Raw genomic sequence first — 144,179 nt, forward strand, 5'->3', positions numbered from 1 at the left:
AGCGGATAGTGGCTCTTAGGTTATGTATTGTATTTTTTCCTTTTTTTTCATGCAGCTAGTGCTTATTTTTGGGGTAGGGCTTATATTTCAAGACCCCTCCTCCTTGAAAATCCTAGCAAAAGAGCACTACAAAGAGAAAAAAATAGTTGATGAATTATTTCACTCGGGCGACAGTGATATCGCCATGAGAAAACGTAGCAATATTGCACAGAACACCAATGTGATATCACTGTTGCCCGTGTGAAAGAGGTCTTATATTCATCAATTATTTTTCTCTCCACAAGATAAAAGTGTAATTGTAATATCTGGGATATATCTGCTATGGCTACAAAAGGGACCTTGCTACTGGGTCAAGTAGCAGGGAATTGCACAGATTAGCGCGTAATCTGTACCATTAATAATGTTTTTCAGCATAATATCTGTTCTATATTTACCTTATTTTGTCAATATTTAATATCAGAGACCAAGACATGTGGCTTAAATCAGGAAGTGGAAAGTTGGAAATAATGTAGGAAAAGTAAAACTTCTAGCATGTTGATGCCAGGGCACAGAACTGGCCCAAAGGCTAACATCTTGTCCGCAGAAGCTGAACAAAATGATAAAGATGCCCAAATCTGCATTGCATGTGTTTAATATTTCCACCACTTTAGTTCCACGTGCATGACCTATAAACTTTCATTTGTCTTGTTTGCTATAATATCACATCAGTTTAAATGTATTGCTACAAATGGCTTTTACACATTCTACAAAATGATTATAAATATAAATACAAAAAAAACATGTAGAACTAAACTTCAGCAGAATATAGAAATCGTCACAGTTTTATCTCGCATTTCACCCGGAGCATCCAATCACAGTAATCTTCTGATAGGTCAGCGATTCATTTGAGATGACATGGTGAAATCTGTTCCTTCGGGCTCACACCGATTTCTATTATAAAAGTGCTGTAGAGAGAATCTAGGGTGAGTTCAGACATCATGGAATGCGGACTGAAATTCCACAACAAAGTAGAGTACAATGGAAGTGAATGGGGTCCTTACAAACCCAATACGCTCACAGTGGAAGAAGTCGGCAGGACACTTTTAGTACCCAGGTGACCACGAAAAGTGCAGTTCTGTTTTACCATTTAGTGTCCAGCTGCATCGTTACAGTTTAGGGTCCTTTGATGAGACGATCATCATCAGGTCCAGCTCGTTCGCTCTAATGCAGCCTGTTTAGACAGGTAGAGGCATTAATTCAAACGAGAATCATTCAGTCTTTCACATTCGCTGTATAAGGGTTCTTTCACGTGGGCGTCAATGTTTGGGCGCCTGTTAAGGCGGCCCGGGCTTGGGGTATATACACCGAGCCTGCAATGCTGTTGGGCGTAGAGACAGTTTAGCTCTGCTAAGCTGTTCTCCCTCTTACCAGCTCCCAGCAAGGGAAGGAGATGTGGCGGGAGCTAGTGTGCTAAGCTCCCACCCCTGTCCTTGTCCGGGAGGGAGCGGAACGGGGCGGGGGCTTAGCAACTAGCCTCGACCCCATCCAACCTCCTCTAATTGCAAACAGGCAGCAAGGGGCGCAGAGGAGGAGATAAGGGGGAGGGAGTTTAGTAGTCACGCTGCTAAACTCCCTCCCACCTCCCTTCTCTGGCCGCTGTCATAGGCTCCTATAAGAGTCTATGCAGCGGTCGACGTAGTGCGGCCAGGAAAATCGTTCCAAGACTATCTCCCCTGCCCGGTGTAAAAGCACCCAGTGATATATTGGCTAGCTGGGCGCTGCGACGCTGCGGGAATATTCCCATCTGATCTGATGCATTGGAATCCAATGCATTAGATGGTAGCGTATCTCTGCCAGCTGTGAAAACGCGGCCGATATACGCTCGTGTGAAAGAGCCCTAAGTGAATAAGAGGGACTAAACAATTACTGTTTAAACTGAATGACAAGTGAACGAGCCAACCAACGATGATTTTTATGCCTGCATAAAACGTGCGTTTAGACCAAACGATTCACTTTTGCTCAATTTTTTTTTTTTTTTAACGATAATCATTCCGTCTAAAAGCACATTAATTTATGGTTTCAAACTCACTATGCATAGATTTCATGCACCCCCCGCCTTATCTGATCCTCTGTTTGGTAAGTGCTGGGCTCCTGCATCAGTATTTTGTGTCTGTCTCTGCGTCTTGCTAGAGGGGATTGGTTTCACCCACCTGTTTGGCATCCTTAGGAACCTCCTTAGCAATTTAAACCCTGCCCTCTATATAAGAATATATACATTGTTCTGTTAGCTATTGTTTAAGGACTGTTCGGCATTTTTGATAATTCTTCTGGACTACGAAGAACTAATCTTTCTCGAGATTCTGCCCCGAAATCTCTATGACTACATCTTCAGATTCTTGTTTAGCAGACATGATAAATGTTACCAATGCTATGAGCAACAGGCTCTTTCCACCGAGGTCTCCAGGCCCAAGTCCAGAGAGTGACTCAAAGAGGTTATCTGATTTTCTGACCATAAATCTGGATCATTTTGTAAATGAAAAGTTCTATAACTTTGATAAACTTTTATTTCACTTTCTCACAATTTTCAAGATATTAGTTTGTGTGAATGACAGCACTCCATATGCATTCAGAGGCCACAAACCCCAAAATAAAAATGGATACAATTGTATCCACTTTATGCAATGCTCTGTAAAAGGGCCATAAGCTGGAGTATACTACAGTGTTTCACAGAAAATAAGACCTACCCCGGTTTTCGGGGGAGGCTTGAAATATAAGCCCTCCCCCGAAAATAAGGCGTAGCTAACCTGCAGTGAAAAAAAAGAATAAAAAAAAGAATCAATACTCACCTGGTCCGCAGCATCCTGATGCCTTGTGATAGTCTCCAGCGACACTGCGGCAAACTGCTGTGTCCTCCCCGTCTGACATCTCAGCTTCTTTCTGGTGACGGGGCTTTGAATACCCCGCCTCCAGCAAAACGAGCGCTGTGATTGGCTAATCGAGCGCCAGCCAATCACAGGCACTTAGTAGGGGGGAAGCAAAAACGAAAGTGGGAAAAAAAAGGGCGGCATCCTTAAGGGGTTAAATAAGCCAAAGATGTATCTGCCTGTCTAAGCCAGGCTGCATGAGAGCGAATGAGCCAACAGTGATGCCACTCGCTTGTTTAAATGAGAATCAGCTCCTCTAAAAGAACCCTTAGCATCCACAATGGCAAACATGACAAACTGTATTGACTCCTTGTGATTTCTCCTATTTCTGCTTGAGTGCCCCATAAATAGGTTTAAATCTAACAGCAAAATTTAAAGATGACAAATTCAGTTAAAACAAAACGCAGTTTTAAAAGATGAATATCAGTCCGAAAACGTTAAAAAGTAGAGATGAGCGAACGTACTCGTCCGAGCTTGATGCTCGGGCGAATATTAGGGTGTTCGGGATGCTCGTTACTCGTAACGAGCACCACGCGATGTTCGGGTTACTTTCACTTTCATCTCTGAGACGTTAGCGCGCTTTTCTGGCCAATTGAAAGACAGGGAAGGCATTACAACTTCCCCCTGTGATGTTCCAGCCCTATACCACCCCCCTGCTGTGAGTGGCTGGGGAGATCAGATGTCACCCAAGTATAAAAGTCGGCCCCTCCCGCGGCTCGCCTCAGATGCATTGTGACATAGCTGAGGGACAGTGCTATAGTGTTGGAGCTGCTGTAGGGAGAGCGTTAGGAGTTAGTGTAGGCTAACGGTCCTTCTTAGGGCCACATCTAACAGTGTGCAGTAGTGTGGAGGCTGCTGTTAGCAGTGTTGCACTTTTTTTTTTTTCCCCCAAATCGGCCGTGCAGAGCCTTGCGCCCTGCAGTAATACTACAGGGACAGAAGTGGTGGTTAGGCAGGGAGAGTGTTAGGAGTTAGTGTAGGCTTCAAGAACCCCAACGGTCCTTCTTAGGGCCACATCTAACAGTGTGCAGTACTGTGGAGGCTGTTGTTAGCAGTGTTGCACATTTTTTTTTTTCCAAATCGGCCGTGCAGAGCATTGCGCCCTGCAGTAATACTCCAGGGACAGAATTGTGTAGGCAGGGCCAGAAGACATATTTTATTGATTGAATATACGCAGTGGGCCTTTCCTTTAAAAAAAAAGGGCAAAAATTCTATTTGGCCTGCAGGCTTGCGCCAATTTATTTCCTGGCTGGGAAATCACCGCTCTGCTGCAGTTAATAACACTGCAGTTCTGTGACACACAGCAGGGCCACACAACACATTTATTAATTGATTGAATATAGTCAGTGGGCCTTTCCTTTAAAAAAAAGGGCAAAAATTGTATTTGGCCTGCCTCTGACAGTCCTCAGCGTTCTGGGTACGTGTGTGCTGGGTGGAGAACATAAAAAAAATCATACGCAGCCAGCTAAGTTTAACAGTAGGCTTGCGCCAATTTATTTCCTGGCTGGGAAATCACCGCTCTGCTGCAGTTAATAACACTGCAGTTCTGTGACACACAGCAGGGCCACAACACATTATTGATTGAATATAGTCAGTGGGCCTTTCCTTTTAAAAAAAAGGGCAAAAATTCTATTTGGCCTGCCTCTGACAGTCCTCAGCGTTCTGGGTATGTGTGTGCTGGGTGGAGAACGTAAAAAAAATCATACGCAGCCAGCTAAGTTTAACAGCAGGCTTGCGCCAATTTATCTCCTGGCTGGGAAATCACCGCTCTGCTGCAGTTAATAACACTGCAGTTCTGTGACACACAGCAGGGCCACACAACACATTTATTATTGATTGAATATAGTCAGTGGGCCTTTCCTTTAAAAAAAAAAAGGGCAAAAATTGTATTTGGCCTGCCTCTGACAGTCCTCAGCGTTCTGGGTACGTGTGTGCTGGGTGGAGAACGTTAAAAAAATCATACGCAGCCAGCTAAGTTTAACAGCAGGCTTGCACCAATTTATTTCCTGGCTGGGAAATCACCGCTCTGCTGCAGTTAATAACTGCAGTTCTGTGACACACAGCAAGGCCACAACACATTTATTAATTGATCGAATATAGTCAGTGGGCCTTTCCTTTAAAAAAAAAAGGGCAACTATTCTATTTGGCCTGCCTCTGACAGTCCTCAGCGTTCTGGGTACGTGTGTGCTGGGTGGAGAACATTAAAAAAATCGTACGCAGCCAGCTAAGTTTAACAGCAGGCTTGCGCCAATTTATTTCCTGGCTGGGAAATCACCGCTCTGCTGCAGTTAATAACAGTGCAAGACTGCAGTTCTGTGACACACAGCAGGGCCACAACACATTATTGATTGAATATAGTCAGTGGGCCTTTCCTTTTACAAAAAAGGGCAAAAATTCTATTTGGCCTGCCTCTGACAGTCCTCAGCGTTCTGGGTACGTGTGTGCTGGGTGGAGAACGTAAAAAAAATCATACGCAGCCAGCTAAGTTTAACAGCAGGCTTACGCCAATTAATTTCCTGGCTGGGAAATCACCGCTGTGCTGCAGTTAATAACACTGCAGTTCTGTGACACACAGCAGGGCCACAACACATTATTGATTGAATATAGTCAGTGGGCCTTTCCTTTTAAAAAAAAGGGCAAAAATTCTATTTGGCCTGCAGGCTTGCGCCAATTTCTTTCCTGGCTGGGAAATCAAATCACTGGTAATACAGCATGCTGAGGGGTAGGGGTAGGCCTAGAGGACGTGGACGCGGCCGAGGACGCGTAGGCCCAAGTGAGGGTGTGGGCACAGGCCGAGCTCCTGATCCAGGTGTATCGCAGCCGACTGCTGCGCGATTAGGAGAGAGGCACGTTTCTGGCGTCCCCACATTCATTGCACAATTAATGGGTCCACGCGGGAGACCTTTATTAGAAAATGAGCAGTGTGAGCAGGTCCTGTCGTGGATGGCAGAAAGGGCTTCGAGCAACCTATCATCCACCCACAGTTCTGCACCGTCCAGTGCTGCAAATCCGAATCCTCTGGCTGCTGCTCCTCCTTCCTCCCAGCCTCCTCACTCCACTACAATGACACATGCTCAGGAGCGGGAAGACTCCCAGGAACTGTTCTCGGGCCCCTGCTCAGATTGGGCAGCAGTGGTTCCTCTCCCACCAGAGGAGTTTATCGTCACTGATGCCCAACCATTGGAAAGTTCCCGGGGTCCGGGGGATGAGGCTGGGGACTTCCGGCAACTGTCTCAAGACCTTTCAGTGGGTGAGGAGGACGATGACGATGAGACACAGTTGTCTATCGGTGAGGTAGTAGTAAGGGCAGTAAGTCCGAGGGAGGAGCGCACAGAGGATTCGGAGGAAGAGCAGCAGGACGATGAGGTGACTGACCCCACCTGGTTTGCAACGCCTACTCAGGACAGGTCTTCAGAGGGGGAGGCAAGGGCAGCAGCAGGGCAGGTTGCAAGAGGCAGTGCGGTGTCCAGGGGTAGAGGCAGGGCCAGACCGAATAATCCACCAACTGTTTCCCAAAGCGCACCCTCGCGCCATGCCACCCTGCAGAGGCCGAGGTGCTCTAAGGTCTGGCAGTTTTTCACAGAGACGCCTGACGACCGACGAACAGTGGTGTGCAACCTTTGTCGCGCCAAGATCAGCCGGGGAGCCACCACCAACAGCCTCACCACCACCAGCATGCGCAGACATATGATGGCCAAGCACCCCACAAGGTGGGACGAAGGCCGTTCACTGCCTCCGGTTTGCACCGCTGCCTCTCCCCCTGTGCCCCAACCTGCCACTGAGATCCAACCCCCCTCTGAGGACACAGGCACTACCGTCTCCTGGCCTGCACCCACACCCTCACCTCCGCTGTCCTCGGCCCCATCCACCAATGTCTCGCACCGCACCGTCCAGCCGTCGCTAGCGCAAGTCTTTGAGCGCAAGCGCAAGTACGCCGCCACGCACCCGCACACTCAAGCGTTAACCGTCCACATAGCGAAATTTATCAGCCTTGAGATGCTGCCGTATAGGGTTGTGGAAACGGAGTCCTTCAAAAGTATGATGGCGGCGGCGGCCCCGCGCTACTCAGTTCCCAGTCGCCACTACTTTTCCCGATGTGCCATCCCAGCCCTGCACGACCACGTCTCCCGCAACATTGTACGCGCCCTCACCAACGCGGTTACTGCCAAGGTCCACTTAACAACGGACACGTGGACAAGCACAGGCGGGCAGGGCCACTACATCTCCCTGACGGCACATTGGGTGAATTTAGTGGAGGCTGGGACAGAGTCAGAGCCTGGGACCGCTCACGTCCTACCCACCCCCAGAATTGCGGGCCCCAGCTCGGTGGTGGTATCTTCGGCAGTGTATGCTTCCTCCACTAAACCACACTCCTCCTCCTCCTCCGCAACCTCTGTCTCGCAATCTAGATGTGTCAGCAGCAGCAGGATGTCGCCAGCAGTCGGTGTCGCGCGGCGTGGCAGCACAGCGGTGGGCAAGCGTCAGCAGGCCGTGCTGAAACTACTCAGCTTAGGAGATAAGAGGCACACGGCCCACGAACTGCTGCAGGGTCTAACAGAGCAGACCGACCATTGGCTTGCGCCGCTGAGCCTCCAATCGGGCATGGTCGTGTGTGACAACGGCCGTAACCTGGTGGCGGCTCTGCAGCTCGGCAGCCTCACGCACGTGCCATGCCTGGCCCACGTCTTTAATTTGGTGGTTCAGCGCTTTCTGAAAAGCTACCCACGCTTGTCAGACCTGCTCGTAAAGGTGCGCCGGATCTGCGCACATTTCCGCAAGTCCCACACGGACGCTGCCACCCTACGTACCCTGCAACATCGGTTTAATCTGCCAGTGCACCGACTGCTGTGCGATGTGCCCACACGGTGGAACTCTACGCTCCACATGTTGGCCAGGCTCTATGAGCAGTGTAGAGCTATAGTGGAATACCAACTCCAACATGGGCGGCGCAGTGGGAGTCAGCCTCCTCAATTATTTTCAGAAGAGTGGGCCTGGTTGGCAGACATCTGCCAGGTCCTTGGAAAGTTTGAGGAGTCTACCCAGGTGGTGAGCGGCGATGCTGCAATCATTAGCGTCACCATTCCTCTGCTATGCCTCTTGAGAAGTTCCCTGCAAAGCATAAAGGCAGATGCTCTGCGCTCGGAAACGGAGGTGGGGGAAGACAGTATGTCGCTGGATAGTCAGAGCACCCTCCTGTCTATATCTCAGCGCGTTGAGGAGGAGGAGGAGGAGCATGAGGAGGATGAGGAGGAGGGGGAAGAGACAGCTTGGCCCACTGCTGACGGTACCCATGCTGCTTGCCTGTCATCCTTTCAGCGTGTATGGCCTGAGGAGGAGGAGGAGGATCCTGAAAGTGATCTTCCTAGTGAAGACAGCCATGTGTTGCGTACAGGTACCCTGGCACACATGGCTGACTTCATGTTAGGATGCCTTTCTCCTGACCCTCGCGTTACACGTATTCTGGCCACTACGGATTACTGGGTGTACACACTGCTCGACCCACGGTATAAGGAGAACCTTTCCACTCTCATTCCCGAAGAGGAAAGGGGTTCGAGAGTGTTGCTACACCACAGGACCCTGGCGGACAAGCTGATGGTAAAATTCCCATCCGACAGCGCTAGTGGCAGAAGGCGCAGTTCCGAGGGTCAGGTAGCAGGGGAGGTGCGGAGATCGAGCAGCATGTACAGCACAGGCAGTGCAACACTCTTTAAGGCCCTGGACAGCTTTATGGCTCCCCAGCAAGACTGTGTCACCGCTACCCAGTCAAGGCTGAGTCGGCGGGAGCACTGTAAAAGGATGGTGAGGGAGTACGCAGCCGATTGCATGACCGTCCTCCGTGACGCCTCTGCCCCCTACAACTACTGGGTGTCAAAGTTGGACACGTGGCCTGAACTCGCGCTGTATGCCCTGGAGGTGCTTGCTTGTCCTGCGGCTAGCTTCTTGTCAGAGAGGGTGATTAGTGCGGCTGGGGGAATCATCACAGATAAGCGTACCCGCCTGTCAACCGACAGTGCCGACAGGCTTACACTCATCAAGATAAACAAAGCCTGGATTTCCCCAGACTTCTCTTCTCCACCAGCGGACAGCAGCGATACCTAAGCAATACGTAGGCTGCACCCGCGGATGGAAGCATCGTTCTCAATCACCATCCAAAACGGGGACATTTCTGCTTCATCAATCTGTGTATAATATTCCTCCTCCTCCTCCTGCTCCTCCTCCTGAAACCTCACGTAATCACGCCGAACGGGCAATTTTTCTTAGGGCCACAAGGCTCGCTCATATAATTTTTCTAAACCATTTTTATACGTTTCAATGCTCTTAAAAGCGTTGAAACTTTAACTTGAACCAATTTTTCGTTAAACTGGGCTGCCTCCAGGCCTAGTTACCACTTAAGCCACATTAACCAAAGCGATTAATGGGTTTCACCTGCCATCTTGGTTGGGCATGGCCAATTTTTTCTGAGGTACATTAGTACTGTTGGTACACCAATTTTTTTGGGCCCTCACCTACAGTGTAATCATTGTAATTTCTATGTTCTTCACCTGCACTCATGGTACAGAAAGGTGTGTGGGGTTGGCCTACACTTTAGCTACATAAATCTAACTGGGGCCTTGTCTATACTGCAGCTACTGAAATGTGAAAGAGACTGTTATCTCCCTAAACTGCTGCAATGGGAATGTTACTGGGGCCTGTCTTGAGTGCTACTATTACTGAAATGGAACTAAGACTGCGCTCCCCCTATACTGCTGCTAGTGATATGTTAGTGGGGCCTGTCCCTAATGCTACCGCTGAAATGTTAATAATTCTGGGCTCTGCCTATACCGCTGCTAATGGTATGTCACTGGGATGTGGAAACAGAGGCTTCACAAAGACATGATGGCGGCGAGGCCATTTCCCACCAACGCTGTTACTGTTAAGGTGCATATAACCACGGACACGTGTAGAGGACACATAGTGCCTCCAAAACATCCCCCTCCTCCTCCAACAATGAAAACATTCTTGGCAAATACCTTTGCATTGGTCCGTCTGGTGGCAGTCCAAGAATTTCACCTTTAACGACACAACAAGAGAGCACCACCACCATCCCCCCGCCACGGCCCACTTAATCCTGGCCACATTCCGAAAACCAACTACATAACACCGCGCTACTAGGTCCGCAGTCACCACCACATTACCACCAACGAGGTTACTGTTAAGGTACATATTACCAGTCTGACTGGGGCATGCAGTGTGGGCCGAAGCCCACCTGTATTGTATCTGACGTTAGCTCTGCTGAGTAGGGCACTGCAATGGGATATATTTATGTACCGCCGGTGTCTTCCAGGGAGCCACCCATGCTGTAGGTGCACACGGAGTTTAACCTACATCTGTCCACTTGTAAAGAACCCCAGTCTGACTGGGGCATGCAGTGTGGGCCGAAGCCCACCTGTATTAAGCACGACATTACCTCAGCTGTGATGGGCAATGCAATGGGATTTACTTATGTACCGCCGGTGGCTTCCTGGCACCCACCCATGCTGTGGGTCCACAGGGAGTTGTTACTACATCTGTCCACTTGTAAAGAACCCCAGTCGGACTGGGGCATGCAGTGTGGGCCGAAGCCCACCTGCATTAACCACGACATTACCTCAGCTGTGATGGGCAATGCAATGGGATATTTTTATGTACCGCCGGTGGGTTCCAGGGAGCCACCCATGCTGTGGGTGCACACGGAATTCCCATTGCGGAGTTGTACCTGGCTGTGACTATTTATAAAAAACCGCGGTCTGACTGGGGCGTGCAGACACCTTGACAGAATGAATAGTGTGTGGCACATAGGTTCCCCATTGCTATGCCCACGTGTGCAGCTCCAGATGTAGGTGGCACAGGATTGGATTTCTCATTGCTTCTGTACAGCATTGTGGACTATCGGCCCGCCCCTTTTATGGGGGGTCGCTGCCTAGCCATGCCAACCCTCTGCAGTGTGTGCCTGCTTTTCCTGTGGCAGACGCACTTATAAATAGACATGAGGGTGGCGTGGCATGAGGGCAGCTGAAGGCTGGGCAGGGACAATTTGGTGTACGCTGTGGACACTGTCGTGCGGGGGGGGGGGGGGGTTGGGCAGCATGTAACCCAGGAGAAGTGGCAGCGGAGTGTCATGCAGGCAGTGATTGTGCTTTGTTGGAGGTAGTGTGGTGCTTAGCTAAGGTATGCCATGCTAATGAGGGCTTTTCAGAAGTAAAAGTTGTTGGGAGGGGGGGGGGCCCACTCTTGCCGGTATTGTGGCTTAATAGTGGGACTTGTGAACTTGAGATGCAGCCCAACATGTAGCCCCTTGCCTGCCCTATCCGTTGCTGTGTCGTTCCCATCACTTTCTTGAATTGCCCAGATTTTCACACATGAAAACCTTAGCGAGCATCGGCGAAATACAAAAATGCTCGGGTGGCCCATTGACTTCAATGGGGTTCGTTACTCGAAACGAACCCTCGAGCATCATGAAAAATTCGTCTCGAGTAACGAGCACCCGAGCATTTTGGTGCTCGCTCATCTCTATTAAAAAGCCATTTCAATAGGCGAACGGTCCCACGTATCGGTCGCTGCATGACTGGGCGGTAACAGCAAAGCGGTAGACAACCCTGTCTGTGATGAAGATCTGCGCAGCTTGATAATCAGTAACTTGCTCACTAGTTAGCTTCCCTTTAACTTGTCACCTCCCCACAGAGCCATAAACTAAGTTAGTGACAGGGACGCAGGTGATATTTTTTATATCCATCCACTTCCTGGTTCCTGTGGTGCTCACCTCTGGAGATCGTGCATGGCACTGAAAATCCAACTTTTTGCACAGGGCCGTGCACATGTTCTCCCATAGGCTCACAGCGATCAATTACTCAGCTCCATTATTGGCTGCTGCCCCGGTGACATCCCGTAAACCAGGCAGGCCTTCAGCTGTCAACAAAGACTGGAGCGAGGGAATGCACGTTGTTGCAGATCACCGCGGGCAGAGGCGAGTAAGATCACCATTTGTTATTTTAATGCATGGGTAGAGGTTGTCCAGAGACCTTAAAACCCCTTTAAGATAAGGCAATTCCTAAAGGAGTCTATTTGGAGGTGAAGCCAACATTTTCTGCACGCTCAAGCAATCTGTTTTCTGCCTGACCTGCATAACACTGCAGCATTGTCAGTCACAAGGAAAATATGGCTGATCTCCAGTAGCTACAGTCCTGAGATTCATCAACCATTCTAAATCTGGTTAAATTACTTGAACTGGAAAAAAACTAAAAACAAAAACTTAAAGGAGTAGAAAGCGATTGAATGCTTGGGTGCTGTTCTATGGCTTTATATTCTGAAAATAAAAAAAATAAAAGCACTTTGATAAATTTTTTTCCATTTGTGCCCTTTTTCTTAGGATCAGGTCAGGCATCATTATTAGAGTACTGAATTTTTCTTATGCCAAATAAAAATGGGGATCTGTAGCTAGTATTGGCCTTGATCTCAAGAAACTAGACCTCTGGATCAACAAGGGGGTGGAAACAGGCTGAACTGGATGGACATTTGTCTTTTTTTCAGCCTTGCATGCTATGTTACTCAATTACTCTGGCTGGAGATATCGCTTTACTGGAGGGGAAAAAAAATATAAAAATAAAAAATAGCGCTGGGTGCAATGTTTTTTTTCCCCTTTTGAGACTGGCCGATATGCGCTACGTTCTGATGCATTGGATTACAATGCATCAGATCACATGGCCGTATTCCCATGGCGTAAAAGCGCCCGGCCAATATAGCGCCTGGCACTTTCATATTGGGCCGAAAAGATAGTTCCTGGACTATCGTTCCGGCCGGAATACGTTGGCCGCTGCATGGGCTCCTATGGGAGCCAATGACAATGGCTGGAGAAGGGAGGTGGGAGTGAGTTTAGCAGTGTGACTGCTACACTCCCTCCCCCCTTCTCTCTGGCTGTTTGCAATGGGAGGGGTGGGATAGGGCGGAGCTTAGCACCACCCCATCCCGCCTCCTCCCATTGCTGGCTGCAAACAAGGGTCGGGAGCTTAGCTTCACCCCCTCCTAATGCACACAGGCGGAGGGGAGGAGAGAGATTGTGAGCCGGCAAGGGAGAGAGAAGGGCAATGGCATGCCATCTGAATGGCCACACATGGTAGATTTGTGTGCCCGCTGCAGGCGCCCGTAAAACCGCTTACGGACGTGTGAAAGAGGCCTAAGGAAGGTGTGCGAGTGGCTGTTTATCAGTACCTTCACCTGTGCTCTTGTTCCTCCATTTAGTTATCTGCATGTTGAGGAATGTGGTGCTTCTACCTGCACGCTTGTATTAGTATATCAATAAGTATATGGCCGCTCTTTTTTTTTTTGTTTAAAAATAGAAGAAAAAAGCAGAAAAGGGAACTATAATGGAAGCGGGCAATGAGTTTGGCATTCTGATATGGTAATCTCATGTTACACGCACTGACCTTGGCAAAACAAAAGGCTTTATTTCCACATGAGCACCAGGACAGGCACAGAAAGATGTGACAACTACTTTAGCAATGAAAAAACGTACAATGAATAAAGACAAGACGCGAGCGGAAGAAAGGCATCGGCACCTGGGATTTCCAGCCACTTTCTTGTACTAGTGCAGTTAAGCCATAAGCTGAATAACTTAATGTTTAATAAACGATTTTCCATGTATGAGCCCTCTGGGTGGAGCAGTGGTCACATCACTACTACCTTCAGCCAGCAGACTCAGGAGGGCACCATGTTCATAAATTGTTAGGGTCCCAGTGAGCATTACCCATCCCGTTACTATCATATTTTTCTCCTTTGTTCACATGTTTAGGATTTTCCTTCTGCTGCTCTGCCATAGAACAGAAAGCAATAGAGAACACTGTCCAGGATAAGTGACACCAATGGTGCCCAACAGATCCCACTGATAATGGGGGAAAAACATGCTGAACCTTCTCTAGTGTTTGTGATTGGAGCCTCCATGCAGGGTTTCAAAACAAACCTGAACAGAGCCTTATTTCATTCCTTTATATGTGTTACAAATATGCTTGCACCATCAGAAAAAACATTTGCAGGCTAAGGCCCATTTCATATGGCCAAGATTCTCGTGCCAGGTTTGTGCATATTTCTGGGGAATACCTTTACCCAGATGCAATATAATTAGAGCAACTCCACTTTTGACACCAGGTCATATAATATAGACCAGAGCTCCTTAACCTTTTATACCTTGTGCACCACTTTAACTTTGAGTGCGGGTTTGGACTCAAGTTAAAGCGTACCCCAACTTTTCAGAATAAGCTTCTTTCTGACCATGTGATGTCTACCCTTTACTTTCCCTATAATATGCAGGATGTACATGCGATTCTCAGTCCTCTCAGGGCTGGTGGGATGAGCCTGGTTGCAGTACTGTGTTCTTTATACTGGGGCAACCAGAACAGCAAATTTGTGTTTGTAACATACGCAGAAAATGTAGGAGTGTACCGCATAACTGATTTATATGTGAAAAACAGCAGATAACTCATCGTCAGCTCCTGCATCACCTCTGTGTGCAAGTCTCCCTCCCTTCCCCTGTATAATTCAATGAGCAGGATGACTCATCCCCTTCCTGAACATCCTGTTAAAGTTCTGGCAACTAGAGCTCCCCCTTCCTACTAGCATCTGGCAAGTGATTGATGGGAGACAAGCTTACATTAGTCAATTTTTCTGCACATAGCATCATTTAGGTACAGCAAATTGCAGTTTGCCAGTGGCTATTCTATAGAAAAGTAGTTTGAAAAAATGGATTATACCTACCTGATAATCAGGTTTCCAGTAGTCTCCACGACAGCACCAATTGAGATTGCCTCCTCCTGATAGGACAGGAACACACTGAGAGGTTAAAAGCTCCCCCTTCCCCACTTTCCTCAGTGGATTCTAACGAATTGCCGGAGTAGGAGCTCAACTTAAATTTTTTTCTTTAAACCGGGGTTTTTTTTTAAATAAAATTATATTATATATATTTTTTTTTTATATTATATTATATAGTTTCTTTTCTATCAATTTAGGGGGGGGGGGGGGGGGGGAGGTACGGGTGCTGTCGTGGAGACTACTGGAAACCTGATTATCAGGTAGGCATAATCCATTTTTTCCCCAGTCGTCTCCACGACAGCACCAATTGAGACGTACCAACTAAAGTTTCCCTAGGGTGGGATTGCTGCCGAGAGGACTTTGCGGCCGAAGGCCATGTCCTCGTCCTGCTGCACTTTTACCCTATAGTGTTTAACAAACATGTGGGGTTTCTTCTAGACTGCGGCTTTGCATATCTGCTCGACCGAGGCTGAGCTATGTTCGGCCCATGAGGATGCTACTGCCCTTGTAGAATGGGCTTTAAGAGTTAATGGGATTTCCTTCCCGGGGGCCTTATAGGACTCTATGATGGCTAGGCGGATCCACCTGGCTATGGAGCTTTTTGCTGCTTTGCTCCCTTTATTTGGGCCACTGAACTGGACGAACAAGTTGTCGTCCCGCCTCCAGTGGCTTGTTGCGTCTATGTAGCCTAGGACTGCTCTCCTGACGTCCAGGCAGCTTAGGGTTTTTTCTTCCTCGGTTTTAGGTTTACTAAAAAATGAGGGGATTATTATGTCTTGGGACCTATGAAAATGTGATACTACTTTTGGCATAAATGCCGGGTCCGTTTTAAATACTAATTTGGTGTCCGAGATTTTCAGGAACGGGTGGTGAATGGACAAGGCCTGCAGCTCGCTAACCCGTCTTGCGGAGGTGATGGCTACTAAAAAAATGGTCTTGATAGTAAGCATTTTTATGGGTAGTGCTTCGATCGGCTCGAATGGTACCGTTGTCATGGCCCTTAGGGCCCAATTAAGGTTCCAGTCTGGAAAAAGATTTATGGGCCTAGGCCGTAATCTAGTTGCTGCTGCTAGGAACCTGTTGACCCATCTGTTGTCTGCGAACTTTGTGTCACATATGGCGCTAAGGGCTGAGACCTGGACCTTCAGGGTGCTTGGAGAGAGGCCCATCTCTAGGCCCTCCTGCAAGAACTCTAAGATTAGAGGGATGTCCGGGATAGAATCCCCGTGATCCCTTCCCTGTCTCCATGAGGAAAACCTTCTCCAAACTTTCTGGTAGATAAGGTGGGTAATCTTTTTTCTGCCGGACATTAACGTTTCTACTACTCTCTCTGAGAATCCCTTCTCTTTTAGTGAGGATTCCTCAAGAGCCATGCTGTTAAGTGGAGCTTGTCTAGGCTCGGATGGCTCAGTGGCCCCTGCGATAGAAGATCTGTCCAGGTAGGGAAGATGACTGGGTCCTGGACACTCAATGTTGCTACAAGACCGAACCAGCTTCTTTTGGGCCAGAAGGGGGTCACCAGGATTAGTGTGCATACCTGGGTTCTGAAATGTTGTAAGACTCTGGGGATCAACGGTATAGGAGAAAAGGCGTACACCAGCCCCTCTCCCCAGTCTTGGCCTAGGGCGTCTACTGCTGTCGGACGATCTCCTGGCCGGAGGGAGAAGAAATTGCTTACTTTGGCATTTTCCCTGGTTGCGAACAGGTCCAATTGTGGGGTCCCCCACTGGTTGATCAGGATTCTAAATGCTTTCAGGGAGAGAGACCATTCTCCTGGGTCTATTTGCCTCCTGCTGAGAAAGCCCGCTTTTTGGTTTAGCGTCCCCTTCAAATAGGTTGCCGTGATCGAGAGGATCCGGCCCTCTGCCCAGTGGAAAGTTTTCTGTGCAATGTTTTGCAGAGCGGGAGATCTTGTGCCCCCTTGGTGTCGTATATGGGTGACCGCGGTGATATTGTCTGACAGTATCTTTATATTCTGGTCCCGTAGCGAGTTCCCTAACTGCTGTAGGACCTGCCATACGGCCTGTAGTTCCCTGTAATTTGAGGACTGTTCTTTTGTCCTTTGAGGCCATGGGCCCTGAAAGAACTGGTTCCCCACATGCGCTCCCCATCCCCAGGCGCTTGCATCCGTTGTGATGCGAGTGGCTGGGTTTTGTAGCCAATAAACCCCTCTCCGCAGGTTCTCTGGGGATGCCCACCAACGCAGACATGTTTTCACCGCACTTGGAATGTACATTCTTGTCCCTAGAGAGGACTGCTTTTTTGTCCCACGTGGATAGGACTGAGGCTTGCAGGGCTCTGGTGTGAGCCTGGGCCCATGCCACTCCTGGAATGTGTGAAGTCAAGTTTCCCAGGAGAGACATGGCTTCCTGAATTGTGCATAATCGTCTCTGTAAAAGGGTTTTGACTAGCCGTCGGATTTTTTGTATTTTCTCCTCGGGTAGGCAGGAGCATTGCGATTCTGAGTCGAGCGTTATACCCAGAAACGTTTTCTGTTTGTCGGGATCTAGGCTGGATTTTTCCCAGTTTATGATCCATCCTAAAGATTGGAGAAGTTCTAGCACTATCCCCAGGTGTTTCGTTAGGAGTTCTCTGGACTCTGCTATTATTAAAATATTGTCCAGGTAGGGTACTATTAGGACCGACTTCTTCGTCAGGTAGGCAGCTACCTCTGCCCTAATTTTGGTGAAGATTCTGGGTGCTGAGGAGATCCCGAAGGGCAGGCATCTGAATTGATGGTGCTCTATTCCTTTGCCCATATCCACTGCAAACACCTTAGGTATTTCTGGGACCCCTCGTGGATCGGTACGTGGAAATAGGCATCCTTTAAATCGATGGATGCCATGTAGGCTCCTTTGGGAATCAACTTTATCGTTGAGGAGATGGACTCCATCTTGAATTTTCTGTATCTGATGCAGGTGTTCAGAGGTTTCAGGTTCACTATCATTCGCTGTTTCCCACAGGGTTTTCTTACTAGGAAGAGCCTGTAATAATGGCCCTGGGTTTCCTCGTTTTGCGGTACGGGGGATATTGCATTTAGTTGTTGCAGGTCCCCAACGCTTTGCTTTAGTAGGTGTAACTGTTTGGAGCCTCCCGTGATAATGAATTTTCTTCTGGGGAGGGACACCAGCTCTATCCGGTATCCCTGCTGTAAGATCTTTGGGATCCATGGGCCTTCGGAAATCACGGCCCCTTGATCCACAAAGCCCCCCAGCCTTGCCCCTACGGGGATGGCGTCAGGGTCTCTGCTTTGGCTCCCCCTGGTGGGGGTTAAAGAGGTTGTTCCTTCCTCTGCCCCCCCTTGGGGTAACTCCAGCGGCCTGTCTTGCCCTTGCCTCGGTAGGCCTCTGGCTGTTGCCTTGGGGCCCAGAAGAAGGTCTTCCCTCTCTGTGGCTTTTCTTCTGGGAATCCCTTTTTGTCGGCCGCCTTCTCTAGAATCTTGTCAAGGTCCGGTCCGAACAAAAACTGGCCGTAGAACGGGAGGGCGCATAGCTTATTTTTTGAGGCTAGGTCGCCTGACCACGATTTCAGCCATAACACTCTTCTGGCTGAGTTAGACCGGGCTGTAGCCGTCGCCGAGAGTTTGACAGTTTCGGCCACGGCGTCCGCTAGAAAATTTGCGTCTTATTGGTTAGGTGTAGCTGTAGCTGTTCTAGCCATACCCTCAGAGTTTGCGCCACACAAGTGGCTGTGATCCCTGGCCTAAGTATGTTTGCCGCTGCCTCCCATTATTTCTTTAGAAGGCCCTCAGCTTTGCGATCCATGGGATCTTTTAACTGTGCGGCTCCACTCTTTTTGGATTATTTTGGTGATAGTCTTGTGGACAGCGAAGGTATGCTTGCGCCTCTCCCCTAGTCCCCCAAATATCTCATCTTGTAGAGTATGTGGTTCTCTGGGCTCTTCCATTTTTAGTGTAGCCCTGACAGACTTAATCAATTCCATTAAGTCGTCCTGATGGAATAAGTATTTTTTGTAGTCCTCCTAATCTGAGGACTCCCGGCCGCCTGTTCCTCTTGCTCCGACCCGATAGAACTCTCGGAGTCGGAAGGCTCGTCAGGAACATACGCCCTTTTCTGGCGTTTCGCTGGCGGCGCCAGCTGTGACGTTAGGGCTGATCGAACCTTCTCCTTCACCAGCTTCCTAACGTCATCCAGGAATCCCCCCGATTCCTCTTTAACTAGCCTAGCTACGCATGCCTTGCATAGAGCCCTCTGGTACATAGCTGTCTTTTTTTATCCCCCTGACAAAGCATTTTTGCGGGTAAATATGCAATTTTCCATACACAATACACTGGATATTTGCATTGTATTTTTTTTTTTTGCCGCACTGGCTACTTACGGCCGCTGAGGCTGATGTTTCAGCTATCTCTGGGGCTGGAGCACTCATTACCATACCGGTGCAGCAGACACCCTGCGACCTGTAGTGCTGGTTTGTTCTGGCTTCTCTCAGGTTCCTATTTTTTTTTTAATTTTCGCGCTCCTGCGCTAAGCCCCGCCCCCTCCACTCCTGATGCAGACGTGATGACGTCATCGCGCTGGACACGTGGCGCGGCGCCCCGAAGGGCTTCCTGGAGCACCGCGCTCTAACTTCTGCAGGGAGAACGAGGGGGACTGAGGCTCCCGCTTTGTACCCCCCATGGGCCGCCGCGGGAGGAACCTGGCCCAGGGGTTACCACCCCATGTGGCATCCCGGGAGTCGTCTGGCTTGGAAGGGAGGACAAGCTGAGCCACTGCCCTCCGATCCGCCTGTAAGTAATCCTGGCTGGCTTCTCCACCAGCTCCTCTCAGAGATCCTGCCTCCTGGCAGGACAGGAAGACACTGAGGAAAGTGTCACAGGAGGAGGCAATCTCAATTGGTGCTGTTGTGGAGACGACTGGGGAAAAGTTAATGCCGATTTAAGAGGTCAGTTATCCTCCAGGTATTTTACCTTGCGGTGTGGTCACATTTCTTTCATTGAGCTCAGTCCAATTGTGGCTGTACGTACACCGGTAAATATGGCTTTGGTCCAAAAAAAAAAAAACTGCGATATTTCTAGAATTGACACTTTTTTTTAAAACACACATTCCTGTAAATGCGTAAAAAAAAAAAAAAAAAGTCTCCTGCTCATAGAGTGCAAGTTTTCTGCAACAGAACCCATGCTGCAGATTCTATAGCTGCAGGGTATCTATTCATGTTGCAGAATTCAACCCTTGAAATACAAGGGTAAATTCCCCAGCTGCTTTGCAATTTAAAAATGCAGGGAAGTTTGAGTCCTGAGGCTTTGAAGGGAATAAATTGCTTCCTTGTTGGTTGAGCACAATTTATTCAAGACCTCCATTGTTTTTGTCAGGTTAGAGGTTGCAAGGACTGCTCTACCATCAGAACATGGAAAGAACGTGTTAGGTCTCCTTCACACGGGCGATACCGCATCGGTGCGAGAAAATCGCATCGCTGCACCGTATGATATCACTGCGATTTTGTAGCGCTACAAAGTCGCATGTGACGCTACAAAATCATGTGACTTTGTAGAATCTGCTATTGTCAAAGTTGCATCGCATCGCATGCAAACTGCGTTTTCATGCGATGCAACAGAGAGGAAGGCTCCATAGAGAAACATGGGCTACAAAACCTAGCGTGTCGCGGGCATATCGCCGGACCTGCGAGGTTTGTGTGTCGTTTTGTAGCATGCTACAAAACATCTCATGTGTGAAGGAACCCATAGGAAACCATGGGCTTCTCATACATGCGATTTGTAGCATCATAGCAATGCTACAAAATCGCGCAACTTTGTCGCCCGTGTGAAGGAGACCTTAGAGATAAGCGAACGTACTCGTTTCGAGTAATTACTCAAGCGAGCATTGCTATTTTCGAGTACCTGGCTACTCGGGTGCAAAGATTCGGGGGGCGTTGGGGAGCAGGGAATGGTGTGGTGGAGCAGGGAGGGGGGGGTAGCAGTGGGGAACAGGGGGAGCTCTCTCTCTAACTCTCCCCCCCCCACACTCCCCTCTGCAACCCCCCGCTCACCCACGGCACCCCCCGAATCTTTTCACCCGAGTAATGAAGTACTCGATAATCGCGGCGCTTGAGTGAAAAAGGGGCGTGGCCGAGTACATTTGCTCATCTCTAGTTAGAGACATGAGCCCTAGCAAGTATCTTCCAAATGGTGGCCACCAGGTAGAACAAGTTTTGCTACAGTCAATCATAAGTAGTTTTGGGATTACTACACAAGATCTCAACTTCACCCCAAGGGGGGCAGACCCCAGGTCAAGAGACTTTAATAGTCGGTGACACACATTCAGTTTTGTACCTTTCATTTTACACATATTCATCAGAATTTAAGAAGACACAGACGCAGTTTATGAGCATCAAATCTTTTCATTTCTTGTTCGATACAAAGTTGTTAGTCTTTTTAGAGGAATTTGAGAAGATCGGTGTTATAGTTATTATACAATGGAGTTTACAGGAGGACCATTTCAACACTTCTCCTGCAAATAGACACTTTAGATGACAGAAGAAATGCATAGTGACCTCTTGAAGATAAACTTGGGGAATTTAGTTGTCAGGTCCACACAATGCCAAAACAATTGTCTCGTAATCTCCTTTCAGCTTTTCCTCCTATAGAGAGAAAGAGCATGTATTAGGCAAACAATACAGCATAGATGGCACTGCTGGTACTAGAAGATAAGAGCTTCGTGTGGCCCAAAGTTTAAGGCAGCGGAAATACAGTCCTAAGCTCTCACTCACGACCTGAATGTTGTAAGTTCATGCCCACGCGATTCAGGTAGCGGACTCAAGGTTGACTCAGCCTTCCATCCATCGAGGTTGATAAAACAAGTACCCAGTTTGAGGGGGGGGGGGGGAATATATTACTTGAAAGCACTGCGGAATAAGTTGGTGGTATACAAAATAATTTTTTTTCTTATATGAGGAGCCTTAAATATAAGTAACTTTGATCCAGTTACAAATTCCATGTAGTATAGTAAATACAGGTAAGGAATGTGACTGCTGTGGGATCCATGGTGAGAAGGGGCTGATACCAGTTTTAACTGTTACTTGTAGCTGCAGTCAATGGTGGATTAAATGAAGCATAAGCTCTGGGCTGCTCACACAACTTCCTTCACCCCCACGCCTCCTCCTTTCCACACACCCAATGGAATATATTCTAGTACAACGCTAGATGAGCAGCCCCCTATAGTACTAGTGATCCACAAGTAGACCCTTATAGTAATGGCACCCCCTTAGAACAATAGTGTCACTGGTCATCAGTGCTGTCGCATTAAACTTCTTTCCACATCACCTGGCCACTTCAGAGCTCAACTCCTCCCATGTCTTGCACTCCATACAGGATTGTCTGAGCACTGGAGGCAGAGGGAAGGAGTTGGGGTCTAATGCCAGCAGGCCAACCTGTGACCGAGCCATTACTTAAGCTCCCCATAGTGGAAGCTGCATAAATCTTATCACAGAGTAACTGGAAATTACTTCTACTGGTACTTTGCATCATAGTTATAGAAGGTCCCGAATTGTAGTGGCATCGGAGGGGATCTAATAGGTCCCTCTTACACAAAAGAACATCATGGGCTAGAACAGAAGTGTGATGGAAAGTCATCAAACTATTACTATACTGTACTGGCCCATAGCCAGGCATTTTATTATATTTTTAGGTTAATATACAGTTTACATACCATGATAGCTTGGCGCAGGGATTTGCCATAAAGTCTCTTATAATGGGTTTTGATTTCTTTTAGGTCAATTTCACAGCGAGAAACCAGCAGCCTAATTAGATCCTTATGTTTGGTTCCTGAGCCCTATGGGGAAAAACAGGCATTTCAAGGCTTAAAATAAACCAGAACAGAAAAAAAAGCAGGCAATTGTGTAAAGTAGCATTTCCATCACTAACAGAACTTTTCTACGAAGAGCAAACCATTGATTTTAGTTAAAATCTCAAGTAATTTTCACAATTCATGTGAACTGGATCACTGCATTCAGGAGATCCATTCTATCAAAAGAAGAATAGATATGGGCAGCAGATCTCTAAATGTCATGTGCAGAGAAGCTTATAAGATTTTATTTTCTTCAGACATGAGCGGGAAGAAACAAGGAGTTTCCCCATCACCAAGAGCATAGAAGATGATGTGGTCCGTTTCCCTGGCAATGTGTAATAAACAACCAGAGAGCAGAGAAATATCTGCTATAGGCTGCCTGCAGACGGCCGGGTCGGATCCGGCTGTGAGAATTCTCGCAGCAGGACCAGACCCGAGTGCCTGCAGAGAGCAGCGCGGGCACTCACCTCTCCCACGGCCCCGGCTCTTTCATGAGCCGGCTGCTTGGCAGCGCAGGGCCGGCTAGTGAAGTTTCTGTGCGGGGCTCGAAATAGAGCATGCCGCGATTTGTTTGCCGTGTGAGATTTCGCGTGCCCGTCTGCATAGGATTGCGTTTGTTAACGCAATCCTATGACAGCTTCCAGGGACGGAAATTCCGCGGCGGAATTTCCACTCGTGTGCAGGGGCCCATACCTGGAGAATGGAGCAATTTAGAAATTAAACTTATGGGTTAGTGCATTGTTTTTGTCATTTCAGACACATTGAAGTTAGAATTCCTGAGCTAGGAATATCCCTTTTGCCTCTTAAGGACATGGTCCATTTTGGACCAGAGGATGCAATTTGGGGGGGAATTTTCCCCTTTACTTTTAAAAACTTATACCTATTTATTTTTCTGTTAATAGCCATATGAGGGCTTTCTATGCAAGGGCAACTTTTATTTGTACTATTTTGTGATATATATGACTTTCTTAAATCACTAATTAGGTTTTTGCAAAACAAAAATTGTACATTTTGGCTCAGTTTGGGAGAGTATGCAAGATAAAGTGCACTCAATTGTATGAGTCATTGTTCAATTTATTGTATGGGTTGTTATGGCTACAGAAATACCAAATATGTATTTTTATTCACTGTTTTTAAACAGAGTGGAAAGTGCACAACAAGGGGTTTTACAGGATTTTTTTGAGGGGGTAGGGGAGGAGTTTTTTTTTTTTTTTTAACTTATGATCTCCAGTTGCTCATATAATACACTTCAATACTTCTGTGGCGTACAATTGCATTTCAAGCAATCATAGGCCATGGCGACCCAGACGCCATTGACTGGCTTACACTTGCCAAGGCAACCATCGGTTCCCTTGATTACATGGAGTTGACAGACATCGCCACAGACGGAGTGTCCTCCCTCAGTGAACCTTCTACATGCTACAATCAAGATGGATTGTGGCATGTACGGGCTTAACAGTCAGCATTGGCATTCACACTGATCCCCCACTGTTGCAGTAGAAGGACATTGTTAGTTACAGCCAGCTACTGCTGTGGATGGTGGGGGCTATACTGGAGCACCATCCATATTCTATAACTATATGGCATTTTGCCTCAACCCCCTCCCTGTGACATATGTAAATCCTGCAGTGCAGAGGGGTTAAAGAACGCTAGTACAAGTTTTAGAACTAATCCAATACACTTGGGTACATGTAAAAATATTTGTAGGAAAAAAACAAAAAACTTCTTCAAGACAAACAAAACAAAAAACATACCTTCATTGCCAGAAAGAATTTCTCAGCAAAATAAGCTGGTTTGCTTATTATACATTTTACTGCAAAAGAAAAAACATTTGCTATAGACCCTGTAAAGGACCACACTTATCAATGCAATACGCCATAACTAATTTGACAACGCTGCTCTAAGGGAATGTTCTGTGTCAATCTGCTGAAAAACACTTCCACAGCTGAAAACCAGCAGCACAAAGACCACAGCAGTGTGAGAATGCTGAAGATTTGCACCAGATTTCATCTTTTGCGTGGCAAAGTATGAAATCCATGGTAAGCGTCTTCAGTAACCAGATGACATGCTCCAGAGTTAAAATCTGCACCTTACATCAATTCCACACAGGTTTTCAGCACCACGCGGATAAGATTTGTTAAGCGTTCCTTTTGCTATAAATGTCGCGGATTTCTGTAGCACCATATGGGAACGTGTCCTTAAGGCATTACAGATTTACACAAAAAAAAAGTTTACTGCTAGTTTCACTGCACTATAGATGTGGCATATCAGATAGTTCAGGTACAACCTGCTCTAGTTCAGTAGCTGCACCTCAAAGTATCTAACCCCCCCCCCCCCCCCCCCCATCCCCAACTTCTTAATCCCTTAACGCAGAGGCGCAACTTGAAGCTTCTGGGCCCTAATAGAAAACCTGTAACAGGGCCCCCAACTATAATGCTTTATTCATAGTACTGGGCTCCTTAAAAAGGAAGAGAGGCCTTATGGGCTCCCTAAGGCTCCTGGGCCCGGGTGCAACCGCATCCCCTATAGTTACACCAGTGGATACTACTCTACAATTAAAGGGGGTCTTTCAGCTCTGAACTGTTGACCCATCCCCGGAATAGGTTGTCAATAGTTGAACAGGGGTCTACTACCTGGGACCTCAGAGCTCCGTACACACCGCACTTGAATTGGAGCTTTACCTGCAGTAACATTGCAGGGCATTGCAAAGCGCAAGACATGCAGATTGGGGCGAATTTGTACGTGACAGATTACACCCTTAAAGCAGCTAGCCTATTTGACCATCTTTTAGGCCAGCGATTCCACATTTAAGCTGCATTTTTGCATCCATAATATGGAGTAATGTCCTAGCATGACATGAACATCATAGCTTCCCATGATGCTCAGAGTTCAGGTCAGGAGACCAGTGTTTAGGTAAGGACATAGCTCCATATTACAGATGCAAAATATGGCTGAAATATAGTGGTGTCACCGCCCTTAAATTCCTTTTCAAGGGTTTGGCCACATAGGCCATATTTGTAGGAGAAAATGATGGAGGACGACCAAGCAACGTGGATCCCCTGTGGCTGACACATTAGCTTAAAAGTGGATTCAGTCATCAAGCCAGTATTTATTGGTTTTTCAGTCATCTAACCCCAGATTGTAGGAGAAGTACCTTTGATTACAACATCTCATTCTCTCGAAACAGGACATAAGCCACCACCAGTGGTTTTCAGTAACAGATTATTCCCTGCTGCACTTTGAAACAAGCATCCTCACTGGGCCAAATTTTTCATGTTTGTGAGAATAGAGGAATATCCAAGCTCTTGACCCCAAGGCAACAAGACATCTAACTTACCGAGTCGCTGCACCAGTCATGTCTAATTTAGAACACTGGTTTCTTACGTGCCAGAGAAGCCTTTAGGCTTTGGCAGTATCAAAGTCCAGACCCAAATGTCAACCATATACCCCCTATAGCTTTACTACTGAGAAGTCATTGTTTGGGTGACAGTCATCTCTTGTATATGGCCAGTCTAAGTTCCAACCATGTCTGATTAGTATATAGTCTATATAGAATTATATGGGTGTCAGTTTATTAAAAGTAAACTTTGTGAACTCCTACAGTCAGGCAACCTCTGTATACTGTAAACACGCTACTCACCAAGTGAGATCAGACAGTTTTCAATGTCTCCTTTTAACTCCAGATCAAGGGCCTTAGCCATATCGTTTTTGCTATATCTGCAATACCTTGTGAAGACTAAAGAAAAAAATGTATGCAGGTTAATACAGTATATGTCTATGAAATATACATTAGGGGGTTATATAACAGTTTCATTTATTTTTTTTTTAAGTTTAGGCGTGAGGCTTTACCTTGACGGAGATGGTGAATGCTCCTTGAAGTTAGAAGGCTTATGAACACAGACACATCTGTTCCTTTTCGTTTTTCTCCCGCTTCATATAATGCCTATGGTTGAAGCATTAGAGATCATTAATAAGCTTTAAAAAAAAAAAAAAATAAGTTAAAAATAATTTTGTCAAGCCCTTACCCTTGCATCATTGTCAATTTGCTCTTCATTTACAGCTGTGCTTTCACTGCGTTCTCCCTACAGGTAAAAAGCATCAGTATTTACTTCGGTGTGCGGACTAACTCATATTCCTCATGCATGGCCCATACAGTTGGTTGTTGCACTCTGAAACCCCATTCCTATATCTGGCCAAGTTATCCTGTTTTATTACCTACAAGACAATCACTAACACACTCATTTCAATATAGAACTACCTTGATCAGTGCAAGAAGAGCTTTCTGGAAATCTCCGGATGTATCAGAGGCCACATCCTTTGCAAGTTCCTTCTTAAACTCTAAAATTAGAGAAGGACATACATTATAGAGTGTCTACATTAGGATTAGCTTTAGTAGATTACCATAAGATTCTTACCCCTTACAAAACAGTTGTGTGCTGTAATAATTTGGCATCAGTCCTTAGGATCTACACTAAAGCACTTATGAAGTATCTATGATTTGGTTTACACATTATACAGTTATCCCAGAAATCAAACTAGAAAATTTATCCCCCATCCATATTGAAAAGTCAGAGCGAAGTTTAGTGTAACAGGAGCCGCGCTCCGCTCCACTGGCGAGTGGGTGGTGCGGCATCATTCTCCCTCAACCCCCTAACGTAAAGCTTTGTAGGTTCTGCTACATCTACAGCGAGATCTCTGGAAACCTAATCCCATCATGTAATACAGTAGGCTGGTGGTTTAGGGGGTTGAAAAAGATTACACAGGCTGTCAGAACAAAATTTCATTGCATATATAATTTATTAACACGTTTAGGATCCAACACCAATTAATAGGGAAGAGAAGGGGAGGGGGTCAGATATCCTACATGGCAAGTCATGAACCAGAAGTGGCTACATTCCAGATTTAGCATTTAATAATGGGAATCTGGTGTCTGAGGTTAAGGTGGAAGAGGCTTTGGGTACCAGTGACTGCCAGGGTTTATGGTTTGATATGAGATTGAGCAATCCTGTACTACAATCAAAGTATTCTAAACTTTATGGCACCCAAACACAAGACAAAAAAAAGAAACTATGGTTCACTAGAGAGGTTTGTAAAATAGTAAAAAAAAAAAAAAAAAAAAAAAAAAAGACTGCCTATAAGAGGTTTAAGGAAACGAAGTATGGCTGAGAGAATTACATAAAACTAGACAGGAGGCAAAACAATGCTACAAAATAAAAAAATAAATTAAAAAAAAAGGGGAAAAAGAAATGGCCAAATCTATTAGGCAGGGGTATAACACCCGCCCCCCATAAAACAATGACAGCAGTAAAAACAGATCCTAAGGGTGTGTTCACACAATATAGATCTGAAGAAGTCCACTACAGATTTGCTGCAGATTTCACAAAGAGTGAAATCCATACTGAAAGTCTACAGCATAAACAGACAAGCTGGGGACTTAAAACCCAGAGAAGTTCATGTGTGGATTTTTTTTTCTTGCACAAAGTGGATGAGCTTTTAAACGTCTCCAACATCTGTAAATACTGGAGATTTTCAGTGTGGAAATTTTGCAGCAAGTCTGAACTTGGGCCTCTTAATGGGAGAGAAATTTTAAACACCAAAATAAATTTTACACTGAAAATTAATCTAAGGCCCAACGCACAGATTCTGCGTGGGGAATCACGCACGGAACCAGGCAGCGTACGCCCAAACCTCTCTTCTTCCAGCTTCTCTGCACTGCGGATGGTCCGCATGACTTGGACATGCGCAGTACAGATTTTTTTTTTGTAAACTCTTGCTTGTCCCGTGGAATCCGCGGCCTGTCCGCAATATCAATTGCGGTTGGCTTGCGGGTCAGATGGCTTCCACTGACTTCAATAGAAGCAGTCAGTGCAGGTACCACAGTAAAATGAAGCATTGTGATTTTTCATTTGCGAGCGGAAACCGCAGTTGGTTTCCACTTGTGTGCATGAAGAATCATTTTTTCCATAGCATGCTATTAAGGGGTATTGCTGTGGAATCTGGAAGCAGACATCCGCTCTGGATTCCACAGCAATAATCCGCCCATGAACATGACGCCATAAGTATCAAATCTTTTTTTTTTTTTTAACATGTCAGATGAAAAATTAAAAAAGTGAATAATCTGCCATACCTTCTTTGTAAACTTTATTGATTTCTCTGAGTTCATGGTTATCCCGGGATACTAGAATTTCAATCAAGGTATTTTCATCGGTTCCAAGTCCCTGAAAAATAGTAAAAACTCTCCAGTAAATTTGAAGTGCTGCTTCTTAATGCACATTGCATTACAGGGAATTTATCAGGTCTTTTCAGTCCTCCAAACCAACAGCATGCCATATTTCATAACGTGTCTCTATTTCCAAAAAAATGCCCCTATATACTGCAGTCACAGCACAATCTATAAAATTAAGCTTTAGAACTGTACAAGTTACCAGTTAGGTGCAACACAGATTTGTCTCCTCTCGGGAAGGGTCCTTCAGTCAGTCCTGTCCCTAAACAGGCCCTCCAGACTTATCCTCCATGCTGCGTCATGTCATCCCCAGCTACCTCCAATGCACTGGGAGTATAACGGAATGGAACATGCGCAGGTAGAGTAACCAGTCCCCGGCCATTGTGGCTGCAGGGGACGAGGTGGGAGAGCTGAATTGTCTCAGTGGTGAGCGTATCTGACAGATAGGCACACCGCGGAAAACCGTGGCAAATCGCAGCATGCAGCAATTTAGATTCCGTGAGTGGAGAACCGCTGCAATTCTCCGCTCGCGGACGCTGCGACTGCATTTTCCATAGCAACGCTATGGAAAGCTACACACAGCGTGATCCGCCGGTGTCTTATCACTGGTGGATTCACACCCGTGAACATGCAGCCATTGGGGTGTACTGTTCTCGGCCACATCTGTGTATGGAATTAAACCAGGTACCATACTTCACTGCATATGTGCCATTCTTCTGTGCTCCAGACACATAGGTGGTACCCGGAGAGGACTTCTCCTTGTTACCAGGCTATGCTATTGGTCTTGCTTAGGTACAGGACTGCCTAAAGCTTCCCAATAGCGGCATTGCCCATTTGAGTCACACCCTATTTTTCATACTATCCCACAGTTTTAAAACTTGGTTTTATAGGTTGTGCTAAATCTACAAGAACATCTTTGGAAACATAAGCACACTACATAATACAGCATTATACACTGGTTTAGGGGATTGAAGAGATTGCAAAGCAAGTTTTACTGCGCATGTAATATTTTATTAGAACAGGTTAGAAGAGTTAAAGTATTTATTAGGGAATAACCACAAGCTTATCCAGTCTTCAAAAACAATAAGACTGTCTGCTTACGGTGAATGTAAGGCGGGGTGGGGTTGGAGAAGAACGTTCCCCAGCCGCGCCACCTTCATTCTGCCAGCGCTCTGAGCTATGCCAACGATACTCTCCTGTGTAACACCACAGCAGCAAGCATCACTGGTATGAGCTGTTGGGTATCGGGTGCCTTTTGGCTCGTGCCGTGTTAAAAGGACCATAACTCATATTTCCTAGATACTTTAAGAGCAGGAGCTATGCAGATGGAGGGCAGATATTGAGGCATTCCCCCAATACCTTCTAGGGAATGCTGCAGATAATCTGGTGAACGCAGCAGGCCAGGTCTGTTCACTTAAATTATGCCTGTATTCTACTGATGGGGCCACGAAGAGTGGTGGGTGAAGAATTTGATTAACCTCTCAGCCCTCTAAACTTGCACATAAGTGGAACAATTGTGGTACTAGAAGTATAATAGCCAATAATGTAATATCCTCATATTCATTTAAGTTTACCAATGATTAGCCTTGCTATAAGGGGCAATTTTCTCCATCTCAGAATTTTGTGGCATATTACTATGATATGGCAGTTGGACTGCCTCCAATCTTGAGAATAAATTAGGGTGCCTTCGGCTGGACACAGCTTGCCAAGTGTTGATATTGTTGTATTTTTTAACTGCAGACCTTAATTACATCTCCTGTATGTTAAAGTAAATAGGCATATAGAATTGGTTTAAAAAAATTAAAATAACAATTTGGCAATATTACCTTGACAGCAGTCTTCAGACAATGGGCATCAAATTGGGCAGGAGTTTTCATTAGTCCCAAAACAACCTCTTCCAGGTGGCTTGAGAGGGCTTTTTTAAGTGCATCATCTAAAGACTAGAAGCAAAAATGTAGCAAAATAAGAGCAAGTGTTGAAGAACACAAACTTTATAGAAAATGTAAACCATTAGTAAAACAGTTTCTCAGTATGAAGACATAACATTGACTTCCTCAGGAAACCGGTTATACCAACCTTGCCCGTTTGTTGCTGATAAGCAGCTTTAATTTGCTGACGTTCACTGCTGGTTCTTTTAGTCAAGATATCAATGATGGTGCCTTCATCAACCCCTGCAAGAATACATCCAACATTGTATAAATATGCGCACACACAACAGTCAAATGGACTTTGATACAAGGTCATAAGAGATATATGACTGGCAGACATTTTTATCTAAATTATGAGACCACTCAGTTCAAGTCCTGGATACATTCTTCGACTGGTTTCTCAGAGGTTGCATCCATTTTAACGTTCATGTCTACCCTTGAACACTTGTCTACCCTTGAACACCTTTTTAATATAACTAGATCCAAACTTCGTACTAATTTTTTTAGTACATCTCTATGGTGGTTGGAACACTTAATTCAGTGAAAATATATTTAGTAAGCTCCCCCTAGGAGTGACTACAGGTAGTAAGAATTTTACAATTTAAGTTGCCAAGCCCCCCCCCCCCCATCTTTATATTCCAAGAGCCATAATTTTCTCTTAATCTATCCATTGACACAACTGTACGAGGACGAGTTGTATTTTTCAATGTCACCAAATTGGGTACATCTAATGTATTGTATAACTATTACATTTTAGTGGTGGAGTAACTCAACAGTTACATTATTGGCTTATTGTGTTTTGTTTTTACAGCATTTATTATTCAGTATATGGCGACTTTATTCTCTGGGTTTATACGATTATGTAGGATTATGGCAATGCCAGATTTTTTTTAAATTTATTATTTTGTCATCGACCAATGAGAGATTGCATGTTGTGGGATGAGTGGAAGTTTGCATTGTCACCATTTTGAAGTACATCCAACATCACTTTATTCTTTTTGGCGGAGGAGGGATAAATTGTGCCATGATTTTGTTCACATACCCCCTCCTCAAGTTAATTAAGTTCAGTGTGTTGGATTAATACTGTATGATATGGGTGCAATTTATAAATCATAAAACTGTTGCCATACGCTCATACTCCATGCGGTCACAGAAATGAAGAGGTAGCAGACATGCACAGCCACAGCTGTATTACTTAGTTCTCCAGACCCTTGTTCTTGGGATCAATGGGGGGCCCAGCTGTCTAAACTTGTGATTTGGAGAATACGTCTATAGATTTGGGTTGCAGAAATTATATCTATTAGTATAAAACTAAAAAAGCATTCTATTAGCATTCAAAGATAGTTGATCTTGTGGAGATGCAGGTGGCCTTACCACTTAGGTGCCATGGCAAGTAGTGACCATTGCATCTATGGGGTTAGACAGACAGGAACAGGGGTTCCACTGATCATGGCCACTAGAGCAGGAACTTTGCAGTCCTTAGACATTTAAGGAACTGCTCCTTCATGTGTGGGGCACTTGTGCAGGGCTTATTCTGCAGTGCCATTAAGATAGAGCGCTGTAGAATAAGCCCTGCTGCAAGAAGGCATATTAGCAGTCATAATGTGCCAACTATGTCTATGCAGGAATTTGAAGCTTTGTGTCACCAAAATGAAGATAGATGGCCTATAAAGAGGACTTAAGAAAATAAGCTGTACAAAGGTTGATCTTTAAATACACAACACTAGAAATATATAACCTTTCGCTTTTATGGCTTTTTCTAGGTTTGCAGCATCTGGAGCAGGATTGTATCCAGAAGTTGCTTTGAGAGAAGGTCCAGACTCCTCCGCCTGTAAAATAAAGATCATTCTTTAGATTACATTAATAGACCTCGTTAAATTACCATTTTATTTCTTTAGTTAGTCAGGGATGATGCAAGACTGAATAGTCACCAACTACTGAAAACACATGATTGATTGCAACATTTAATTTTTTTTTTGTAAGGGTATTTCCACCCAACATATAAGAGTTTCCATATACTAATAGATCAGGAGACAAAGCAATGCCCAAAAATTGCCAACCTTTACTTTACAAAGTTTTTTTTCTTTAAGTCAACCATTTTTTCCAGCCACTACAGCATTTTCAAAATTAACATAGTTAATCGCTCCACCTTATTCCTCAACTGACTTCGGTTATTTTAAAGGTCAACAGTGCATGTTTATTTAATTACATAAAACCTACCAGAAGTAAAACCATATATTAGGATGAAGCGGCCAGTGTGTTCGTAATGCATAGTAGCCCACCCCTCTCTACAATGTAGAACAGCTATAGAATAGGTGCATTGTAGTGTAAGTATTACGGCTGCAATACCTGGGCTGAAGGTGATCCAAGTCCAGTTGAGTAGAATCACTGAAGGCTTGGTATCACAGATGTAATGCAGACACTACAATGTCCCCTATTACGGCCATTGAAGAGAGCCTTACTCCCGACTGGATGTTGGAGAGTTACTACAACCCTATTCCATACACCTGAATGGGGTAAAGTTTCCGTTGTCTGCACAATGCCAGATTAGGAGTTGCTTTGTGCAAAGAAAACTAAAGGGGTGCAGCCTCTTCCTTCAAAGGGATACTAGTACCTTCACTTAGGGACAGGAAAGTCCCTTTAATGCCAGCTTGCCCAAACTAATATTTACCCTCTTATTTGAGATGATCATGCAAATCCTGTAATGTGTGTTCATCAGGTTACTGCTGACCATTATGGCCAAGCTGCTAATCTTATAGCATAGACATTGCCTCCATGATTAGCAGATTGCTCTGACTGCAGCAGGGGAGCGGCCAGACTTGTCTCGCTGGTGATGACTAATGTGTAAGGCATTTGAGCAGGCAGGAATTTATGAAGATTTCCATGTTTAACAACCATTTAGAATCATTTTCCCAGAGATTCGTTTAGAACAATCTCCTGTGTTCTTCTATGCATCTACAGTGGGCTAGTTCATATACTGACTAACATATTGGTTCCAGTGAGTTACTAAACATTATAATGCAAAGATGATGCCACATATTTGGCAATGCACTCATTTTCGCTATACTTACAGTGCAGGGGGGATGTCCGCCATCACTCAGAAAGTTGGCTTCGGAAAGGAATACTTGCATAAAAGACATGATGAGCTCAGTTTCTAAAAACAAAAAAAGGTATTGCTAAAAATATACAGTACTTATCAGATAGAAGAGGCTCTAGGGACAAGATGCTGTGGTGTAGCCATAGGGGGTCACAATTACGACCCAGACCGCTGAGCCTGGGGGGCCCGATGCTCCCCTTTCACAGCTCTGACCAGGAAGATTACCGATTGCTGCTGCTCTAAGAGGGGAAGGGGGATGTATAGCCACATACTGTACTTTAGGTTTTTTTCTCCCCTTTATGTCTTTGTCAATATGGGAAGCTCTTAGTCCATGATCATAGTCCGTAGTTTTATTGTTATGGACTATGATCAGGTCAATAACATTTAAAGACCAAGAAAAAAAAAAGTTTGAGCTGATTAAACTGCAGCCCAATGAGAGCAATACTTTCAGATAAGGCCATGTTCACATCTGTGTTGGGAAGTCACTTTTCCTGTTCCCTTATGAAAAGAAAAAAAAAAAAAAAGTGGACCCTTATGATTAAAATGGGGTCCATTTGGCTCCTGTCACCTTGTCCAGCATCTTACCAGATGAAAGTTCTACATGCAAGACTTTTTTTCATCTGGCAGTTCATGACAAATCTGCGCTGGAGACTACGAATAGAGCCTCTGGTGTAGATGTGAACAAAGGCCTAGAAGTCTAGTTTTTAAGTAATTGCTGATCAGGTAAAATTTTGGTGCATGGCCAAAACTATATGAAAGTTGTTAACCAGTTAATGCTGCCCTAAAAGCAGAAGGGCAAAAATATTGGATTTGTGTTTTTTGTTACTTTTGTCTAAAACCTAGTTACACTTTTTCACTGTGGGACGAGTACTGTGAGGCAAGAGTAGGATACTGTGAGTCATGAGCTGTGGTTCCCCTTCTGACTGTTTTCTGCTATTACTGGGCATAATGAGCGCTGCCAATCAGTGGCAGGATGGCAAGAGGGAGCCTGCAGCTCATAAATATAGACAACTCCTACCTTACAGGCACGGCGATCACACCAGATAAACTAAGTACTGCACAACCCAAAAATACATAATGCAAGAAGGATTCCCGCAGACGGAATACCACTGAAGTCAGCATGTGTCACCACTTTATATCGCCCTCAGAGAGAACAGCATAAAAGGGCCGACAGGTTCCCGTTGAGTTACGTAGGTTGTTAATCCTTAGCGATTACAAGGTGAGCTCAGGAAGAGATTAGATATGGAATAATTTAACAGTTTATAGAAGATATGCTCAAAGCAAGTTATAGGCAAGCCAACCAAAGCCAATTATAGTTTATCTAGACAGGCAGAAATATTTATATACATCCTGAGCACCTCAAGAGTTTCCTTGCCTCCACAAAAATACTCCCTCCAACCAAAAGGCATGTTATGCCACTTGGCAGCCAATCAGTATGTAGCTTCTATTTCTCTAGCACAGGTGAACATCAGGATGACATCTGATTGGCACCATGTAAGAAAAGTCATTTTATTGGATCTTCCATGCACAGGCAGTCTAAGGGCGACCTAAGGCTAACGCGATAGGAAGAACCACAATTTGTTTCGGGAGGAGGGGGACAGTTGGGCGGCAAGTTGCTTATGTTTATGACCCCTTTCCAAAATATGCTGTTCATATCCGTGCGCCTCACAACGTAGAAGTTTAATGCGATTTTCTCAGCCGTGTCAAAATGGCCTCACAAGCGTAAGCGTCCCACGTTATTTGTATTTTTCATGCATGTGGAATACACAGTAAACCGCAAATACAATGTACATGCATATATTAAATCTACATAAGCTATATTGATGCATAGTAAGCATCCAAAATAGAACATGCTGTGCAGGCATGTATAGGCCAATAGAAGTCAATGGGCTTTCAGCACCGTGTAATACATTGGACACATACACCTGTGAACACTAGAGCTTGAATCTTACATGCAGTTTCCTAAACCACACAGAGGAGTGGAAACAAGAGACGCATCAAGCCTTTTCTTTATACTTCATTCTTTTTTGTACCCACTGTTGACACTGGCACAAAAAAAACCTCACATCAGAGGTTACCAGGAAACTATCTCCAACCTAACCCATACTAATGAATACGAAGCACGTCAGCGCAGTATATGCCTCAGGCACTAAATGCTTAGGCACACCCTGCGCCACCTCCCATATATACTGGTGAGAGAAAGGGAAGGAAAAAAAAAAAAAAAAAAAGTTGAAGTACAGTAACTTAACAATCCCCCAACTTTACCCCCACTTGTAATTAACCATCATGAAAATAAAAACAGAAAGGCTGCAGATAACAACCCCCTCCCTTCTGTGTTTTTTTTACCCCCCCCCCCCCCTCTTGATACATAAAGTGTATACCTTGCAAAACACATACAAACACTATACTTCCTTTCAAGCTCATACAGAACATAGCATACAGATATCAGTACAAAGTTAACAGAAACTTGGCAAGCTGCAGACAAATCTGTTTAATGTTTCCACTAGCAGATTTCATTTGCTTGTCCAGCACATAAACCAGCCAGCAGTTTGGGCGCTCCCTTCAGAGTCACACTTATTGTTACCCAAGCTTAGATATATTAACAATGTATACACAGACTAGTCTGACCCATAAAGTAGATACAATGAATCAAGCTGGAGTCTCAGGGATATTTAAAATCCAAAGACATCTTTCTTTACTCTTCTAGTTTCCTTTGCAGCAGGCAAAGAGTTAAAAGCATTCACTAAAGAGGCAAACCTGAAACCCACCTTCTCTGTTGCTGTAGAAGGAGATGGAAGAGTTTTGTGCAGGGAGATGGAAGAGGAGAACAACTGAACTCCTGATTTAAGAACTTGCTAAACCACACCTAGCAACACACATAGCACTGACCAACCCTGATTGGTTGGCAAGTGGGTGGTGCTTTCATACAACAGTGCTAGACTCACAACACATAACTTCCAACTTAGAGAATTCCTGGCGTCCTTACTTACGTTTCAGTTGAGCACATCTTAGACGTTAAATGTTTATTCTCACCCGGCAGAGGCACTTCTGCAAATTTCCTATTTATTTAAATAAGGGCGGCTTTACACACAATTGCACGTGCCTGAGCGCAACGTGTTTGCACTAAGCTTATGTTACTGTACTTTTTGCGCACAGGACACTAACGCCCCGATTTAAATGGTATTTAGCCTAATGACGTCCAGATGTGTTCTTTTCCCTGCAGTTTGGCGCTGTTTTTCGCACATCCCATTGCGTATTGCATGCGTATTTGCACTCTCCCACTTCTGTGGGACCCTTTGGTGTGCACAAAACAGAGCATGTGAATAAACCCATTGAAATCAATGGGTACGATTTTCTGCATATTGCACGTGCAATTGTTGCGTGCGCGAAAAGGCATGAAAATACACCCGTGTGAAGGAGCCTAAAGCCCTGTGTCGCATGAGTGTAAGCGTATTTGTGCAATGGGCATTGCGTATTTGTGCATGCATGTGCATGTGTTACTGTACTCTTTGCACACGCGAAAAAACATGCCACCATGCTCACATTCATTGAAACGGGCAATTAATTTTATTGGTTTAATATGTGCTATTTTCATGAGCAAATACAGAGTCAGGCTGCATTCACACGAACGTATATTGGCTCGGTTTTCACGCCCAGGCGATATACGTTCTCCTCATCTGCAAGGGGGGGAGGATGGAAGAGCCAGGCGTAGGAACTGAGCTCCCGCCCCCCTCTCTGCCTCCTCTCCGCCCCTCTGCACTATTTGCAATGAAAGGAGGCGGGACGGGGGCGGGTATAAGTTTCTCGAATTAGCCCCACCCCATCCCACCTCTCCCCATTGCAAAGAGTGCAGAGGGGTGGAGAGGAGGCAGAGAGGGGGCGGGAGCACAGAGCACTGCTCCTGGCTCTTCCAGGCTCCCCCCTTCCTGCAGAGAGCGACAACGTATATCGGCTCGGCGTGAAAACCCAGCTGATATACATTCATGTGAATCCAGCCTCAGGGTGCATTCACACGAACGTATATCGGCTCGGTTTTCACGCCGAGCCGATATACGTCGTCCTCATCTGCAGGGGGGGGGGATGGAAGAGCCAGGAGCAGGAACTGAGCTCCCGCCCCCTCTCTGCCTCCTCTCCGCCCCTCTGCACTATTTGCAATGAGGAGAAGCAGGGCTAATTCGTGGAACTTAGCCCTGCCCCCGTCCTGCCTCCTTTCATTGCAAATAGTGAGGAGGGGCAGAGAGGAGGCAGAGAGGGGGCGGGAGCTCAGTTCCTGCTCCTGGCTCTTCCATCCTCCCCATCCCCCCCCCCCCCCCCCCCCCCTGCAGATGAAGATGACGTATATCGGCTCGGTGTAAAAACTGAGCCAATATACGTTCGTGTGAATCCAGCCTTAAAAGAAAGCATGTTGCCTATTTGTGCGCAAAATGCTTATGTGAACAAATACAATGGGTTCTATTCACTGCTTATTGCGTGTGCAAATTCTGCATGCACAAAACGCTGTGTAAAAGGCCCGACAGTGTGACACAGGCCTAAGGGCTCCTTCACAGAGACATATTTGTGAAAAATAAAACGCAGCATGCTCTACCTTTCTGCGCACCCAAGTTCCCCATAGAAGTCAATTGGGGGTGTGCAAAGGCACATGCAATAAGCAAGTGGATGCACGAAATGCTGCATAATTCCACTGGAAACAGAACACATCTGGGACTAATTAGCCATTTCAAGCCGTGTGTCTTGTTTGTCGCACGCAAGTGGAAAAAGTACATTAAAATGCGTGCAAAAAAGCATTGTTTGTGTATATACTCATGTGAAGGAGCCCTGTGAAAACAGCCTCGCATCCCCGCGGAGAGGTTGTCTCAGAGTTTATTATAACTTATCCTCAGGGTAGGTCATAAATCGTTAGTTGGCTATGTTGCACCACTCGGGATCCCTGCCGATCACCTCTTGGTCCACCCGCTGTCATCGCAGGTTTGCTTCCAGCTCGCCTCTAGTGTAGCAACCTGGGTTGGTATTTGAGTTACATATCCATAGAATCAATTGGGAGCTGATGCCTGCTGTACCAACCTGGACCACTGCACTATAGACAGCGTTGTCTGCGTCTGGCTACATCCGCAATGATATCTGACCCAATATCAGCTGAGTGTTATAGATTTTGTGCTATGAAACCCCATTGATCAACTATTGATGACCTATCCTGAGGATAAGTCATCAATAGTAAAGTTCTAGGTAACTCATTTAACCCCTTCAGAGGGTCCTCTAAAGGTCCAGGCTGCTATAGTAACTAGGCAACACCCTGCAATCTCATCGCAGGGGGGTCCTACAGGAGACAGTGGGTGTCCCTCCATCTGTCAGGCCTGTAAATTGGTATTGACACGACATCTAAAGGGTTAATGGCTGGAGTTGGAGAGTTGGAATTATCTACAGATGTCAGCAGGTTGGAGGATTTCAGGAAAAGTTTTAAGGAGTGTTCTGATCATGGCAGTGAACTCACACATGGCACGCCGATCAGGGGGGAACACTGACAGTGGGGCTGGTAGCAAAGATGGGAGGGCAGGGGGGAGAGAATAACAGTGTCAGCAGAGCTGCCAGCAGCAGCAGAGACTGAAAGCGGCTGCGGCCCCGGGTGCTACAGCAGGGTAGCGATCGAAGGCTATACAATGACAGCAGCGCTGGCGGCTTCGGCAGGGAAGTTTTTGTGGGCGTCACCTCGTCCTCCCCTCCAAATCAACTCAGCCAGCCCATGTCTCCACCCATTCTTCCGGTGGAGACAAGGTACACCAGTACTCTATCTATCTATCTATCTATCTATTAGAGATGAGCGAACGTACTCGGTAAGGCCGATTTCGCAAACGAGCACCGCGATTTTCGAGTACTTCACTACTCGGGTGAAAAGTACTCGGGGGCGCTGTGGGTGAGCGGGGGGTTGCAGAGGGGAGTGGGGGGGAGTGGGAGAGAGAGAGAGCTCCCACCTGTTCCGCGCTGCTACCCCCCGCTCCACCACGCCACGCCCCGTCCCCCGGCAACCCCGAGTACTTTTCACCCAAGTAGTGAAGTACTCGAAAATTGCGGTGCTCGATTGCGAAATCGGCCTTACCGAGTACGTTCGCTTATCTATCTATCTATCTATCTATCTATCACATATTCCTCAATCCAGCAATACATTATCAATAATAAACATAATTAATGCAGTGTTACACAAGGTTATCTAACCAGCCACGCCAAAATCAACAGAATCCTGGAACTACAAATACCTGGTGGCGATCTGCCAACAATGCATTTTTATGCCCAACAATGTACCTAGCTCACAGGCACCAAGAAATATACCAACAATAACTCCCCGCAAGTTTACTAAGGGGGGGTTGTCACTAGAGATGAGTGAGTATACTCGCTAAGGCACATTACTCGAGCGAGTAGTGCCTTAGCCAAGTATCTCCCCGCTCGTCTCTAAAGATTCGGGGGGCAGCGGGGGAGAGCGGGAAGGAACGGAGGGGAGATCCTTCCTGCTCCCTGCCGCAACTCACCTGTCACCGGCGCCGGCCCCCGAATCTTTAGAGACGAGCGGGGAGATACTCGGCTAAGGCACTACTCGCCCGAGTAATGTGCCTTAGCGAGTATACTCACTCATCTCTAGTTGTCACACTTCTAGTTGTTTTGCTGCAGGAAGCAGACAGCTCTGTACATTGTGCAGTGGCCCTAGTTGGTACTGCAAGCTGAGTCTCATTCACATAAATAGGATTTACAGGAGTAGTCCAGTTATAAATTGTTGATGGCCTATGCTTAGGATAAGTCATTGATGGTAGATTGGTGGGGGTCTGCCCCTCAGGATCCCCGCCGATCAGCTTTTCAACCAGCCGATGCACTTGTGTACTGCGCTGATTTCTACTGGAAGCAGACAGCTCTGTTCCCACTGTAGTGGCCAAGCTTGGTATTACAGGCAAAGTTCCCCCTAAATTGAGAGAATACAGCTGTCTGCTTCCTGCCAATATTAGATTAGTGCATGAGCACATCTGCCTGGTGAACAGCTGATCAATGGGGGTTCTGGACATCAGATTTCTGCCAATCTACTATGGGTGTCCTATTGTAAGGCTGCATTCCCACATGTGCAGGGGGGGGGATGGAAGAGCCAGGAGCAGGAACGGAGCTCCTGCCCCCTCTCCGCCCCTCTGCACTATTTGCACTGAAAGGAGGCGGGACAGGGGCGGGGCTAAGTGCTGATAATTAGCCCCGCCCCATCCCACCTCTCCCCATTGCAAATAGTGCAGAGGGGCGGAGAGGAGGCAGAGAGGGGGCGGGAGCTCAGAGCACTGCTCCTGGCTCTTCCAGCCTCCCCCCATGCAGAGAGAGACAACGTATATCGGCTGGGCGTGAAAACCGAGCTGATATACGTTCGTCTGAATCCAGCCTAATTTTGTAGATATGATACATTTTAATGGCTAACAAAAATACATGATGTAATAGCGCATGTTGGATCTTGCTTGTGGAATCCGATCCTGTGCCCGGCTGGGGACACCTGCGTATCTGTCCAGAATCTTCTTAATCTGTAATGCAGATGGTCTGGATGATGCGACGGCGCACATCCGCAGTACAGATTTTGCCACGCCATCACTAGGTGATGATGCGGATCCTGCGACCTTTCCACAATGATGATTGCGAAAGGGCCATCTGTATGGAATGAACCTAAAAAATAGAGAATGCTGCAATTTTTTTTCCTCCGTGAGTGAAAAATCGCAATTGGTTTTTGCTCATGTGCAGGTAAAATCTCTTTTCCGTTGCATGCTACGCAGGATATTTGCAGCTGAATCTGGAGGCGATCGCCTGCTCCAGATTCCGCGATGCAAATCCTCCCATGTGCAGGTGGCCTAACACATTGCTAAACTTTTTTCGTAGAACCTCATAAAGACACACACCAGCTGCTGCACAACATCATAATTCACACCTCAGCTGCTGCAGAACTTTATAAGATGTGTTACAGCTGCCACAGAGTGCAGGGACTAACCACAGCTGCAACTAATGGGGGCGCTTAGCCTGAAATTGCAATTATATTTACCCAATAATTACCCACCAGACATCTTTGATGGTGAAGCGGGTACACCACAGCTATTAGTTTTACAAAGTCTTAACCAAAATGACATTAACACAACATCTTCAGTTAACTTTTAAGAAAATGAAAGACCAGACACAAATCAACACCAAAACATGCTCCAACCAATTATACAATCATCAGGAGGGAGGGTTTTCCTCTCACCAGAGATTGGTAGAAGGTGAGCACATGACCTCCGGGCCCTAATACATATAGCCTTTTGCCAGCCACTCCCCTTTTATACCTAAAAGTACCAATAGCATCTCTCATCCCCAAGAATCTTACAAGCTGTCCCTCTGCAGTCCCTAGACCTCTCGTTATACATCTCAGGGCTTCCTAGAACATCATTCTTCAAACCAGTTCTGCACATGTTGGTCCCGATAACACAGTGCATTATCCTTCTGAAATATCCCATTACTGAGGGGGTATATGATGTTCATGAAGGGCTGCAAACTGGTCGCTAACCAGTAAAACGTTGTGGGCACTGGTCAATGTCATTTTTAGGTGGACCAGTGGACCCAACCCATGTCATGAAAACACACTCCATACCAGTATGGAACCACCACTAGCCTGCACAGTGTATTATTGACAACTGGGATCCATGGATTCATAGAGTCTGTGCCACATACAAAAAAATTAGCACCATGCCTCATCAAACTATGGCACGTTAGCAGAACTGTAGGTCCAGTTAGCAGGTGAGGTAACTGAGGCACTCTGGTGGGTCTTCTGCTCCCATGACTTATGGAAGCTAAAGAATGCTGCATCAACCTGAGGCTTCATTCACACGAGCGTACATAGGCTCCGTTTTCACGGCCGGCCGATATGTACGCGACCCATCTGATGCATTGATTTGCAATTCCTCAGTTTAGATGGCAATGCGTTAAAACGGCCAACCGTGAAAGATAGCGTGTACGGTGTGTATTCCGGTCGCCCGTTTTTACACCAGCTGGAAAAGATAGTTGAGGAACTAGGAGTGGATAGGTGGAGGTAAGGGGGTGGGAGTTTAGCAGAGCTAAATTCTCTCCCCCCGTCCTACGGTATCTGAACAGTCTGAACGGATGCATAGACAGGAGATGCTGCCGTGACATGGTCACGGCTGCCTCTTGTTCATGCGGTTTTCGGTCTCGCCGTGGCCCGAAAATCGCAGCACCCATGTGAAAGAGCCCTGAGGGCCTCCTGCGTTGACTGTGGACGTGATTTCTGCCGGAGTTGCTTGTCTGTTGTCAATCATGATGCACCTGCAGATGGTCAATGCACTGTCTGCTCTAGATAATACTGCCTTCTATGATGTTTTCCTACTACACATGATACTGTGGATCAAGGAATGTAAAAGGCGCGCACAACTTTGGAAATGGTATGTCCCATCCGTCTGGCATCCACTATCATGCCTTGTTCGAATTCCGATAATCTCGCCGGGAGCACACTGACCAGTGTTCAACCTCACTCTGAAGATAACACCTCACAACTTATATAGGTGTAGGCGTTCCCAAGTCGTCACCTGAGCTAACGCTACTGCATAATCAATTTTCATACAGTTGCAGCTATTGCAGTATATAATATAAAAATATGTAGTAGTTAATCATTTTAATTTAATATAACTCTGAGCAATTAATCACATTAATTCAATTAACTCACCTTTGTAAAGACAAACGATTCTGATGAAGACTCAGACAACAGCCAGCATGCTACGATAGCTGCAGGCTGGATGACTTTTCTGGTTGCCTATAAAAGGCATGCCCAGAGTTGCCCATGTGCAATGTATATACGACAAAGCTGAAGTTACATATATTTTTTCCCTTGTTAATTAATATGAAAATATTCTTTGAATGCAATATTAATGTGATCATGCGAGCTGCATGATCAAATGTCTGTATGTACAATACTATGTGAGCCCCATGACAAATCATATATACTGTAAGCTATAGGTAGAACTTAAGAAACGCAGTCCAGAGTTATAGGTGGTCGTGAAAAGTGTGTGTGTGTGTGTGTGTGTGTGTACCCAGGACTGTGACTGTACCAAGAGGGCGCCCTCTACATCTAGATGAAAGAAGGTTTCTACACCAACATAGAAAGGGGTTCTTTACTGTAACAGCAGTAAGACTGTGGAACTCTCTGCCTGAGTATATGGTGATAGAGAACTCAATAAAAGTTTAAGAGGGGCCTGGAGGCCTTTCTTGAGTGTTACAATAGTACATGGTATAGTCATTAATTACTTCAGAAGGGTTGGAGATCCCGGAATTATTCAGATTGCCAGACTTGGAGTCAGGAAGGAATTTTTTCCCATAATTGAGGAAAATTGGCTTCTACATCACTGGGTTTTTTACCTGCCTCTGGATCAACATTGGAGGGGGGATGGGATAGGCTGAACTGGATGGACATATGTCTTTTTTCAGCCTAACATACTATGTTATTATGTAATATTTGTGTTCCAAGTAAAGTTTCAATTTTATGTATAAATTGTCTCCGCCTCCATCTGTCAGTGCTGTGTCATTGCATATGTCCTACTTCACTTTACATATGTGCCCCACTTTACAGTTATTAATGCTTTTATGACCCAGGCTGGGTTCACACTGGTCGTATTCCCGACGGATATCCCGCGGTCTGGCCGCAGCAAAAACCGCGAGATTTCTGCCGGGAGAACTGCCGCGGAATAACCTGCGTCAGCTTTAAAGCGGCCCGGCCGCTCGCTTTTCCGTTGCGGCCGGCACTCCCATAGAGGAGAGCGCAGCCGCGATGAAAGTAAACAATAAATAGACATGCTGCATCTTTTGAAACCGCGGCTCCGGATTGGCCGTCCCGTGTGGACGAGATTTCTGAGAAATCTCGTCCACATGGCTGGCTAATCCCGAGATTAGCGGCCGCGGGCGGATTTGCTGCGGCGAAATTCCATGCGGCAAATCCGCCCTGTGTGAGCCCAGGCTTAGGCTTCTTGCCCACGAGCGCATATCCGCCGGCCGTGAAAACGCTACGTTAGTTGGGAAAACTTTGGTGAACGGGCACACAAATCAAACGTTTGTGCGCCTGTTTAGACGGCCTAGTGAGCCCGGTGCAAATGCGCCGAGCTCACCGGGCCATTGCCCATTTCCCCTCCCTTCTCATCGCAGGCTTACCTGTCTTCCTCCCCTCTCGTTCTGTGCAATATGAGGGGGCAGGATGGGGCGGAGCTAAGCGCCGGTCCGCCCCACCTCCTCCCATTGATAGCTATGGACAAGGGGCGGGGACAGGGTGGACACTTAGCTCCGCCCCATCACGCCCTTGTCCATAGCATCAATGGCAGGAGACAGGGCGGATCAGCACTTATCTCCGCCCCCGTCCCACCCTCTCCCATTACACAGAACGAGAGGGGAGGAAGACAGGTAAGCCTGCGATGAGGCAGGAGGGGAAATGCCGGCCGATATGCGCTTATGTGAAAGAAGCCTTAGGCTGGGTTCACACACACCAGAATCCCGGCGGAAATCTCGCGGTTTGGCCAAAGCGAAAAACCGCAAGATTTCCGCTGGGAGAAGCGCTGCTTCAAAACCCATGGCACATAGTCGCGGGTTTTGAAGCGGCCTGGCCGCTCACTATTCTGCTGCAGCCGGCGCTCTCATAGAGGAGAGCACGGCTGCAGCGGAAGAAGAAAAAAAATGAACATGCTGCAGCCATCGAATCCACATGGCTGGCTAACCGTGGGATTAGCAGCTAAAGGCGGGTCTGCCTCGGCGAAATTCCAGACGGAATTTCCGCGGCAAATCCACCCCATCTGAACTCAGCCTTAGGGTGCGTTCACACGAGCGTAGGCGTATTTACGTTCGCACGAGCGCAGCGTATAATCGCCTGAAAAGAACGTTTTTCACTGATCATGACCAGAGCTAGAAAGCGTATTTTCGTTTGTTCCTACTTTTCAAACGGTCTTTTCGGCCATCGAATATTCGCCGGCACGTATTTCGGTCGCGTATGTCCGTTTTTCCGCGGGTTGCCGTTTTTACGCGCCGTAAAATCGCCCATGTGAACGAATACATTCGAAACCATTGCCTCAGATGGTCACGTATATATGTTTGGTCGCAAAAACGCGCCGTTTATGCGCTCGGGTGAACGCACCCTTAGGTCTGATGAAGAATTGTTTCAGTCACTTCTCTCGTGGGTATTTGCCCTAGTGTCAAGTGGCCGGTTATCTGTTGTTCCAATTCTTAGAGTACATTTGCTGGGCACTGAAGTCCAGAGAACACGTACCTGGCTGCTGCTCTTCAATCTGTCCGGCTTTCTGAGGATTGTAGATAGGAAAACTTAAAGTTTGCGAACAAAATTATTCAGATTTGATGCTACAATCTAGGATATAGAGATACTACTATGTTCTACTAAACATTGCGCAGTGTTATACTAAATGTTATCCTCAAATATTCTGTTTGGTCAAACCTTTTTTATAGATTCTTTAGAGTAAAGTTCATTATACGCCGTGGTAAGTCCTACGACTGTCAGCAGTCATGTTCTTCTATACATCCCCTTTTCCAGAAAACTAGCAAAATTTACAGGTGCTCATCTGAGTAGGACTTACAGTATATGAGTAAATGTGCGCACACAGCTATCCGGAGAACAAGTCACAGCAAGACTAACAGCATGCCAGAAGAAGAAGGATCTTAGACAGTCTAAGGTAAGCTTGTTTTACTACTAAACTGTCTAATAGCTCAATGATACTGTTGTTTTACAAGAAGCAAGGGAGAGGATAATATTACTCAACAAACTGAATTTGTGGCACACTGACACAAATCTGCCATTTACTAGACCCCTCTTTAGGCCCCCTGTCCACGGCAGTGATTTCGACGGCGGTAAATTGCCGGCGAATTACGCCGGCTGAAGCTTTCCATAGCGTTGCTATGGAAAGCGCCGGCCCCGTGTCCACGAGCAGAGAATCATTGCATTTCTCCGCTCCCGGCCCAGAAATTGGCAGCATGTGAATTGCTGGGCCGCGAATTGCCGGGCCGCAAATTGCATTGGCATGCTGCGAATTTTCCCGATTCTCCACGGTCAGCCTATTTGTCAGATAGGCTAAACTGCGGAGAACCGTCTGCCGGCTCCTGCTCCCGGGCGGCGGTTCCCTGATCTCTGCCGTGGGATACTGCAACACCTGTGGACAGGGGACCTTAAAGGGGTTGTCCCACGCCGAAACGGGGTTTTTTTTTTTTCAACCCCCCCCGTTCAGCGCGAGACAACCCCGATGCAGGGACGTAAAAAAAAAAAACGCTCAGCGCTTACCTTAATCCCCGCGCTCCGGTGACTTCTATACTTACCGGTGAAGATGGCCGCCGGGATCCTCTTCCTCCGTGGACCGCAGCTCTTCTGTGCGGTCCATTGCCGATTCCAGCCTCCTGATTGGCTGGAATCGGCACGTGATGGGGCGGAGCTACACGGAGCCCCATTGAAGAAAGCAGAAGACCCGGACTGCGCAAGCGCGGCTAATTTGGCCATCGGAGGCCGAAAATTAGTCGGCACCATGGAGACGAGGACGCCAGCAACGGAGCAGGTAAGTGAATAACTTCTGTATGGCTCATAATTAATGCACAATGTACATTACAAAGTGCATTAATATGGCCATACAGAAGTGTATAGACCCACTTGCTGCCGCGGGACAACCCCTTTAATCTTATAAAATAGACGCAGCTCTTTGACTATGCAAAGCACATTGTACTGTACATTGGTAATGTCTTAGACTACCTATGCACTACACCAATTCTCTAACTAGCAACATAAAGTCTTTTGAGTTACTCTAGTGTACAATGGGCAGTGAGAAGAGAGCTCTGGCCATCTTGGAGAACCAAAAAGGGGTTGTGAATCAACAAATTTATAGCAAGATGTCACAAACAAAGTTTGTCAGTTAATATTACTGAACAGCTCCAATCCCGGAACAAATTTGTGTCCTTTAGCTATAAAACTGTAGACTGTGTAGGGTTGGAAAATGCAATAACAGCAAATCCATAGCAAAGTATAAGACAGGACAGACTGGTTTCTCAAGCACAGCCATAATAAAAAAGTCTTAGTTGAAAAACATTATAAGGAGGTATATGGATGGCAAATACAGGAGCAAAAGGAAGACTTTGTAAAATAAGTACTTGTCTTGATTTTTCAAAGATAGTTGGGTAGAGCAGTAACTTGAAGTCTCTGGGCCCCCTCAAGCACCAGGACATGGGTGCAACTGCTATAACTTCAGCCCTGATGCTACGGCTATGGTGGCTGGGTCACTCATAAAAAACTGGTCATATTGATTTATAAATTGGGACTTGGAGCAAATGTAGAACTAAAGATAGAAATATGATATATACATCTGTAGTGGCCCAGAGTTAGAGTGTCTCTCTGTGATGTTGTGTCTTCTTTTTGTGTATTGTATTCGTGTTTGTCTATGTGTTGTGTTGATTCAACCTATGTTAATTATGTGGTCTGTCTCCCTACCATGCTGAGCATGTGACATATGAGGGGTTAGTCAGGAGCTTTTGGGGGAGGGGCCAGAGTAGAGTGGTAGTCAGAGAGGAAGAGAGAAAGGTGTGATGTGAGAGAGAGCAGCAGTGAAGGTTGGTCAAGATCGTTTGTGAAGATGTGATCTGAAAAGGAGACCGTATGAGGAGACCAGAAAGCTGAAGCTTACCCGTGCCGAGTCCCGGGCTTAGGCCCGCAGCTATGGAATGTGTTTCCTTCAGAGGTGGCGAGGAGCAGATCCTGTTCAGTAATTAGACTGATGAGAGTGGCTAAACAGAGGAAAGTGCAGTGTATGTGATACGTGTCAAACAAGTAACAGGTACACCCCAGTAACGGTCCGACAGATAACTGAGACTGTGGATATTCAAACGGAAAAGTTAATTCTGGATACAAACTTGTTGAGGGAAAAATAAGGAGAAGGAGTGTTTGCATTGTTATGCTGAAGACAGTTTAATGCTGTGTAATGTAGAAATTAGCATTTGACTATTCAAGTAAAAGACATCTGTGTGCCTTGATTCCTTGATTGTGGGCTTTGTTATTTACTGTGTTCACTACAAAGGGGCACTGGCGTCACGAAAATGAACAGGTAATAAATCAATCCAGCATCGTTATGCTGGGCCCTGCATACGGCTGGGCCGACAGCTATGTGAGGTTTGTGAGGGAGAAGATGGTAGTGCCACCTGTGACCATGGAAGAGTTTACCCCACCATCTTTCCCTGACCATGTCCGCTACACATCGAACACTATTTTCCTTATAGAAAGAAAGATGAATTTCACTGGAAAAAATGTGAATTTACTGAATAAAAGCTAGTGTAAAATACCTGGCAATACTAACTCATGCTACCTACTTACATGAAAGTACTGCAGGGGGTGCGCAGAAGAAATGGTCACTATGGCATTGCTATGGAGAGCGCAGCCGCCCTGTCCACAAGCGGAGAATCATTGTGATTCTCGACTCGCGGCCGGCAATTCACAGCATGCTGCGATTTGCCGCGATTCTCCGCAGTCAGCCTATCTGTCAGATAGGCTGACAGCCGAGATACGTCTGCCGGCTCCTTGACAGGCAGCCTAAGGAAAACCCTGGAGAGACTTAACTAGTGCAAGGAATTCAATTATGCTATTAAGTATTTTTAACCCACTATAAAAGCAGTACATTGTCCTATTAACCATGAAAGCTGCAATGTCTCATATGTTCTGCATAGAGGGAAGAACTCTAATATTTTGATAAGAAAATAACATATGCTGAGGGCCGAGCAGGGTGGAGCAATAAGGTCACAATCCAGATTGTAGGAAACAAGAGAGGTGAAAAGACTGCATTCTTCTCCATGAAAAGGTGTGTTCTAGAATTCTAATAGCTCTCCACCAGTTGGAAGGTTTTTGTTTGCCTCATATATTTTCTGAAACAGATAGGCACTTTAAAAAAAAAGTACATTTCATAAGATTTCCACAGAAATATTATGTTTTGTAATCGGTAAAATAGAAGATACAGTATAGCAGATCTGTTAAGAATTTTCTTATATGTGTAACAGATTTTTTCCTGTGAGTGAGAACTCATATCCATGGCCGTATGCATAAAACGCTGTGTAGATCATAGGTCAGCAGTAGTTTCCTCCCTAAAAAACAAGTTTAAGCCTTGTAAAATGTAAACAATAGTGTCACCTTGTTTATAGCTGCAACCATGTGGATTTTGTGCTTAAGCTAAGTATTGCAACCGCCAAGAGTATTGATGTTGTCAAAGCTGTTGTACAAAGTTGCTGTTTAACAAAGGCTTGTGCATGGCAATGCAAGATGAATTCATAGACTTTAAAAATGTACAAGAGTTTCCAACAAGCTTTCTAAAATATAAGAGGTTCTCCTTATCCACTCATTTGCTGCTGTTTGCACCTTGTTTCATGTTTATAAGTTCTCATTTTCAGGTGGTCATTTTTCTGCTGCCATTCTGCTTGCAATCCAGTTTCAGGCAGGGAGCATGTCGCAAGCTGACCCATCTAACAGTACTTCACTGTCCTGCACTTCCTTTCTCTCACTTCCCATACTGCATTGCTTTGTATAATCACTGCCAGCACACCTTTGCTTCTGTGGGTTCTATCCGGTGTAGCTAGGGTTAATGTCTTTGGTCCTGTCTAGTTAGGTTAATTGGTCCTGCAGCTGTTAGCTGAGGTAGTGCCTGGTAATTGACAGCTCTGTCAACCAATCAGTTTCTCCCCACTCCCTATATAACCCAGCTCTCCCTGGTTGGGAGTGCCAGTTATACGTCATTGTTCCTAATCAAGTAAGCTTGCTCAATGCTCCTGTGTTCTGGTTTGTTCCCCGTGTTTCTGTTTGTCTTGCATTTTGTGTTCTTGTCTTTTATTTATTGTCAGTTTTTATTTGTCCCTGGTTTACTTTATTATGTTTCCCCTCTGACCTTGGACCTGTCCTTGTGGTAGAAGTGGGGTCATTCCTTTCGGAATGGGTGCTCTGCACAAGGCTGGTTCTGTCGGAGGGTTTCAGAGTGCCTGGTTTTGCACGCTACCTCTCAGTTTTGTCCGCTCCTGCATCTAGCTTTGTGTAGGAAACTAACACATCAGTCCTGACTGCTCCAGTGCCAAGTCATCTCAGGGGTTTGTTAGTCCAGGATAAATTTAACAGTCTCTCGTCCAATCAGCAGGGAGGCATTACCTGAATGCTTTCTCCTGCTTTCCCAAGGTGACTCAAGCATTCAGAGAAATTCTGGACAACTGGTTAGTAAACGTAAAATAATGTGCAAACACATACACATTGTGTAACAGCAGGAGAGGCAGAGATTGTAGAGATTGCAAGCACTGTGTCTGCAGATCTGTCAGCTTGTGAGTGCAGAGGAGCATCCTGTGAAGATAGCTCCTCTATCATATTCTATCATCCAGTAACTACAGAAGCTCAATGCCTAGCAACAGGCAGTGGATTGCAAGTGGGCTGCAAGGGAGGCCCCTAGTGGCAGCCACTTCAAGCTTGATTTACAGTGGTAAAATAACATTTTTAATAAAAGTATATTATCATATTCATAGTAATATACTTTCATTAAAAAGTATATTACCATCAATATTCATTACACATTTTATTAGATGAGCATAGGTTATCAGAAAAGTAAGTGCCCCTTTAAAAGAAAATGAGAGACAGTTAGGAAAACAAGTGAGATTACTAGCAAGAATTTATGAAAGACATGTCCTGGTCAGATTTCATCACGGCATGATTTTTAGTGCAAAATCCAACAATTCAAAACAGCCAAAAGACTGACAAAAAGGATTCTGCAAACTTTTTTTCCATGCTATTTATAAACTAGGCAAAATAATATAATATGTGTTATTCTAGAGCACAGTGCACGCAAAAATAACAAAAAAAACATTAAATGTTAATAAATAATAGGGAAAGATCTCCAGCTATCTGATTACCATACGACCAGAGTGAAAGAGTATCACCTTGTTCTTTCAACCCTCTCAACTACATTCATTTTTAAACATGTTCCCAGATCTATCTGTTTCATTGTGAGTGAGGATCACTTTATTTACCGCTCACTTTCTCATGGAGTCAGGTACTTTTATATTTTCTTCTCCTTTTAGAATGTTGTTTGTTTTAGAATTCTAGACTATTTAACTCAAATATTCCCATTTTATAAAATGTATAACATTGCTTTCCAATTGGTGGGTGGTAACTGTTGGGAAATTGGAAAAGCTGGAACCCTGAATTGGGGGGGGGGGGGTTCTGGCATTCAGATTCACACCAATTCGATAATAATGCCATATGTGCAATGCTAACTCCAGCTGCCTAGTTAATGCAATCTAAGTAGCCACTCCTGGCTGTATCCTTGTTGTATTCTAAACTGCATAATAAAATCAGTATTACCATCATAGCCACGTGCGTGGTTTCCACGCGTGTGAGCTGTATGAAGTGTGAGCTAAATCGAGTGTTTCACTCCTTTAGAAATGGCATTTCAACAGGGCAGGAGACAGGTAGGCCACAAAGTCTGCCTAAATGCCTTGCACTTCACAACTATCACTAATGATCACCTGTATTCTCATTTTTGCTGTTTGCTTTAGAACCTATTTCCAAAGCCCACCTAAGGTGCACTTTATTCAAATCAGCCCATCTCTCCTATCCTCACCCATGGACAGTTTACATACACTCTTTACTTTCTTACTGAGCCTCAAACTCCCTAATGCCACTAAATAACATAGCAGCCACCCTCATAAATCTCCCAACCACCTGCTCACCCTTGCTATCCTGCTGCTAGTAGCAGCTGAGGATATTCCTCCCAATCCTGGTCCACCCTCCACTGCTCCTAACTATTACCCTCTACCTGCTTCATTTAGAGACCCTTCAAGCCCAACTACTAGCCCATGCATACCCTTCGCTGACTCCTTTAAATGTGTGCTATACAACTGCCCGTCAGCATGCAATAAACTCCCCACCATCCATTACTTTTTCACTACTAAATCTCTAAATCTGCTAGCTCTCATAGAAACATGGATACAGCAGTCTGACGTGGCCTCCCTTCTGTATTGTCTTATAACGACCTGCAGGTCTCCCACACCCGAAGACCGTAAAGCAGGCGTGGTGGAGGAGTAGGTGCTCTACTCTCCCCGAAATGTAGCTACCAGGCCACCCCCCCCCCCCCCCCCCCCCGTTCCTTCACTCACTTTCCTTTTGTCCACTGCCCATGCGAGTAGCAGTTATCTATCACCACCCAGGTCCTCCCCACCTGTTTCTGGATCACTTTGACACCTGGCTCCCCCACTTTCTATCCTGTGAAATCCTGACCCTCATCTTAGGCAACTTTAATATCCCCATAACTGACCCCATCTCCCCATTTGCCTTTCAGCTTCTATCGCTCACCTCCTCTCTTGGTCTCTCACAGCCTCTTCCATTCGCAAAGATGGCAATCCTCTTGATCTGGTCTTCCTCCGTCTCAGCTCTGCTCCCACTTCACTAACTCCCCTCTCCTGCTCTCGGACCATAACCTCTCTTTCTCTGTCAAGCTCCCTAGCATCTCTCCAGACCCTCCTACCTACCGTATTTACAGGATCCTTCAGGCTGTTCACACCCAGGACTTTGCTGAGTCCCTACAGTCCTCTCTGTCCCCTATCTGTCTCCTATCTGTCTCCTCTCCTGCCCCAACCTGGCTGCGCATATTACAACCCCACTTTCAAACATGCCCGGGATGAAGCGGCACCCCCCGTGACCCAAATCATCCGGTGCAGACGTTGGCAACCCTGGTTCACACCCCAAACACGCTTCCTCAGGCAGTACTCTAGGCATGCTGAATGGCTGTGGAGAAAGTCGCAAACGTCCGCAGACTTTCTCCACTTCAAATTGATGCTCAGATCCTACAACTTAGCCCTCCACCATGCCAAGCAAGTCTACTTCACCTCTCTCGTCTCCTCACTATTTCACAACCCTAAATGACTCTTTGACACTTTTCTCTCCCTTCTCAGCCCTAAATTGCAGCCACCCATTATAGATCTCAATGCAGAAGATCTGGCTGCTTATTTCAAAAAGAAAGTCAACAAAGTCCGGCAGGAAATAATCTCCCAATCTCAGACTATCCCCGACCCTAGTTGCATAAGTACTGCATCTAGCTCCTGCTTTCTCTCTGTATTCAGACCAATGACAAAGGAAGAAGTCTCCAGATTGGACCCCACTGCTCGCCTCACCACCTGCGCTAGCGACCCTCTCCCTTCACACCTCCTCCGATCCCTCTCCCCAGTGGTTATCTCGCATTTCACCACTATATTTAACCTCTCTCTGACCTTTTGTATTTTCCCCTCCTCATTCAAACATGCTATCATATCCCCACTGCTAAAGAAACCGACTCTTGACTTGACCGATGCTGCCAACTACCGACCCATCTCCAACCTCCCCTTCATCTCCAAACTATTGGATCGCCTGGTTTACTCTCGCCTTATAGGCTATCTATCAGGAAACTCTCTTCTTGACCCACTCCAGTCTGGCTTTCGCCCTCTACACTAGACAGAAACCACCTGTACAAAAGTGTCAAGCGACCTCCTGACGGCCAAATGGAGGTGCGACTACTCTCTACTGATCCTCCTCAATTTCTCTGCAGCATTTGACACTGTTGAGCACAAACTCCTCCTCAGTGTGCTTTGCTCCATTGGACTAAAGGACACTGCCCTCTCATGGTTCTCCTCCTACTTATCTGACCGCATATTCAATGTCTCCGTTGCTGGCTCTACCTTTCCCCCCTCTTCCCCTTACTGTTGGGGTCCCCCAGGGCTCGGTCCTCGGCCCCCTCCTCTTTTCCATCTACACTGCCCCTATTGGACAAACCATCAGGAGTTTTGGCTTTCAGCACCATTTCTATGCTGACGATACCCATTTGTACACCTCCTCCCATTACATCACAGCAACAGTCCTCCATAACGCCACTGTCTGCCCACTGTCTCTAATACTATGTCCTCTCTTTACCTAAAACTGAACCTCTGAAAAACTGACCTACTGGTGTTTCTGCCCTCTACTAACTGACTTCATCCTGGCACCTCAAGAACATTGCAAGAATCTGACCTTACTGTGGACACACTAAAACCGCTTACTGTTGCCCTCATCCACTCTTAGTTCGATTATTGCTACTCACTGCTGATCAGCCTCCCCTGCGCCAGACTCTTTCCCCTCCAATCCATCCTGAATGCGGCAGCCAGGCTCATCTTCCTGTCCAGCCGCTACTCGGATGCCTCTGCCCTGTGCCAGTCATTGCACTGGCTGCCCGTCAAATACAGAATTCATTTTAAACTTACTACTCTCCTCCATAAAGCTCTCCATAGCACCGCGCCGCCCTACATTGCATCCCTCATCTCAATCCACCACCCAGCTCATGCCCTCTGCTCCGCTAACAAAATCAAATTAAGTGCCCCTTTAATACGAACCTTTCATTTCTGCCTCCAAGACTTTTCCAGAGCAGCATCAGTCCTCTGGAATGCACTACCAAAAACTAACCGGGCAATCCCTGACTAAACTTCAGGCGTGCTCTAAAAATGCACCTCTTCAGGTAAGCATAGCATATACCCTAAACCAAACCTCTCTGTACTCCGCCTGATAACATGCTCCCTGCCCTACTGATTGCAATCCCTGCTGTCCCATTATTTGTAGTATATAGGCTCCTTACCCCTACTGTTTCCATCAGCTGATTGCTAGACATAACCGTGGTTTTTGTATCTTTGTTTTTTGCTCACCCGTTTTGTAAGCGCTGCGGAATATGTTGGCGCTATATAAATATAGTAATAACATTTTAATAATAATAATAATAATTTGTTATTGTTACTATATAGTGATGCTAACATATCTTAAAGTGACCCTCTGGTTTTAACACAAAATTCTGTCCATCGAAAGGTGCAGGTGGGATATTGCCTGCAGATGATCTTCTTGGTGGTCTCTCCGTTCCACCTGTTCCATGTGTTATTTTTAGGTGGCCACAACCATCCTTAGACTACTTAATCACACATAGTGTATTGGTAGAGGTTGATCTACTAATGCACTATACGTGGTCTATTAAGGCCAAAATTCAATTTAAACTCACTACCTTCATCCATAAAGCCCTCCACAGCACTGCGCCCCCCCTACATTGCCTTCCTAATCTCAATCCATCACCCAGCCCGGGCTCTTCGCTCTACTAACGAAACTAGACTGAGCGCCCCTTTAATTCGAACTTCTCATTCCTGCCTCCAAGACTTCTCCAGAGCAGCACCGATCCTCTGGAACGCACTGCCAAAGGCTACCCGAGCAATCCAGGACTCGCAGAACTTCAGGCGTGCTCTAAAAACGCACCTCTTCAGGGAGGCATACCGCATATCCTAAACAAACCCCTCTGTACGCCACCTGATAACATGCTCCCTGACCTACTGACTGCAATCCCTGCTAGCCACCATCAACTGTCCCTGCAGTCATACTGTTTCTGCCATCACACGGCTAAATGTCTGACCATTGTCTATGTGTATAGCATCCCTAACTCTCCACCTCGCCATACCGCGCACATCTCCAGCCCCTTTACCTTCTGTATCACCCCATTACTTGTAGTATGTAAGCTCATTGGAGCAGGACCCTCACCCTTATTGTTTCCATCAACTGATTACTATGTAACCGTGGTTCTGTAATATTTGTACTTTTGTCTCTCTGTATTCCCCCTGTCTATGTAAGCGCTGTGGATTATGTTGGCGCTATACAAATAAAGATTATTATAATATTTTGCTGGAGTACAAGATGTCTTTTCCTGTGTAATTACACAGCGTATCATGCATCCTCATTTATGGGGACTTTTTTGAGCAGGAAAATAGAGCATGTTCCGGTTTTTGGTTTTTTTTGCAAGCAACTGAAATCAATGGGTTTTATATACTGTACATTGTGCATGCAAATTTTGTGTGTGCAAATACACCCCAGTAAAGCCAGCCTAAATGTAGTTTTATAACGTTTTTTGCCAAACTAGACTAGATGAATAAGATACCATTTGTACAGTAGCACGTGTTTAACAATGTGGTAATTTATACTGTTGTACTGACAAAATGTGGTATTTTAATTAAAAGGACTTTGTTGACTGCTATGGGGAAAACATGTTAGAAGATACATGCAAGAACATTTACAAAATGTTTCTTTGAGGCTTTGTTCATATCTGCATCACATGATCTTCTTGTAACCTCTAGCATAGATTCATTCAAAAATCACAGATAAATTAATAGTCAAGCTGTGTTATTTAGTCTGGGAAACAGACAGTTTAAAAAAAAGCGGTACAGACGCCATAATAGTCAATGGGGTCCGTTCATCTCTGTTGAGTTCTCTCATACGAAGGATTCGTTCAACCACAGTTTGTTTCGGGACAGGAAACAGGAACCCACAACACAAAACCTAGGTAGCCCCCCATTATCTTCTCCTCTGCTTTCGATATTGTCAGTCGATGAAGGACAGCTGTGGTAAGGGTGGCTTGGCAGGAGGGCATGCAATCCAACGATTAGGGCTTATTCTGATGAGTCTGGGCACAACTATGCTTGGTGGTATGGAGCATAAGTGCACCTGAATGAGGGGAATCCCTTCCCCTTTGCCAGCTTTTCAAACTCCCCGCCAGATTGCAGGAGTTTGAAAATAACCATGGGAAGATAGAGGCCGCCCGATCTTTAGTGCAGGTTCTATCTTTTCTCTGAAGCACAATTGGGGAGAAATTCACACTCATCGGAATCTGCCCTCAGGCTGAAAATCTGGCCACCTCTGTACACCCTGCCGAGTCTGTATTTACAGGCTGCTGTCAGCCTGTTGCCGGGATGTCACAAGGTGCAACCAATCACAGAGCCCTGTGGTCCTTCTCAGCCCACCCCATCCACAGCTACTGGCTGCTAGTTGTGTTTAATAGAGATGAGCGAGCACCAAAATGCTCGGGTGCTCGTTACTCGAGACGAACTTTTCGCGATGCTCCAGGGTTCGTTTCGAATAACGAACCCCATTGAAGTCAATGGGCGACCCGAGCATTTTTGTATATCGCCGATGCTCGCTAAGGTTTTCGTTTGTGAAAATCTGGGCAATTCAAGAAAGTGATAGGAACGACACAGCAACGGATAGGGCAGGCGAGGGGTTACATGTTGGGCTGCATCTCAAGTTCACAGGTCCCACTATTAAGCCACAATAGCGGCAAAAGTGGGCCCCCCCCCAACGTTTACTTCTGAAAAGCCCTCATTAGCAATGCATACCTTAGCTAAGCACCACACTACCTCCAACAAAGCACAATCACTGCCTGCATGACACTCCACTGCCACTTCTCCTGGGTTACATGCTGCCCAACCCCCCCCCCCCCTGCACGACCCAGTGTCCACAGCGCACACCAAATTGTCCCTGCGCAGCCTTCAGCTGCCCTCATGCCACGCCACACATGTCTATTTATAAGTGCGTCTGCCAGAGGAACCGGAGGCACACACTGCAGAGGGTTGGCACGGCTAGGCAGTGACCCTCTTTAAAAGGGGCGGGGCGATAGTCCACAATGCTGTACAGAAGCAATGAGAAATCCAATCCTGTGCCTCCTCCATCTGGGGCTACACACGTGGGCATAGCAATGGGGAAGCTATGTGCCACACACTATTCATTCTGTCAAGGTGTCTGCATGCCCCAGTCAGACCGTGGTTTTTTATAAATAGTCACAGGCAGGTACAACTCCGCAATGGGAATTCTGTGTGCACCCACAGCATGGGTGGCTCCCTGGAACCCACCGGCTGTACATAAATGTATCCCATTGCAGTGCCCTGGACAGCTGAGCTAACGTCAGATTAAATGCAGGTGGGCTTCAGCCCACACTGCATGCCCCAACCGGAGCAGGGTTTTTAATTCATAGACACAGGCAGGTACAACTCCCTATTGTGAAGTCCCTGTGGACCGACAGCATGGGTGGGTGCCAGGAAGCCACCGGCGGTACATAAATATATCACATTGCATTGCCCATCACAGCTGAGGTAATAAATTCATGTTTAATGCAGGTGGGCTTCGGCCCACACTGCATGCCCCAGTCAGACTGGGGTTCTTTAGAAGTGGACACATGTAGTTACAACTCCCTGTGGACCCACAGCATGGGTGGCTCCCTGGAACCCACCGGTGATACATAAATATATCCCATTGCATTGCCCATCACAGCTGAGGTAATAAATTCATGTTTAATGCAGGTGGGCTTCGGCCCACACTGCATGCCCCAGTCAGACTGGGGTTCTTTAGAAGTGGACACATGTAGTTACAACTCCCTGTGGACCCACAGCATGAGTGGGTGCCAGGAAGCCACTGGCGGTACATAAATACATCCCATTGCAGTGCCCAACACAGCTGATGTAACGTCAGCTGTAATGCAGGTGGGCTAAAAATTAATTTGATTACACTGTAGGCGAGGGCCCCCAAAAATTGGTGTACCAAGAGTACTAATGTACCTCAGAAAAATTGCCCATGCCCAACCAAGAGGGCAGGTGAAACCCATTAATCGCTTTGGTTAATGTGGCTTAATTGGTAACTAGGCCAGGAGGCAGCCCAGTTAAAATAAAAATTGGTTGAGGTGAAAGTTTCAACGCTTTAATGAGCATTGAAACGTCTAAAAATTGTTTATAAAAATTATATGACTGAGCCTTGTGGGCCTAAGAAAAATTGCCCGTTCGGCGTGATTATGTGAGGTTTCAGGAGGAGGAGCAGGAGGAGGAGGAGGAATATTATACACAGATTGATGAAGCAAAAAGGTCCCCGTTTTTGATGGGGATAGAGAACGATGCTTCCATCCGCGGGTGCAGCCTACGTATTGCTTAGGTATCGCTGCTGTCCGCTGGTGGAGAAGAGAAGTCTGGGGAAATCCAGGCTTTGTTCATCTTGATGAGTGTTAGCCTGTCGGCACTGTCGGTTGACAGGCAGGTACGCTTTTCTGTGATGATTCCCCCAGCCGCACTAAACACCCTCTCTGACAAGACGCTAGCCGCAGGACAAGCAAGCACCTCCAGGGCATACAGCGCGAGTTCAGGCCACGTGTCCAGCTTCGACACCCAGTAGTTGTAGGGGGCAGAGACGTCACGGAGGACGGTCGTGCGATCGGCTACGTACTCCCTCACCATCCTTTTACAGTGCTCCAGCCGACTCAGCCGTGACTGGGGAGCGGTGACACAGTCTTGCTGGGGAGCCATAAAGCTGTCAAGGGCCTTAGAGAGTGTTGCCCTGCCTGTGCTGTACATGCTGCCTGATCTCCGCGCCTCCCCTGCTACCTGGCACTCGGAACTGCGCCTTCGGCCACTAGCGCCGTCGTATGGGAATTTTACCATCAGTTTGTCCGCCAGGGTCCTGTGGTATAGCAACACTCTCGAACCCCTTTCCTCTTCGGGTATGAGAGTGGAAAGGTTCTCCTTATACCGTGGGTCAAGCAGTGTGTACACCCAGTAATCCGTAGTGGCCAGAATGCGTGTAACGCGAGGGTCACGAGAAAGGCATCCTAACATGAAGTCAGCCATGTGTGCCAGGGTACCTGTACGCAACACATGGCTGTCCTCACTAGGAAGATCACTTTCAGGATCCTCCTCCTCCGGCCATACACGCTGAAAGGATGACAGGCAAGCAGCATGTGTACCCTCAGCAGTGGGCCAAGCTGTCTCTTCCCCCTCCTCCTCATCTTCCTCCTCCTCACCGCGCTGAGATATAGACAGGAGGGTGCTCTGACTATCCAGCGACATACTGTCTTCCCCCCGCCTCCGTTTCTGATTCCAAAGCGTCTGCCTTTATGCTTTGCAGGGAACTTCTCAAGAGGCATAGCAGAGGAATGGTGACGCTAATGATTGCAGCATCGCCGCTCACCACCTGGGTATACTCCTCAAACTTTCCAAGGACCTGGCAGATGTCTGCCAACCAGGCCCACTCTTCTGAAAAGAACTGAGGAGGCTGACTTCCACTGCGCCGCCCATGTTGGAGTTGGTATTCCACTATAGCTCTACGCTGCTCATAGAGCCTGGCCAACATGTGGAGCATAGAGTTCCACCGTGTGGGCACGTCGCACAGCAGTCGGTGCACTGGCAGATTAAACCAATGTTGCAGGGTGCGCAGGGTGGCAGCGTCCGTGTGGGACTTGCGGAAATGTGCGCAGAGCCGGCACACCTTTCCGAGCAGGTCTGACAAGCGTGGGTAGCTTTTCAGAAAGCGCTGAACCACCAAATTAAAGACGTGGGCCAGGCATGGCACGTGTGTGAGGCTGCCGAGCTGCAGAGCAGCCACCAGGTTACGGCCGTTGTCACACACGACCATGCCCGGTTGGAGGCTCAGTGGCGCAAGCCAGCGGTCGGTCTGCTCTGTCAGACCCTGCAGCAGTTCGTGGGCCGTGTGCCTTTTATCTCCTAAGCTGAGTAGTTTCAGCACGGCCTGCTGCCGCTTGCCCACGGCTGTGCTGCCACGCCGTGCGACACCGACTGCTGGCGACGTGCTGCTGCTGCTGACACATCTTGATTGCGAGACAAAGGTTGCGTTGGAGGAGGAGGAGGAGGGTGCTTTAGTGGAGGAAACATACACCACCGCAGATACCACCACCGAGCTGGGGCCCGCAATTCTGGGGGTGGGTAGGACGTGAGCTGTCCCAGGCTCTGACTCTGTCCCAGCCTCCACTAAATTCACCCAATGTGCCGTCAGGGAGATATAGTGGCCCTGCCCGCCTGTGCTTGTCCACGTGTCCGTTGTTAAGTGGACCTTGGCAGTAACCGCATTGGTGAGGGCGCGTACAATGTTGCGGGAGACGTGGTCGTGCAGGGCTGGGACGGCACATCGGGAAAAGTAGTGGCGACTGGGAACTGAGTAGCGCGGGGCCGCCGCCGCCATCATACTTTTGAAGGACTCCGTTTCCACAACCCTATACGGCAGCATCTCCAGGCTGATAAATTTGGCTACATGCACGTTTAACGCTTGAGCGTGCGTGGCGGCGTACTTGCGCTTACGCTCAAACACTTGCGCTAGCGACGGCTGGACGCTGCGCTGACAGACATTGCTGGATGGGGCCGAGGACAGCGGAGGTGAGGGTGTGGGTGCAGGCCAGGAGACGGTAGTGCCTGTGTCCTCAGAGCGGGGTTGGATCTCAGTGGCAGGTTGGAGCACAGGGGGAGAGGCAGCGGTGCAAACCGGAGGCGGTGAACGGCCTTCGTCCCACCTTGTGGGGTGCTTGGCCATCATATGTCTACGCATGCTGGTGGTAGGGAGGCTGGTGGTGGTGGCTCCCCGGCTGATCTTGGCGCGACAAAGGTTGCACACCACTGTTCGTCGGTCATCTGCACTCTCAGTGAAAAACTGCCAGACCTTTGAGCACCTCGGCCTTTGCAGGGTGGCATGGCGCGAGGGGGCGCTTTGGGAAACAGTTGGTGGATTATTCGGTCTGGCCCTGCCTCTACCTTTGGACACCGCACTGCCTCTTGCAACCTGCCCTGCTGCTGCCCTTGCCTCCCCCTCTGAAGACCTGTCCTCAGTAGGCGTAGCAAACCGGGTGGGGTCAGTCACCTCATTGTCCTGCTGCTCTTCCTCTGAATCCTCTGTGCGCTCCTCCCTCGGACTTAATGCCCTTACTACTACCTCACTGATAGACAACTGTGTCTCATCGTCATCGGCCTCCTCACCCACTGATAGGTCTTGAGACAGTTGCCAGAAGTCCCCAGCCTCATCCCCCGGACCCCGGGAACTTTCCAATGGTTGGGCATCAGTCACGATAAACTCCTCTGGTGGGAGAGGAACCACTGCTGCCCAATCTGAGCAGGGGCCCGAGAACAGTTCCTGGGAGTCTGCCCGCTCCTCAGAATGTGTCATTTTCATGGAGTGAGGAGGCTGGGAGGAAGGAGGAGCAGCAGCCAGAGGATTCTGAGTTGCAGCAGTGGACGGCGCAGAACTGTGGGTGGACGATAGATTGCTGGAAGCACTTTCTGCCATCCACGACAGGACCTGCTCACACTGCTCATTTTCTAATAAAGGTCTACCGCGTGGACCCATTAAATGTGCGATGAATGTGGGGACGCCAGAAACGTGCCTCTTTCCTAATCCCGCAGCAGTCGGCTGCGATACACCTGGATCAGGAGCTCGGCCTGTGCCCACACCCTGACTTGGGCCTCCGCGTCCTCGGCCGCGCCCACGTCCTCTAGGCCTACCCCTACCCCTCAGCATGCTGTATTACCAGTAATGCAGAAACAGAACGCTGTAATTAAATGCGCCGCTTATTGGCCTGTGGTTGGAGGCTGACTTTGCTTACGGAACGCCAGGAAATAATTTGGCGCAAGCCTGCAGTAACACTTAGCTGGCTGCGTATGATTTTGTAGAACTACTACACCCAGCACAGACAGACCCAGAACACTGAGCACAGTGACAGGCAGGCCAAATAGATTTTTTGCCCAAATTTTTTTAGCAAAGGCCCACTGCCTATATTCAATCAATAATTAATATGTCTTCTGTCCCTGCCTAAGCACTTCTGTCCCTGGAGTATGTCACAGAACTGCACAGTGTTGCACTGTGAACTGCAACACAGCGGTGATTTCAGAGCCCAGACAGAGCCAGGAAATAATTTGGCGCAAGCCTGCTGTAACACTTAGCTGGCTGCGTATGATTTTGTAGAACTACTACACCCAGCACAGACAGACCCAGAACACTGAGCACAGTGACAGGCAGGCCAAATAGATTTTTTGCCCAAATTTTTTTAGCAAAGGCCCACTGCCTATATTCAATCAATAATATATGTCTTCTGGCCCTGCCTCCACACTTCTGTCCCTGGAGTATTACTGCAGGGCGCAATGCTCTGCATGGCCGATATACCAAAAAAAAAAAAAAATGTGCAACACTGCAAAAAGCAGCCTCCACAGTACTGCACACGGTTAGATGTGGCCCTAAGAAGGACCGTTGGGGTTCTTGAAGCCTACAATAACTCCTAACACTCTCCCTATAGCAGCTCCAACACGATAGCACTTTCCCTGATCTCTGTCAGAATGCATCTGTGGCGAGCCGCGGGAGGGGCCGATTTTTATACTCGGGTGACACCTGATCTCGCCAGCCACTCACTGCAGGGGGGTGGTATAGGGCTTGAACGTCACAGGGGGAAGTTGTAATGCCTTCCCTGTCTATCAATTGGCCAGAAAAGCGCGCTAACGTCTCAGAGATGAAAGTGAAAGTAACTCGAACATCGCGTGGTACTCGTTACGAGTAACGAGCATCTCGAACACGCTAATACTCGAACGAGTATCAAGCTCGGACGAGTACGTTCGCTCATCTCTAGTGTTTAACAATTAACACCCACCCTCAATAATGGTATCAAAGCCATTAAACAAAGTGGAGGCTACCTTAGTGACTCCATCAGCCCCTGTGTAACAGGATTGCAGTGTGCTAATGCATTACCATGGCAGCCAAAGGCTTAATATGCTGACAGGTGCAATACTCTTCAATGCAGGAATATTGCATTGTACTATGTGAGTGATCAAGCAATTGCATATTTAAGTCACCTAGTGGAACTAATAAAAAACTTAAAAATAAATGTATATATTATTTTAAAGTATTTTAAAACTATTAAAAGTAAAAAGAAAAAAACATTTTCAAACATGAAAAATATGAGCAAGCAAAAATAAACATAATTAACATCTCCACGTCCATAAAAGTAGTAAAACATTGCATTATTTATTCAGTACAATAAACATTGTAAAATAGTGAACATTGTGAGATAGATAGATAGATAGATAGATAGATAGATAGATAGATAGATAGATAGATAGATAGATAGATAGATAGATAGATAGATAGATGCTGCAAGATCTCAGCTTTGCCTTTAGCTGACATATTGCAGAAATGGCATGGGGAATTTGATATCACTGAGGCTTCCCTGCTCTGTTGAGATTATGAGCACTCAGTATATTCTAATGTATGAAATAATTATGTATTCTTAGAGTACACTCATTGACAAAAAAATGCACAAAGAAGGAAGTATTGGAACTGAATGATACTTTACATGTGTGAATGTAATGATGATATATGTAATTGATTGCAGTATTAGAGTGAAAGGATAAGCTTATTGAGGAAAACTGTATAATTCAACGAAGGCTCTAGTATTCTGTTGGGCCTCATCTAGCCTGGATACACGATGCGATATGGTCAGGCATGGAGGCATACCGGGTCTGTATGTTTTCCTACAGCACATTTGCCCCTGGATGTTGCAACTGGGTCAAGGAAGTGTGGTATTCTGGCAAAGGCATTCCTGCTCCCAACACCTCCTAGCAGTTTGGTCAAAACGGCCTAGATGACAGGCAGTTCAACAAAACTGCCACCCAGCTTCGCTCATTCCAATGATCCGAACCTCTCAAAGTCTATTAATTGGGAAAAATGTCTTAAAGGGGTTGTCCCGCGCCGAAACGGGTTTTTTTTTTTTAACCCCCCCCCCGTTCGGCGCGAGACAACCCCGATGCAGGGGTTAAAAAAACAAACCGGAGAGCGCTTACCTGAATCCCGGCGGTCCGGCGTCTTCATACTCACCTGCTGAAGATGGCCGCCGGGATCCTCTCTCTCTGTGGACCGCAGGGCTTCTGTGCGGTCCATTGCCGATTCCAGCCTCCTGATTGGCTGGAATCGGCACGTGACGGGGCGGAGCTACACGGAGCCGGCATTCTGCACGAGCGGCCCCATTGAAGACAGCAGAAGACCCGGACTGCGCAAGCGCGGCTAATTTGGCCATTAGAGGCCGAAAATTAGTCGGCACCATGGAGACGAGGACGCTAGCAACGGAGCAGGTAAGTATAAAACTTTTGATAACTTCTGTATGGCTCATAATTAATGCACAATGTACATTACAAAGTGCATTAATATGGCCATACAGAAGTGTATAGACCCACTTGCTGCCGCGGGACAACCCCTTTAAGTGCTTCATGGAGACATGTCTAGCAGTCAACGATTTCTCAACAAGAGGTACACTGCACCAAAGTAGCCTTTGAGCGCCTTTTTATAGGGCAACAGTAAAAGTCTCTTGCTGACCTCTGGTGGCAAGACCTTGTGTCTAATCATACCACAACTCTAAGTATTTACATTTATTTATTTATTTTTTTTGCATATTTGTTTTTCCGCGACGATGCTAGTCGATAACACGGGTACTTACAGCTAATCAATTGTGGGTCGGTCTGCTTACATTGACTTCAGTGGAAGCCGTCTGTGTGGATTCTGCACAAAATTAGAACATGCCGTTCATCTGTGCAAACATGCGAATGTTCTATGTTTTCAATAAGTGCGGAATACTGTAGATCATCCGGAAATCCGGTCGTGTGAAGCCGACCTAAGAGGTAACTGCATGCCGAGTTTTGCAGCAATCCAACATTTCTACCTGGGTGCATTATTTATTTTTTCGGTGAGTGTAATATTAGGTTGGGTGGGGTATTGTTCCTTATTTGCATAATTTTGGATTGTTACTGTTTCTTAATGTACAAGAATAGGCTCCCTTTTGATTTATGGAAGATGATGACCCTAAACAGTAATGTGTTAAACTGATGAGTTGTGTTTCAGGCTATGGTGTAATATGAGATTAGCGGATTCCATTCTGAGGTTCCACAATTTGTGATCACTGGTCTGCTTTAAAAAACAAAAACCCTACATACTCTTACAATGAGTGTTGCTCTACGGGGAACATGAATCATATCCTGATGTTGCAAACGTCAGTTTACTCTTAACCACACTTTCTATTCATTTCTATTTGCTTTAGTTTAAGAAGATTGCTTTGTGTCTACCTGCTTAGGAAAAAATAAAGGCAGGTCATTCTCAAGCGCAGCGAGCGTTCTTTCAAAGGTTCTTTCCTACAACGAAAAAAAAGAAAAGAAAGGAGCCAAGGCTTGCCCATGCCACATTCCTTCCAAGGCAACGCCCGACAACAATCAAGCAGGCTTATAAAAGAACTCACTTCTTCCCCCTAGTGGTAGAAACCTTTCAGATTTCTTCTATGTTCTTCATCCATTAAGTAAGAATACAAATTTGCTTGGCAGGAAATATACCATCATACTAATAGCAAATACTCTATAAAATCAGATTACAAGTATAAGGCGTTATTCATGCAGCAGTGTTCTGGTCAGTATTCTGCATTAATATTTGGAAGCCAAAACCAGGAGCAAAACCTGCAGAGTAAAAGAATAAGGCCGCTTTCACACGGGCGAGAAAATCGTGCGATATTCTCGCAATGCGACAGTGTTACAAATCACATGCATGTGAAGCCCATGCTTTCCAATGGGTTCCTTCACATAAGCAATGTTGTGTAGGCTGCTACATTGCAAGAAAAAAAATTGAATTTGCTATGCTTTGTATTCCATGTTTCCCTATGGAGCCTTCCTTTGTGTTGTATCGTACAGTGGTGCGATGCAACTTTTACAGTAGGAAATCCTTCTGTTTCCCCTAAAATAATCCCTAGCTGCATTAAAAAAACAATACATCACCTAAAAGACGGAGTGCGCCCCGCCGCACTTTTCCTCCGCATTGAATGGCTGTGATTAGTTCATCAAGCGCTACAGTGATTGGCTGAGCCAAGGTATTCAAGAACCAGTCAGAGCCAGCGTTTCCTGGAGGCGTTGTTTTTTGAAACCCCTGGCCAGAAAGCTCTGGCTGTAGACTACAAACAAGTGTCCCAGAGCTTCAGAAGGAGATGTGCGTCGGAGCCGACTATGCCTGTTAGGTTATGTACAGTTTTTTTTTAATGCAGCTGGGGCTTATCTTTGGGGTAGGGCTTATATTTTAAGCCCTCCCCCAACCCACTGAAAATCCCGGTAAAAGAGCGCTAGAAAATCGTGTGCCTTTGTAGCGACACAAAAGCGCGATATTGCTGTGAGAAAACGCTGTGATATTGCACAGAGCACAGCTGCGATCTCAATGCAATGTTCTTGCGGCAATATCGCTGTCGTCCGTGTGAAAGAGGCCTAAGGCTCGTTCAGGCAAGCACATTTTTAGAGCTACTAAGCAGAGCTCAGAGTGTGCTTCTAGAGGAACCAAAACTCGTATGTCAGGTCCGAGGTGCGAGCAAAGATAGCACCTGCCCTATCTTTGCTGCGTGTTTTCCATATGGTCCTGTTGTGTGAAAGAGGGCTAAGGCTGGGGTCATACACGGCCGAAATCCCGGGGAAATCTCGAGGAATTACCGCACGGAAATACCGTGAGATTTCCGCGGGAGAAATGCAGCTTCAAAACCCATGGCCTTTCGCCGTAGATTTTGGAGTGGCTTCTCCGCCTGTATTTTGTTGTGGCCATCTCTCCCCTTATCAATTTCGGCAAGTCAATTTCAGTGCGGCTTGGCCGCAACAGATCGGCTGCAGCATGTGGACGAGAATTTTGCAAATCTCGTCCACTTTGCTGACTAATCCCGGCATAAAAAGCTGCGGATGGAATTTCCTTGCAGAAAGTCCACACAGAAATTCTGCAGCAATTACGCCCCGTGTGGCCCCAGCCTTAAAGGAGATGTCTCGAGGAAGCAGTTAATTTTTTTTTTTGCCCAGTCCCCCCCATTAAACATACATTACTAAGCCCCCCTGTAAATGACATTTCTAGCTGGTTCGTACTTACCGTTCCAGCGTTTCAGCAACTTATAAAAGTTTCCTCAAGATGGCCGCCGGCTCTTTCCCCGTCGCTCGCTGCAGCCCGACGTGCGCGCTCCCGAGACGCCGCCAGCTGTGTCTCCATGGCAACCGGACGCCCCGCAGCCGCCGACCAGACGCCCACCGCCAGGCAGCAGGTAACCGGCGCTAGCCCCCGGCTCCCCAGCGCTAGACCCTCAGCCCAGGTGAAGGCCCCGGAGCCCAGCGGAGCCCAGCGCTAGTTCCCCCGGCCTAGCGGCAGCCCCCCCCGGCCTAGCGACAGCCCCCCCATCGCAGCGGCAGCCCCCCCCGGCCTAGCGACAGCCCCCCCATTGCAGCGGCAGCCCCCCCCGGCCTAGCGACAGCCCCCCCATCGCAGCGGCAGCCCCCCCCGGCCTAGCGACAGCCCCCCCATCGCAGCGACAGCCCCCCGGCCTAGCGCTAGTTCCCCCATCACAGCGGCAGCCCCCCCCGGCGCAGCGACAGCCCCCCCGGCGCAGCCCGGCGCAGCGGCAGCCCCCCCCGGCGCAGCGACAGCCCCCCCGGCGCAGCCCGGCGCAGCGGCAGCCCCCCCCCCCGACCCATCACTTACCTGGGAGGCTTCTCGGGGCTGCTGGGCTGGGCTGGGCTGGGCTTCTCCGCTGGGCAGCTCCAGTTTCTGCACCTTCCTCTAACAGAGGATGGTGCAGAATGGCCGCTCCAGCGCGCTCCCGAGCAGTGACAGCTCGTCTGCGCATGCGCAGAAGAGCTGTAGCGGGGAGCACACTGAAGCGGCTCGTGCTGAATGGAGAAGACCGGACTGCGCAAGCGCGTCTAAAAAAGCAAGCTGCCAGCGAATTTAGACGGAACCATGGAGACGAGGACGCTAGCAACGGAGCAGGTAAGTGGAATAACTTCTGTATGGCTCATATTTAATGCACAATGTACATTACAAAGTGCATTAATATGGCCATACGGAAGTGTATAACCCCACTTGGTTTCGCGAGACCACCCCTTTAAGCTTTCTTTACACACACATTTTTGGAGACCTTTTTTGGGACTTGTAAAAAAGCACTATGAATTTTATGGCTTTTAACAAGTGTCTTTTCGGTGACTTTTTATTATCTAAATGTTTTTAATGTACTTTTTTCAGGAAATTCAAAAAACACCATACCTAGAAGTGCTCTAGAAGTGCTGAACGGCTGTGGAGGAAATCGCAAACGTCCGCAGACTTCCTCCACTACAAATTCATGCTCAGAACCTACAACCTCGCCCTGCACCATGCCAAACAAGTCTACTTCACCTCTCTAGTCTCCTCACTATCCCACAACCCTAAACGGCTCTTTGATACTTTTCACTCCCTTCTTAGCCCTAAACCGCAGCCCCCGGTGACGGATCTCAGTGCCGAAGAGCTGGCTGCTTACTTCAAAAAGAAAATTGATGACATCCGTCAGGAAATAACTTCCCAATCCCAGACTAACCCTGACCCTAGTCTTGTCAGCACTGCATCTAGCTCCTGCTCACTGTCTGTACTCAGACCAGCGACAGAGGAAGAAGTCTCCAAATTGCTCTTCTCTGCTCGCCCCACCACCTGCGCTAGCGAACCCCTCCCCTCACACCTCCTCCGTTCCTTCTCCCCAGTGGTCATCTCCCATCTCACCACTATATTCAACCTCTCTCTGACCTCTGGCATCTTTCCCTCTTCTTTCAAACACGCCATCATATCCCCACTGCTAAAGAAGCCGACTCTGGACGCGACTGATGCTGCCAACTACCGACCCATCTCAAACCTCCCCTTCATCTCCAAACTACTAGAACGGCTGGTTTACTCCCGCCTTGTAAGCTACCTATCAGAGCACTCTCTCCTAGACCCCCTACAGTCTGGCTTTCGACCTCAACACTCGACAGAAACAGCCCTTACAAGGGTATCCAATGACCTACTGACAGCCAAATCGAGGGGCGATTACTCCCTACTGATCCTCCTTGACCTTTCCGCAGCATTTGACACCGTTGACCACAAACTCCTCCTCAGTATGCTACGCTCCATTGGCCTAAAGGACACTGCCCTCTCCTGGTTCTCCTCCTACCTATCTGACCGCTCTTTCAGTGTCTCCTTTGCTGGCTCTACCTCCCCTCCTCTTCCCCTTGCTGTTGGGGGCCCCCAGGGCTCGGTCCTCGGCCCCCTTCTTTTTTTTATCTACACAGCCCCTATTGGACAAACCATCAGGAGATTTGGCCTCCAATACCACCTGTATGCTGATGACACCCAGCTATACACCTCTTCCCGTGACATCTCTGCACCTTTACTCCAAAACATCACCAACTGTCTGTCTGCTGTCTCTAACACCATGTCCTCTCTCTACCTAAAACTAAACCTCTCTCAAACTGACTTACTGGTATTTCCACCCTCCACTAATCAACCTCATCCTGACATCTCCATCTCAGTGTGTGGCCCCACCATAACTTCCAGACAGCACACCCGCTGCCTTGGGGACATATTCGATTCTGATCTCTCTTTTACCCCCTACATCCAATCTCTGGCCCAAACATGTCAGCTGCACCTCAAGAACATCGCAAGAATCCGCTCTTTTCTCACTGTGGACACGTTAAAAAACGCTTACTGTTGCCCTCATCCACTCCCGGCTCGATTATTGCAACTTGTTGTTGATCGGCCTCCCCTGCACCAGACTCTACCCTCTCCAATCCATCCTGAATGCGGCAGCCAGGCTCATCTTCCTGTCCAGCCGCTACTTAGACGCATCTGCCCTGTGCCAGTCACTGCACTGGCTGCCTGTTAAATACAGAATTCAATTTAAACTCACTACCTTCATCCACAAAGCCCTCCACAGCGCAGCGCCCCCCCCCCTATATTGCCTCCCTCATCTCAATCCATCAACCAGCCCGGGCTCTCCGCTCTGCTAACAAAACCAGACTGAGTGCCCCTTTAATGCGAACTTCTCATTCCCGCCTCCAAGACTTCTCCAGAGCAGCACCGGTCCTCTGGAATGCACTACCAAAGGATACCAGAGCAATCCAGGACTCGCAGAACTTCAGGCGTGCTCTAAAAATGCACCTCTTCAGGGAGGCATACCGCATTCTCTAAACAAACCCCTCTGTACGCCGCCTGATAACATGCTCCCTGACCTACTGACTGCAATCCCTGCTAGCCATCATAAACCGCTCCTGCAGTCATACCTATTCTGCTGTCACACGGCTGAATGTCTGACAATTGTCTGTATATAGCATCTCTCACTCTCCACCTCACCATACCTGCACATCGCCAGCCCCTTTACCTTCTGTATCACCCCACTATTCATAGTATGTAAGCTCGTTGGAGCAGGACCCTCACCCCTATTGTTTCCATCAATTGATTACTATGTAACCATGGTTCTGTAATGTTTGTACTTTTGTCTGTCTGCATGTTCCCTGTCTATGTAAGCACTGCAGAATATGTTGGCGCTATACAAATAAAGTTTATTATTTTTATTATTATACCTACACCATACTGAGTTTATTAAAAAAAAAAGCCATTGACCCCAAAAATGCACCAAAACTAAAGAAAAACGTCACAATAAAAACTTTTCAGAACTTCCAATTGACCTACAGCTAACAGGTGGCCACATTGCCTCGAAAAAAAACATGAAAATGTCTGAAACAACTCTTAGAATTATTTTTTTTTTTTGCTATTAGTTAAAATTCAGGGCAGACAAAGGAAATTGGTGCTGATATGTTTTTACACAGGCTGATTTGGAATTTGTAAGGACTGAACAGTGGTCCCAGTGATTGTCCCCCATACTGTTTCACAGCGATCAGCAGCATGTCCCCTGTTTACAGAGTGGAATATGCTGCTGATAATGACGATTTTGGGGGTGGCATGAGGATTTTCATTCTGGATTTTGCATAAATAGAACTCTTACACAGTTTTCACGTGTCATGAGCTCATTGAATTCCCCACGGTGCTGTGTATGGGCACGGAGAGGAATGTTGTCACCTGTCTGAACACAACCATACTAATGCATGCCACTTTTCTTAAGAACATGAAATATGATATTCCTATGTGCTGTGTAGGAATTGTAATGTATCAGCAGTGGACAGAAAATCTGCATAAGGGCTTATGCACACGAAGCGATATTCTTTCACATAAAACTCACACAAGCAATTCCCCCCCTGACTCAATTTGGCATGGCACCGTGATGTGGTAAAAGAATTACAGCCTATATGGTGAATGTGTAAGACTGCACGATGCTCATTTGAAGGTTTTGCTTTTAATTCCCAGTCATTGTTACAAGGCTTGTATAAAGAGTCTAACTTTGGCTTGAAGGAATGATGCCTTCCAATAGGTGGCACTGTGGAGGTATTATTCCATCTCCCTTATTTGTTTACATAAAGACATAAACATCTTTCTATTTACATGTATATTCCATTTATTTCCTTATTTATGATCATCACATGAAAATAACCAGCCTTCATCTGAATTATGCCTGTGGACGAAGACAGGAAGACTCCTGTGTTCCCTGCCTCACAGAGACTATTTGCAATGGGTAAGACAATCAATCTATATATTCAACCCAGAATGCCAGTCAGTAGCATAATGGTGCATAACATGGGTTATCTCATTACAATGGTAGCTGTCAATGGTCTGGAGCATCTCCAAGACCACATTTTGTGGTGTTGCTGGTATCTGTGCAGTCCAAGACTCATACAGCTATGGTCAACAGTATTGGCCCCCTAGATTCTTTAGTGAAAAAACCCAATTTTTTTTCCTAAACATGTGGATATGTTCTCACTCTGAATCTTTACAATATTTTAGTTCCTTGTTCAAATACACTCAACAAATAAAGTTTACTTGTCAACATACATGGGGGTCATTTCTAAAAAGAAATAATAATAAACACCAGAAAAAAAGTGAAATATTAATAACTTATACCAGGAATCCAAATCAGCTTCTAGCTTGTGTAGATTTCTGTGTATATGCATAGAGGAGCCAAGATGTACCTAATATATGAAGAAGTGTGTGCCTACTCATATGTTAGGCACATTGTATATGGGTGAAAATTACAGTATATTAAGACTGGCGTATGAAATGTTGATCTTAACCCTTTCCAATCCAATTTGGGATTCAGGGATTCCTAAAAGGCTTTCTCTTTTTGCTGTTATACAACGGTGCCATCTGCTGGCTAAAGCCAGTGTGTGTGCGCCAGAGAGGCTCCGACAGAATAGTGGCTGGCAATAGGCGGTAAGACTACCCTGTTGGACTTCTTCTGGCATTGGAGCTGTAGAAGCTTCAATCAGAATGTAGGAAGACGTCAGACAGTGGATTGGAAAGGGTTAATACTAGAGATGAGCGAGCATAGTCGTCCGAGCTTGATGCTCGTTCGAGTATTAGGGTGCTCGAGATGCTCGTTACTCGAGACAAGCACCACGCGCACCACCTTGTCCCGGCAGAACTCACACCCATTCATGAATTCATGAATGGGTGAGTGAGTGCTGCCTCTGATTGGTGAGGCTGTGACCAATCAGAGGCAGCTCATTCAGCAGGAGGGGATTTTAAATCCCCACCTGCTGAATACTACAGAAAGCAGTTCAGGAGAACTGCCGGCCAGACGCGACTGAACTCCGGCTGCAGCAGAAAGGTGAGAATACATTTTTTTTTATTCTTACACATTTTAGGATGATTTTCAGGTAAGGGCTTATATTTTTAAGCCCTTCCCGAAAATTCATCCCGCGCTCGCCGGCAGCCCATTGCTTTTAATGGAGCCAGCTGTATTGCCAGCTCCATTGAATTCAATGGGCTAACATCGTTCTGCTCTGCCACAGCTGTTACAGCTGTGGCAGAGGAGAACGATTGTTATGCTGACAGTGCGGGGGGGGGGGGTTTGTCTCACTCTTGCCACTATTGTGGCTTAAAGGGGTTGTCTCGCAGCAGCAAGTGGGGTTATACACTTCTGTATGGCCATATTAATGCACTTTAATATACATCGTGCATTAAATATGAGCCATACAGAAGTTATACACTTACCTGCTCCGTTGCTGGCGTCCTCGTCTCCATGGTGCCATCTAATGCTGTCTTCTCCTTCCATTTAGACGCGCTTGCGCTGTGCGGTCTTCTGCTGTGTTCAATGGAGCTGCTCCGGCGTGCTCGCGCCGGAGAGCTGGTCTGTGCATGCGCAGAAGACCTCGGTGGCGCGAGCACGCCGGAGCAGCTCCATTGAACACAGCAGAAGACCGCACAGCGCAAGCGCGTCTAAATGGAAGGAGAAGACAGTGTTAGACGGCACCATGGAGACGAGGACGCCAGCAACGGAGCAGGTAAGTGTATAACTTCTGTATGGCTCATAATTAATGCACAATGTACATTACAAAGTGCATTAATATGGCCATACAGAAGTGTATGACCCCACTTGCTGCCGCGAGACAACCCCCTTTAATAGTGAGACCTAGGAGCCCGAAATGCAGCCCTGCATGTTGCTCCTCGTCTGCCCTATCCATTTCAGTGTTTTTTACATGACTTTGGTGATTTGCTAAGATTTTCACAAATGAAAACCTTAGCGGAGCACCAGTCATATACAAAAATGCTCGAGTTGCCCATTGACTTCAATGGGGTTCATTACTCGAAACGAACTCTCGAGCATCACTGAAAGTTCGACTCGAGTAACGAGCACTCGAGCATTTTGGTGCTCGCTCATCTCTAATTAAGACGTATTGCTGGATAGTTTAAAACAGTCCATTTTTTACCTACTTTTCGATGTGTGCTTTGGGTCATTATCTTGTTTGTGGGACTCATTTTGTTTGGCTCACAAATCTTATGATTTCAATGTTCCTGTAACAGGTTCACGGTAGCAAAGTAACCCTGCAATGTTATGCTGCGGTAACACAGGGCGGATTTGCCGCAAAATTTCCCTGTGGAACTTCGCTGCGGCAAATCCGTCTGCGGCCACTAACCCGGGGATTAGCCAGCCATTCGAACCAGATTTGTCAAAAATCTTATCCACACGGGGCAGACAATCCGTCGCTGCAAAGACGGCACTGCGGCGCAGATTCCTAGGACGCAGCATGTCAATTCTTTTTTTTTTTTCTGTTGAGACCTCGCTCCTTTCTATGGAAGAGCCGGCCGCAACAGAAAAGCATGCGACGATTATCCCGGGGAAATCTCACGGTTTTTCGCTGCAGCAAATCCGCCCTGTGGGAACCCAGCCTTATGGATCCTTCACTGTGTTTCACTGTAGGTAGGGGGCACTTTTTTAATAGGCTTCATTTCATTCTCTAGAAACACTAGTTTGGTTTCATCTGACCATAAACCATGTTCCCAGAAGGAATGTGTTTGTTTATGTAACTTTTAGGGAACTTCAGTCCCTCTTTATTATGCCTTTCTTTAACCCCTTGAGGATATGGCCCCTTTTTTCCCCATATTTTCATTTTTTCCTCCCCTCTGTTAAAAAATCATAACTCTTTTATTTATACATCAACATAGCTGTATGAGGACTTGTTTTTTGCGGGACGAGTTGTGTTTTTCAACGGTACTATTTAATGTACCATATAATGTATTTAAAAACTCAAAGTGGAGTAAAATGAAAAAAAAAATGAAATTTCATTTTACTGCGCGTCGTTTCTGCGACGCACAAAATGCAACGAAAATGACATTATAACTTTATTCTATGGGTCAGTACGATTACTGTGATACCAAATATATATAGGTTTTTTTGCTGTACTACTTTTATTTTTTTTAAAGATAGATATATTTTTTTTAATTATTTTCTGCCGCCATCTTCTGAAAGGAATAACTTTTTTATTTTCCCGTCAACATACTTGCATAAGGGCTCATTTTTTGCGGGATATCCTGTAATTTGCATTGGTACCATTTTGGAATTTGATTGCTTTTTATTGCATTTTTTCTTGGGGGCGCGGTGACTGAAAAAGAGCATTTCTGGCGTTCTTTTTTTTTTTTTTCTGACGATGTTCATCATGCAGTGTATATAATGTTTTACCTTGATAGATCAGACTTTTACAGACGCAGTGATACCAAATATGTATTTTTGTTTTATTTAGATTTTTTTATTACAAATATGGCAAAAAGTTTTTTTCAACTTTTATTGCTTTTTAAAAAAATAATTAGTAAAGCTTTATTATTCTTATTTCTCCTTTCTTTTGTCCCCAGAGGGGCCAACAACTTGGGATGCTTTGGTCGCTCCTGCAGTATGATGTAATGCCATAGCAGGCAGTCTATCAGGCCACCCCACAGACATGGCTTGATAGGCATTCTGCAAGGACAGCCCTGGGGCCTGCTGAGCAGGAAATGTCATTGCTACAACAGCCAATCACTGGCCATAGCAATGACCTTGTAGCTAGTGATTGGCTGCTGCAGTCACATGTATTGGTCAACAGCAACCAGTAAGGACAGATTGTTTGCAAGGTAATTTTATGTAATGGGAAAACTTCTTTAATATATAGGGTGTCAGTAATGTTGACCATAACTTTGTGTTTATATATAAATTGTTATGTATATGTGTGTGTGTGTATATATATATATATATATATATATATATATATATATATATATATATACCTTTACTGTATATTTGATGCTGAATCTGTTTCTAAAGATTATTACTGTATGTCTTTCCCAGAAACGTGGGGAAAGGATGCAATACCATCTACTTCACAGGCATCGGGAATCTCCTATAGAAGTGACAGTGAACCCTGTTTATCAACAGTAATGTTACCTTCTGATCTACCTGGTAGTGCTATCAACCTGTTTGACGAGCTGAAAGCTCACCCATCATGTATAATCAAGAGTATCACTATAGATAACCAATCAATTGGAAGTAAGTGTCTTGATTTAAATATTTGTGGTATTGTCTGGTTTAGTTAGTTTATTGTATATGAACATCTCATTGACTTTAGCCCTTTAAGCAAATTTTAATTTTTCATTCCTTGGCAACCCATGTATCTGGAAGCCAAAAGTAAGCAATACAGTACAGCTGTCTGTGTATAGATTCTGGCTCGGTTTCCAATTGCCAATCATTATTCCCAAGACCTGTATAAAGGGTCGGACATTGATTTGCAGGAATTCTGCCATCCTATAGGTGGCGCTGCAGAGGTATTGTTCCATCTTCCTCACTCATCTTCTTGATGCTCTCCTTAAGGAGTGATGCTACACCTCCCGACTGACAGCCTCCAAACACAGTGCATGACGTGTAACGTCACCAATGCTTTCATTACTTTAGCAGTAAACTGATACTAACTAGGGGGATTTTAGTATAGTGCTGTTATTTATATGAGTATATTGTATATTGTGATTGATTATATATATTTTTAAGTTTGTAAATCAAACTGCTGCTTTGGATTCAGGGTTTCCTAGGTGTTTTTCTCTTTTTCCCATTATATAATATGGCCATCTGCTGGCTAGAGCCAGTACTGCAGTATGTGACATGCCGGAGAGGCCCCCGACAACAGAGTGGCCATTAATATACAGTAAGGATACCCTGACGGACGTATTCCTACATCGGAGCTGTACAGCCTTCAATCAGAATGTCTTTAGACATCAGACAGTGGATTGGAAAGGGTTAACATTAGAGCTATGCCTTCACATCATAAGATGGGAAAAACCATTTAATGAAAAACTAAATAGATTAGTAACTTTTGCTTTCATTCTTATACTTACTATATACTTACTGATATACTGTTACAAGTGGGCAGGCATATACACCACTTATCCCCCAACATGCAGACAGCCAAACTGCTAAATAGAGGAGCAAATTACACATGTGAGGACACTGATGAGCAGCCACTCACAAACCTTCCTTAAATTGAAGGGGTTGGCTGCCTAATGCCTATTCCTACACATAAAAGTAGATACAGGATATCAGACCACATGGTATATGCAGTGCACCATGCAGGCTTACAACCTATTAATGACACAATGTTTGAATCCAGCAGGTTGCCCTGCACCCCAGAGGTGAACCACATCAGCAATGACACCCAGGGCTCCCCCAGCATTCAAAGTCACATTGCATGTTACTGATTAATACTGATAGATGGGAGGTATTAGTTGATATTTTGGCCAAAATACGTGCGCTCACAACCCATCGTCTAGCGTCCTCACTTACTGTGAGTCCCTACACTAACATACGTCAAAAAAATCACAGAAAGGGAATTATAAAGATAGACAAAAAATTACAGAAAGAGGCCATATACTTATTAATATACTGATACCGGAGGTCAGGCATATACACCACTTATTTCCCAACATGCAGACAGCCAAACTGCTAAATGGTGAAGCAAATTACACATATGAGGACACTGATGAGCAGCCATTCACACACCCTCCTTATACTGAGGGGGGCGGCTGCTTAGTGTTTATTCTTACACAAAAAAGTAGATTTAGGGTGTCAGACCATAAGGTATATGTAGTGCACCATGCAGGATTACACCCAATTAATGACACCATTTTGGAATCCAGCAGGTTCTTTTGACTTATGCTAGTGTAGGGACTCACAAGTAAACGAGGACCCATGACGATGGATTGCGAGCTTATGTATTTTGGCCAAAATAGCAACTAATACTTCGCATCAGTATCTATTAGAAATTCTCTGGGAGCCCAGGGTCCCAGTGCCAATGGGGTTCTCTTTTTTTGGTGCAGGGCAACCCGCTCGATACTGACATGGTGTAATTAATAGGTTGCAAGCCTGCATGGTGCACTACATATACCATGTAGTCTGACATTCTGTATCTAATTTTTTGTGTAGGAATAAGCACTAAACTGCCACCCCTCTATAAGGAGGGTTTATGAGTGGCTGCTCATCAGTGTCCTTCACGTGTGTTACTTGCTCTAACATTTAGTAGTTTGGCTGTCTGCATGTAGGAGGATAGGTGGTTATATGCCTGCCCTCCGGTATCAGTATATCGGTAAGCATATGGCCATATTCTGTGTTTTTTTTCGTCTGGTTCACAATACAGGCACAAACAATGCTGCAGTACTATACTTGTGTGAAAGCAGCCTCAAGGTTTGCTTTAAGGCCTCATGTCCACGGGGAAAATCAGATCCGCTGCAGATTCTACATGTAGAATCTGCAGCGGGTCCCTCCTGCCCCGCGGACATGAGCGCCGAAAATAAGAATTTAAAAGCATTTACCTATCCGGCGCGGGCGGAGAAGATCAGCTGTTCCTCACGGCCGGATCTTCAATTTCGGCCGGCGGATGAATTCCTGACGCCGGCGGCACGTCGCCGGCACGTCGCCGACGTGCCGCGCGCATGCGCCGGGCACATCCGCCGAGCCGAAGCAAGGAAGATGCGGCCGTGAGGAACAGCTGACCTTCCCCGCCCGCGCCGGATGGTAAATACTTTAAATTCCTATTTTAGGTCTCCCGCGGATCCGGACGGCTTCCATAGGCTTCAATAGAAGCCCGCGGGAGCCGTCCCCGCGGGAGACCCGCACGAAAATGGAGCATGGTCCGGATTTTTCCATGCTCCATTTTTTTTAAAATCCCTTTTATTGACGATCCGCGGGTATTTATCTACCCGCGGGTGGTCAATGCATCCCTATGGGATGCGGATCCGCATGCGGCAGATCCGCTGCGGATCTTAAATCATATTTTGCCCGTGGACATGAGCCCTAAAGATTAATTTGCTTCAGAAACTCTGAATGTAATTACAGGTCCAGAAAAACAAGGTGAGTCTTGGTTCAGCAAGATTGGAATTTACACAAGCAAGCTGACCTCTTTGAATTGCTGGAAAGGCATGAAAGAAGAAACAAGGCAACTGGATAGAGGTTATATTTTCATGGAAACAAAGAATTGACTTTAGAAATACAGTATATCAAATTATATCTGCTAATGTTTAGTAATGGTAATCGCATAATAGCACTTATAACTAAAGCCTTCGGTATTGTATGCTAGATGCCAGCTTAGGTCTACTACAGGTATCATTTCTTAAAGTGTGATTGTCTTAAACCAAAGCATACACTTTTAAAACCTTTCTCGCAGCCTTTGTACATAGGGCCTTATTAACAGGGTTGTGCAATGTTTGAAAGTTATCTACTGTTGCGTAGGTAGGGGGTAGCTTTCAAACACTTGCACATCCCATTTAAGGCCCAATGCAGATGTCTGGGTCAGATTCCGATGTGACCCGTGCCCCTGCCCCTGCATTGACCCGCAGCTGGCGCACAGCCACACATGCGCAGTGCAGAGCTTGCGCATCACCAATGACACAGAAGTGCAAGAATCTCACTGAAATAGGACATGCCGCGATTTTGTTCTGCATAGGATTGCATAAACCAATGCAATTCTATGGCAGCGTGCAACCGTGGAATCCCGCCGTGGAATTTGCACCCATGTGCATTTGGCCTGAGGTTGGTGAAGTAGTCATGTCATATAATGTTTGGTTCAACTGGTATAAACAGTGTCTGGCGACAATCTATTGTGCATGAAGGCAGCTTGACTGTCCCCTGATGTCTACTGTTAGGTTAATCAAGCTTTGGCATGTTGGGTAAGTAGAGTCAGAGGCATATAGCTGCTGCTTATTAATCTCTCTATTGGGCAATAGAAATGAATGCATCAGATTTATGCTAGCAAGCACACAGGTGGATCAAGTAGGCCATACTGTAGTTCCTGGGCTGTTCCCCAAACTGAAGGTCCATTTACACATACAGATGATCACTCAAAATTCGTCATAAACTGACAGTTTAAAGTGATCATTTTGCGTCAACTATTAATGGGTTAATCAGCCCATTAGAAGCAATGTAGCTTCATTTGCATGTATTTAGAGAACAGCGGGTGGTCTGTTCTCTAAATACATCACTATTGTTCTCCATCAGGAAAGATGCTGAAAGTATCTTATCAGCTCTTATCAGCACTGCCCATGGAGAACTTAGTGTGCGGTCTGTCTTATCAGGGATGATGGATTTTATGTGGAGCGGAACTCAGAGATGGACGAAAAGTGCACGATGGGCACACATTTACAAGCAACGATTGCTGAAAAGATGGCTTTAGAGCGATAATCGTTGTACGTAAATGTTCTTTTAGACTCCCCTTCTTCCCCACTACCACCATACCACATTGTGTCTATAGTCAACAGACCTAAATGAATTCAGACATGTAAAATGTAGACCCTAGAGGTCACTGTGCAGGGAGGGGGAGTAGATAAACTGTGACCATCATAAGTTGTGAGCTGTAGATCCTGTGTTATCTATATATAGGTGTTAGCTTTCATAGTAATCCGGTCTGTAATGATAAGACGATTGCTGGAAAGTTTTCCCTACTGAACAGGAAGTGTTAGCCTATTATTAAGCTAAAAACCTCTCCTCATTCCTAGTTTCTTCTATAGATATAAACATGTATAATCTCATAATTCTAGAAATAGCGAATAATAGCTGCATAAGGGTATATTCACATGTAATGGATGTGCTGTGGTTATTTAAAAAAATACAGTTTTCTTGCTATTAATTGCCATAGTTTGCAGAAAATACAGACAAAATATAAGGGAGATATTTAGCAAAGTTTTTTTTGGTAAAATTTCACACAAGTCCTCATTATAAAATAAAATTACGACTTTTTTTTGCCACTATGTCTCTCTGCGCCACTTTCCCCCCCAAAAAGGTGTGGCGTGTTACAAGAGAGTGTGACCGCCACAGACAAACAAACATTGTATAACTTACACCAAAAACTGGTATAAATAATACCAGAAATTTATTCCAGCTCCCAGCTAGCGAAGATTTTGGTGTAGGCACACAGAGGAGCCGATATGCCTCTGCCATTGGGAATACCATAGGGCCAGGGTATGAAATGCCCGGTCTTAATAAATCTCCCTTATGGTTTTTATGTGCGTCACCTGTACTTCCATGAAACCATGGCAATTAGTTAGCCTCAAGATAGTTATACTGCCACGAGGGTAATCTTTAGGACGTCTAATACACGTGTTGTAGGACAACAGCTGTAGACACCAGCCACCTGGGCTTCTTCTTTTCTTGCTTCTGCCATTGTGCTGCTCCAAATGGAACAATTAAAAAAACTTAAAAAAAAAAAAACTATTATAAGTTTACTGGTAACATGATGCTACTAAAACATACCAACCTCCTATAACAATATGTAAATGTTTATATTTTTGTTGTTTTTGCAGATATTCAAAACTTTACAAATTCTTGTTTAAATGAAAGCCATGAACTGTCTGAATGCCAGACCAATGAAGGGCAGGCCTACATTCCGTATGATCTGGCAAAGATGTATATTAGCAAGGTTTGGATTGAAGAAGAACTAATTTTTAATTGGCATAGAGCTCTACTGAGATGACATCTGGAAAAAGGTGTTCACTTCTATGGACCTCCAACAATGGGCTTAGAAAAGGTGGAAAGTCTTAAGCATAAAGCGTATCAGGGAAGACTTAAAGAAGGGACCTTTTACACTAGCAGGCTTTAATGGGGGTTTGTCTGGCTTCTGGCATGCAAGCCAAAATTTTCCTGGAGGACATAGAGCAGCATGCTGTGATATTTCGTCCAGGATTGTGTGCTGGATCTGTGCCAGAGGCTTCAAGAGGAGCTTGTGGCACAGTGTGAACATGGACTAAAATGTAAGATCTCTGATGTTCTAGTGGCTTTCTTATCCTAGCTAACGTTAACATTTTTCTAGAAATAGTAAAGTAGTTGCAGCCACAAAATGACATCATCTCATGTAAGATAACCAGCTGAATAGACTAAAGGCCCATTTACACGCAAAGATATCTTTCAATTGACTGAAAGATTGAAAGATTTAGTGATCTTTTTGCATAACGTGCTAATGGCCATTACGACTTTATCATCTTCATTTGCATGTAAAAGGGCCTCCAAGAACTGTTTGCAGAGCCCAGCGTGTGGTTAATCACATGCCCAGCTGTGCACATAGAGGCAATGTTCTCGCTGCGTCAGCCAGCAGGTTACAATGTTATCTGCTGGCTTCCCACGGAGATTACAGCCTGCGGTCTACTGAGAGATAAATCTGTAGATGAACTATGGATTTTAAGTTCACCTTAAAATCATCGTTCAAATGAAAAGTGCACAATGGCAGCCTTTATATGTAACAATTATCGCTCATTTTGGTCATTTGAACAAATTTTGAGCGATAATCATTACGTGTAAATGGGCCTTAAGCCTTGGAGAGATTGATCGTCCCCATGAGCATTATTAAAGCTGGACATAGCATTATGTCCAATTCCTACCCACTGGTATAAGCCCAAAATGTACATAATAAAGATACATAATGGTAGCAAAGGAACAAAGGGTATGTGCACCTTTAAATATTTGATGTCATGAAATATTTTTGTTAGTGGTGGATATTTTTATTTTACATTACTCATTTATATAGCACATGCATATTCCGATGTACACAGACTGTCATCACTTACAGTGGGCTCAGAATCTTAATTAACCAATCAGTATTTTTTTTAAGTGCAGGAGGAAACTGGAGTACTTGGAGGAATCCCATGCAAATACGGGGAGAACACTAACTCCATACTGATTTTGCCTTGGTTGGATTTAAGCCCAGGACTCCAGAGCTGCAAGGCAACAGACACTGAGCCCCCGTACCTCCTCACAGTTTATGAGCCAAGGATTGGGCTAAGGCTACATGGTGACTATGGTTTTTATGACACAAGTTTCAAAAATTTGTGTGACTTCTTGCATTACTGTTTCAGTGCTGCAATTCAACTGTTAAAAAGGAAGCATCTTGCATTGCAGTCTAGGAAGGTTGTAATTAGAGATGAGCGAACATACTCGTCCGAGCTTGATACTCGTTCGAGTATTAGCGTGTTCGAGATGCTCGTTACTCATGACGAGTACCACGCGATGTTCGGGTTACTTTCACTTTCATCTCTGAGACGTTAGCGCGCTTTTCTGGCCAATTGAAAGACAGGGAAGGCATTACAACTTCCCCCTGCGACGTTCAAGCCCTATACCACCCCCCTGCAGTGAGTGGCTGGCGAGATCAGGTGTCACCCGAGTATAAAAATCGGCCCTTCCCGCGGCTCGCCACAGATGCGTTCTGACATAGAGGACGGAAAGTGGTATCTTGGTGGAGCTGCTATAGGAAGAGTGTTAGGAGTATTTCAGGCTTCAAGAACCCCAACGGTCCTTCTTAGGGCCACATCTAACCGTGTGCAGCACTGTGGAGGCTGCTTTTTGCAGTGTTGCACCTTTTTTTTTTTGGGTATATCGGCCGTGCAGAGCATTGCGCCCTGCAGTAATACTCCAGGGCCAGAAGTGCTTAGGCAGGGACAGAAAACATATTGATTGAATATAGGCAGTGGGCCTTTGCAAAAAAATTTGGGGAAAAAAATCTATTTGGGCTGCCTGTGACTGTCCTCAGTGTTCTGGGTCTGTGCTGGGTGTAGTAGTTCTCCAAATTCATACGCAGCCAGCTAAGTGTTACAGCAGGCTTGCGCAAAATTATTTCCTGGCTCTGTCTGGGCTGTGAAATCACCGCTGTATTGCAGTTCATAGTGCAACACTCTGCAGTTCTTTGACATACTCCAGGGCCAGAAGCGCTTAGGCAGGGACAGAAGACATATTGATTGAATATAGGCAGTGGGCCTTTGCAAAAAAATTTGGGGAAAAAAATCTATTTGGGCTGCCTGTGACTGTCCTCAGTGTTCTGGGTCTGTGCTGGGTGTAGTAGTTCTACAAATTCATACGCAGCCAGCTAAGTGTTACAGCAGGCTTGCGCAAGATTATTTCCTGGCGTTCCGTAAGCGAAGTCAGCCTCCAACCCCAGGCCAATAAGCGGCACATTTAATTACAGCGTTCTGTTTCTGCATTACTGGTAATACAGCATGCTGAGGGGTAGGGGTAGGCCTAGAGGACGTGGACGCGGCCGAGGACGCGGAGGCCCAAGTCAGGGTGTGGGCACAGGCCGAGCTCCTGATCCAGGTGTATCGCAGCCGACTGCTGCGGGATTAGGAGAGAGGCACGTTTCTGGCGTCCCCACATTCATAGCACATTTAATGGGTCCACGCGGTAGACCTTTATTAGAAAATGAGCAGTGTGAGCAGGTCCTGTCGTGGATGGCAGAAAGTGCTTCGAGCAAGCTATCATCCACCCAGAGTTCTGCGCCGTCCACTGCTGCAACTCAGAATCCTCTGGCTGCTGCTCCTCCTTCCTCCCAGCCTCCTCACTCCATTACAATGAGACATTCTGAGGAGCGGGCAGACTCCCAGGAACTGTTCTCGGGCCCCTGCTCAGATTGGGCAGCAGTGGTTCCTCTCCCACCAGAGGAGTTTATCGTGACTGATGCCCAACCATTGGAAAGTTCCCGGGGTCCGGGGGATGAGGCTGGGGACTTCCGGCAACTGTCTCAAGACCTTTCAGTGGGTGAGGAGGACGATGACGTTGAGACACAGTTGTCTATCAGTGAGGTAGTAGTAAGGGCAGTAAGTCCGAGGGAGGAGCGCACAGAGGATTCGGAGGAAGAGCAGCAGGACAATGAGGTGACTGACCCCACCTGGTTTGCTACGCCTACTGAGGACAGGTCTTCAGAGGGGGAGGCACGGGCAGCAGCAGGGCAGGTTGCAAGAGGCAGTGCGGTGTCCAGGGGTAGAGGCAGGGCCAGACCGAATAATCCACCAACTGTTTCCCAAAGCGCCCCCTCGCGCCATGCCACCCTGCAGAGGCCGAGGTGCTCAAAGGTCTGGCAGTTTTTCACTGAGAGTGCAGACGACCGACGAACAGTGGTGTGCAACCTTTGTCGCGCCAAGATCAGCCAGGGAGCCACCACCACCAGCCTCACCACCACCAGCATGTGCAGACATATGATGGCCAAGCACCCCACAAGGTGGGACGAAGGCCGTTCACCGCCTCCGGTTTGCACCGCAGCCTCTCCCCCTGTGCCCCAACCTGCCACTGAGATCCAACCCCCCTCTCAGGGCACAGGCACTACCGTCTCTTGGCCTGCACCCACACCCTCACCTCCGCTGTCCTCGGCCCCATCCAGCAATGTCTCTCAGCGCACCGTCCAGCCGTCGCTAGCGCAAGTGTTTGAGCGCAAGCGCAAGTACGCCGCCACGCACCCGCACGCTCAAGCGTTAAACGTGCACATAGCCAAATTTATCAGCCTGGAGATGCTGCCATATAGGGTTGTGGAAACGGAGTCTTTCAAAAGTATGATGGCGGCGGCGGCCCCGCGCTACTCAGTTCCCAGTCACCACTACTTTTCCCGATGTGCTGTCCCAGCCCTGCACGACCACGTCTCCCGCAACATTGTACGCGCCCTCACCAACGCGGTTACTGGCAAGGTCCACTTAACAACGGACACGTGGACAAGGACAGGCGGGCAGGGCCACTATATCTCCCTGACGGCACATTGGGTGAATTTAGTGGAGGCTGGGACCGAGTCAGAGCCTGGGACCGCTCACGTCCTACCCACCCCCAGAATTGCGGGCCCCAGCTCGGTGGTGGTATCTGCGGCGGTGTATGCTTCCTCCACTAAAGCACCCTCCTCCTCCTCCTCCTCCTCCAACGCAAACTCTGTCTCGCAATCAAGATGTGTCAGCAGCAGCAGCACGTCGCCAGCAGTCGGTGTCGCGCGGCGTGGCAGCACGGCGGTGGGCAAGCGTCAGCAGGCCGTGCTGAAACTACTCAGCTTAGGAGATAAGAGGCACACGGCCCACGAACTGCTGCAGGGTCTGACAGAGCAGACCGACCGCTGGCTTGCGCCGCTGAGCCTCTAACCGGGCATGGTCGTGTGTGACAACGGCCGTAATCTGGTGGCGGCTCTGCAGCTCGGCAGCCTCACGCACGTGCCATGCCTGGCCCACGTCTTTAATTTGGTGGTTCAGCGCTTTCTGAAAAGCTACCCATGCCGACTCTGTGCACATTTCCGCAAGTCCCACATGGACGCTGCCACCCTGCGCACCCTGCAACATCAGTTTCATCTGCCAGTGCACCGACTGCTGTGCGACGTGCCCACACGGTGGAACTCTATGCTCCACATGTTGGCCAGGCTCTATGAGCAGCGTAGAGCTATAGTGGAATACCAACTCCAACATGGGCGGCGCAGTGGGAGTCAGCCTCCTCAATTCTTTTCAGAAGAGTGGGCCTGGTTGGCAGACATCTGCCAGTTCCTGGGAAGTTTGAGGAGTCTACCCAGGTGGTGAGCGGCGATGCTGCAATCATTAGCGTCACCATTCCTCTGCTATGCCTCTTGAGAAGTTCCCTGCAAAGCATAAAGGCAGACGCTTTGCGCTCGGAAACAGAGCCGGTGGAAGACAGTATGTCGCTGGATAGTCAGAGCACCCTCCTGTCTATATCTCAGCTCGGAGAGGAGGAGGAGGAGGAGGAGGAGGAGGGGGAAGAGACAGCTTGGCCTACTTCTGAGGGTACACATGCTGCTTGCCTGTTATCTTTTCAGCGTGTATGGCCTGAGGAGGAGGAGGAGGATCCTGAAAGTGATCTTCCTAGTGAGGACAGCCATGTGTTGCGTACAGGTACCCTGGCACACATGGCTGACTTCATGTTAGGATGCCTTTCTCGTGACCCTCGCGTTACACGCATTCTGGCCACTACGGATTACTGGGTGTACACACTGCTTGACCCACGGTATAAGGAGAACCTTTCCACTCTCATACCCGAAGAGGAAAGGGGTTCGAGAGTGATGCTATACCACAGGACCCTGGCGGGCAAACTGATGGTAAAATTCCCATCCGACAGCGCTAGTGGCCGAAGGCGCAGTTCCGAGGGCCAGGTAGCAGGGGAGGCGCGGAGATCAGGCAGCATGTACAGCACAGGCAGGGGAACACTCTCTAAGGCCCTTGACAGCTTTATGGCTCCCCAGCAAGACTGTGTCACCGCTCCCCAGTCAAGGCTGAGTCGGCGGGAGCACTGTAAAAGGATGGTGAGGGAGTACGTAGCCGATCGCACGACCGTCCTCTGTGACGCCTCTGCCCCCTACAACTACTGGGTGTCGAAGCTGGACACGTGGCCTGAACTCGCGCTGTATGCCCTGGAGGTGCTTGCTTGTCCTGCGGCTAGCGTCTTGTCAGAGAGGGTGTTTAGTGCGGCTGGGGGAATCATCACAGATAAGCGTACCCGCCTGTGAACAGACAGTGCCGACAGGCTTACACTCATCAAGATGAACAAAGCCTGGATTTCCCCAGACTTCTCTTCTCCACCAGCGGACAGCAGCGATACCTAAGCAATACGTAGGCTGCACCCGCGGATGGAAGCATCGTTCTCTCTCACCATCAAAAACGGGGACCTTTTTGCTTCATCAATCTGTGTATAATATTCCTCCTCCTCCTCCTGCTCCTCCTCCTGAAACCTCACATAATCACGCCGAACGGGCAATTTTTCTTAGGCCCACAAGGCTCAGTCATATAATTTTTGTAAACAATTTTTATACGTTTCAATGCTCATTAAAGCGTTGAAACTTTCACCTCAACCAATTTTTATTTTAACTGGGCTGCCTCCAGGCCTAGTTACCAATTAAGCCACATTAACCAAAGCGATTAATGGATTTCACCTGCCCTCTTGGTTGGGCATGGGCAATTTTTCTGACGTACATTAGTACTGTTGGTACACCAATTTTTGGGGGCCCTCGCCTACAGTGTAATCCAATTAATTTTTAGCCCACCTGCATTACAGCTGACGTTACATCAGCTGTGTTGGGCACTGCAATGGGATATATTTATGTACCGCCGGTGGGTTCCAGGGAGCCACCCATGCTGTGGGTCCACAGGGAGTTGTAACTGCATGTGTCCACTTCTAAAGAACCCCAGTCTGACTGGGGCATGCAGTGTGGGCCAAAGCCCACCTGCATTAAGCACGACATTACCTCAGCTGTGTTGGGCACTGCAGTGGGATATATTTATGTACAGCGGGTGGGTTCCAGGGAGCCACCCATGCTGTGGGTGCACACGGAATTCCCATTGCGGAGTTGTACCTGCCTGTGACTATTTATAAAAAAACGCGGTCTGACTGGGGCATGCAGACACCTTGACAGAATGAATAGTGTGTGGCACATAGGTTCCCCATTGCTATGCCCACGTGTGCAGCTCCAGATGGAGGTGGCACAGGATTGGATTTCTCATTGCTTCTGTACTGCATTGTGGACTATCGCCCCACCCCTTTTAAAGAGAGTCGCTGCCTAGCCGTACCAACCCTCTGCAGTGTGTGCCTGCTTTTCCTCTGGCAGACGCACTTATAAATAGACATGAGTGTGGCGTGGCATGAGGGCAGCTGAAGGTTGGGCAGGGACAGTTTGGTGTGCGCTGTGGACACTGGGTCGTGGGGGGGGGGGTTGGGTAGCATGTAACCCAGGAGAAGTGGCAGCGGAGTGTCATGCAGGCAGTGATTGTGCTTTGTTGGAGGTAGTGTGGTGCTTAGCTAAGGTATGCATTGCTAATGAGGGCTTTTCAGAAGTAAAAGTTGTTGGGAGGGGGGGGGGGGGCCCACTCTTGCCGCTATTGTGGCTTAATAGTGGGACCTGGGAACTTGAGATGCAGCCCAACATGTAGCCCCTCGCCTGCCCTATCCGTTGCTGTGTCGTTCCCATCACTTTCTTGAATTGCCCCGATTTTCACAAATAAAAACCTTAGCGAGCATCGGCGATATACAAAAATGCTCGGGTCGCCCATTGACTTCAATGGGGTTCGTTACTCGAAACGAACCCTCGAGCATCGCGAAAAGTTCGTCTCGAGTAACGAGCACCCGAGCATTTTGGTGCTCGCTCATCTCTAGTTGTAATGCAACTTCACTGAAAATCATTACCTGCAATTTTCCAGCCAAAGTCACCAAGTAGCATCAGCCTTATGGCTACAGATAGGCTCACCACGGAGACCTGTCTTTGCTCCCCTGCAGTGGAATATCACTAGCGATATTCCACCTCGCCCATGAACAGGCAGCCTAAAGGGCACCGACTAACATTTAAAATCTAATGTCCATCATTACAATAAGTCATTTTGTAATAGGTTCACTGTATCTGGTCTAGCTACTTTCTTCATTTTCTATCTGTTACGTGACCCTCTGCCTGAGAAATATCTCCACTTTCTCTGACATCTTGTCTGCATTTGCTACTTCCTCCCCTGTTCATAGCCCCTGACATCCTGTGAGCAGTGCATGATGGGAAGGACACACTGCGCTGTATTGCTCATGTGCAGTTCAGAGTGCCGGAAGCTCCTGTTTGCCAGCTTCCGCCAGCTTTCTCTGACACTCCCGGTGAAAGGGAGGTTGGTGCCTGTAAGTTGTAGGACCTGTGAGCAGGGGGCGGAGCTACAGTGCTGGCCGGTAAACCAGTTCTATGCACGCTAGAAGTTGTAGGTAACAGTCTGCTGCTGTGTTTACTGTGTAAGGGATGCATGCAAACGCAATGGCAGCTGCATCTAATCAAGAAGAGGGTTCACAGTGGCAGATAAAAGGTACAGATACCGCTAATTGCTAATTAGCTGTACTGCCTAGATTTCACCATTTTCAGAATCTCCATTTTAAATTCAAGTTCCTCTTGTCTTCTCCAACTTGGTTGCTTCCAAGTTCTGAGTCCAGAAGTAGATCTATTATGTTTCTGCTGGTTTATAATTTCCTTCTATTTCAGATAGCAGATGATATGCAGAAAATGAAATTAAAGTATATGGATATCATTAAAGAAATTGATAGCAATACAAAGAAACAGCAGGTAAAAGTAGTTCCAACCTTAGAGGAAAATATTTATATATACAAGGAAGTTATAATTATTTGAAGATAGCATTACTATTACTATTACTATAGTCAATGTTATTAAACTTCTGACATGTCATAGAGAAATACATGCTAGAGATTTTTTTCTCGGGGCTCAGTAACGAAGACCCCCACAACTACTAGAACACAAGGGCACAAGCTATTGGTTGAGCAATGTTCCCCTTCAACACCCACTGACACTTTCTCCCCTTAGAAGGCCATGGTTAGCTGAAGATGGCCTAATAAGCTCTCTATTAGGAAAGAAGAAGTGAGCTCAACCAAGCACTTGTGCCCACTTAGTTCCAATTATCATTGGGGGTCTCAGTAAATTCATGTTTGTTTATGAAAAGCTATCGACCTGGGCTAGACTCTCCATTGTAGGCCTGGGGTTGAAGGATAAGACCTCTCTTTCCTGTTGAAACGATAACTTTATTATAACTCACGTGGGCGTTGGACCACCATACAGGAAAGAACAAGGACCAGGCACCACAGAGCAGCATCAGACACAGCATGGGTATTCCAGAGGACCAATCCACTCAGCTTTAGTGTAGGCAGCAGTGGCGTCTTCCCGGGCCTGTAGGGCTTTTCTCCGAGAGTTCCAATGGCAGCTTGTCTCTTATATCATTGCTCCACACCACTCAACTTCCCTGTAGGAGATACACTAGCTTCCGTTTCAGCCCCTGGCCACTCTGTGCTGTTCACCTGACCCCCTCCTGTCCAACGGCTGGCTTGGAAATTAAAACAGCATAACGATATAAAAAAGGTGGTTCTCAACTCAGCCACTAGGTGGCATACACTCCCCATTAATACCTCTTAATGAGGAAATAGACAATATGCTCTGTAGAGGGGCTACCCCCCTATATCAGCACCTGAACCCCATGGATATAATACCCAGATATATAAAGATCTGTTCATATGCCCTATGGCAACTCTAATAGAGTTGTACAATTCACGTATTACATGGATTACCATTAGAGATGAGCGAACGTACTCGTTACGAGTACTTACGCACCCGAGTACCGCCATTTCCGAGTACTTCAGTACTCGCGCGCAAAGATTCGGGGGGCGCCGGGGGGCGGGGAGAGGAGTGGCGGTGCGGGGGGTAGCAGCGGGGAACAGGGGGGAGCCCTCTCTCTCTCCCTCTCCCCCCCACTCCCCACTGCTACCCCCCGTGCCGGCACGCCGCCCCCCGAATCTTTGCGCGCGAGTACTGAAGTACTCGAAAATGGCGGTACTCGGGTGCGCAAGTACTCGTAACGAGTACGTTCGCTCATCTCTAATTACCATTCATCTGAATGGCTACCGTGTAGTACTATAATACAATAATGTCTGGGTGCTGCAGTTTCCACATGTAAAATCAGGTTTGTCAGGTGTCTCTATAGTCAGACCCGCAGCAATGGGCTGATCATTTAATTGATTGTTTATGATAACTTGGCCCCTTTAATGAAATTAATCTATTATGTGGTTCAAACATAAAACAATATTGTGTTCATTTGCCAAATTATTGAGTATCAATCAGAAGTAATTTTACCATTAAAATTTAAGATATTTAGAGAATGCCTTGTGTTCAACAAACTAAAATTGTTCCCCTTTTTATAAAAAATACATGAGTGAATTACTAGTATGAAATTTGGTTTTAGGAACAGATCTCCCTTAGCCTTAGAAATCATTACCAGGATAAAATGAGAACCCTGAAGATCAGAATACAAGCCTATCATGAAGTCATGGATGAAAAATCACAACACTTTCAGGATAAAATGAAGGTGAGCTGTCATATGCCATACTTACTTCATGGGGTGCAAATTCATCTTATAGGTTTGTTGACTCATCTACATCCACTGTTATAATAGTATTACCAGTGTGGTCTTTCCAGAGAGGATCTAAAACTTAACTTTTATTTGTGTGTCTAATTAACCCTTTCCAATGCAATTTGTATACTGGTTTTCCTAGGGGGCTTACTCTTTTTCTGTTGCTACACAATGGCGCTATAGGCTGGCTAAAGCCAGTACTGCATGAGGTGACACATTGATTAGGCTCCCACAGCAGAGAGGCTGGCAATATACAGGAAGAGAACCCCGACGGACGTCTTCCAACATCGGAGCTGTACAGCCTTAAATCATTGTGTCTTAAGACGTCAGACAGTGGATTGGAAAACATGAGCAGATATATAATCACACTGAACTATGGATGGCACCAACTAATGTGATGGTTTGCCACCTCTATGGACTCAACGCCCTGGATCCTAAAAACTAGGAGGCAGCCTTAGCTTCCTATGGTACCAAACACTAGTATAGGTGGGCGTGCCTGAACAAATGGGGATCGGTGGGAGGTGCACCCTCGCTGTCACCTCTCTCACCGAATACTCATCCGTTTTCCAAGGTAACACCCCACCCGTACCCAGTGTTTAAGTCCGTGACGGTGATATTGGTCCTTGGACCTACACCGTGCAAAACAGAAAGCTGCAGATCTTCCCTGGCAATGTTGGGGGATCAGCAGACATGCGGGAGATACACACTAAAGGTGGTGAGTGCCTCTTCCCCGCCAGACAGCATTAGTGGAATGCTGATCTCCTCGTGTGCTGTAAAACAGCCACGGTGCCCTGAGGTGACCAAGTGGCATTTGAGTGGGGGTGCAGGCTGGCAGTACCGAGGTAACTGACCCAAAAATTACCCTGGCGATCCTGAACCCCCAAAATTAAAAACAGTATCGCAAATCTAGGGTAGTGCAAATAGATAGAAAAATTAATGCTCAAACTAACTAGCACTACTAGTGACTGTTAACAGAATTACGCTTCCAAAGGTCTGACTCCAGTGGCCAACTAAAGTGACAATTCACTATTTTCTTTGTATATCATTATATGAGGGGAGGTAGGAAGTGAGGGTGTGGATTTTTTTATAGTCAGTTATTATTAAAGGGGTAGTACCATCTCAGGAATGCTATTTCAATGTATTCGAAATTGCAAAATAATGCACTCACCCTTCAGATGTTAATTTCCAAAATACTTTGTTCTCCAGATAATTTCTGTTTTTAGGTTGTTTATTGCTGATTGGTCACAACGGTAGCTGGTAGCCAGATGAAAGAAATGCGCAAGAGCCAGCCTCCTCCGCTATTTCTTTCCATAGAAGAGTTTATCTATTTTGTCTGGCAACGAGCAGTAAACAACAAGAGGGCGGAGGAATCAATATCTGGAGAATGGAGCGTTTTGGAAATAGACATCTTATAGGTGAATAGGATTCCCGAAATGGGAATACCAATTTAATGTGTAGGTTGTGGTAAGTTATAATGCAACACTTAGGCTGAATGCACACTGGCGGAAATTCTGCAGTGAGATTCTGTGCGGAATTTCCACAATTGAACATTACCATAGGATTGCATTGGTTTACTCAACCCAATGCAGATAGCCATGATTTTGATCGTGGAAAACATGCGTAATAAAAAAATCGCGGCATGTCCTATTTTAGCCGGAACATCCGCAGGGAAGCCGGAGGTCACTGCAGGGGCACAGGGTCGCATCCTGCTGTGAGAATCTTGCAGTCAGAATCCGACCCGTCTGCATTCGGCCTAAACCTGACAAATTTCATCTGTTATTCAGATAAAAAAAGGTGTTAATTAGAGATGAGCGAGTGTACTCACCAAGGCAAACAACTAGAACGAGTAGTGCCTTATGCGAGTACCTGCTCGCTCGCCTCTAAAGATTCGGGTGTTGGCGGGGAGGAACGGGGGAGAGATCTCACTCTCTTCCCCCCGCTCCCCCCTGCTCACTCCCGCAACTCACCGCTCTCCTCCGCCAGCACCTGAATCTTTAGAGACGAGCGAGCAGGTACTCGCATAAGGCACTACTCGCTCGAGTAGTTTGCCTTAGCGAGTACACTCGCTCATCTCTAGTGTTAGGCCTCATGTCCACGGGCAAAAGAGGAATTAAAATCCGCTGCGGATTTTAACTCTTCTCCCGCACGCGGATCCGCACCCCATACGGATGCATTGACCACCCGTGGGTAGATAAATACCCGCGGATGGTCAATAAAAGGGATTTAAAAAAAATGGAGCATGAAAAAATCTGGACCATGCTCCATTTTCATGTGGGTCTCCCGCGGGGACGGCTCCCGCGGGCTTCTATTGAAGCCTATGGAAGCCGTCTGGATCCGCAGGAGACCAAAAATAAGAATTAACTCACCTGCAGCGGGCCGGGAGGGTCTTCTCTTCCTCACGGCCGGATCTTTCATGCTTCAGCTCGGCGGATGTGCCCGGCGCATGCGCGCGGCACGCCGACGACGTGCCGCCGGCGTGCCGAGTTCATCCGCCAGCCAAAAAAGAAGATCCGGCCGTGAGGAAGAGAAGACCCTCCCGGCCCGCTGCGGGTGAGTGAATTCTTTTAAATTCCTATTTTAAGCGCTCATGTCCGTGGGGCAGGAGGGACCCGCTACGGATTCTACGTAGAATCCGTAGCGGGCCTGATTTTCCCCGTGGACATGAGGCCTTAATGTTTTACAACTAAATAAATACTTATCAGACCTTTAATTCTCAGGATTTGGAAATGGAAAAAGAACAGTGGCTACAAGAAAAAACATCTCTTCTTCTTGAAATAAATGAACTGAAGGAAAAATTAGAATCTGAAAAGGTACTTTTTAATCAAGCAGCTATACATCTCTGTGGGAGAAAGCATCGGTATTTCGAGAAGCTGCAATGTCTTCTGACATGCTGTGTGCTTGAGTTCTGCAACATCCTAACATAAAAGGTGTCTCAAAAATGTAGAATCATGTATATAGAATGAAAAAGGTTGGGCAGACGGTGATCCGATGTTGCATATAAGCTGTGGGGGAAGGTGGTAACCGTTAGACCATGTCACCAACATGACTGTTATTTTAAATGCTGCCATATTGGATTTAACTCTAATTTTTGCAATGGGAAGGTGTGTGTGATAAATTAACTAACAGAGAATTTCACCAGAAAAACAACAGAGTTTTTCATTTTAATATAACTTTATTTATTTGTATGTTACAACAGTAAGTTGTCTTCATTACTGGCAATGTGAATGATGGTGTTACCTCAAGACAAATATGTTGAGATCGTCCTTGTGTCAAGTGAACAAAGCATATGTGTCATCTATGTAAAAAAGGATAAAAAATGAATATGGGCTCACCTGACCAGCAGTGCCTCCGGTATAGGGGAAAAAAACGATATGTTTCCCAGCCAGAGCTCCGTCCTCAGATGGCTGTTGGCAATCCGATAAACATCATGAGAGGAACTGTAGATATGGAGGAGGGCTTCAACCATTAAAAAGAATAACTTTATTGATTAAAACGCATACATCTGACAGGTAAACGCTGAAGCCACTGTCTGGACGAAACACGTTCAGCGTTTACCTGTTAGATGTATGTGTTTTAATCAATAAAGTTATTCTTTTTAATGGTTGAAACCCTCCTCCATATACACAGTTCCTCATATGTGTCATCGCCTCTAATTTCAATCAATGCCACGCAACCAGACCTCCCATTACCGCAGTGCATTAGCCAAACTTATTTACAAATTCATAGAAAAGGTAATTGTTAACGTTTGTCCTGGACTGCCAACAGGAACCGGGTACAGAGGGCAGCCAACTCAGATGCCGGAAACTTGAAATACGGGTGGCTAGACGCAGGAAGGGTAACGTATTGAAACCGGACGCACTGGCAGAAACACCAACTGAATAGTGAACTGTATACGGGAACCTGGACCCATGGACAGACATAACATAGAATTGAAAAACAGCCAACACACTCACCAAACATCCCCGCACGCATAAGCAGATGGAATTGCTGTAATAAATACGAGGAATTAGTTTGTGAATTGGCCAGGTTAATTAAGTCGCGAGCCAGCTTTAAGGGTCCCCGTGTCTCGAGGTCCCTACTCTAACGAGACATGGACCAGAACCCTGCCTGAAAGCAGAGCAATCACCTCGATAAAGGTGGCCCTGCGCTGGAACTTAAGGGACACATTAGCCTAGAGATGATACATGATCCAGCAGCACAGGACACAGTTAACACACCAACACACATATACAGGCATGCAGGAAACCAAACCCTGGAGTGAAGGGATACCAGCTTCCTTTTTCAAAGGGCCTGATATATAGATATACAGATATATGCAGCAGACTCGTGGGGATTGGCTGGGAGGAGGAAATCCACACCAAGCCAGCTAAATTATCCCTCACCTGTGAAGCTGTGCTCCTGGAACCCTGTAGAACAACAGATCCTAGCAGCACAAACGGACAGTAGTCTTGCTGATAGACCACAATCTGGATGACCAAAAGCCATTACTAATAAAGCGTCTGCAACCGCTCTTATGGCCTCATTCATCAGTACCGATTCTGATCATCCAGGTCTTGGTTTAGCAGCGATAGAACCTGTTTCTCTGAAATAGGAAAGAAGTTTGGCAACTGCACTGTGAGTAATGGAAGGTCTTGTTGGGTGGCACTGATTGAAATCTTCTATGATGACACATGTGCTTCCTTTACCTGATATAAAGACAATCTTAACACATTCTGTAAAAACGTTATCATTTATATTGCTTGCAATGAAAAAAAATCACTATGCTAACATGAGAATGAATAAAGTTATGATAAAATAAAGTATGCCATTGTTTTCTGGCGAAATTCTCTGCTACTTTGATATATCACACACCTACCTTCCCATTGGAAACATTAAGGTTGAATCCAAGATGGCAGCATTCAAAATGGCCATCATATTGGGGTCATGGCCTAACAGATTCTTCTTTCCCTCAAAACTTTTATACAAAATTCACACTTTTGAGGCAACCTATATTTTGTTTCAGTTTCTCTTCTCTACTTGATGTCAGTAAATTGAAACATTCTTGTTCACATCCAGAGGGTAAAAACATGTCCAGTCCAACTGATAAAGGTGTCCGGCTTCTTAAGATCTCTCTTTTGTTAAGAATCCTGACGTGATTAAGAAGGTCTGTGTAACCAAGAATGTCTCTATTCACTGTAAGCAAAGCATTTGAAAATGGTAAGGAATTGAACTCTAGCTTATATCTGTGTAAATACTGTATTTTCATTGTACAGTGAATAAGCCTTTTCTGTAATACAAACTTGAAAACCTCTTAAATTGCACTCTTATTGTCAGACCAGGCCAATTTTTGTCAACACTGAACATTTAAGGTATATAGGGCCAGGAGGACAGTCACCTAAGAGCCACTGTAAGAGGAAACAAGGATCCAACAGAATGGATATTTATTGTCCAATGCTCATGTTCCCCCTTTTGTCAGTTATGCTTGCTCATATGGCAAGTGAGACTGGCCACAGTTATTCAGCCAGCAGTTATGCTTCTGCTCAGCCAGCCCCCATTCTGTATAACTGTAATGAATGTACTGTAAAAGAATGTGTAGTTATTTACTATGTGGCAGTGATTTTCCATTCCCTCACATACTCAAATACTTGGCGGCTTCTTTTACCAGTAGTGGATTGATTCTGTACGAGCTGTGTGACAGATTAAAGTTTTGTTGCTAAGCAAGGGTATAACTAGAGTCCTATGGGTTCCAGGGCAAATTTTGGACCTGCCCTCAGGCTTACTCTGGGATGCATGGGTTCCAGTGGTGTTGCTAGGGTCTATAAAGGTATATTTTAGACCCCCTCATCCAATAAAGTAATACAAATTATGCATAAACATAAATGTAGGTATAGATGTAGCAAAGTTTAACTTGACATTTAATGCATTAAATTAACTGTGGCGCAGAAGATTTACTAGCTTTTCCGTGGCTTTTATTGTGTTAAGATAAGTTGTTGCAACAAGTTAAACATTGCTACATCTGTATATACAGTGTGTATGTATGTGTGTGTATGTATATATTATATTCTGCTGAATTTATAAGCACTTATAGTTCAGCTACCTTTACTGATCACAGATGATGGCTTCACTGATTGGGGTTATTGACTTTCATCTGTCTTCTTTATCCAGCCCAGGCCACCATGATGACTGTTTTCAGCCATGACTCAACTTTGCAGTATTTAATGTATAGACATTTTGGCTCCTCTCCTTTCAAGCACGTCCTCACCTACAAACTTCAAGAGAGCCGGATGGTAGTAATGATCCCTTGGTGCTATACACAATAACAGTACCTGCCCAATAGTGCTCTACAAAGTAACAGTCCCCTCTTTCTGCCCCTATTAAATAATAGTACCCCCATTCAGCTCTTCTACTGTATTATTTCCCCCTTTGTGCCCTTATATAGTTACAGTGCCACCTGTGTGTCCCCATTAAGTAACAATGCCCTATTTTGCCTCATAGTAACAGAGCCTCATTTGTACCTCCATCTAGCCCTTGCCTAGATTTTGCCAAGTCCAAGACATAAAAGAAATGTCTACTTCTGCTCTGTCTCCAGGATTGCCTAAACTGGCACATTATAACAAACCAATCAGTTGTGTGAACAGAGCCAGATAAGCTTTCTAATATTTGAATGTTAGAAAATTGCTACATTTACTAAGGCCTGAAAATAAATTTGGTACATATCTGGACAGTGTGCACAAGAATATGAAATCTATGCAGCTATGAGGAGTTATGGTATAGATTTTCACTACAATTTACATCACTTTCAGAAATTTTACACCAATTTTCTGGCAAGAAAAAAAGACATTAAGCTTTGTACAACTTGTATTCCCACGAAAATTTGACACTTTTTGACAAATATGCTGCCCACTCATCACAAGGGCAAGGTTTCGCCAAAGTGGGCATGGTCTCCCACAGAATGGCCCAAGCGAGCTCACTGGATGACTAAGATCTCATGCCCCAAATTTATGAAAGGGTGTGCACCTTCAATTGTTTTGTACACTGCGTTCCAGAGCATTCTGTACTTGGAGCAACAAATAAAGTACCAGTTCAAGTAAAATTCCCCTAAAGTATACAATTACAGAACTCTTCTTTGCTCTGACTTATTACATAGTTTGTCTTCTAAACTTCTGACATTTTATAGAAAGCGATGCTGGGTTTTGTAATCCCTCAATTAAAAGGCTTGTTAGTTCTTGCCACACTCAGTGTAGCCTTGGATTCTTCTACAATACATATGGTTTAATAGCGCAGTTCTGGCAAGTATGTAACTGCACTAACAACTGTTAATTCATCTTTACAGTGCAGAACTGCAGACATGAAGAAAATGGAATTTGAGCTCGTCAAGTGTAAGTTAGTTGAATTGCTTCTAATGAGATACTTTATATGCGATGAAGTCTTTTTTTGTCATATTGTACCATAAGGAATGGAATTTAATCCAAAGCTGCTTCTGCCTAGTCAAAAATATATAGTATTTGTATAACTTTAGTTTATGAGCCTCGTTGGTTCTTTATGATAAATGCTCTCCTCAAGTGGCTGTCCGATATTTCACAGCGCAATATTAGTGTACGGAAAAAACACTAAAGTATTAACTCCTTAAAGGGGTTGTCTCGCGCAATCAGGAGGCTGGAATCGGCACATGTGACGGGGGCGGAGCTAAGCGATGACGCGTACAAGGGGGCGGAGCAAAAACGCAGCTGCTGCCAAGCCGAGCCGAAGGGAGAAGACCCATCTGCGCAAGCGTGTCTAAAAAAGCAAGAAGACACCGAAATTAGACAGAGCCATGGAGACGGGGACGCCAGCAACGGAGCAGGTAAGTGAATAACTTCTGTATGGCTCATATTTAATGCATGATGTATATTACAAAGTGCATTAATATGGCCATACAGAAGTACTTAACCCCACTTGCTTTCGTGAGACAACCCCTTTAAGGAACAGGGTGTTTTGGTCCCAAAGCACCAGACACTCTTTAGGGATTTTACCCATGTGGTGGTTTTACTGCTCTATTTTGTTTTCAGCTACCAAAATTATTTTTTCCCATGATACTTAGGGTTATTTTTTCTAGCTTTTTGCACTCCTTTTTGTCATTTTTTTTTTAGAATTTTATTAGGGGTAAGAACCAAAAAAAGTGTTTTTAAAAAAATAAATTTATAGGGGGGCGTGGCCTGGACGCGAGCAGAGCTGGAAGCATAAACCTGTGCTCCGCTCTCCGATAGCCTAAAAAGCGGCAAAAAAGCATTACCAGCAGCTCAGATATCTTTAGATCCTTACCGGAGGCTTCCCTGGGCATCATGCCGAAGAGAAAGTCAGCCAAAGCACCGCTGCAGAAGGTCTCCGACTTTTTCTCCTCCCGCGGCTCGGGACAGACTGAGCCGACAGTGAGAGAGATCTCCCCGGGGTCCGCAAGTCCCGCAAGCTCCGCTGCTGCCGCCGGAGCTGGAGAGGACATCGCAGGCACTTCAAATAGTGAAGAACTCACAGCGATCGGCTTGAAGAAGCTGTCTCCTAACCAACAGAAGCCGGCATCTCAGCGCAGGGTGAGTGATGATGATGATGATGATGACAGTCCCGCCATTAATATCACAGCAAAAAACAAAATGGCGTCGCAGCACTCACACTCCCTGCATAACATGTCGGCATCCAAATTAGCTACACCTTCTAATAGCCCAGAAAAACAGAGACCCCGTATGTCCCCACATACCACCACCTGCAATAAGCTTGTACAAATACAAACAGAAGCAGACCCTATAAATGACCTCCCTTCCTCAAGCCTTCCCGCATCGGAAGACTTTATCAAAAACATGATCTTAGCCCTGCGGGGCTCGTTACAGAAAGACATTAAAGCTCTTTCCAATACTTTTAGCGAGTCCATCCAGGAATTAGAGCAACGTACAGATCATGCTGAAAACAAGATAGGAGAAATAGCATCATCCCATAATAATCTTATTGATGCACATTATTCTCTGGAGGAGGAAGTGGAGTTTCTTAAAAGCAAAGTGACAGATTTGGAAGATAGAAGCAGAAGGAATAATGTGAAATTTAGAGGTATACCGGAAAGCGTTACACAACCTGACCTCACAAATTACCTCATCAAGTTAATTAAGCATCTTCTTCCAAACGCTACCGAACATGACTGCATCATAGACAGAGCGCACAGATTAGCTAAGCCAAGCTTTCTTCCAGATACAACGCCTAGAGATGTAATAGCCAGAATACATTTTTTTCATGTAAAAGAAGCGCTCATGTCGGTTGCCAGATCCTCTGGCCCCTTAACTCCGCCATATACCAATATTCACCTGTATGCGGACTTATCCCAATCCACAATCCAAGCTAGGAAAGCCTTTGCGCAAACAACCTTGGCTCTGCGAACCGCCAAAATACCCTACAAATGGGGCTTCCCTATCAAATTGATAATCGCAGAGATAATACAACTCAAGTTATATCTTCTCCAGACGAAGGAAAAAAACTACTTCTGAAATGGAACATCCCTTTGCCAGAGATCTCACAAACAGCAAAACCTCAAAGAGTTCAAAGGGCACCTAACCGTCGCACTCTCCCTACCACACCTCCGTGAGGAAATTGCAACATGTCCAACCTGAATATTTTATACGCTGGTAATTCCATGCTATCAAAACAAGGAAAAAGGCCGTCACTTGTTTGCCGAACTTTCCCCCCAAATGAATCAGGTTTTTATACCTGCTATATTGTTCTGTTTAAATTGTTTCTGTTCTCAGGTCTTTAAATATTTAAACGAAGAATTATTTCTCTGCACCCTATCCGATAGGCACGCTATTTCTACTTCTAAGAACAACGTCCGCAAATCTTCGCCTATACGTCCCAGAAGACCTGCTTGTATTGTTGTAAGTTTTCAAGTTTCTACTTACACTGTTAAACATGCTGCCAAGGTTACCCCGCACACAATATGCATATTTATATGTCAAGATGTCATTAAATGTTTGCTCATTTAACGTTAAGGGTCTAAACACCCCCTTTAAGAGGGCAATGGTCTGGAAGGACGCTAGATCAGCAAACATCGATATACTTTGTCTTCAGGAAACGCATCTTACACACCTCTCTTCCACTAAATTTTTAAACAAATGTTACCCTAACATCTTTTTTGCTAATGCTCAAAAGAAACACGCAGGCGTATTAGTCGCATTTAAAGAGTCAGTAAACTTCTCCCTTAAAGAACAAATCGCTGATAGCAAGGGAAGATATCTCATCCTGGTAGGAAAAATAGACGAAACTCCAGTAACGATTGTTAATATCTACGCGCCCAACAAGGCGCAAATAGCCTTCCTAAACAAACTAATTTAAAAAAATCAAAAAGTCCCGCACAGGAAAATTTATCCTCTGCGGTGATTTTAACATTATTCCAAATAGAGACATAGACTCAACAGCAAAAATAAGAACCGCCCCCACACTTCAATCCTGGCTCCACAGAGAAAGTTTATATGACTCTTTCAGATGTCTAAACTCCTCCTCGAGGGAGTTTACCTATTATTCCCCAAGGCACAAAACGTTCTCGCGAATTGACCTTATGCTAGTGGATAGATGGACTCTCAATTCCGTTATCAATTCATCAATAGGCACCACTACATGGTCTGACCATTCTCCTATCTACCTAAAACTTAAGATCAATGCCCCTTTCAACCCAGCCAGAGTCTGGCGAAATGACATAAACCTATTTAATTCTCCTTCCAACCAAAAACTTATTGAAACCGCACTAGACGAATACTTTGCCATAAACGCCACACCAGATATTAACAACTCCACACTGTGGAACGCTCACAAGGCGGTTATCAGGGGAGTCTTAATAAAATTAAAAATACAAGATCGAAAAAATAAACAAATAAAAATTGACTCCCTATTAAAGAACATTGTAAAATTAGAGAAAGCCCAACAAGAATTTCCCCAAGACACTCAACACGCAGAGTTAATGGCTATGAGAGGGGAATTAAGGAAAATCCTTTTAAACAAACATACCAACAATCTTACCTTTCTTAGAGCAAATTTCTATTCTTATATAGATAAGCCATCAAAATTAATGGCCAAAATAGTCAAAAAGAGACAAATTAAATCAAAAATTCCATTTCTGTATTCACTTAGAGACCCTACTATAAAAATCACCCATCCCCAACAGATAGCGAATCAGTTTAGAACCTTTTATGCCAACCTATACAATCTAGCCAATGACTCAAATACCCCCCAACCAACAACAGATCTTATAGAGAAATTCTTGCAGAGGGTGTCTCTCCCTTCTTTGAGGTTAGAGAATGGCCCCTTAAACAAACCAATATCTATCCCAGAAATAGCTAAAGCCATCAGTGGACTAAAAAAGCACAAATCCCCAGGCCCAGATGGCCTATCAAATGAATATTATAAAAGGTTCTCACTCTCCCTGTCGCCACATCTAGCGACCATCTTTAACGACTCGATGAATCAAGGCAAGATGGCAGATGAAATGCTACAGGCTACGATTGTCGCCATCCCCAAGCCGGGAAAATCGACTTCATCACCAGCAAACTTTAGGCCCATTTCCATCCTAAATTCCGACGTGAAGATATACTCCAAAATTTTAGCAACTAGACTTCTGGAACTCCTTCCTGGAGTCATACATGACGACCAGGTGGGATTTACAAAGGGCAGAAATGCGGTGGATGGTGCGAGGAGAGCCCAAAATCTAGTGGAGTTGATAAGCTCGGGTCGGACGCCTTCTCTCCTCCTTTCCCTGGACGCGGAGAAGGCGTTCGACAGAGTCCACTGGGGGTTCGCCTTTGCCGTTCTCCGAAGATTTGGGGTGGGTGAAAATTTTCTACGAGCGGTACAAGCCCTCTACACTCAGCCCGCCGCGAGAGTCTTGGTGGACGGAGCTTTGTCTGAGCCATTCCTGATAACAAATGGAACCCGTCAGGGTTGCCCCCTTTCCCCCTTAATATTTACCATGATAATTGAACCCCTAGCTGAAACGATTAGAACCTCCTTGGGAGTCAAGGGGATACCAATCAACATGAGACAGCATAAAATGGGCCTTTTTGCGGATGACGTCCTTATTTCTTTAACTGATCCGTTGAACTCTCTCAGAGAAGTTTATGAGTGCATCTCCCGCTTTAGTCAAGTCTCATATTATAAACTGAACCTAACCAAATCCCAGATTATGGGATTTAACATAGATAAGAGTTTGAAGGAGAGCATACAGAGGGAATTCCCATTTCAATGGAGAACGACTATACCCTACTTGGGAATTAAACTCTGTAACACCGTATCAGAGATTATCCCACAAAACATGAACCCACTGTTTTCCGCACTCAAAGGGGAGTTAGATGAATTGGGGAGAAGGGAGATATCCTGGTTCGGTAGAATGGCCTTATACAAAATGCTCATTTTACCAAAAATTTTATATCTGTTTCGCACGTTGTCCCACCCAATTCCCCAAAAAACAATAGCAATCTTTCAAAAACAATTGCTAAGTTTTATCTGGAATAACAAGAGGCCCAGGTTGGCTTCTTCCATTCTGTATCAGCATAGAAAGCAGGGCGGATTGGGGGTACCCAACCTCCAAGCTTATTACAACTCAACAATCTTGAGTCAATCAGCCAACTGGTTCAAAAATTCACAAATCCCATCATGGTGTCACATTGAGAGAGAGAAATCAGGGCAAACCTCTGAGTCTCCTCGTTAAAACAGCAGTGATAGGCACTCTCAATCCAGAATTGCCGCCTCTACGCATAGAACCAGACTTCTCACCTCTAATGTCAACAACTCTACATTGCTGGAATCTTCTGGCGCACAAATTCCAAGAAACTACTAAAATCTCTTCAACCAACCTCCCATTGGAAACTCTAACCTACTATACACAAGATCTGAACCTAAAGGAATGGTATAGACACAGAATCAATCTCATATCTGACCTCCTGACTGGAAGTGAACCTCGATCTTTTCAATCTATCCAATTCCAATTCAACCTACCGGACAAAGAGGCCTTTTCCTACCTGAAAATTTTATCACTTCTCAGTAGCTTCCGATCAGGATCGCTCTCCTTCTCAAATAATCTAGAGACTTTATTCCACAAATGCTCCAACTCACAAACCTCAATGACAAGGACCTTTTATGATATCATCGTAGGAAATATAAATAACAACAAAAAAATTCATCTACTCAATTGGGAACGAGATCTTGGGAAGAACTTTCAGATCAAACACTGGCTGAAAGCCTTCGAGATAACAAATAAAGCAACCATATCGGCTGGCTTACTCCAGACACACTACAAAGTGCTATCAAGATGGTACTACACGCCCACAAGACTAGCCAAATGCTACCCAAACACAAGCAAGGAATGTTGGAGAAACTGCGGACTCGAAGGTTCACTATACCATATATTCTGGGACTGTCCCTTGATCCAAGGCTACTGGCAGGAAGTCTTTGACACCATCCGACTCATAACTGGAACTCGACCAATTAAATCCCCGCAGTTGGCTCTCCTTCTCCTGGAAAGCGACTCACTCCCGCCAGACAAAAGAATCTGGATGTGTCACTTCCTCCTAGCGGCAAAAAATAACATAGCAAGAAAATGGAGGACGACTTCCGTGCCCCTCTTGAGAGATTTACTGGATACAGTATCCGACCACCACTGTTTTGAAAAAATATATGCAAAGAATAATGACTCGTCACCTAAATTTTATAGCAAATGGGGACCTTGGCAGCAATTCAAGTTAAAATGTTTGTATTGATTTTATTTTGTATACATATCTAGAGAACAAATTGCCCTTATTTACAATGGCGACAACTAATCTATCTATGAATACGTTGTTTAATATAATCCAACTTTACATGATACTATTAGCATTTAACGCTATATCTTGCTAGCTGTTGTGAATATTGCTAAGTATCTGTACATGTACGTATACTTACTTAATGAAAAAACTGTTCAATAAAAAATATTTGGAAAAAAAAATAAATAAAAAAAATAAATTTATAGTTATTTATTTTTAAAATTAGTATATTTACACTAAAATAAAGTACAGGAAAGGGTTCCTCATTTTGTTTCAGACTATTTCATATATAATATGTATACTTTTGGATTACAGGGCGCATATGGCAACGGTTTTGTTCGGCGTTGGTTCATTTTCTTTTTTATGTATATATTTTTATTTTATTCTGTAAACTTTTTTTACTAATTTTTGTAAAAAAAAATTTTTAACATCTATCTACCCTGCGATGTCATATAAGACCTCTGAGTGTCAATCGCATTGTCTTTTTTTTTTTTTTTTTTAATTTCACACATCCATAGGAGCCCCTGTTAGAAGAGAAAACATCCCCCTGTAGTGACAATAGTCACTGGCAGAGCTGATCTAGGTCTGCTGAGCTCTCAGCCAATCAGATGCAGCCCTTTCAGGAGGCAGGGATTTTAAATCTCTGCCTGCTAAAAGAGCTTCAGTACAGTGCCGGCAAGCCAAGCGGCTAGACGTGCCGAGCCCCGACACAAGTTAGGGATGATTTTTAGGGAAGGGCTTATATTTAAAGGCTTTCCCCGAAATTCACTGCAGTGGTTGCCTGTATCCCATTATACAGGCAGCAGCGGCAGCCCCATTGAAAGCAATGGACATGCAGCTTTGTTCACTCGCATTTTTTGGACATCCGTGCAGCACTATACTTCAGAGTATAGAAAGAGTTAGCATTGGGACACAGGAGATGAGGAACTGTAGGTGTTGGGACTTCAAATTTACATGAGATTCTGTACACAACACTAATGGAAGGGAAATTTACATCTAACACATGCGAGTTTTTGTTGCAGATTTGCTGCAGATTTTCCTGTATAAAACCTTAGCGCCAAGTATACTAGAATGTTACATATTTGTTATTATACAATAATCACACTTTATTTATACCAGACTAAACTAATAATGTGTCTGTGAGCAAGAAATACAATACTGTGCGCTGCAAAAAGGATTCATTCATGCACGTATGCATCGTGTTAGGACGAGCGTATTTGCACATATGGTTGTCTAAAGAAGCCCTCCTAGCAGACAAAAATCCACCCTGATTTAAAAGGCTATATATAGCCTAATGAGATCCAGATTAGAGATAAGCGAACGTACTCGTTTAGGGCTATTTCGCAATCGAGCATCGCTTTTTTCGAGTAACTGCCTACTTAGGTGAAAAGATTCGGGGGGCGCCGGGGGTGAGCGGGGGGTTGCAGAGGGGAGTGGGGGGGGGGGGGACAGCTCAAAAATAAGAGCAAATATGGTCTAAGTGCACTTAGTTTGTTATGGCCTCATTCATTTACTCTGTACTGGACATTTCTGTGGAATTTCCGTGTGAAACTCGCAGTTGAAATTCTGCAGCAATTCTGGGCTGTGTGAACTCATCCTAATTACATAATATGGTTCCATGCCCCTAAAGCTGGTCAGGAACCTCGAGAGGCAAAAATGACGGTCCAAAGTACGAATAATGACCTGTGCATGAGTATGCAATTCACTAACTTATCTGATAAGAAACACGTCAAAGGAAAAGAGAGATTATTTAAACATCAATCACAATTCTGTTTGTAATGTTTAACCAGTATTAATTCTTCCATCTAGTAATATGTATACTGAAGTTGTAACTAAATATATACTATTTTATTATATTTCATAGGTCCACTATGCAACGGGGACTATCAGAGGCAGATTGCAAATACCAGATCTGAAAAAGCAGATGAAAGAGAACAGATCTCATATATACTTTAAAAGCCCTGAAAATATTGTATATTAAGGGCTGAAACACACAACTGTATTATGGGTCTTGGTTGTACACTCATACTGCAACCTCTGTGTGCTTTTAGACAGTTCTGCATTAATCCATGAAGACACTGGTGTGTGTATTATTGGAGGACTTGTACAGTATATGGAATTCCTCACCAGTTTTCTCCCCTGCGGGCTCCATCCCTAACTGTCAATTTTCATTGAGCTAGAGGGTGGACAATAGCTGCTTTGATGTCTACCATACACTGCACACAGAGAAGAGGAGATCCAGCAGCATGGAGGACATTACACAGCAGTACCGTACTGAGCAATGCAACTGTGAATCCAGCACTGGAGTGAGAAAGATATCTTACTGGAAGTAGAAGCAGCATTTCTTTGTTTCTCCGCCTCTGTCTCCATCCTCCTCCCTTCTCCTCTGTATTGACTACTATGGACAACATGTCATCTGAGCTGTTAATAAGCTTTTAATCATCTCATCTTTCAATACAAATGTTAGCAGTGATTTGATATTGAATGATCAGTGCAGGAGGAGAAGTGGCTAATGAGTGGTAAAAGATGTATTACAAAGTTTCCCGTCTTTGCTTGTACTTTTGATTTATGCAAAGTTTGCCATAAGTGCAATGTCTACAGTATTTAAGGGACATAGTAGGCCTACAGGGAATTTGCCACGGTGGCTCAAGTATCCTCTCCTTTGTCCTAGCTGATAATGTTCCCTCATCACAATGGTGGCCTATTTTTCTTGGTCCCCTGCGAAAGAAGAGTTGATTTTCCAGCCCACCCTTTCTCTCCTGTTAACATTTTTTATGCTTTCTGGGGAGCAATTTTTGCATTTTGTAGTTGATAATGTTAATAAAGTTAAGTCCAAACCCTAATCCTATCCAGAGTCAAGCAAAAATCATTTTGAGCCAGATACCAATTGCCCGTACTAGGGCTAATCAGGGGCGTAACTATAGGGGGTGTAGGGGATGCGGTTGCACCCAAGCCCAGGAGCCTTAGGGGGCCCAAAAGGCCTCTCTTCTACATATTGGGAGCCCAGTACTATGAATAAAGCATTATAGTTAGGGGCCCTATTACAGATTTTGCACCGGGGCCCAGAAGCTTCAAGTTACGCCTCTGGGGCTAATGATATATATGGCAATCACAATAAATCCATGGATCAATTCCCCATCTCTACAAATCTCATACCTATAACTTCTAATATATATTTTTAAGTAAGGCAGGTAGGCCCCACTGGAACCTGCTGTAATGAATTAAATATCACAACTTTCTCCAGCAGAGAATAGTATCACTGCTCCTATAGTAAAGAATCCCTGTCTATAATTCATAGCCATTATTATTTTAAGCAGGCAGGCAGAGGTACAACTTGTAGCTCCTGGGACCAGAGCAAAATCTGTAACAGGGCCCAACCTACCATGTGCAACTTGTAATACTGGTGGCTTCCTATGCATAGGGGCCTTTGGGTCAGCTAAACCACCAGGACCTAGTTATGAATGCTCACAAACTTTGTAAGTTACAGTCAATGTTGCTAATGTATTTATACCAGTATCTGGGCTGTAGACATACATATTCCATAGAATCTTTTAGAATTACACTGAATGGCCACTTTATTAAAATACAGTGACCCCGAAGTTCCGATAATAAAATATTTCAAATTCTGCATCAAGAACTGCATGCATGATGCCAGCCGAAGACAGAAACAGGATTCTTCTAAGACTTTCATAGTAGAATAATATACCCTAAAAAAACCACTAGATGGAGACTTTCCACCAGCTGCAATGCATCGTGCCACCGTTCTCTTCAGTCTATGAACATTCTGTGTATTATATAGCCCTAAAGTGTGTCTTTGTATTGTGGCATCTTTGAGGAGCACAAGTTGAGAAACTATAAAGGAGTCCAGATGGTGGAGTTTACCACTTTTTGTGTCATTTTTTAAATCCCTTTTCCTTTCATGTTCATGTTGAACCTATGTGTTCAGTACTCGTAGAGTTCAATGTGGTAGACATGTACATGATCTAAGGCTCTGAAATCCTCAGTATCACTCCTCTGTTGGGCCCAATGTGCCTTAAACTGGCATTATTTTATCTGTTCATAGTTAAATTATAGTTGCACTCTCCTGTGCTACAGCAGCCACCATCACAAACTATGAGAGATATCTGGTGTTAACTAGGGATATGAATTGCTTCTAAATTAGTGAACAGTTTGAATAATGGGGATTATATTATTACAAGAATGAGTTTTAATTACTTTAACCCCTTCCCCCTGCAGCCAGTTTTGGCCTTCCTAACCAAGTCCCATTTTTCCAAACTAACATGTGTCACTTTAAGGGGTAATAACTTTGGAATGCCTTTACTTATGCAAGTAATTATAAGATTGTTTTTTCATGACACATTTTACTGTTACATTGGGCTCCTAGGAACTGTAGTATTATGGGTTTCCAGGAGCACCCTGCTGGAGGTGTGGGTGATTTGGTTGTTGATGATGTGGCGTTCTCCAGCCAACCAATCACCATCGGTCTTGTGCACATAAATACCAGCTCCTCTTACTAGATGGTGCTGATCATTTTGAAATTTACGTCTCAGAACTCCAGTGGAGTCATGTCTGGTGTTCTTCTCTGGTACCATCTAGGGTGATCCAGGCCCCTAAGTTTCAGTGTGGGGCCGTCCCTATTGGGGCGATCGGCCCGCTCGTAGGCAAGGTTCTCTTTTTGGGGTTTTAGTTGTCTTGCTAGAGTAGGGACTCACAAGAAAACAAGGACCTTTGTCATGGGCTTGTGAGCTAATGTATTTTGGCCAAAATACAAACCAATTCCTTCTGCCTAGTAGTTGTAGAACATTTGATAAGTATTTTGGCATCTGTTGTCTTTGTAGCTATTTGTATGCACGTTTGGTCTATGTACATTGTTGGTGTCCGTTCCAGTGCATATTTCTTTCCTTTTCTGTTCTGTCTTCTATTTAGGTTGTGTTCATGTATGTCGCTGTCCACATCACCTACACAGACATAACATGTACTTTAGTGGTGATTTTTTTTCCGATACATTTGGAGTTTATTTATTTTAAAAAATTCTAAATTTCTAGAATTTTTTGAAAAATTTGCATTTTTCAGGTTTTGAGTTTTTTGCTTGTAAGACAGATCATACCACATAAAATAGCATTTACCATATGTGCACTGTCTGTTGCTTCCATTCTAAAAGTGTCCTTTTACTTTGGAAGTCAGAACGTGTAATTATAGCAAGTTTTCTAATTCTGATGAAAATATCCAATTTCACTTTTTTTAAGGGACCGATTCAGGTGTAAAGTTACTTTTAGAGGCCTATATAGTAGAAACCTCAATAAGTCACCCCATTTTAAAAAGTGAACTCCTCAAAGTTTTCAAAATGGCATTTATGAGGGGGTGCTGATAAATCTTTGGCTTTGTGTTCTTTTTCTGTTTGAATGATAACGAATGTTACATCACATGAAAGCCTTATGTGTCTAATATATGTTTTTAAAATGTTGTGTTTATAACATATGGCAACCGTGATCTAGGCACGCGGGAAAACAAAATGGGGGAGTCTAAGGCAATATTTACAGCAAATGAGAGCAGAGGAGTGATAAAATTCTTGTTTCTGCAAGGAAAGTCCACGAAGGATATTCATGGTGATATGTGGCAAACATTGGGGCATCAGTGCCCTTCATATTCTACAGTTAAGAACTGGATTGCCAATTTTTAAACGGGCCACTTCAGCACCAATGATCAGGAGCGTCCTGGACGACTGAGAGAGCTTGTTGTTTCGGAGATCGTCGATGCTGTGCACAACCTCATACTGGAGAACCAGCCAATTTCAGCTAAAGGAATAGCAGACATCATGGGGATTTCTCGTGAACGTGTTTGTGTCATTATTCATGAACATTTGAACATGAAGAAGTTATCTGCAAAGCGGGTCCCCAAATGTTTGACAACAGATCAGAAAAGCATGCGAGTGAAAACTTCCCAGTCCATTTGTCAGCGTTTCTGGACTGATAAGAACTTCTTGGATCGACTGGTCAGTATGGATGAGACCTGGATTTATTTGTATGACCCTGAAACCAAGGAGCAGTCAAAAGAGTGGAGGCACAGTGGTTCTCCTCGCCCAAAAAAGGTCAGGGTTCAAAAATCAGCCACTAAGGTGATGGCGTCTGTGTTCTGGGATAAAGAGGGCATGCTGCTGGTGGACTACCTTCAAAATGGTTCCACCATCAATGCAAGGTATTACATTGAACTTTTGGACCAATTGAAGGCAGCTCTGAAGGCCAAAAGGTGCGGCAAGCTCTCCAAAGGAATCTTGTTCCTGCAAGACAACGCCTCCACTCACACTGCACAAGTGACCACGGCAAAACTGGTGGAGCTAGGCTTCCAGCTGGTTGACCACCCACCTTTTACAGCAGATCTAGCTCCCTCCAAGTATCATCTGTTTCCAAACCTGAAGAAACACCTTAAGGGTACCAAATTTCACACCATTTCTGATGCCATGGCTGCGACGGATGACTGGTTTGAGGCACAACCAAAATTCTTCTTTTTGCAAGGCTTACAGAACTTGGAATACCGATATAAGAAGTGTGTTGACAACATGTGGAATAAATGTAAAGTTTCATCTTCCCATCTCGTTTCTTTATGGGTAAAGCCAAAGACTTATCAGCAGCCCCTCATACAAATTCTATTAACTTTTTAGATGTTTTACGAGAACTAAAGTAAAGTGGACGACAAATTTAAAAATGTCATTTTTCTTGCTGATTTTTGATTTTCATATATTTTTCTAGAACACAGCAGAAGTTAGCAGATAAACAAAACTCAATCTTTATTACCCTGAATCTGCACTTTTTAGAAATCTTCCTAGAGTATGACAGGACTGCAGGGCCAGCCTTAGGCTGCATGGTGCCATGTGTGAAAATGGCTTTTGGTGCCCTCACTGCATTTTTCATCATGTAGTGTTGGTATTTTTCTGCTTCATTTTTACAGTGTTCACTGTGCAGGAAAAATAAAACATTAATGTTATTCTGTGGGTCAGTACAATTACAGCCGTACTAAATTTATGATTTTTTTAATGTTTTACTATTTTTGCTTCCTGCTATATGGGTAGTTTCTGTTCTCCTGAGCTTCTTTTAGGACACCTGCATTACAGTTTGAAAGATAAAAAGAAAAAAGTTTGGTACCGTGTTAGCCAGTAGAGCGCAATGTAACTGTTCTCAGACAAGCCAAGTAGTCTTGTAGATACTTTTGATTTACATAATATCACCATACTGTTGAAGAAAAAAAGTTATTCAAAGTCCAATATTACTCCCATACAGTGACCATATAATGGTAGATACCAGCTCTACACAGATGCTTTGCAGTCTGTATAAGTGATTACAGTACCATTATATCACAGGTGACGTCCTCTCTGACTGGGGTCATTAAGTTTTGCTTTCCTTCTACATTTGGCCCAGACCACCATGACAATATCTCTTGGCTATAACTAGAGATGAGCGAACGTACTCGTCCGAGCTTGATACTCGTTCGAGTATTAGCGTGTTCGAGATGCTCCTTACTAGAGGCGAGCACCACGCGATGTTCCAGTTACTTTCACTTTCATCTCTGAGACGTTAGCACGCTTTTCTGGCCAATAGAAAGACAGGGAAGGCATTACAACTTCCTCCTGTGATGTTCCAGCCCTATACCACCCCCTGCAGTGAGTGGCTGGTGAGATCAGGTGTCACCCGAGTATATAAATCGGCCCCTCCCGCGGCTCGCCACAGATGCATTCTGACATAGTTCAGGGTAAGTGCTGTCTTGCTGGAGTTGCTATAGGGAGAGTGTTAGGAGTTATTTTAGGCTTCAAGAACCCCAACGGTCCTTCTTAGGGCCACATCTGACCGTGTGCAGTACTGTTGAGGCTGCTTTTTGCAGTGGTGCACTTTTTTTTTTTTTTTTGTATATCGGCCGTGCAGAGCATTGCGTCCTCAGTCTGCAGTAATTTTACATAGTATAGGGCCAGTAGTGCTGAGGCAGGGACAGTGAAAAAGGTGAAAGACATATACTGTCTACATAGGCAGTGGGCTTTTCCAAAAAAATTTGGGAAAAAACATTCTATTTGGGCTGCCTGTGACCGTCCTGAGTGTACTGCGTCTCTGCTGGGGGTAGTAGTCCTAATTAATACGCAGCCAGCAACGTGTTACAGCAGGCTTGCGCAAAATTCTTTCCTGGCTCTGCGTTGCCCGTTACATCACCGCTGTCATCCTGTCCAGAGGGAAACAGTCTGCAGTAATTTTACATAGTATAGGGCCAGTAGTGCTGAGGCAGGGACAGTGAAAAAGGTGAAAGACGTATACTGTCTATATAGGCAGTGGGCTTTTCCAAAACAATTTGGGAAAAAACATTCTATTTGGGCTGCCTGTGACCGTCCTCAGTGTACTGCGTCTGTGCTGGAGGTAGTAGTCCTAATTAATACGCAGCCAGCTAAGTGTTACAGCAGGCTTGCGCAAAATTCTTTCCTGGCTCTGCGTTGGCCGTTACATCACCGCTGTCATCCTGTCCAGATGGAAACAGTCTGCAGTAATTTTACATAGTCCAGGGCCAGTAGTGCTGAGGCAGGGACAGTGAAAAAGGTGAAAGACGTATACTGTCTATATAGGCAGTGGGCTTTTCCAAAAAAATTTGGAAAAAAACTTTCTATTTGGGCTGCCTGTGACCGTCCTCAGTGTACTGCGTCTGTGCTGGGGGTAGTTGTCCTAATTAATACGCAGCCAGCTAAGTGTTACAGCAGGCTTGCGCAAAATTCTTTCCTGGCTCTGCTGTGGGTTCCGTAAGCGAAGTCAGCCTCCAACCACAGGCCAATAAGCGGCACATTTAATTACAGCGTTCTGTTTCTGCACTACTGGTAATACACCATGCTGAGGGGTAGGGGTAGGCCTAGAGGACGTGGACGCGGGCGAGGACGCGGAGGCCCAAGTCAGGGTGTGGGCACAGGCCGAGCTCCTGATCCAGGTGTATCGCAGCCGACTGCTGCGGGATTAGGAGAGAGGCACGTCTCTGGCATCCCCACATTCATCTCACAATTAATGGGTCCACGCGGTAGACCTTTATTAGAAAATGAGCAGTGTGAGCAGGTCCTGTCGTGGATGGCAGAAAGTGCATCCAGCAATCTATCGAACACCCAGAGTTCTGCGCCGTCCACTGCTGCAACTCTGAATCCTCTAGCTGCTGCTCCTCCTTCCTCCCAGCCTCCTCACTCCATTACAATGACACATTCTGAGGAGCAGGCAGACTCCCAGGAACTGTTCTCGGGCCCCTGCCCAGAATGGGCAGCAATGGTTCCGAATCCTCTCCCACTGGAGGAGTTTGTCGTGACCGATGCCCAACCTTTGGAAAGTTCCCGGGGTCCGGGGGATGAGGCTGGGGACTTCCGGCAACTGTCTCAAGAGCTTTCAGTGGGTGAGGAGGATGATGACGATGAGACACAGTTGTCTATCACTCAGGTAGTAGTAATTGGAGTAAGTCCGAGGGAGGAGAGCACAGAGGATTCAGAGGAAGAGCAGCAGGATGATGAGGTGACTGACCCCACCTGGTTTGCTACGCCTACTGAGGAAAGGTCTTCAGAGGGGGAGGCAAGTGCAGCAGCAGGGCAGGTAGGAAGAGGCAGTGCGGTGGCCAGGGGTAGAGGCAGGGCCAGACCGAATAATCCACCAACTGTTTCCCAAAGCGCCCCCTCGCGCCATGCCACCCTGCAGAGGCCGAGGTGCTCAAAGGTCTGGCAGTTTTTCACTGAGAGTGCAGACGACCGACGAACAGTGGTGTGCAACCTTTGTCGCGCCAAGATCAGCCGGGGAGCCACCACCACCAGCCTCACCACCACCAGCATGCGCAGACATATGATGGCCAAGCACCCCACAAGGTGGGACGAAGGCCGTTCACCGCCTCCGGTTTGCACCGCTGCCTCTCCCCCTGTGCCCCAACCTGCCACTGAGATTCAACCCCCCTCTCAGGGCACAGGCACTACCGTCTCCTGGCCTGCACCCACACCCTCACCTCCGCTGTCCTCGGCCCCATCCACCAACGTCTCTCAGCGCACCGTCCAGCCGTCGCTAGCGCAAGTGTTGGAGCGCAAGCGCAAGTACGCCGCCACGCACCCGCACGCTCAAGCGTTGAACATGCACATAGCCAAATTGATCAGCCTGGAGATGCTGCCGTATAGGGTTGTGGAAACGGAGGCTTTCAAAGGTATGATGGCGGCGGTGGCCCCGCGCTACTCAGTTCCCAGTCGCCACTACTTTTCCCGATGTGCCGTCCCAGCCCTGCACGACCATGTCTCCCTCAACATTGTACGCGCCCTCACCAACGCGGTTACTGCCAAGGTCCACTTAACAACGGACACGTGGACAAGCACAGGCGGGCAGGGCCACTATATCTCCCTGACGGCACATTGGGTGAATTTAGTGGAGGCTGGGGCAGAGTCAGAGCCTGGGACCGCTCTTATCGTCCTACCCACCCCCAGAATTGCGGGCCCCAGCTTGGTGCTGGTATCTGCGGCGGTGTATGCTTCCTCCACTAAACCACCCTCCTCCTCCTCCTACGCAACCTCTGTCTCGCAATCAAGATGTGTCAGCAGCAGCAGCACGTCGCCAGCAGTCGGTGTCGCGCGGTACGGCAGCACAGCGGTGGGCAAGCGTCAGCAGGCCGTGCTGAAACTACTCAGCTTAGGAGAGAAGAGGCACACGGCCCACGAACTGCTGCAGGGTCTGACAGAGCAGACAGACCGCTGGCTTGCGCCACTGAGCCTCCAACCGGGCATGGTCGTGTGTGACAACGGCCGTAACCTGGTGGCGGCTCTGCAGCTCGGCAGCCTCACGCACGTGCCATGCCTGGCCCACGTCTTTAATTTGGTGGTTCAGCGCTTTCTGAAAAGCTACCCACGCTTGTCAGACCTGCTCGGAAAAGTGCGCCGGCTCTGCGCACACTTCTGCAAGTCCCACACGGACGCTGCCACCCTGCGCACCCTGCAACATCGGTTTAATCCGCCAGTGCACCGACTGCTGTGCGACGTGCCCACACGGTGGAACTCTATGCTCCACATGTTGGCCAGGCTCTATGAGCAGCGTAGAGCTATAGTGGAATACCAACTCCAACATGGGCGGCGTAGTGGGAGTCAGCCTCCTCAATTCTTTACAGAAAAGTGGGCCTGGTTGGCAGACATCTGCCAGGTCCTTGGAAACTTTGAGGAGTCTACCCAGATGGTGAGCGGCGATGCTGCAATCATTAGCGTCACCATTCCTCTGCTATGCCTCTTGAGAAGTTCCCTGCAAAGCATAAAGGCAGACGCTTTGCGCTCGGAAACGGAGGCGGGGGAAGACAGTATGTCGCTGGATAGTCAGAGCACCCTCATCTCTATATCTCAGCACGTTGAGGAGGAGGAGCATGAGGAGGATGAGGAGGAGGGGGAAGAGACAGCTTGGCCCACTGCTGAGGGTACCCATGCTGCTTGCCTGTCATCCTTTCAGCATGTATGGCCTGAGGAGGAGGAGGAGGATCCTGAAAGTGATCTTCCTAGTGAGGACAGCCATGTGTTGCGTACAGGTACCCTGGCACACATGGCTGACTTCATGTTAGGATGCCATTGTCGTGACCCTCGCGTTACACGCATTCTGGCCACTACGGATTACTGGGTGTACACACTGCTCGACCCACGGTATAAGGAGAACCTTTCCACTCTCATACCCGAAGAGGAAAGGGGTTCGAGAGTGATGCTATACCACAGGACCCTGGCGGACAAACTGATGGTAAAATTCCCATCCGACAGCGCTAGTGGCCGAAGGCGCAGCTCCGAGGGCCAGGTAGCAGGGGAGGCGCGGAGATCAGGCAGCATGTACAGCACAGGCAGGGGAACACTCTCTAAGGCCTTTGACAGCTTTCTGGCTCCCCAGCAAGACTGTGTCACCGCTCCCCAGTCAAGGCTGAGTCGGCGGGAGCACTGTAAAAGGATGATGAGGGAGTACGTAGCTGATCGCACGACCGTCCTCCGTGACGCCTCTGCCCCCTACAACTACTGGGTGTCGAAGCTGGACACGTGGCCTGAACTCGCGCTGTATGCCCTGGAGGTGCTTGCTTGTCCTGCGGCTAGCGTCTTGTCAGAGAGGGTGTTTAGTGCGGCTGGGGGAATCATCATGGATAAGCGTACCCGCCTGTGAACCGACAGTGCCGACAGGCTTACACTCATAAAGATGAACAAAGCCTGGATTTTCCCAGACTTCTCTTCTCCACCAGCGGACAGCAGCGATACCTAAACAATACGTAGGCTGCACCCGCGGATGGAAGCATCGTTCTCTATCACCATCAAAAACAGGGACTTTTTAGCTTAATCAATCTGTGTATTCTGTTCATCCTCCTCCTCCTGAAACCTCACGTAATCACGCCGAACGGGCAATTTTTCTTAGGCCCACAAGGCTCAGTCATATAATTTTTCTAAACAATTTTTATACGTTTCAATGCTCATTAAAGCGTTGAAACTTGCACCTGAACCAATTTTTATTTTAACTGGGCTGCCTCCAGGCCAAGTTACAAATTAAGCCACATTAACCAAAGCGATTAATGGGTTTCACCTGCCCTCTTGGTTGGGCATGGGCAATTTTTCTGAGGTACATTAGTACTGTTGGTACACCAATTTTTTGGGGCCCTCGCCTACAGTGTAATCCAATTATTTTTTTGCCCACCTGCATTAAAGCTGACGTTACATCAGCTGTGCTGGGCACTGCAATGGGATATGTTTATGTACCGCCAGTGGCTTCCTGGGACCCACCCATGCTGTCGGTCCACATGGACTTCCCATTAGGGAGATGTACGTGCCTGTGTATACTTATAAAAAACTCGAGCCTGACTGGGGCATGCAGTTTGGGCCGGAGCCCACCTGTATTTAATCAGACGTTAGCTCTGCTGTCCAGGGCACTGCAATGGGATATATTTTTGTACCGCCAGTGGGCTCCAGGGAGCCACCCATGCTGTCGGTCCACACGGAGTTGTAACTGCATGTGTCCACTTCTAAAGAACCCCAGTCTGACTGGGGCATGCAGTGTGAGACGAAGCCCACCTGCATTAAACATGACATTACCTCAGCTGTGATGGGCAATGCAATGGGATATATTTATGTACCGCCGGTGGGTTCCGGGGAGCCACCCATGCTGTGGGTGCACACGGAATTCCCATTGCGGAGTTGTACCTGCCTGTGACTATTTATAAAAAAACGCAGTCTGACTGGGGCATGCAGACACCTTGACAGAATGAATAGTGTGTGGCACATAGGTTCACCATTGCTATGCCCACGTATGCAGCTCCTGATGGAGGTGGCACAGGATTGGATTTCTCATTGCTTCTGTACAGCATTGTGGGCTATCGCCCCGCCCCTTTTAAAGAGGGTCGCTGCCTAGCCGTGCCAACCCTCTGCAGTGTGTGCCTGCGGTTCCTATTCATGGCAGACGCACTTATAAATAGACATCAGGGTGGTGTGGCATGAGGGCAGCTGAAGGCTGCGCAGGGACACTTTGGTGTGTGCTGTGGACACTGGATCGTGCGGGGGGGGGTTGGGCAGCATGTAACCCAGGAGAAGTGGCAGCGGAGTGTCATGCAGGCAGTGATTGTGCTTTGTTGGAGGTAGTGTGGTGCTTAGCTAAGGTATGCATTGCTAATGAGGGCTTTTCAGAAGTAAAAATTGTTGGGAGGGGGGGGGGGGGCCCACTCTTGCCGCTATTGTGGCTCAATAGTGGGACCTGGGAACTTGAGATGCAGCCCAACATGTTGCCCCTCGCCTGCCCTATCCGTTGCTGTGTCGTTCCCATCACTTTCTTGAATTGCCCAGATTTTCACAAATGGAAACCTTAGCGAGCATCGGCGATATACAAAAATGCTCGGGTCGCCCATTGACTTCAATGGGGTTCGTTATTCGAAACGAACCCTCGAGCATCGCGAAATTTTCATCCCGAGTAACGAGCACCCGAGCATTTTGGTGCTCGCTCATCTCTAGCTATAACGTGTCTCTGCAGAATTTTATACAATTTGTTACAGTGCTGGAGAGGGTTCAAAAAGGGCAACTAAACTAATACATGGAATGACGGGACTGGAAAACCCAGAGAGGCTAACAAAATTGGGATTATTTACTCTAGAAAAAAGACGGCTAAGGGGCGATCAAATAGCTATGTATAAATACATGAGGGGACCATACAAGGATCTCTCCCAGGATCTGTTTATACCCAGGACTGCGACGGTAGCGAGAGGGCATCCGCTACATCTAGAAGAAAGCCGGTTTCATCGCCAACACAGAAAAGGGTTCTTTACTGTAAGCAGTGAGACTGTGGAACTCTCTGCCGGAGGAGGTGGTGATGGCAAAATCCATAGAGGAGTTTAAAAGGGGACTTGATGTCTTTCTGGAGCAGAAGGATATTACAGGATATAAATCTTAGGTTAATTGTTAATCCGGGTATACAGGCAGGTAGGAACTATTAGGGGTTGATCCATGGAATAGTCTGATTGCCATTAGGGAGTCGGGAAGGATTTTTTCCCCCAAAAGGGCTAATTGGCTTCTGCTCTTGTTTTTTTTTGCCTTCCTCTGGATCAACAACACAGGAGGATAAACAGGCTGGACTAGATGGACATTGTCTTCATTTGGCCTTACAAACTATGTTATTATGTTTGGCTCCTTGTTATCTACATCTTTACGCAAGCTCTCCTTCTATAATAGTAATAATTCAAATTATAGTCCCAAACATAGTAGTATTCAAATTTTCATGATGCCTTTACAGTAGCCTCGTGTGGCGCAGAGTGTAAGCTCTTGCTCACGACCTGAAGGTTGCAAGTTCAATCCCTGCATGGTTCAGGTAGCCAGCTCAAGATTGACTCAGCTTTCCATCCTTCCGAGGTCCGTAAAAGGAGAACCCAGCTTGGTCGGCGGTAATAAATAAATTACCTGAAAGCACTGCAGAATAAGTTGGCGCTATACAAATAACAAGATTTAATTTTTTTTTTACACCGTAACTGCTGCTTATAGTGACGCTCACACAGTAAAAGTCTTCTTTATGTCCACGTTGTTATTGTTAGCTGTTTAGTCTTTTACGTTTTTCGGTTTTGCACTGCTTCTTTCAGTTGTGTGATATGTATGCCAGTGTAAGCTTTGGCAAAACACAGTGGTTGGGGAGCGACAGAGGAGGTAAGTATGTATTGTTTTTATTTTATTGCGTACCTTTAAAAAAAATTAAAGTCAGGACCTGACCAGCCCACTGTTGCCCCCTTCCCCTGTGTGCAGCTTTTTCACTATTTTTGTATAAGAAAAACCTCTTTCACAGATTTTTTTTTCCTTGTGCTGCCATATTTAGTGACACATAACTTTTTTACTTTTTTATCTGTAGAGCAACTTAAGAGCTAATTTTTTGGAATGAGTTGACATGTTCACTGGGACCATTTTTGTATTACATGTTTTTGGAGCCAAGGTGTAGAAAAAGCACAATTCTGTTTTGTTTCTGCTCTCATGCTAAACAGGTATATCTCCTCCAATTCATCTGATCACATGATCATAATATCAGACAGGTCCTGCAGACCACTATTACTGTGGTCTGTTAAATTTAGAAGGCTACGCAGGATAGGTGACTTCATTATATAAGATGCAGACAGTTTTTAGCAAAGTTTTCTTGGAAAAAAGTGTCTTATTGTCCAAAAAATATGGCATTTATTTTTAGGTTTTTGTATTTTTGCATAATAAAAACACAATTTTTAAAAATAGTTTATTTTTAGTTTTACTGCATTTAAAAACCTATTCATGAAAAAGTGAGTGCTATTTTTTTGTAGGACAAGTTTTACTAATTTTACTAATGTCATTCAGGGGTGCATCTGACATTTTGATCTCCTTTTTGGAAGGTGAAAAAAAACAACATAATTTTGACTTTTTTTGGTTTTATAATATTCACTCTGTTCAATAACATGGTAATTTTATTCTCCTGGTCATTACTGAGGGGGCAATACTAGTTATATATCTTCTTCGTATTCCTTCACTTACAAAAATTAAAGAGAAAGTTTGCAAAGAAAGCAGCTTTTTTTTTTTACTTAGAAGCAAAAGTAAAAAAAATCCAAAGTAGAAAATAAACTTCAAAGTCCTTTTAAATGAAAGATGACCTTTCAGGTGCTCAGGCAAGTGGTACAGGCCACATACCTTAACAGCAGCATCCCCCCTAATCACGGACTGCTTTTAGTTGGTTCTAGCCCCCGTTTGCCTGCAAAAGATTCCTGTGCTTATGGAGCTCGACATTAATCCACTCTTAAGTGGGAGTGGTGGAGACCCCCCCCCCCCCCCTTGACAGTGGACTAGTTTAGGTTTCTGTAAGTAACTGAAGCCTTTGAAGATGAACAGTGTAAGTTGGACTAAAACAAAAATAAAGACAGTGGGTGATGTGGCTGTAAAGATATACAGCTCATCTCACTTGCCAGAGAACCCGATAGGTCCTGTTTAACCCATTAAAGACCAAGCACTGTAAATATACGGCTCTTAGTCCTGGCCTTAAAGCTCAGCCGTATGTAAAATTACGGTGGGGATTAAAGCCTCCTGCTTCTGCAATCAATCAGAGCCAGGATCGGTTGTCAACTGTTACTAACAGCTGATAACACGGAGGAGGAGGGAGAAGTTAGTTTTAACCCTTTCTGCCTCCTCCTTTATTTAGTACACAGAGCTCAATGAGCACGATGTACTAAAAAAGTGAAAGGAATATTCTTTCTTTCACTACACGAGTCAGTGATCGCCGGGATCCCCTGGCACAGCAGAGTTACAGGGTCCCAGAAGATCCTTATTAGCCCTGACAGAGACTAATGTCACTACAGGGGATGTTTTCCCTGTAACTGAGGGTCCTATGGATGCCCCAGCTACAGTGTGCAAATGTCAAAAAAACAAACAAACATGTAAATGTCCCCCAGAGGTCGAATATGATGTCATGGGGAACATAGATAGTAAAAAGAATAATTAAATAAGTAACACAAAACTACAGAATAATATATATATATATATATATATATATATATATATATATATATATATATATATATATATATATATATATATATATTAGAGAAAATAACCCAAAACCGTCTCTATATGTTCCCTGTAATCCAAAACCATACATGCGATATATCAAAATGTCCTAAACAAAATGAGGATCCCGTTCACATACTTTATTTTAGCATAAATATACTAATTAAAAAAAACTAAAAGATATTAAAATCTTTGTTTTTTACACCAGTAAAACTAAAAAACTGGGGAAAAAAGTCAGCGAAAAAGATAATAAAAAAATCGCCCTATATGTCATGGTAAAAATGCTGCACAAATAGATTTGGTAGCTAAAGGAAAAAACAAAGGGCAGCAGAACCACCACATGAGTAAAATCCCTAAAAAGTGTCTGGTCCTTAAGTTACAAAACAGCTGGGCCCTTAAAGAGTTAAGAAGGGAAGGTCATAGCAGTGTCTACATTCATTGCACCTACAGATGATGGCTAGCTTCAGTATGTAAGCTATAAGCCTTGGGGGACCATTTCCTGGTGGATCATTCTCTGGGGTCTATTGGGAGGGGGGAGGGGGTGTTTTAATTTCCTGGTAACTTGGAGTTTAAGGTTATATTTTACTAAGTCCCAACTATAGCTGTACTTGCGTAGTGTTTTAAATGCCCACATCATGTATCACCATTAAATAATTCTTGGAGGCTTGCAATTAGTATTGCAAATGCGTAAGCATGCAGAATAAATCTCACAATAGATATGACATGTTACTATTCATATTCTGTTGGATCTTCTGCGGAATGCATCTTAGATAGAATGATACAGATAGATTATCTTTCTTGAGAGCACTAAACGACTAAGATATTTTCTCAGGAATCATTCACTGTGAAACCCTCAACATGCCTTCCTTTCATGAATGGAAATTATATACTATATGACAAAGCAGATGAGTACCTGAAGCTTCCTGTATCGTTTATTTTTACCTGATAGATAAACAGAAAATTGTTCCTTTTTAGTTTCTGAATCCTGTTCAAGGTGCATCATTACAAAGAACTAGAAAACGCGGTAAATGTCAAGCACAAATAGACAAAAAAAAAAGAAAACGCAAGCATTTCTCCATTTAAGTGCTGGCAGCTGAACATCAACTTGTCTATTTCTGTCTAGAAGTACTGAAGAATTTCTGCCAAGTTTTGAATACTATGTATTCATTAGGTCTTCTAAGAGGCAAATATCCCAGCTAAGTTACATCCCATATATCCCACTTCCGGCAGGAGATACCAGCAAAATTATGGAAACAAAAGCACTATTTCACATACTGTATGTTGTAGCGATTTCAGACACTGGGTTGGAGCTTCAGGGGTAGTAGCTGCAGGCCTGGAGAGTAGTCAAGGAAGAGCCAGGAGTCAGCAACGGGAGGTCTTAGGCTTGAAGTACAGATGGATGAGGTGGGTAGCGTAGTCGGAAGGGAAGCCAGAATCAGTATCAGGAGGTTTTCTTTTGCAGTACAGGTGGATGAGGCGAGTAGCATAGTCAGAAGGGAAGCCAGAAGTCAGTATCAGGAGGTCTTGCAGAAAAAGCAGAGGAACAAGCTGGTGAAGCTTGATCAAATGGTGTTGTGGAGCAGAGTAATTGCGCACTGAGGAAGTGGCATGGCCAGGCTTTTATAGGAAGTGCAATCAAGACAGAGGTGGGGTCAAGACCAGAAGATTACTCCACGTGTAGATGACTTTTACTTAAACTTTTTTTGCACACAACATCTCTACATTGCTTCTTTAACAGGACAGTGTGGAATGAATAGTAATGAGCAATTAGTTGGATATTGGTTTGTGTTGGTGCCAGGCCGATTTCATGAAAACGATTGTGAATCAGAACGGTTGATTCCGACTCCCATTACAGTCAATGTGAGTAGAAATCGGGTTCAATAATTTGCCCTCCAGAAGGTCTCCCATACAGCCGAAGCTATCCAAATTGTACAGGAATACAGCCACGCATCTGGGGAAAACTGTACGCCTACAAAAAATTGTCAGAATACTGTAGAGTGGTGTAGGGGCCAATCGTAGCACAGGAGTGTCACTGAAAACAAAAGAAGACCCACACAGAGTCTTCTAGATTAAAAATTGCACCAAGCAAGACAGAAGGTGTTCTGCTCGTTTTAAAAGCAGTGTCATGTATATTACATGGATAAATTCTGCCAGGACATGACAACACTCAGGCATGGCCCTGCTCCAAGAAAGAGCTGTATAGCTAACAAAAATTTTGCTATGCAAGACAACAGAGGTGCTGCTTGCTTTAAAAGCAATGTCATAAAGTTTGCAAAGGGCAAATTCTACCAGGTGAACAGAAAAGCCAAGCACGGGCCTGCTTCAAGGAAAGCTATAGAGCTACAAATGTTTGTTGTGCTTTAGAAAGACTTTGTTTTAGGAGAATGAGGAGAAAACATGGCAGAAGCAGAAGGAGAGCATTACCAGTTCCACCAGCAACAACTGTCCTTTAGGGTGACTACCCACTAGCGTTTTTTTTTTTTCCACTGCGAATTCGCCGTCTTTTTTTTTCCAATTGTCAATGGGACTTTCTAATGTTAAAAACACAAGTTGCGTTGCGTCACGTTGCGTTTTTAACATTAGAGAGTCCCATTGGCAATTGGAAAGAAAAACACAGCAAATTCGCAGCGGAAAAAAAATGCTAGTGGCTAGTTACCCTTAGGCCTTAGTCAGACAGGCGTTTTTTCGCGCGATTTGCGGATCGCATGACGGATGCGCATCCGCAAATCGCGTGACCGGTGCGCGCAAGTCGCCCGCAAATCGCCCGAAAATCTGCTCCTAGCCGCGTTTCATTAGAAACGGGCCGGAGCTGTCCAGCGCATTGCATTCAATGGAGACGGCAATACAGCCGTCTCCATTGAAAGCAATGCGCTGCGGGCGAGCCCGGGATGAATTCTCGGTAAGGGCTTAAATATATAAGCCCTTACCTGCAATTCATCCTAAAATGTGTAAAAATAAAAAATATATATGTACTCACCTTCTCCCGGCAGCCGGAGCTCCGCGCGGCCGTCCTGCAGTGGGTGTGAAGGGGGTGTGAGTCAGACCTGCCCCCTGATTGGCTCAGCGCTGAGCCAATCAGAGGCATGTCTCACTCACACCCATTCATGAATTCATGAATGGATGTGAGTCAGACCTGCCTCTGATTGGCTCAGCGCTGAGAGGCAGCAGTCACTCACCCATTCATGAATTCATGACTGGGTGTGTGAGTGAAACTTGCCTCTGATTGGTCAGGGCTGTGACCAATCAGAGGCAGATCATTCAGCAGGCGGGGATTTTAAAGCCCTGCCGGCTGAATAGTGCCGAGAAGCAGTTCAGGAGAACTGACAGCGGCCGCGGCTGGACTGCAGCGGAAAGGTGAGTATACAATTTTTTTTTATTTTAACACATTTTAGGATGAATTGCAGGGAAGGGCTTATATATTTAAGCCCTTCCCGACAATTCACCCCGCGCACGCCGGCAGCCCATTGCTTTCAATGGAGCGGCTGTATTGCCGGCTCCATTGAATTCAATGGGCAAACATCGTTCTTCTCTTGCACAGCTGTTACAGCTGTGGCAGAGAAGAATGATTTGTCTTCTATATGTTCTCAATGGGGTCGGCGCTGCTGCCGCCGGCCCCATTGAGCACATATAGAGAAGAGAACAGGAATCGCAGATCGCAGATAGGTGCGATCTGTGATTTTTTGTTCTATAATTTATCGGACGAGCGCATAAAAAGCGCTCATGTGTCCGATACCATTGCAAAGCAATGGTTTTATAAAATCGCCGGACGCATGCGCATGCGCAAATCGCGGCTAAAAACGCCCGTCTGACTAAGGCCTTAGGCTGCATTCACACAGGGCGGATTTGCCGCGGTTCTGCCGCAGCAGATCCGCCCGCGGCAAAACCGCCCGCGGCCGCTAATCTCGGGATTAGTCAGCCATGGGGACGAGGTTTCTCAGAAACCTCGTCCACACGGGACGGCTAATCCGCTGCGGTAAATCCGGTTGAAACCGCGGCTGCGGCGGCCGCAGCCGCGGTTTCCAAAGATTTAGCATGTCTGTTTACAGTCGGTTTTTTGTTTATTTATGTTACGGCCGCGCTCTCCTCTATGGGAGCGCCGGCCGCAACGGAAAAGCATGCGGCTGGACCGCTTCAAAGCCGCCGCGGCTTAAACCGCGGCGGTTCTCCCGGCGGAAATCTCGCGGTTTTTGCTGCGGCCAAACCGTGAGATTTCCGACGGGAATCCGCCCTGTGTGAACCCTGCCTTAGGGTTGAGTATGCTCCTCGTGTAAACATGAGAGCTGTAGCTCCATATTTCCATATTAACATATTTTTCATTGGAGGGGGATGTAGAAGGAGGAAACATGGTGGAGGCAGGAGAAGGAGAGCAACACCACCAGCATCGACAGTACCTTCAGGGCACAGTGTGGTCTTTGATATAAATCTATGCTCAGTCATATGTGAGTAAAAATTGCCAGCATGCCAACTAATCAGTGGAATCTGCCATGGGGGTGCAGATGTCAGGTGAAAGCCACACCTAGTTCATTTCTATAGACATCAGGCGATCCACATTGTCTGTGGACAGGTGGATGCGTCTGCCAGTTATCACACCTCCAGCTTCCTTAAACACCCTTTCTGATAGCACATTGTCATGGAGCTTCGAGCGCTGACTGATTCTGCGAGTGCATCTGGTGTAACGTTACGGTTTCAGCAGCGGACCACATGTTATAGGTAGGCTGCTGAACTGCTGAGCTTTTAAGGCATTGAATGCTGATGTATAAAGTCTGCCTTAGTATGGGATAATAATGGCCAAACTCTATTTTCAAGACTGGGGTGGAGAATAATGTACTTGATATTTTGACTGGAGTCCAATTTTAAGAACTCGGCACTGTTAGGAAGCCATATTCCTTCCATCATCCATAGAAGACAATGCAAAAAATAGTGACACTGCTTAGAAAAGAGAAAACTATTGAAACTATTGAATAGTACACTATTTGAAAAGAGGAAACAATGCAACATTAAACATCACTCTGAAAGCATGAGCAAAATAGTATTCTGGATGTAATTCAGCTAAAACTTCACTTTTATTTTATTCGCCATAAAAATCAAACAATATTTAAGTTAAAATAATTAGCCACCAGCAGATTACTAGATGGATATTGTCTTGTACCTACAGGAAAAGGAAAAGACTGGACGTTCCCACTGTAATCATATGATCCAACAGATATACTGCGTATCCACCTGTTTATTGAGGGAAAGAATGTGAGATGAAAAAAACGTAAGAAATCTGTATTAGAGATGAGCGAGCACGCTCGGATAAAGCAGTTACTCGAACGAGCATCGCTCTTCTTGAGTAACTGCTTACTGGTCCGAGCAGGCTTGGGGGGTTGGCGGGGGTGAGTGGGGAGCGGTGGGTGTTAGCAGGAGGTAGAGAGAGAGCTCTCTTTCACTCTCCGACCTCCCCCCCCCCACACACACACACACTACCACACGCCACCCCCTGCTCACCCCTGCCCCCTGAGCCTGCTCAGACCAGTAAAGAGTTACTCGAGAAGAGCGATGCTCGCTCGAGTAACTGCTTTATCCGAGCATGCTCGCTCATCTTTAAGCTGTATCCTTTAACTAATGTTTGTAGAAACTAATATTTCCAGACGTTGCTTCTGAAATCTTCCTCCCACCTAATCCCAGATTGTTCTATTGTTTAACTTCATATTAAAGATACTTCCGTCCTGAACCTTATTTATACCTTTACCATATTTAAAGATTTTGATCATGTTTGCCCTATTTCCTTCAGGCTATACAAATGAAGTTCTTTTCTCCTTATGCTTGACATTCAGCTAATACCTTGAGCGCTTGTGAGTGCATGTCTATTTACTTGTTGCATACAGTAGCAACACTGTGTTCATAATTTAGCTAGTAAATCAAACACATATTTATATAGGGATTATGTGGAGCCAGTTGTCACGCCACGTGGCTCCAGCCTACTTTGCTGTGGATAGTGTTCTGATTGGGTTGACAAGAGATCTTTCTACAGACTGTGTCTCTTCACTCACCCTTTCTCTACCAAGATTATTTCAACCAGACCAGGGGACCTTGTGTATTTGACTTACCAGCTGTCCCTTATGGCTGTCATTTTCTTGTCTAATTGCTGGCAGCCTACATACTAATGCCTGTTTTATTGAGTGATACTCAGCTTCTTCGTGCACCTTTTCCATTTTTACATTCATGTTTTTTGTGTAATTTTTTTCAATAAAGCTATACTTTTTATGGTAAAAGTGTTTCCAACTGTTAGGTCCAGGAGGCCAGGGTCTCCTGATTCTGTTTCTTCCAGCAGTCACAGGGTTACTGTGTCTGGCTCCTCCACTCTGCTTGGGAGGATTTGTAATCAAGCTTCCCATTTAAACCATCCAGTCTGTACCCATTGTTAGGTGCACTGTTCAGACACAATCTTCTTCTTCTGTGTCTGGCAAACATGGGTGTCATCCCATTCTATCCGTTCCCTGAGCCTATATTCACTCTCTTCCAGCATTCCTAGGGTTAATAGCTTCAGGCCTCCTGTTCAGCTGATGCATCTTTTCCAATCACCACCCTATATATCTGTCCTGGGCCTTTCAGACCTTGCTGCAGTGTTTATGAGAGTTTGTTCCCTTCACTACATTTCCAGCCGCTGCTTTAGAAGTTACCTTGCTACCTTGTGTTCTGTGTTTTTCGTTAGTGTACTCTGTGGTCTGTTATTCCCGTTGTCTCCTTCTCTGTTTATCCTTACCAGTTTGTTCCTCCTTTGTTTCTGCACTTTCCGGTGTTGCTGTATCTTTGTCCTATAGGCGTTCTGGCCTGACAGGGTAAGTCAGCGCCTAGAGGAAGACCGTGGGGTTGTCCTTATCGGGACGAGTGCTCCACTTATAGGCAAGGGTCTCCCTCTCCTGGATATCAGTTCAGGGCAAGATACCTTCCCTAGTTTCCATCCATATAGGGGCTGGTCATCTGGTATCTTACCTCCCATGCTGGAGTTGGCTGTCAGCCGAGCTGGAATGGATCTTCACCTACCTAGTAGGTTGACACAGTGGTTCCACATGCACAGTTCTTACACCCATGATGCCTGCTGTTGATGTCATTCCTGTGATTGCTTGCAAGCTCCTGTCTTAGTTTGTGTCTGAATGCAGTTCGTTGTGCACCTAACCAGTGCATTGTCTCTTAGCGTTTTTCCCAGATTCCTGCGTGCCTTCTTCTGGAATCTGTCTATCTATACCTTATATATGTTATTGCTGCTTACGTCTGCTTCTGGTTCCTCTTTGTTTGCTCCTGCATATCTCTGTGCTCTGTGCAATGACACTGGATTCCCCCCCACCAGGTAGGGAGGGACATCTAGAACCCAGGGTCAGGAAAGGTGGCCTGGACCTCTCCGCCATCTGGAGTTCTTGAGGGTATCAAAAATGGCCATAAATTTATACTCCCAAATTCTTCTGTGACGCTGCGACTTGAAATTGCCCTTCAGTATGATAACTCATCTGTTCTATGCTGTGTCTGTGACCACAAAATTGTTTTGCCACAAGTAATTCAGTCTTTCCCTCTCTAATTGTGTGGCACTGAGATCGCATCCCAACAGGACACTTACTGCACATGATCAGGTATACAACATCAGACGTGGAACGTGAATGTCCCTGGGATCTTATAGTCCTGTTGTGTGTTGGGGATTTGTATCCTGTCTTCAGTCAGTACATGTGAGCAGGTCTTACAGCTCCTTATATTACAGAGATAAGTTCCTTTTTGTGTGTCAGAGGGCAATGCACTCCTGATTATTAGGTTCCTTAAATTTGAAGTTTGCCTGTAACACAGAACCGGAGGGTCTGGGAATATGATTTTCAGATCATCCTTGTATAACGTATGATGGAGTTTCTTTGCAGCTTTCCTTAGTACCTCTAGCTGTGAATTGAAGGTTTTTTCGTTTTACCCGGTACGCTCCTTTTTTTTCGCTTTACCTAATACCAACCCCCCCTTCTTTTTTTTGTTAAAGCTTGTTGTGTGACATGGTTCTATATGACTGCAGTGCTCTTTGTGGCCACTAGAGGCCACTGTTTTGTTTCTAATTAACATGTCTGCTTATAAAATACAGGTTGTCTGATGTCCCTCTCCTACCATGTTTCCCTGAAAATAAGACCCTGTGTAATATTAATTTTGCCCCAAAAGATGTACAGTGTCTTATTTTGATATCATTCAATGAAGGGCTATGATTGGTTCATCAAGCACCGCCTCAGCCAATAAGAGCAATTGCTTGCTGGAGGCGTGGTATTCAAGCCCCGTCACCAGCAAGAGATGCTCCCTCGACATTGAGAACCGCACGGAAGCCTGCCAGAGCACTGCAGCCCAGTGGGAGTCACACAGACGGCACTGCTAGGTGAGTATTGTTTTTTTTTTTGTCACATAGTGTTGCTATGGCTTATTTTCGGGGTATGGCTTATATTTCAAGCCCTCCTCACCCGAAAACCAGCGTAGGGCTTATTATCAGGGTAGGCCTTATTTTAAGGGAAACGTGGTAGCTATAAACAAGTGTTAGGGAATTTCCTCTATTCTATGCAAACAGAGGGAGGAATAAAGAAAAAAATTTCCTCTATTCTATGCAAACAGAGGGAGGAATAAAGAAAAAAATTTCCTCTATTCTATGCAAACAGAGGGAGGAATAAAGACTATATAGTCCAGTCTACAGCTTGTGAGGTCCAGAGCAGAGCAAGGTTACAAAGTAATAAGACTTACATAGAAACAGACAGACCTGAAAGATGCATCTATTAATGGATTCCCAGCAAAACAGCCAGAATGTAAAAAGAAATGCTACCGCTTGTCCAGCAAGAAGGGTGAGAGCAGGAACAGAAGGCTGGCTCATACCAGTGACCTGCCCCTGCTTAATGGTGGAGTGACCAAAAAAATACTGTATGTTTTCTCTTTGCAGCCTGCCCTGTCAATAGATTGCAGTTCAATGTGTAACTAAGGGCGGTGCCTATTGTGAGTGGCTGCAAAGCTGAATTGTTGTGTAAGTACTGTATATTATAGACTGTAACCGGCATGCTTGTTTACGCTACAGTCTGTGCCTTTAAGCAAAGTTTAACTTTTACTGCAACTCAATATCTACCTGCCATCATTCTGCGCCATCTTCCACCTGCTGGCTGCTAGCTGGTCCAGTGTGAGGCTGGTGTGTAGAAAAGGTCTTCACACAAGTGCATGTTTGGACTCATATTATGGCCACAAATTTAACCCTGAGTGCATGAGATATTGTTGGAATCCATTCTTGGAAGTCCGTTGTATTACTAATAGAGATGAGCAAGTATACTGGCTAAGGCACAGTACTCGAGCGAGTAGTGCCTTAGCCGAGTATCTCCCCGCTTGTCTCTAAAGATTCGAGGGCCGGCGGGGGGCGGGGAGCGGCGGGGAAGAGCGGGGAGGAATGGAGGGAAGATCTTTCTCCCTCCCCCCTGCTCCCCGCCGCAACTCACTTGTCACCCGCGCCGGCCTCCAAATCTTTAGAGACGAGCGGGGAGATACTCGGCTAAGGCACTACTCGCTCGAGTAATGTGCCTTAGTGAGTATACTCGCTCATCTCTAATTACTAATCACTTGTGGGAGATCACAGGGTGTATGCAGGGGGCTGGCAGATCTGCCAAATGCGGCAGTAATGGAAGGGTACTTCTCCGTAGGTGGTGCACCACCGAGAACTAATAACGTAATGTAACATAAAATCTTTTTATTTTTGTTAAACATTGATTGTGCTTTATAAAGTATCCATTTAATATGAAATGTCATTATAAAAAACATTATTTATTTGCACAAGCAAATAATTTGCATTCAAAAATTAATGTGTAAATTCACGAACAGATAAGCTGATAGAAGGAATCAGTGAATGCTGTAATATATATTCCAAATGATATTAGTATTAGACAATGTGAGGCTAATAACTAGAGTTGAGCGAACATACTCTGCCGAGCTTGATGCTCGTTTGAGTATTAGCATAATCGATGGTGCTCGTTACTGGAATGAGCATCAAGTCATGTTCGACCCCGCCCCAGTTTTTGGCTCCTCCCCGCTGTGATGTGCCTGTTTTGGCCCCTCCCCGCCGCGATGCAGTGCGCGTCATTAGAGAGAGAGAGAGAAAGAGAGAGACACCCCTAGAAAAAAAAAAAAAAAACCTCGGCACCCAGCGTCCCACATACAAAAATGCTCGAGTCTCCCATCGTAGTCAATGGGGTTCGTTACTCAAGTAGAGCTCTCGAATTTTACGAAAAGCTCGAATCAAATAACGCGACCCGAGTATTTGGGTGCTCGCTCATCTCTACTAATAACGTGCTAAAACTTTCATCACATATTTTTTTGGCTTGAGATTCATTCCATTAATTGGTGTAAATGTTAATTCATCTGATGGCTTCTTTTCCAATTTTAACCTTTGCAAAATCATAGATAAGATCAAAAACAGTTCATTTCGGGCAAGCTCCTCCCCCAAACATTTTCGAACACCCATTCCAAAAATAATAACATTTTGAGCCTTCTGTTTGTCCAGTTTTCCCTCCTTATCCAAGAATCGTTCTGGTTTAAAACAGTATGGATCCTTCCATTGAGCTCTGCAACACATTGACAAAGGTTATTAGTCTGTTCTTTTTTGGGAAAAAAAAGGCCAATTAAAAAAATTCTAGATATATAATAGCGAAACGACATGTAAATTTAGCTATCCAATGAGAATGTTTGGATTCACGCATGCAGTTTTCTTTTTTTTTTTTTTTTTGTTACTCATGTTAAAAAATGGTAACAGTTTGAAAATTTTTTATGACGTTTTTTGATTGGGATGGAGGGGTTCACATGTTTTTAGGGGCATTCTGTAACTTGGATCATCTAGTACAAGTTTTTGCTGTGAGTTTTTGAATCTCTATTGAAAATCCTGTAGATAAAGACACCAGGAAAAACAAAACGATATACGCTTTCAGCGGGTAACAGCCAATGAGCTCAAATACAGCATAAAAATGTCATAAACCAAAATGCTATACAGGTAAAAAACAACACAGTTAAAACTATTAAAACTCACGCCTTGTTATGTGTGCATACTAATCAAATGCACTGGGAGTAAAATGTTCCATAGACCCCTATAGACACAATGGATACCATGAGGTTGTATATTTAGCCCATAAATTGGGGAATTTTCCTGATGTGATCCAAATGCGATGTGAACGAAGTCTAAATGTTGTAACCACTCATATACTTTTCTCTTTTGTATTCACGCTTGTGTATCGCTCCATTAAAAATTGCATGTGTGAATCCAGCCTTATGCTCAACTGCATTTCTTTGTCAATTGATAGGCTAAAAGGGATACTGGGGTGACAAAAGTGCCTTGGGACTACAGTATCTGCAAATAAGGGAGATAGAATATTACCTCTTCAGCGCCACCTATTGGAAGGCAGCATTCCTTCAAGCCAAAGTTAGACTCTTCATACAAGCCTTGTAACAATGACTGGGAATTAAAAGCAAGGCCAGACTCCATGCACAGACAGCTGTTTCAGGGTATTTGCCCTTCATCAGTTTAGAGTAGGAGTCTGGTTTTGCTACTAAGAGGCCTGTGATGGGGGTTAGAAATGCTATATTTTTCCTATTGGAAGGCAGCATTCTTCAAGCCAATAGGTGGCACTGTGGAGGTATTATTCCACCTCCCTTATTTGCATATTACCCAGAGGAGCATGAATGGCCTTTTGAGTCTCCCCACTCACCGTCTAGGTGCTCTTCCTAAGGAGAAAAGAAAGCTTTTGGGACTGTCTGTGACTACAATTCTTAAATATCATATAGTCCATATAAGTAGACTTTGAAATCAAAGATTTTTACTCACGGATCATGAAGCACTTGATACACGTTTACAAATATGCAGGTATTTTTTGGTATAAAGTAGCCATTCAAATCAGTGTCTGTGGTGGTACTGCAATGTAAAGTGAATTGATAACTACACACTTATCCATGGCTTTCTTGGAAGGCATTCACACTTCATTTTTATTCACGTCCAGGCTTTCTGTCCGAGATTAATTTAGTATATCACAGAATTCAAGAAATAACAACAACCCTTTGGAGTGAAGATAAATTGTTATCCAGCACAAATTAATCAGGAATCACAGAAGTCTCTGCTATATGTTTTATCAGAATAACCCAAAACTTAATAAATAATTAAAAATGTATAAAAGGTGTCCAGGAGGGAGGGACCAGAAAAAAAATAGAAAAAAAAGTATGTGTAGAAAGGGGGAGGGCCCTGAAATACATCCTATAGTGCACTATGGTGTCCGCTATCAATACAGAGCATCCGCCCCAAAAGTGGCGACCCCCCCGTACTGAAATCTACATATCCCAAATAAGCACTAAATTAAGGGTCAAAGAAAAAAATGGGCAAAACAAAAAAACAAGCAAAGAAAACTTAAACTACAGATAAAGAAAAACATCTATGGTCTTTTTAAATATATCAAATAAGTAGATGGTTATAAGAAGATAGCTGAAAACATGCGCAGAGTAGAATCAACCACTATGCAGAATATTTCCAATATATCAGGATGGCCTTATTATAAGGCCGGAATAATATTCATATATACCAATAATACACTCGATCTGATAGTGTATAACACTCATGTGTAGTCCAATAATTAAAAATATTCTATGCATTTCACCAAAATATTATTTTGTATCACAAGGACTCAAGCTGTAGACCGGTGTCACAGTAAGGTCTCTCTCACACAGGCCTCTTTATGCAGCGTTTAGGAGACATTTTTAACACCTGCTAAAAACCCTGTCGTAAACCTCCATACATTTTATTGCATCTTCTCACTCAAGCGTTTTAGCGCAGCATTTATAACGCGCACTAAACCGAATGCTGTATGCTTTATTTTCAAGCATTGCATTGTGGTTTTGACGCCTTGCATCACCCATTGAAATAATTGGGGTGTGTTTTTAACTCTACTTACTATGCCACCGCGGGGGGGGGGGGGGGGGGGCGAATGGTGACGTCATCAGCTTGCTTTGCCTGTGTTGTTACTGCACAAAATATGCAGTAAAATGCTGCTCTCAATGCTGTTATACCCTTCTGTGAGAGTGGCCTAACTAAATGCACTCACTTCGGGTGGCTTCACACAAGCGTGTGCATCTGCGTACATAGGTGTGCACCCCTGTACGCGCAAAAACACGCATGTATGAACGTCCGTGCATTGCCTTTAATGGAGCTGGGGCTGCTGCCGGCGGCTTCATTGAAGGCAATTGTCTGCCGACACCCCGTAATTGTTTTTCAGGGAAGAGTTTTAAATATAAGCTCTTCCCTGAAAAACAAGTGTCAAGATAAATAAATACTTATCTGTTCACCACTGCCGTGTCCCCGCGGGGATGAAGAACACATCTGCACATGCGGCAGATGTTTCCTTCAACCCTGCAAGGAAAAAGAATTCCCTGCTGCACCTGGCACATCTGTGACAGATGCAGCAAAGGACAATCACAGGCAGCTCTTGCCTGTCAGTCATTCAGCAAGAGCTGCCTGTGATTGGCTGAGGTGCTCAGCCAATCACAGACGCTGCTTCTGATTGGCTGAGCACCTTAGCCAATCACAGGTAGCTTTCGCTGAATGAAGGACAGGCGAGAGCTGCCTATGATTGGCCAAGGGCCCCAGCCAATCAGAAGCAGTTTTTTCAGCAGGTCACCCTTACTCAGATCACTATGCCACCTTAAATAGACGTTACCATCAAAAAGGGCAAAATTTAAATTCCTACCTCCTTATAGATAAAGGTGTTACTATGAGATGTGGATCCTCATTACTTTAAGATGTAGCTCCATGGATCAAAATGTCACCTCAAATATATATCGCCATAGAAAAGAACACACTAAATACCCAAGATCTCATAGGTAAATATATGATCAATGATGTTTATTGTTTTTTTTTTTTTTGTTTAGCCCTTTATTATCTTTGTCACCTAATTTAGGGTTTTTTAAGGATGTATATGATGAGGTTCCAATACAGGGTCACCCCTTTTGGGGCTGGTGCTCCATATTATTAGCAGACACCATAGGACAATACAGGATGAATTTCAGGGGCTTCTCCCTTTTTACACATTTTTTTTCTATCTTATCTAGTCCCTTCCTTCTGGACATCTTTATATATTTTTAATTATTTAATAAAAGTTTTATGTTTTATTGAAGGCAATGGAAGCTGTCCGACCTGTGGCCCTTCATCATCGCGGAAAGGCCGTGGGATCCGTGTCGTCGCCTAGCAGCGGCATTGTCTGCACTGCGCATGTGTGCCAGCATGATGCCCAGCACATCCGCAGCACATCCTGACAGGTATGCAGGGGTCACAGGCCGTGCACCGGATCGGGTTTCGCTGTGGGATCCCGCATGGGGAACCCAACACGACAATGTGCATTTGGCCTAACAGAGGTAGGTAAATGATTTACAGATTTTGCTCAACAGTATTTGTAAAATTTACCAATGTGGTAACGTAAATGGAGAAAACGCTGAATGCCTGAAGACCTCATGTATAAATGCTTCTGTAAAATGCAGGTTGTGTCGGTCATCAAACCTTGGAGCTCTACCAACTCCAATTAGAGTATCTGCAATTAGAATTGAGAATTTATTAACAGATAGGTCATTAAAAATATTAAAAGCAGAATATAGTAGGTTGAATAATACAATCTTGCCTATATGCTGATCACTGGGGTCCCTGGAGTCAAACCAGACGTTCAAGCTTTGACAACTGCTTAAATACAAGGTTGTTGTAAAGTGCTGTTCGGCACCCCAACAGCCCCACTGCTCCCTCCATTCAAAGTACAGTGACATTAAAGGGGTTTATCAAGGCTGTAATAATAATGGCATACTGTAGGATAGGCCATCAGTATCTGATCAGTTGAATTATGAATCCAGGTACCCAAGGGCATACGTACCATAGAGGTAGACCACGAGACTGCTATGGGGGTCTTGGAAAGAGGGGGGCCTAGTTCTGATCGTACCATCCATTTTACTATTGGGTTAGCAGAACTTTCCTCCAAAGAGGGTCTGCATTGTTAGCAAAAAAGGAGGTAGAGAACTGGCCCAAGAATCATATTAAAGGACATGGAACGAGAAACAAACACCAGGCTCTCCTGTCCTAGGTGGCAAAACTGGACCCAATAATTAATAATTAATTTTTTGCTGTAGGACTCCCTTTCTTTGGTGTAAGCCACAGTTGGCATCTCTACCAACCAGTTGAATGAAGAGCCTCTGCCACTCCAGCGAGCACCTCATCCCCTTCAATCAGTGACTTGGCAGGGATGCTAAGAGTCAGACCCCCACTGATCAGATATTGAAGGCTCATCCTAGGACAGGCTGCTGGTACCACAGTCCCGGACAACCCCTTTAAGTCACAGTTGTATTGTGTTGACAGTGCTGGGCATTCTATTATGCTTCTGTTCTATTTTACTGCCTTATAAACTACTTGCAAATGCGAGCAAAGCAGGAAACAAAGATATTAATGCCATTTACCTATCTCTTTATGAATTTTGTCTTGAATCTCTGGATATTTAAGCAAATATAAGAAGGACCATCGTACAGCAGCAGATAAAGTGTCATAACCTACGAAGAAAAGAAATATAATATGTTGAAGATATGGAAGAACCGCTGAAGTGTGATAAATGAATATATTTCAATTAGTTGTATTTCAATTTTCATGATAGAATATCAGTGTATTTAGATGTGGTGTCCATCTATAGGGCACATGTAGGTAATGGGTTCCCAGAGACTTGCTGCCTAAACAATTATAAGGGCTTACACAGACGAAAGTGTTTGCACATTTTGGCGCATGTGAAACTTACGCCCATAAAACATGATGAAGCAAATCCATTGATTTCAATGGGGTTGTTCTCACTAGCGTTTTTCTTGTGTGCAAATACAACAAGCGAAAAAAGATGGGCCCTGCCCTATCTTTCTGAATGTTATGCGGAAAGCTGCTATACAAGTCAATGGCAGGTTTAAAACAATCAGGTGTTCATGCACAAATTTGCTCCGTTGCGGTGAGCGTATTTGCGCATACGTTCGTCTGTGGAATCCCTAGCTCTCGGGAAACATTAGAAGCCGTCCTGCAATTTACACAGTCGCACATCACATGTTCCGTCTTGTCCATTGTGGATGAAACTTGATGATCATAGAAACTTATAAAATGTTTAGGAAGAAAGCACAAAATAAAATGTTAACAGTTTACACAAAATCTGATTTCCGTGTTTCAAACGCTGCGCTAAATGCTGTAAAAATGGCCTGGGTGAAAGTAGCCGAAGGGCTCAGTCAGACAAGTGATTTTTTTTTTTTTTAAATTTTTGCGCACCTATGTGTGGGAAAAAAATGCGCTGCACAGATGTGCAAACTGCGCCTGACCGTAGCTACGTGCCTATTGCTTTCAACCTCTGAAAGCGGCGGAGAGGTGATGTGTATATATATTTTTTTATATTTTACACAAGCTAGGGATGATTTTCAGGGAAGTGCTTATATTTCAAGCCCTTCCCTGAAAATCACTGCGGGAGTGCCTGCATCTAATTGCTTTCAATGGGACGGCTGCAGCACTGGTCCTATTGAAAGCAATGGGAGAACATCGCGGTCTTCTGCCACAGCTGTGACAGGGGATTCTTTCGTCCCCACGGGGAATCCCATCATCACTTAACACTGTGACAGCGTGCACGGGTGTCCTATCTTTTGCAGGTGCGAATATTTTGCACCTGTAAAAGATGGACATGTGAACACTACATAGGGAACCAATGGTTCTATCAGATGTGCTTTTTTTTGCGCGCATAGGCTGTCTAACTTCGCCCTAAGGGCTCCTACCCACTTGCTTTTTTTAACGCAAATGTCAATGAGACTTTCTAATGTTAAAAATGCATCGCGCAAAAATCACAAAGCACAAACTTGCAATGCGTCTTTAACATTAGAAAGTCCCATTGACATTTGCATTAAAAATGCAGGGTTAAAAAAAATGCAAGTGGGTAGGAGTCATAAAGTAGCGTTTTATTCAAATTTCATGGATAAAAAAAAAACTTCCAAAATTGCGCTTACATGTTTCGAACAGAGTTCTTATTCATAGCATAGCAATTCTGGAATCCATGAAAGTGCTGGAGTTTTATTTGGGTCAAGTGGGGTGTCGTCTCTCCTTAAGGAGAGCACCCGAAAAGTGTGTGGAGACACCTAGGGGGTGAGTGGGTTGTGGGATGGCATCGTCTCTCCTCAAGGAGAACACCCTGTAGGTGTATGAGATGACACTTGAGAGGTGAGTGAGGAAACTTATAAGGCCATGCACGCTCCTCTGGCTAATTTATGCAAATAAGAAAGCTGGAACAATATCTCTGCAGCGCCACCTATTGGATGGCAGAACTCCTTGAAATCAATGTATGAGTCTTTAACAAGTCTGTAAAACAATGATTGGGAATAGGAAAGCAAGTCAGAAAACCAGAGTTTTATTTCGACCGCTGTTTACGGTCTACCTGCTCCTGTCCGTGCATCCGGCAGCAAGTGTACTAGTTCTGCAGAGGTAAATTTAAATTGCGTATTAGGTGAAGACAAGATTTGATTTTCAATCCTTCACCTGCTCCAAACAAATCATTCACTGTCGATAGAATCTGAGCATCCGACAAAGCAGATAACTTATCTTGCGACTTTCTCTGGCTGCAGCAGTATAATAACGCATCAGTGATATCTCGTATGTGATCCTGTAGCAAATGCAAAAAGAAAGAGAAGGTATGGAAAACATCAGCAACCAATCAAATTAAAGCGGTACTGTCATTGGTCTAGCAAAGTCAGCAAAAATAAAAAGGGACGTGATTGCTTGCCAAGGGCAACTCCTCGTTTCTTATCTTTCACTAGTTTTCATATATGGGCCTTTATGTCCTCAACCCTACATTATATACGTAGTAAGACCTCGTGTCCATGGACGGATTTGATTTACGGAATCCGTGATCGGCAGCCGTGCAGAAGATCTGCAGCTCGAGCCTCCCCATGCATACACGCGGATGTGTTGTCCTTTTTCTTAATGTGGAAAAGAAATCGCATGCTCCATTTTACCGTGGATTCCGTGCCGATGAGCTACATTGACCTCTATGGAAGCGAGCGATCCGCAATGCATGCGCAATTGAATTACGGATGCATTGCAAATTTGAGGCAGATCCCTTAGTGCTTGCTTGAAGACCAAGCAGGGAGGTAGGGAGGAGGGGGAAGGCAGTCACTTTGGGCTTGCGATTTTTTAAAATTTTTTTCCCGCACAGACGATTCGCAGTACATCCGCGTGAAAAAAAAGGAATGCCTTGGACATGAGGCCTTAGACAAACTGCAGTAGGCCTCATGAAGATAAGCTTATTATGGTGCGGTATAACCTTCAAGAAGTATGAAGGCCTAGTAGGGCACCCACAGACTTCGATGGGGCCCTAGTATACCATATGCCTAGCGAAAAGCTGTTTCCAGTTCCACATAGAGGCGTATGGGGGTCTTTTTTATGTAAAATTCCATATAAAGCCAACGAAAAATAAATATGACCTACTCTATCAGACACCATGTTACATAGCACTGTAGTAACTATTTAATTGTGATGTATTTATACCTAACTGGCTTATTAATCTTATGGCTTCGCATGGCGCTCCCTTATGGAAATGATATGGCCTGCAGTATGGCATGTGATCTCTGAGACATCTACTGACCACAAGAGCACATACTTCTCAGCACATTTTCTTAGAACTTTGTGTTGTTCCTCTGTCATTCCTCTTGAAAATGTCTAAATAATTTGAAAGTTGGGTGTTATGACTTCTCATGCCAACACAGGGTGTCCCTACACAGTCTGGCACTGTCTAGTCCGCACATAGTACTCTAATTTTTGCACGCTCAGGGCCAGTTCACAGCACATGTGACCCGTAAAATTGAATGGCTATTAAAACCTGATAAGAGCCAGCTGTTTTGTTTCCCTGTGCTTTGCGCATGGCACACCCTTCCTCTTGCATATTTGTGCACCTCCCATAGACTTCTATGGGACTTATGCTCCGCAAAATGCAGAAAAATACAGCAGGTTCTATTTTTTTGCGCGCAAAACTCACAGATGAGTACAACTGTGTCACCGGCCTCAGAACCCGACGGTCCGGCAGGAGTTTTACCTGTGGGTTGAATGGCCAAAATGCGCCTCTGCAAATTCACTTATCCTAAAGAGGCCTTATACTAAGGATTGATTGGAATCCAAGCGGTTGGACCTACTTAGATCAGTAAGTGATGCCATATCCCAGTGATGTGCCATCACTAATTGTAATGTGAAAACCTGCATAAGTAACAATGTCGAATAAAGATTTGTCTCAAGGAAGACATTTACCATTGTGCTTCTTAAAAGCAATTGGAATATCAGTATTACAAACCTTGCTGTAGGTCTCACAATGTTCTTTAACACGTTTTCTAGTGAAGTCGTTGAATTTGTCAATTGCTTCTAATAGTGCTTTTATTCCAGGCAAAGGCAAAAACCGTAGGATTGGGATGAAGTCTGCCGCTGCAGCGGAGCCTGACGCCTTCTGGGCATCTTCACTTATTTGGATGACTCCAAGAAGCTCTTCATCATCGTGACTGTAGCGCTTTCCGTAACATAAAGCAGCTACAATACTGGCTACAGCATAGGTGATGTTCTCGGATGGATCAAAGTAGCCTTTTTCGGAATTCACTAGCAGAGTTTCCATAAGAGCTTTAGATTCTTCAGCAACATAATCTTCAAAAATGCTCCGGGATAATGAAGATCTGGATGATTTAGAAAATTCCCTCAGTGACATTTTTGCTATCTTTTTTTGCAGCTTTCAAGCATCTCCAAAATGTTCCGAGAAGGCCAAACTCGTTCCGTCAGTAACCAAGCTGAAGGTGTAAAGCTTTGGACGACCACCAAATTGCTCTCCTTGATTCAGCAACACCTTTTTAACAGTCTCCAAGCCACTTACTACCACTACCGGCACCAATCCTAGCTTCAGGCGGAACACGTCTCCATACTTCTCCTTCATTTTGAGAAAAGACAAGTGAGGAAGTTCTCCTATCTGTAATAAGTTTCCGAGAAGTGGCAGGCCCCACGGGCCAGGAGGAAGTTTTCTTTTTCTCCAGATTTTCTTTGTTATTAAAAGGACGATTAAAAAAGTCACTAATGACAAAGTGATTTCCGCATTAGTGAAAAAAAGCATGTTGAACAATCCTCCTAAAAAAGAAGAAATTTGGATTTGTTATAATCGACCATCACATTTAAGGCTTATTCACAGGAGCGTATATCGGCCGGCGTTTTCATGGCCGGCCGATATACGCTATCATCTGAGCTGTTTCACCCCCTTCCCTCCCTCTTGCCGGATCTCTGCCTCTCTCCTCCCCTCCGGCTGTTTGCAATGGGAGGGGGTGGGATGGAGGTGGAGCTAGGCCCTCGCCCCTTGTCCACAGCTAGCAATGAGGGGAAAGGTGAAGCATAGTTCCGCCCAGCCCAACCACCTCCCATTGCAAATGGCTGGAGGGGAGGAGAGAGGCAGAGAGCCGACGAGGGGGAGAGAAAGGGGAAGGCAGCTCAGATGATAGTGTATATTGGCTGACCGTGAAAACAGCATCCGTTATATGCTCTTGTA

General features: G+C 45.5%; 2 protein-coding genes and 1 pseudogene across 3 annotated transcripts; 1 reads left to right on the top strand and 2 right to left on the bottom strand.

Moving 5' to 3' along the window:
- Nucleotides 1-21,054: 21,054 nt before the first annotated feature.
- LOC136628346 (annexin A1-like) lies at nt 21,055-36,671 on the bottom strand. The gene is made up of 13 exons (XM_066604166.1): nt 36,536-36,671; nt 33,742-33,824; nt 32,409-32,499; nt 30,819-30,913; nt 30,569-30,682; nt 28,647-28,737; nt 26,778-26,857; nt 26,545-26,601; nt 26,369-26,462; nt 26,160-26,255; nt 24,274-24,332; nt 22,382-22,504; nt 21,055-21,314 (listed from the first exon to the last, which is right to left on the bottom strand). Exons 2-13 carry the CDS (start codon nt 33,808-33,810, stop codon nt 21,252-21,254), a joined length of 1,032 nt encoding a protein of 343 aa, XP_066460263.1. The 5' UTR covers nt 33,811-33,824; nt 36,536-36,671; the 3' UTR covers nt 21,055-21,251.
- Nucleotides 36,672-46,299: 9,628 nt separating this feature from the next.
- On the top strand, nt 46,300-109,351 carry LOC136628348 (unconventional myosin-XVIIIa-like). 2 transcript variants are annotated; one of them, XM_066604167.1, is made up of 10 exons: nt 46,300-46,474; nt 72,779-72,856; nt 76,940-77,137; nt 79,970-80,083; nt 82,429-82,544; nt 90,858-90,938; nt 92,620-92,742; nt 95,505-95,597; nt 100,100-100,145; nt 108,433-109,351. In XM_066604167.1, exons 2-10 carry the CDS (start codon nt 72,793-72,795, stop codon nt 108,522-108,524), a joined length of 927 nt encoding a protein of 308 aa, XP_066460264.1. In that variant the 5' UTR covers nt 46,300-46,474; nt 72,779-72,792; the 3' UTR covers nt 108,525-109,351. The 2 variants fall into 2 exon arrangements, with proteins under 2 accessions (XP_066460264.1, XP_066460265.1); XM_066604168.1 differs by lacking the exon at nt 95,505-95,597.
- A 24,364-nt stretch (nt 109,352-133,715) lies between these two features.
- Nucleotides 133,716-144,179, bottom strand: part of LOC136628347 (cytochrome P450 1A1-like) — a 13,707-nt pseudogene continuing 3,243 nt past the window's right edge.

The sequence above is a fragment of the Eleutherodactylus coqui genome, chromosome 5, assembly GCF_035609145.1.
Source record: "Eleutherodactylus coqui strain aEleCoq1 chromosome 5, aEleCoq1.hap1, whole genome shotgun sequence".
Taxonomy (NCBI): Eukaryota; Metazoa; Chordata; class Amphibia; order Anura; family Eleutherodactylidae; genus Eleutherodactylus; species Eleutherodactylus coqui.

What these genes read in the sequence shown, in the direction of transcription:
- LOC136628348 (XM_066604167.1), top strand. Translation starts at nt 72,793, where the DNA reads ATGCCTGTGGACGAAGACAGGAAGACTCCTGTGTTCCCTGCCTCACAG. An exon ending in CAAAGATGTATATTAGCAAG is followed by an intron (nt 82,545 to 90,857) that starts GTTTGGATTGAA and finishes CTTCTATTTCAG; the next exon opens with ATAGCAGATGATATGCAGAA. An exon ending in GGAATTTGAGCTCGTCAAGT is followed by an intron (nt 100,146 to 108,432) that starts GTAAGTTAGTTG and finishes TATATTTCATAG; the next exon opens with GTCCACTATGCAACGGGGAC.
- LOC136628346 (XM_066604166.1), bottom strand. Translation starts at nt 33,810, where the DNA reads ATGTCTTTTATGCAAGTATTCCTTTCCGAAGCCAACTTTCTGAGTGAT. An exon ending in GTCTGAAGACTGCTGTCAAG is followed by an intron (nt 28,738 to 30,568) that starts GTAATATTGCCA and finishes ACTATTTTTCAG; the next exon opens with GGACTTGGAACCGATGAAAA. An exon ending in CATTCACCATCTCCGTCAAG is followed by an intron (nt 26,256 to 26,368) that starts GTAAAGCCTCAC and finishes TTTTTTCTTTAG; the next exon opens with TCTTCACAAGGTATTGCAGA.